The sequence below is a fragment of the Ambystoma mexicanum genome, chromosome 1p, assembly GCF_040938575.1.
Source record: "Ambystoma mexicanum isolate Mex_15411 chromosome 1p, UKY_AmexF1_1, whole genome shotgun sequence".
NCBI lineage: Eukaryota > Metazoa > Chordata > Amphibia > Caudata > Ambystomatidae > Ambystoma > Ambystoma mexicanum.
Genome location: NC_090921.1, coordinates 1,301,096,229 through 1,301,226,377, shown reverse-complemented (window position 1 = coordinate 1,301,226,377; position 130,149 = coordinate 1,301,096,229). Strand labels below are relative to the sequence as shown.

Below are 130,149 nucleotides of genomic sequence, written 5' to 3'. Positions count from 1 at the left end.
TTTATAACTCTAGCCTGCCGGAAATGGGTGCTCTTAGGGTGGTAGTGGAAATACCTATGATCTATTATCAGGCTTGCCGTTGGACTGCATGAGGGCCATGTGTCCTGCCCCAGCCACATGTGTAGTCATTAATGTCTGCATTACTGATTGTTGGTTTGCAGTTCTGGAGGCTGAGAATTGAAAAGGGGGTCCACCATCTTGGAGTCAGGCAGTCCAGCCATGGCAGTTTTCTGACTCCTCCATGGTGCCTCTTTGATTCCTTTCTTCTCCCCATCTGCTGGGAAACATAGGGGAACTTGCAAACGTGATCATGGTGTAGATTGCGTTCCACACTCGAGCCTCTTTGTCCAGAAGTTGGTAGCCATGATCGCAGTCTTTGTCAGTGAAGCACACTGACAAGGCTCCCAACAGGCCCGGCTCCAGCAGTGGGGCAAGGGGGGCCAGGCCCCCTAAGGCCACTCCCTGGCCCCCTCCTAGAAAGGAGGACTTCAATGTGGGACCCAAGGGAGTGTGGAATTTGGGGTGTGGGGGGCATTTAGAGTGGTGGAAATGGAAAGAAATTGGTGGGGGATCCCACAAGGGCCGGGTGGGGGCAGTGGTTTGGGGGGACGGTGCCTGAGGAGGAAGGGTTTAGGGGAGCGTAGTTAGCAGTTGACCTCCGATCAAAGGAAATGTCAAAAATAATAGTTTGAAACAGCGCTATTACTTTCATGCTGCTTCTTTTCTAAACTATATATCAATTCCACTTTAAACCACTTCCATGGCACTGGTGATGAGTTACTTCACTATGTGGAAAAATAGTTTTGACCAGTGTTGCTGAGTAAATATTCTTTAAAATGCACAGTTTGCACCCCATTTTTTTTTTAAACTTCCCCTTCGGTACTATTCAAACCGGGTGATTTCTGTTGCTATAAGCAAGGTTTTCTTTTACTTGACCCACAGCCGGCACAGCTCCTGCAGCTCCCCTCTGAAAGCAGTTGGGTGGCTGCATCATGTGTGATAGTTTCAATGGTAATGTGGTATTTATGTATTCATGCAATATTTGTCGGATACCTGCATATTTATTTATTTATGCAATGTTTGTCTGATACAGGTATTTTACAAACATTACAGAAATAAATAAATAATCTGGGTCCATGTATCCGACAAACATTGCATAAATAAATAAATGAACCGGGTTGTGGCTGAGGACTGTAACTCCCTCTTGTGACCCCTTGCACACGGTCACCAGAGGAAGTTAGTTTGCTCACAGGCGCTTCCTTTTTTTTTCCCCCAGCGCTGGCTCTGGCCGGATCCCGAGATCCAGCTACACTTCTGGTGCCGGATCTCGGTTCTGGCGAGAGCCGGCTCAGTCGCCAGCACTGGGCATTTCACTTGAAGGGCCTGGTTCACAGAAGTGTTTTAATATGGCGCATCCCATAGGAAAGCGTTCTGTGAATCAGGCCCTAAATGTGCAGCAGGAACCTCTGAGAGATTATCATTCTGAGAGGCTGCACTGCAGGAGGCCCAGCCAGGATTTGTTTGCTTGCCCTGGACAATGATCTATGCCTCACAGACATGAAAGCACAAACAACCAGGGAGATGGAGGGCCATTGAACACCACTAAGCATACTCAATCACGCTTACTTAAGCAGGCCTACAACTATTTTCTCAAACCTAAAATCACAAAGTTGTTTTCTGTCATTTAAAGCATGTCTATTTTGTTGTGGGAATATAGCATTTTTTCACATCATGCTTTATTAAATGTTTAACTATATCAAACAATAAATGACACATGGGGGGTCATTATGAGTTGGGCGGTAAGGGATTACCGGCACCGGTAAGGAGACCGGTGCTGGTAATCCCCTACCGCTCAGTTCCGAGGTCCCTTAGCGGGAACCGTAAGGGACGTGTGGTCGGACCACACGTCCTTTACGGGTCCCGCTAAGGGACCAGGGCGCTAATAACAGGCTTGCTAGTCGCGAGCCTGTTATTAGCACCCTCCCCATTCCTATTGAGCCCTATGGGGGCTCAAATGGGAATGGGGAATGGTTTGTTAAACCGCGAGTGAGGCTTTTTTGAAATAGCTTATACTGTGAACTGAATGATTACATTATTGCCCAGGATCACACACTTTGGTTAAGCGGGAAAGTCAGAATTTGAAACTTGATTGAAATTTAGATAGTTGACTATGCATCCTCCAAGCTCAAGTTGGTACAAATATGTGTTGAAATTTGGTTTTGAATATCTAAAATAATACTCAATTTTATACAATTGCTTTAAAAAGTCACATGATAAACCAACCTGACAAGTTTATCATTGTAGAAACGTGTTGATGAAAAAGAGTAAGGGAGTAATTTTGTTTGCAATCCTAAATTGCACCACTCCTGTTTTCAGTTTTTGGCAAAAGTACACCTCCATGCAATTGTAATTGTCCCTCTGGGGCGGAATGGACTGGACAATGGACTTGAACAAGACCGGACTCGGTCACGGTATGGGAGGCAGCCATGGTGCTAATAGGCTACCGCCTATCTCGTAATGACCCCCATGATGTTGCTTTCACACAGATGTCTACAGAAGGTGCATCAATCAACTGGGGTCCTTTACAAATTACATTGAAAATATATATTCTGCTGCAATAACAACTTAAGTATAAGTAAAAAAATAAGGTTGGGAGTAACAAAAATGTAATTCTGGAGCGGAGAGGAGTAAAATCAAAAAGTGAAAAAAACAATGGGGGCCCTGGGAGTCCCTCTGTCGGACATTAGTCCCAGTTACGAGAGACTTACCCGGAGTCTTTAGCTCACTATCTTTCACAGATGAGAAATATCTAAAACATATCAGTCTTTGTCTTGCCCTCGGGCAGTCCAGAAGATGGGTAGATTGATGTTGCAACACTATTTTCCTAGTTTCTCTTTTGATCTGTGCTGTTTTTATAGAGTGGTGCACATTTATTTTTGTCCGGATCTGGGAAGACATTTTCTTCTTGATCACGGATCTGGGAAATCTGGATTAATACCAGCCCTTTCTTTAGAGTACTCAAACGCCTACACAGAATAGAAATTGGGCCCCCCTGATCACAAACCTGGCCCACCCAGATGAACATTCCTGGAGCCGGGCCTGTTTCCCAGATCTTTTGCTCTGTGCTGTTTTTATAGAGTGGTGCACATTTATTTTTGTCCGGATCTGGGAAGACATTTTCTTCTGGATCACGGATCTGGGAAACAGGCCCTCTGCAAGGGCTGGGCAGCGAGGCCCCCAGTCTTTGATCCATTTCAGTTGGTGCGTGCCCAACAATGCCATCCTAAACACTGTGGCTACTCCCAGCAGGCCCAGAAGGAGGTGCTTTTTGTCCCGCCATCTAGTTGTAAAAGACAGTCCCCCCTCTCCAGAATACTGAAGCAAGGAAGAGGACATCTTGTTTCTTACAAAATGACATCTCGCAGAAAAACATTTTATTTTTTTGTTACATTTTTGAAGAACACTTTAATTGAGTTGAGTGCACGAGGGAGTGGTAGCATGTAGGAGAGAGAGTTTATGGTTGGGGGGAGTGGGATCAATAGGCAGACAGTACAGGTTAAGGGGTTTCCAGCTGCCTGGTATCGCTCCCGGTTGGGCTTGGCAGGGAGGAGAGGTGCTTCCTCCCCGCCATCCCCCTGTACATCAATGTCTAGTACATACTGTTTACATGCTGGTTAGAAAATATGCAATTGTCCATGATGGGTTTTTGTTTCATGTGTTTACTTTGATTTGCTATTCAATTTCACAATTTTGTTCAATATATGTGGCCTGATATTTTCAAAGAATGGTGCATGTGTGTTCTTGGCAGGTCCTCACACATGCGCTGCTCATCTATTAAACCGCGAGTGAGGCTTTTTTGAAATAGCTTATACTGTGAACTGAATGATTACATTATTGCCCAGGATCACACAATTTGGTTAAGCGGGAAAGTCAGAATTTGAAACTTGATTGAAATTTAGATAGTTGACTATGCATCCTCCAAGCTCAAGTTGGTACAAATATGTGTTGAAATTTGGTTTTGAATATCTAAAATAATACTCAATTTTATACAATTGCTTTAAAAAGTCACATGATAAACCAACCTGACAAGTTTATCATTGTAGAAACGTGTTGATGAAAAAGAGTAAGGGAGTAATTTTGTTTGCAATCCTAAATTGCACCACTCCTGTTTTCAGTTTTTGGCAAAAGTACACCTCCATGCAATTGTAATTGTTTCCACCAAGTGCTGGTAAAGTAAAGCATAAAACACTGGTAAATATCGCCTTTGATCTTCCCTTTTCCTCTATGTGTCTGGAAAAGTGTAAATACCTCCCACAATTGTTAATTGTGGGAGCCATCCACAATGTTTTCTTTTGGAATCTGCCTGCTTTTACCAGTGTAAAAAAGTCAGGCGGATTCCATAGGAATCCATTGGTTTTGCAGCAACATAAAAATACATTCTGGTGGAAAACCAATCGGATTCGGCAAAGGGACCTTTAAGAGCAGGCAAACTTGTTAAATTCTATCTGCTCTCCAACTTCGCCTACCACACCATCCAAATTCCTGTAGTGAACAAAAAGTTGTGATAAATGCTTTTAGCGCAACTTTTTCCACTTCGCTTGACTTGGGAAATGATCCACAATGAGTGTAGCTTTATTTTCCCCATCCTGAATGATAGCCTTCAAACTCCAGCATAAAAATTAATGAGAATTTAAAAGAAATCTGATAAGAGTACCAACATCAACCCCAGACAAGTGTTTCAGTCTGGTTGGACCTCATCAGTATGGGGGAGCTGTGCCTCTCTAAGAATAGTGAGGAAAGGGTCCACGTCTGGGGCTGCTGCTGGTACTCTTGAATTGCTTAGCATTTCGGTGCTGGACTGTCCTAGGGAGGGACAAAAACTGATATGTTTTAGATATTTCTCCTTTGTGAAGGATAGTGAGCTAAAAACACTCTGGGTAAGTCTATCATAACCGGGACTAATGTCCGGCAGAGGGACTCCCAGGGCCCCGATTGTTTTTTTACATATTAAGTAACTTTAGGTCTCACCCTAAGTTACTAGGGGAATCCAGACGTGGACCCCTTGCTCACTATTCTTAGAGAGACACAGCTCCACCCTACTGATGAGTTCCAACTAGACCAAAACACGTGTCTGGGGTTGCTGTTGGTACTCTTGTTCAGAGGAGAATTGCTTAGTATTTCAGTACTGGACTGCCCGAGGGCAAGACAAAGACTGATATGTTTTAGATATTTCTCATCTGTGAAAGATAGTGAGCTAAAGACTACGGGTAAGTCTCTCGTAACTGGGACTAATGTCTGACAGAGGGACTCCCAGGGCCCCCATTGTTTTTTTTCACTTTTTGATTTTACTCCTCTCCGCTCCAGAATTACATTTTTGTTACTACCAACCTTATTTTTTCACTTATACTTAAGTTGTTATTGCAGCAGAATATATATTTTCAATGTAATTTGTAAAGGACCCCAGTTGATTGATGCACCTTCTGTAGACATCTGTGTGAAAGCAACATCATGGGGGTCATTACGAGATAGGCGGTAGCCTATTAGCACCATGGCTGCCTCCCATACCGTGACCGAGTCCGGTCTTGTTCAAGTCCATTGTCCAGTCCATTCCGCCCCAGAGGGACCAGTAAATCCCCATTGAACAAACCATTCCCCATTCCCATTTGAGCCCCCATAGGGCTCAATAGGAATGGTGAGGGTGCTAATAACGGGCTCACGACTAGCAAGCCTGTTATTAGCGCCCTGGTCCCTTAGCAGGACCCATAAAGGACGTGTGGTCCGACCACACGTCCCTTACGGTTCCCGCTAAGGGACCTCGGAACTGGGCGGTAGGGGATTACCAGCACCGGTCTCCTTACCGGTGCCGGTAATCCCTTACCGCCCAACTCATAATGACCCCCCATGTGTCATTTATTGTTTGATATAGTTAAACATTTAATAAAGCATGATGTGAAAAAATGCTATATTCCCACAACAAAATAGACATGCTTTAAATGACAGAAAACAACTTTGTGATTTTAGGTTTGAGAAAATAGTTGTAGGCCTGCTTAAGTAAGCGTGATTGAGTATGCTTAGTGGTGTTCAATGGCCCTCCATCTCCCTGGTTGTTTGTGCTTTCATGTCTGTGAGGCATAGATCATTGTCCAGGGCAAGCAAACAAATCCTGGCTGGGCCTCCTGCAGTGCAGCCTCTCAGAAGGATAATCTCTCAGAGGTTCCAGCTGCACATTTAGGGCCTGTTTCACAGAACGCTTTCCTATGGGATGCGCCATTTTAAAACACTCCTGTGAATCAGGCCCTTCGAGTGAAATGCCCAGTGCTGGCGACTGAGCCGGCTCTCGCCAGAACCGAGATCCGGCACCAGAAGTGTAGCTGGATCTCGGGATCCGGCCAGAGCCAGCGCTGGGGGAAAAAAAAAGGAAGCGCCCGTGAGCAAACTAACTTCCTCTGGTGACCGTGTGCAAGGGGTCACAAGAGGGAGTTACAGTCCTCAGCCACAACCCGGTTCATTTATTTATTTATGCAATGTTTGTCGGATACACGGACCCAGATTATTTATTTATTTCTGTAATGTTTGTAAAATACCTGTATCAGACAAACATTGCATAAATAAATAAATATGCAGGCATCCGACAAATATTGCATGAATACATAAATACCCCATTACCATTGAAACTATCACACATGATGCAGCCACCCAACTGCTTTCAGAGGGGAGCTGCAGGAGCTGTGCCGGCTGTGGGTCAAGTAAAAGAAAACCTTGCTTATAGCAACAGAAATCACCCGGTTTGAATAGTACCGAAGGGGAAGTTTAAAAAAAAAATGGGGTGCAAACTGTGCATTTTAAAGAATATTTACTCAGCAACACTGGTCAAAACTATTTTTCCACATAGTGAAGTAACTCATCACCAGTGCCATGGAAGTGGTTTAAAGTGGAATTGATATATAGTTTAGAAAAGAAGCAGCATGAAAGTAATAGCGCTGTTTGCAACTATTATTTTTGACATTTCCTTTGATCGGAGGTCAACTGCTAACTACGCTCCCCTAAACCCTTCCTCCTCAGGCACCGTCCCCCCAAACCACTGCCCCCACCCGGCCCTTGTGGGATCCCCCACCAATTTCTTTCCATTTCCACCACTCTAAATGCCCCCCACACCCTAAATTCCACACTCCCTTGGGTCCCACATTGAAGTCCTCCTTTCTAGGGGGGGCCAGGGAGTGGCCTTGGGGGGGCCTGGCCCCCGTGGCCCCCCTGTTGGAGCCGGGCCGGCTCGGAAATCTGGATTAATACCAGCCCTTTCTTTAGAGTACTAAAACGCCCACACAGAATAGAAATTGGGCCCCCCTGATCACAAACCTGGCCCACCCAGATGAACATTCCTGGAGCCGGGCCTGGCTCCCAAGCTCCTCAGGACTATGGAATTCTGTCGCTTTCCACATGTTTGAGGCGGCATGGGTGCCCTTGATCACGGGGTGGGGAATAGGGAGACCCCCGCGGAAACACCCATACACCTTCTGCTGGTTAAGCATCACTTAGCGGGTGGTCTCCTCACGCCCCCAGGGTCCATCTTGCTCTACTGCTCGACATCAACAACGGGACATGATCACGCAGTGCATGATGGAAAGTCAATGATAAATGAAGAAATGCAAAAATGATCGGCCAGTTAAGTGCTGTGCGCCAGAGCCTGATGGGTCATCACTTTAACATTAACATCTTGGCATGGAGGTGATATGGGCAGAGTAACGTGATCGGGTACCGTTTATAGTCATTCCATCAACAGCCAAAGCATCTAATGCCATACCATCTCAAAAAAAAAAAATCTAATGCATTTTTTTAAAACATTTTTTTAATGGGAGGTCCCCGGAACCTGTTTTTTTAACCTTTAAAACCCATTGTGTATTAAACTAAACCCTTTACCATCTAAAAAATGCATTAGATGCTTTTTTTTTTATAGATGCTTTTTTTTTAGATGGTTTTGCTGTCGATGCTTTGGTTGTCAATGCAATGACGGGATACCATCTACTGATAAGGAAAGACCTTTCATTGCTTCTGATACGTCCTTGTACATCAGCATATTAATGAAGAAGGCAAGCATTACACATGCTCCTTAATGATTGTGGTCCAGTTAATGTATGAAAGCCTAGCATTATTTTGTTTCTGTACAGCAGAGGTCTGTAACCTGTGGCTCTACGGATGTTTTGGAATACAACTACCATGATCCCTCACCATTCACTAAGCTGCTAAGGCTGATGGGAGTTGTAGTCCAAAACATATGGAGAGCCAGAGGTTGCATACCCCTGCTGTACAGGAGCGGAAGATCCTGATCTGCAGCTTTTGGTTGCAGAGCGAGAGAGATCGGGAGATGAGAGCTGCGTTGCCCCTTGTGTGCACCAACAAGACACGTAACACAAAACTTCTCTTTCAAGAGCTTTATATCGTTCTCTTTCAGGATGGGGTTGAGGGGAAACGCCTCTAGGGCACAGAGATTATCTACAAAGCAAAAGGTATCCGCTTGACTGCAGTGTTCCAATCAGTGGTCGCAGTGTACGAAAAGAAGTAGTGGAACTTTGTTCCCTGCTGGCCTGTCCACGATCCCCACAAACCCCATCACCACGCCCCTACCACGTGCCATACAAACCCCTAAACACATGCGCCTGCTGGAATGTTCAGGGCATTCTACTGAAGAGCAAGTTTCAACTTCTTCCTACACTTTTATATTAAAACAAAACCATTGGTTTCTTTTTAAAAAGAAAAGTATAGGAACAGTAAAACCTTTTTTTTTTTTTAAGTAGAGGAATAGCGCTCCCGCCCACTTTGACCACTGGTTCTAATACGAGAAAAACTGCGGGACAAAGTCGAGCGCAATCGTGCAATGGGATTGATGCCCAATTTAAGATTAGGGGCCTTTCTCTGGCTCTCGGGATCGCTACAGAAAGCCTCAGGGATAAAGCTCAGAGCCTTCTGTTTCTTTACTAAATCTAATGGCTATATCACTCAGCTCGCTTCTTGCCTCAGTAAACAGTCATAGGGATATAGTGTCCAGCATGCACTCGTCTTTGCTTCTTTCCTCTCTCTTAGGGGTAGTGCGCCTAGGTCGTAGATCGAGTAGCTACTATACAGCGGCAAAAATAACATCCCCCACCCGCGCCAATCGGGGTTCAGAGAACATCATGGCACGGAGAGTGCATTACTCGATCTCCAGAGTCAGATGATGGATTATATGGACAGGAGTATGGCAGGCCTATTGATACTCCTTGACTTATCAGTGGCTTTTGACCTCCTGGACCATGCAAATCTTCTAGCCACATTGTCCTCGGTAGGTCACTGTTCCCCATTAGCCGTGAAATGGTTGAACTGCTTTTCGTCAGGCAGGATGTCGAGAGTATGTTGGGGTCAAGCATATTCAGGGCCTATTTTGTTCACTTGCGGAGTGTCTCAGGGAGCATGTCTGTCCCCCGCACTATTTAACATCTATTTACACCCTCTGTGTGACATACTGGATAAAGCAGGGGTTCAATTTACAAACTACGCCGATGACACTCAGTTATTGGTAGAATTGAGTGGAGACTATATTGAGGACTCAAAAACTGTACAGAACATCTATCCAATAATAAAAGATTGGATGACTCCACTTTGGCTCTGCCTTAACAGCGGCAAGACTGAACTACTTGTCTTTAGATCCCCCAAGCTAGGACGAAACTTGCGCCGGCATACGCAGACTTTACAATCGATGACCACTCTATTGAAACCTTAGGTCAGGTTAAAACTCTAGGAGTGATAATGGGCCAGTCACTGAGTGCAGACACCCATGTAGCAAGTGTCATAAAGAAATCTCAATACAACCTCAGGCTACTTAGATTGCTCAAGCCATATGTTACTAGTAAGAATTGCGAAACCCTGGTTAGAGCTATAGTAATGCCTCGTATTGACTATTGTAATGCTTTTCTTGGGGGAGCTAGTAAGAAATGTTTACAGAAGCTCCAGTTTTTCAAAATGACGCGGTCCGAATTATAAAAGCTGTCTCAAAACAGGAACACATAACCACGGCCAGGAGGGAACTCCACTGGCTTCCTGTCACTTCCAGGATTATTTTTACGATCCTAACCCTGGCACATGAATGCCTACATGGGCACGCTCCAATCTATTTGAAAACTGTCTTACTCCCCAATCACAAGGGAGATCAACTAGATCAAATAACACCTTCTGCCTCATCTGCCCAGGGATTAAAAGAAGCCGGGGCAGAGGTTGTTCCTTTCCAGTTTTAGCTTAGATGCGCTCAGAGAAGAGATTCCAAATCTTTCAAAAAAAGGCTCAAGACACTTCTATTCCAATAGTAGCCTAATTCCTCTACAATGACAAAGCTCTGCCCAGCAATTCTGCTTTTCTTTTGTCCCATCCTCTATATATGTCTGTTAGTATTATCAGTCGCTTGTCTTTTTGGTACATGTGCGGCCTGATGCCTGTGGGCTTCAGCGCGTTATAAGCACAAAACATAAACATACTTGCTTCTCTGATCACAGTCACAGGGATTTGGTGCCCATCGTGCACCTTTCTTTGCTTCTTTCCCCTCTCTTATGTTTAGTGTGTCTAGCACACTACTTACTTCTCTGATCACCGTCACAGGGATATGGTGCCCTGATGGACACTTCTTTGCTTTTTTCCCCCTTTCTTAGCGATATAGAGCCTAGCACACTACTTTCTTCTCTGATCACAGTCACAGGGATTTGGTGCCCAGCATGCACTCTTCTTTGCTTCTTTCCTCTCTCTTAGTGATCTAGAGCCTAGCATGCTGCTTGCATCTTTGATCACAGTCACAGGGATATGGTGCCCAGCATGCACTCTTCTTTGCTTTGTTCCCCTCTCTTAGCGATATAGAGCCTAGCACGCTGCTTGCTTCTCTGTTTACAGTCACAGCGATATGGTGCCCAGCATGCACTCTTCTTTACCTCTTTCCCCTCTCTTAGCGATCTAGAGCCTAGAACGCTGCTTACTTCTCTTATCACAGTCCCAGGTATATGGTGCCCAGCATGCACTCTTCTTTACTTCTTTCCCCTCTCTTATTGATATAGAGCCTAGCACTCTGCTTGCTTCTCTGTTTAGAGTCACAGCTATTTGGTCCCCAGCATGCATTCTTCTTTAACTCTTTCCCCTCTATTAGTGATCTAGAGTCTAGCACGCCGATTGGGTCTCTGTTTACAGTCACAGGGATATGGTGCTCATGGCGCACTCTTTTTTGCTTTGTTCCCCTCTCTTAGCGATATAGAGCCTAGCATGCTGTTTGCATCTTTGATCACAGTCACAGGGATATGGGGCCCAGCATGCACTCTTCTTTACTTCTTTCCCCTCTCTTAGGGATATAGAGCCTAGCACGCTGCTTGCTTCTCTGTTTACAGTCACAGTGATATGGTGCCCAGCATGCATTCTTCTTGACCTCTTTCCCCTCTCTTAGTGATCTAGAGTCTAGCACACTGCTTGGGTCTCTGTTTACAGTCACAGGGATATGGTGCCCAGCATGCACTCTTCTTTGCTTTGTTCCCCTCTCTTAGCGATATAGAGCCTAGCACGCTGCTTGCTTCTCTGTTTACAGTCACAGGGATATGGTTCCCAGCATGCACTCTTCTTTGCTTTGTTCCCCTCTCTTAGCGATATAGAGCCTAGCACGCTGCTTGGTTCTCTGATCACAGTCACAGGGATATGGTGCCCATCGTGCACTCTTCTTTGCTTCATTCCCCTCTCTTTGTGATATAGAGCCTAGCTCCCTGTTTAGGATGCACTCTTTGCTTTTTTCCTCTCTCTTAGTGATAGTGCACCTAGCACACTACTTTGTTCTCTGTTTACAGTTACAGGGATATGGTGCCCAGTATGCACTCTTCTTTGCTCTCTCTTAGGTATAGTGCATCTAGCACGCTGCTTGGTTCTCTGTTTACAGTCACAGCGATATGGTGCCCAGCATGCACTCTTCTCTACCTCTTTCACCTCTCTTAGTGATATAGAGCCTAGCACGCTGCTTGGTTCTCTGTTTACAGTCACATCGATATGGTGCCCAGTTTGCACTGTTCTTTGCTCTCTCTTAGGTATAGTGCGTCTAGCACGGTGCTTGGTTCTCTGTTTACAGTCACAGCGATATGGTGCCCAGCATGCACTCTTCTCTACCTCTTTCCCCTCTCTTAGTGATCTAGAGTCTAGCACGCTGCTTGGTTCTCTGTTTACAGTCATAGCGATATGGTGCCCAGTATGCACTCTTCTTTGCTCTCTCTTAGGTATAGTGCGTCTAGCACGCTGCTTGGTTCTCTGATCACAGTCACAGGGAGATGGTGCCCAGCATGCACTCTTCTTTGCTTTTTTCCCCCTCTCTGAGGGATCTAGAGTCTAGCACACTGCTTGCTTCTCTGATCACAGTCACAGGGATATGGTGCCCAGCATGCACTCTTCTCTACCTCTTTCCCCTCTCTTAGTGATCTAGAGTCTAGCACACTGCTTGCTTCTCTGATCACAGTCACAGGGATATGGTGCCCAGCATGCACTCTTCTCTACCTCTTTCCCCTCTCTTAGTGTTCTAGAGTCTAGCACACTGCTTGCTTCTCTGATCACAGTCACAGGGATATGGTGCCCAGCATGCACTCTTCTCTACCTCTTTCCCCTCTCTTAGTGATCTAGAGTCTAGCACGCTGCATGCTTCTCTGATCGCAAACACAGGTATATAGTGTTCAGTATACGTTTGATTAGGTATATAGCACCCAGGTTGCTCTCTCAACTTCACAAGATTAAGTCATAGGGATATATCACCCTGTGTGCACAGCCAATCAGGGATATTGCTCCCGCCAGGTCTACGAACTCCAACAGTTTTTAGTCACAGGGCTATATCAACCAGCTGACTCTGCCAATCAGGAATATCGATCATGCACGCTCTGCGACTTCCTAATGGATAGTCTCTTCTTCAGCCTCTGCCCTGGAAAAGGATTGCTGAAATGGAAACGGGGACATGTCAGTGAATCCAGAAATCTGCTTCTCCTGCCACACTTTATCTTGTGCTCTCTCTCACTCTCTGCCTTTGTCTAAAATCAAGATTTCCAACTTCTCCTCTTTACGAGTGAGCCTTTATATGGACCTGCGGTTCCTGAATGAAGAAAGCGGCTTCTCCATTGGCTGCTCCTGTGCGAGGCATGTCTTTCCACTTCCCATTGGACAATAAGTCCAACTAACTCTGTCAGTGATCTCAGCTGCACGCACCTCGTGCTCCGCCAAGAATGTAGGTGGCTCACTGACCATTTTGAAATTAGACAGAAGTCCTGTCCTTTCGGTTGTCTCCATGTGGCTCCACACCGCAGGGTTCAGCATTACTCCAGAACCTGGCATCCAGCCTTCTTGTCACTTCCCCGATGCTGAGATCTGGAGTCAAGGTGCCTGTTCCAGCCTTGACATTGCTTCTCTGCACCAGCGTCTGAGTGAGGTCTGTTGTAAAACTTTTGTAACCATATTGCCTCAGCAAATTTTCATCCCCATATGTTTTATCAGTGGAGAAGTTGCCAAGCTCCTTGTTCAGTGATACTTAGGAGTTTGCACCCCCAACGTGATTTAGTTTTGAGCATTAATTTAGAGGATTTACTGCAGGGTAATTTGTGGGACAAATTGACTGGGTGACCATATATTTCATAGCTCGGAAATGGTCAAGGTACAAATAGATTTTTGGCATATGGGCACGGAAAAGGTCCTGCATTCTATCTCTCAACCGTTTCGGTAGTCGAGAACTCTGCCGGTCCCTATTTCCACCTCTCGATAGCTCACAGCATTGTCATGCTGTTCCTGATGGCAGTCATGAGGGTCAGCTGGAGAGTAACTTCACAAAACCCCAGACATGGGCCTCACCATTAGGGACTCCTCTCGGGTCCAGACAATGTAGCTGGGGTGGCTACTCCACACAATAGTCTGTTATCTCATTGAAGAGCTGGGGACAGGACTCAACCATGTAAATAAGCTTTGCGAAAGACAGAGACTGATCCACCAACAGGGAGATCAGAGCCTTTGCCAGGATTTCAGCTTTCGAGGTCAGAGAAGCCGAATGCAGTAAAATATGCTTTAATATTCTTTGATAGAGGTGGGAGTGGAGGACCGCTTTCTTGGGTGTTTTGTGGCGAGGCACCTGGGCGGTGGTAGGCACCGCGCCGGAGATTTCTTGTCCCCTGTTGAAATGAGATTTCAACAGATGGTAGATCGTTGGAGGATGTCTACAGTGGGATTACCTGGACTGCTAAAATAGAGGTGGTTTCTTTCAAGGGGCAGGTAGCCCCTCTCAGTGACTGCAGTCGATTGTTGCTGTTGGTGGTTTTGGTAAGCAAGTGTGACTAATCTGTCAGGGCCCTGAGCTGTTTTCCCTCAGAATTGGTGGGCCGGGTGGGTTCTTCCCTGAATGTGGATTGAGAGACTAGTTTGTAGGGGATTGGAGAGGATGGGGGAAGGTTTTGGTCTTGCCGGGGAGTCAGTGCATTTGGGAAGGGTGGTCAGGGGTCTGAGAGCTGTGTAGCCCACTGTTGGGATTGCTTTTGGGCTTGGGAGTACTTTGGTGGGATATTAGTGCTTTTTTGGGCGGGCTGTGGGTGGGTCAGTGGCGGTCACTGCATTTCATCTAGTGGCAATCCGGGAAAAGACCATTTAGGCCCATATCCTTTATGAGGAGGTGCAGCTCAGGATTGGGTGTTGCGTTGTCGATCCAGATCCATTAAATACTCTGGACTTGGCATGACCGAGGAGAGAGGGGATTCTTCTGGCTGATAGGGGACACTCTGTGGAATGTCCTCGATGAAGGGGGGGTAGCTGGGAAGTGGCTGGTTGATACTATTTTGATGCCGGCCCGGACCGTTGCTCTTCAGCAACAGTGCCCCTTCAGAAGCGTCTGCTGGGCATTCAACCCTTTGCAGGTCAGGTGGCGGCTCTGTCCCACATCTCTCCAGTCTGGCTCTCGAGACTGCAGACTCGGCCCGGCTCCCCTGAGCATCCATTGCTGCTTATGGTGATTGAGCATGCCATGAAGTCACCCAGATCTGCCCATTTGCTGGGGAGTCTTTTCCCCACAGACTTGCCCACTGGATCCCTTTTTTCCTGGAGTCTCCTTTGCCTCGGGGGCCTCCTACCTTCCATCCTGCATCCAGGGCCATTTTAAGTACTTTTGGGGTCCTGGGCACGGACGTCTCTGGGGCCCCCTCCACCAAACCAAAGGAATTAAGTGATCAAGAATATCTGCTCCGCCTCCCCGTGCAATCACAACCCATAGGTTGATATGCTGCCTCACAGCATTAAAAATAAGGATGTTTACTCCCTTTAAGTCCCCTTACCCTCTTCATTCTTGCTCTAATCAGACTGATAAACAAGTACCATTTGAAGGCCAACATTGTCAGTCTACGAAGAGGTTACTTCTCTTCTAGCATAGATTTAGGAGACTTTTTATCAATAGAATCCAGGAAGGTATGCAGATTGTAGTATGAATGCAGGACTGTATCCAAAAGGTACATGAAACCCAGAATAGACAGAGAACTCACATTTGCTGCCTCACCGAACGCAAAACGTGCTCATGCATGGATAGAGGAGACCAATTGGTAGGAAGGAGAAAGCTACCCATATAATGGATAGTGGATGCAGATTAGAAGCTACCAGGAAGGTGTCAGTATGAAGACAAATTTGGTTATTGCACATGATCAAAATAATTCCCACAGGAAGGAAAGAATGCTACAGGAGTTGTGCCGCAAGGAACACACAAACTATATATACCACAGTGAACACAGAAAGCAATACATGATGAATTGATTGAGGCAGAATGTATTTTCCAAAACAGACAGGCAATAGGTTTAGAGCCTCAGGACCATGCGATACAATATCCTGACGTGTGCTATTTAAGTCCAGTGAACAATGGAATCTTACTATCTTAGATCAGGCAGCCTTGTGGAGCCCCCCTCCAAGGTGGGGGCCCTGGGCAAGTGCCCCTTTTGCCCTCCCATAAAAACGTCCCTGCCTGCATCTCTTGCAGCAGCAACCGACTGTGGGCATGACAATGTGGCACATATTTGTAATTGTTGGTCCTTCTTTTTTTCCATTTCAGTTGATCTTACTGTTGCTTCTGTTACTTATGTCTTGTTTTGAATACTCTAAGCACTGATTGTGTTTGGTTCGGGTACTGCCTGCCCCATTGGGGCTAGACTTCATTCACGCCAGAGTTTACGCCCCTCTGAGTTATTTCCTTATTAGCATTCCTCAGTATTCTGCTCTCTCCACTCACCCCTTGCCACATGCTGTATCATTTTCATAATCACCTCTGTCTTCGCACATCTCACCTACCGCCCTCTCCTTTTTCTTCCACTTTCTTAACTTTTTTGCCCTTCATACCTCCTTCTTGCATGTGCTACACATGTTTCCCCCTGTCGTGATGCCCCCTGGATTTGACACTTCATTTACCTTCCTTTTTTGTATCTTACAGTCAACACACTCTCACAACCCCCCCGCGCCCACCACACTTTTTGACGTCGCTCACATATCCCTATCTATCCCTTTGAACAGTCTTTTCTGCACTAGCTACACTCGGGCCTCTGGCGTGGCAGCCCACAGTTCACATCCTGCAGTTTTCCCGGGTCTAACATGTAAATGTATATTCCCAGGCAAATAAGCCTCCAAACTTATTTGGGGTTTGGCCGAGCACATTTCCAGCCCCTTAAGCAGCATCCGAATATTACATCTAATTTCCTTTATGTCAAACCTGCATACAATTGCAGTCCAATGAATCCCAAGCCGTTTAGGCCAGACCCATCTTGTCTGCATCATAAAACCATGGTCCAACTAACAGGACTGACATGCACCTGTGCTATCACAAAACATTCATCCTGCCTCTTCCTCCCTCCCCTTTGTCAGTGACAACTATTCCCTCTTTTCCATTCTCTTACCTGTCCCTGCTCGCTTTCCTTCTGCGAACGAAGGTCTTGAGACCCCTGCCCGGGGTACAATATGGTCACTTACAGTCAAGTCTAGGCACGCCGAGACTATACTACGGTGGTGACTTGGTGCAGGATAAAAGTGGCATGACATATCCTGTGTCGGGCCCACAACACTGCAGGGCAGATTCACTTTATTTTGTGTCGCTCCCGAGCCTCACAGTGCAGATCACCCTCGGCCCCATCAGAAGCCTCTGTGCTTTTCCACTTTGAGATCACTTGTCTTGGGTGGAGCACATTAGTAAAAATGACGCCCTCAATGAGGTTCAGTGATGGTTTTGATTTTGACAGATAACAGAGACCTGAGATGGCTGGCCTGCTTGCCTTGCAGAAATGGAACCCAGACGCCCCAAAGAGGACAAAGTAGGAATTAGTTTTCTCAGAGTGGTAGCTCTCAGAGCGCAGCCTGATATCCCTGTAGAAATGGAAATGCCTAGTTACCCCCCCCCCCCCCCCCCGCATGGCATATGCTGAAACTGTGTAACAGAGGGCTGAGAGTATTGCAATCACCTTTCTCCATAGCTTCTATCCCTAATCCTGTATTTTCGCCACAACACATATACCTTTCTCATGGCTCCCACTCAGTGGCCTGTATTGCTAGGTACATGTACCTGTCTCTAGGCTTCCAAACTCATAATTCAAAACATACCCTCTAGTGTGTGTGTAGCTTTTTTGGGGTGTTTCATCCGACTTCTGTATATGCTGGGGCATGTGTACCTTTCTCATTCAGCTACTGATCCGTGCCCTGCTTCTATGCTACAGTTCATACTCCTTCCTCGTGGCGGCTGTGGTTTAAATGTGACCTAAGCTTATGGTTGAACACAAGCCCTATCCTACTGGGCTGCTAATGTTGCCCTTGAAATGCCACTTGCTTGTTATTCTGATGCCAGTACTGAAGGGGCCAGGAGACTTCAAGAGGGCACCCATGCTTGTTTTGATCACTGCCAGGGCAACACATCAAGCTGCGTCTGAGACTGAGGGGAGTAGGTGCAGAGACTTTTGAGATCTCTTAATTTCATTGGTTTTGGTCGGATTCAAATTGATCAGTACCCTAAGCCTCAAAGCCCCCTTAAAATGGTCCTGGCTACTGGCCAGTGACGACCCGGAGCCGATTTAATTACTTCAGGCTGCTGAGCTGCCCCTTGCAGGTGTTACCCGCCACCTCATTCACCCACAGTGGTACTCTACCTCTGCCCCAGGACACCTGATTATCAAAGCTTTGTGCTTGTGCACAGAAACAAAGCAAACGCACCCGTGCTGCTGCTGGTATAACAGGGAAAGGAGCAAACAAGTTCACCCCCAACCCATATTATCTAAAAAGGAATCCGGCTTTATTTTTTGAACGGCCATAGGCATGGAGGCGTTGCTGAGCCACACTGAGCTCTGTTGGCCGGCTCCACTCTTTTCTTTTGCACACCCATGCCACAGACGCAGACATGGCCTCTGGAATCCCATGCAATGAACAGACTCCTGGTCTTCTTCAAACTACTCTTTATTAATTATCTTCCAGTGCTCAACACTACACCCCTAACCCCTCCCTTTGGGATTTCCCCTCAGGGTGCGGCAGGGAGTATCTTTGGTTCTGGGAAGTATTTCACAACCTCACACAGTGATCGGTCGTGCACTCCCATAGGTCTCGTACTCCGTCTCATACATTTTGGGGACCGCCATTATGGCAGGGAGAGGCCCCTGGTGTGGTAGGCTCCAGGGGGTCTCCAGGGCACAGAATCTGTCCCGGGACTGCTTCACATCCAGAGGCGGTTGGTAGGTCTCCTGGGCCAGGGTGCAAAGGCCACGGTGTGGGACAGCAGGAGCCCGCGGGGGGATCCGGGGCAGCTTGGTGCCGATGGGAAATTGGATGGCGTCACGCATGGGGCCCGGGCGTCTCAGACTGGGGTTTGATTCTTTGGACAAGGGATTCTGCTTGAGGCCGTGACCCCAGGCTTTGGGGTAATCTTCGCTCTCCCAGTAGGTCAGAATATCTTTCTTGGGATACCCTTCAAGCTCCTTCCTGTTCATAAGTGGAGAAAAAAGAAGATGCATTAAAGATGGGACGGAGAGGAGAGAAACAGAGAGGGAAAAGGGGGAAGAGGCCAACCGAGAAAGAAGGAGAAGAATGAAAAAGGAGTTTGAGGAGAAGGGAAGCAGAGAAGCAGGGAAAGCAAGACTCACAAAACCAATGGTTAGAGTGAGGCATCCAGAAACCAAAAGACTTTAGACAGCCAAACGAAGAGATGCCACGTCACTCAGGGACCCGTTGACATCATGGGGTACACCCAAAGACCAACAGACTCTTTGAGAGATCCAATGGCAAACATCAAGAGATCAACTGGCACACCAATAGCCATTAGGCATCCTAAAATAAACTAACACTCTCTGAAACCCAAATAATTAACAGACACTGTCAGATACCGAAGGACCCACAGATGCTGTCAGACATCCCCAGACTTAATAAGGTTTTAAACATTCAGATACTATTAGACAATGCTAGACAACCAAAAACCACCAGGCGTTACCGAATAGCCAAAGGCCAGCAAAAAGCAGTCGACACAACTCAAGAAGGGAAAAAGCACGAGTCCTATCATCAAAGATATACAGATTACGTTTTTATAAAGGGAAATGAATACTGCCTTAGGGTGTTATAATTGGAGAGACAAAACCGAGACCAAAGAGATAAACCGGGAAAAAGGGAGCATAAGAAGGCATGAGATATGCAGGGAAAGAGAAACAAGGGAAGGAACAGAAACATGTCTGCCGTTAGAGAAAACCACAAAGAGCAAAAAACAAAGAGCAAGACAAAAAGACCCACAGCAGACAGAGGCAACTGACGCGCTCCCCTCACCTGGTGTAAGTACGAAAGTCACGCTTTGTTGTTGTGGCGTAGATGTCGGTCTGGTTGAGGACCCCCTGGTCTCTGATGTAGTAGGGTATTCCAGCCACGGCTTTGTTCTCAGTGGTGGCGACCAAGGCCTACATGTAGCACAGAGGAGACATATTAATGGGGGACAGGTGATGAAGGTGTGCAGCGGTAGAGCGGGAAGAGGAGGACACCATCACATATAGTAAGGGTGCTATCCAACAGCATGTGCAAACAACAGCACAACAATAAGTGCAATAATGCAGCTGCAAAGGGGCAAACAATCCCATTGCAAACATACACTCCTGTAGCAATAAGCCGGAACTGCAATTCTGCATCAGTATACGGGGTCACTACAAACAGAAAGTGCATTATTCCAACAGGAAGGGTGGAACCACAATCAGGAAGAACTTTATTAAACCAGGTGAAGTGATCACTGGTTGTCCATGAAATAATCCAATGAGAAATGTCCGAGTGAGAATAAAAAAGAAAGGTACTTGAACCAAAATGACTTTGATTCTTTTCTCCCACAGGCATTTCTGCCAACCTGAGCCACCCCCCCCCCTTCTCCATTACTTACATTTTTGTGGCACATCTCGCTGTGTGTCGCCGCCTCCCTTTCTCCCTGCAACGCCTGTTCACTTCCGTGGATGGGACCCGGCGCTGCAGAGTCCTTTTTATTTTTCTTCAAAACTTTATAGTTTTGGGTCGAGGGACACCCTGCAACCCCCGATGCCATTATAGCGAACAACGGTGTGGGGGACACACCAACATCCCCTGCTCCCCTTGTTCGCTATAATGGCATGGAATGGTAAGTTAGTCCGAAATTCGCAATTTTCGAACACCCGAAATTCGAACAAAAATACCATTTTCTTTCATTTACCATGATTACAAACGGTTAGTGCATTACTGCACGGAGAACAAGAGGCATCATAAACAAGAAGGGTTTCTGGTCATAGCATCGAATGCCTTAGCACCTACAAAAAGCGTTGAAAAAAAAGCATCTAATGCAGTTTTTTTAAGGTAAAGGGTTTATTTTAATTGTATTGGGTTTTTAAAGGTTAACAAAAGGGGGGTTGGGGTGGGGGCCCCCCATTAAAAAAAAAAAAGAAAAATATGCATTCAATGCTTTTTTGTAACACTTTTTTTTAGTTGGGAAGGCATTCGATGCAATGACTATAAACCACAAGAAGTGCATAACTGCAGTAGGAAGAGGTGCTATTGCCGTACAGCGGAATGGCATGACTTCAATATGAAGCAGAGGTCTACTCAAAGGAGGTTCCAGAGAATATCATTTTATAAAAGGTATCAAAAATATTTATTTAAATTGCTACAATATCATTAGACCCAAAATAATCATCAATTAATCTGAAGAGCAACAGTTAAATACAGGTGGGTTCACAACTGTGACCAAACAAAAAAGGGAAAGGAAAAAATGACAACTCATTCACACCCATCCAACAACCAATATATCCTAATACACTCATCCATAATCAATTCAACAATCACATGTATACAATATACCAAGTAAGATTACATATCCAAAATTCCTTTCATCTTAATAAAAAGCAATAATCCACAATTTATATGTTTTTTGCTTTTTTGCTTTTGTTCTGTCCTGGAATATATCTAAATTGTTATCCAATATTGTAACATTTGGGAAATGCAGAGAGTAGAGATCTCCTGCTTTATTCAGAAAGAATTTCAATATGAAGCAGCCATCTACTAAAGATGGTGTTCACTACTGTTGCAGCAAATAGGGGATACTGTAATTGCAACAGCATGGATATCGAAATCAGGAGGTGCATTAGTGGAGCAGAAAGGCAGGTATGACAAGAAGTGCGTTAGTACAACAAGGGAGGGCTGTTCACAAAAGCAAGTGCATTGCTGCAGCGGAAAGGCCACGTTTACACATAGGAAATGCATTACTGCAACATTGAAGTGAGTTATTGCAAACAAAATTGTGCATTTTCTGCACCATTATGAAAGCCAAGCTATACCCGACTAGTGACAGAAGTCCTGCCCACTAGTTGCAGTTTAGCAATTTAAATGTCGGCAACATGAGGGACACATCATTTACATTTTAGCTAGTGCCAAACTATTAGATTGAAAAGCCATGCGTCTCTTTCGTTGGGTGTAAGCCATACATCTTGCAGCGCAGTAACTCCTGGTCAACGGCAAGATTTAAAGTGGGACCCACTCCTCAAATCGTTAAAAAAATATTTAAATTATTTGTCCAAAACCCTTCAATTTCACTAGCGTGGACTCTTGGAGGAGTGGGATACGTTAAACATGTATTGTTAGATGTACACTTCTTTTTGCATCCTCTCCTCAAAAAGCCCTCTGCCCGGCTAACTACTGCTCTATCTCCATTACCCCCTTCCTGGACAAACTCCTGGAGAAGCTGGTCATCTCCCAACTGATCCAACACACAGAATATGTTGGTTGTTTACATGACCACCAGTCTGGCTTCAGAGCAGCCAGAGGCACGGAAACTGCTCTAATGAACACCATGAAGACTTGCTCTCAAATCTCGATTCCAACTCTCCATCCGTTCTTACCTTTTCTATATCTTTTCTCTGCCTTTGACAAGGCCAATCATGGCACCCTGACAAATTGGCTCTGCGACACCCTTGGCATCACGGGCCTGGCACTGGACTGGTGACCTCATTTCTCTCTGATTTACCTTCCCAGGTTCATCTGGGCCCTTTTCTCTCCACTATCGAACTTTCCACCTGCAGCGTCCCTCGAGGCTCTTTCCTCTCGCTGTGGTTCTTCAACATCTACCTTGCCCCTCTGGCCCACCTGATCTCCTTTTTGCGTCACTTCCAGTGTTATGCAGACAACACGCAGCTCTCCTTCAAGCTTCCCTCTACTGCCTCCTCATCCTCCTCTCTCATCCCTGACTGACTTCTAATCAGGCATGGTGTGTTGCCAATGACCTCTGCCTTAATACCAGTAAGACTGAGATGCTTCCCATTGGGACCCCAGCTCCCTCCTTCCCTCTGGCTGCCCTCTTTGAGTCCCCTCCCCTCACCCTCTTGTGAGGCAAAAAACCTTGGTGTCACCCTAAACTCCTCTCTCTCCTTCTCTCCTAATATCACAGACCTTGCCAAGAAGGCCCACTTTCAGCTGCACCTCCTCAGAGGCATTCTCCCTTTCCTCACCTTCCCCCAGAAACTCAATGGGCCTCATTACGAGTCCGGCGGTAACCGAGGTGGTAAAACCACCTGGTTACCGCCGGACTCGTATTACCATTCCGCCTCCGTGATTCCCGGAATTACCGGTGCATTACAACCCCGGTTTCCTGGGAATCACGGAGGCGGAATGGTGTTAATCCCCATTCCCATTGAGTCCTATGGGACTCAATGGGAATGGGGATCATGGAAACACCGGCAGCATCTCGTGATGCTGCCGGTGTTTCCTTGTCCGCCTGCAGGCGGGTGTTGTTAAACCCCGCCAGGTCAGACCTGGCAGGAACATCACCTCCCGCCTGCAGGAGTCAGGATCAGGCGGTCCAGAAACAACGGTGGCGGCGGGTTTACCGCCACAGTTATTTCCGGACCGCCTGATTTGTAATGAGGCCCAATGTCTCCAACTCTGGTCCTCTCTAGGCTGGACTACTGTAACAGCCTCTTCCTCAACATTCCTTTATCCTCCCTTCATCCCCTTCAACTTATCCAGCATAGAACTGCAAGACTTATCCTTGGCCTTAAGCCCAGGGACTGCATCTCACCACTGGCTACAGTTTGCTGCTAGGATCAAGTTCAAGACCATCTGCATCATCCACAAGGCTTTCTGGGGCCTGGGACCCCGCTACATCTAACTCTCTCACCCTAAGTACCTTCCTGCTACAGCCCTTTGGTCTTCTAGCTCCAACTCTCTGCAAATCGGACGCTTCTCTAAGCAGAGAATGGGGGGTAGATCTCTCCTCTGCAGCAGCCTCCCTCAGGAATGGTCTCCCTGCCCCTCTCAGGCTTGAGCCGGATCGCCTTAGGTTCCGGAAGCTCCTCAAGACCCTCCTTTTCTCTTCTTCCTTCCCTCTCCCCTTTCCCTGCTAACACACCAGACTGTCTCAGTGACTGACTGCCTGGTTCCCTTTGAGTTGTACAGGGTACCACCCCCCCCCGCCCAGACCAACCCTCTCCTCGCACTTAGCATGTGGTCCCTGAGCCCCTGCACCCCATGCAAGCCCTGGCACTTGCCCTCCTGGCGTCTACTTAGAAACCTCCTAGCCCCTGTGGCCTCTCCACCCCCCCTGCATCCTCCTTTCACTTGCACTCTCTCCTCTTTACCCTGCACTTCTCTTCCCACCCTAGCACTTCGCATTTCGCACAGACCTGGCACTCCACCCCCACCCCACACTTCTTTTTACTGCACTTGCACGATCTGAGTGTCACAAGGCCTAATATGACCGCTATTGTTATCTTTTTCCCTTGTCGCCCCCCGCCCCCTTTTTTTGTCTTGCGGCACCTTGAAACACCATTTGTTACTTAGGCCCCTTGCAAATATCCAATAAATAAACAAACAAACAGTGAGGCTATGCAAAACATGTCTTAAAGCAATGTAGGATGTTATGACTCAGCAACTTTCTCCCTTTAAGTGCGAAGGACGAGCATACTCGTCCTTTTTACATAGACTTCAATAATAGTCTGGCACTTAAGAGGTTTTAAGGGACTTTTCAGGGGCCTTATTTTCCATTAATTTATTTTTTAAATGTTTACTGTAAACTTTACAAAGACCTCAACCGGGGACCTGCAATGGCTCTCCCACCACACCTTCCAGAAACCTCCAATTCAACCTCGTCCCAAATCCTCCCAAAGCTATCTGTGACAGCCCCCGTCAAGCAAAACAGCAGACATGATCCCACCACTGCCCCCTCCCCATGATAAGGAACAAGGCACTGGAACAGTTGTAGAGGGAATGCATCTTGGTAGCAGAGGATACATGTAGGATAATAAGGAATCTGCCTCTGGGCCGCTCGCGCACTGCCTTCTTCTGGCCAGGTTGGGAGATACCACTTTGATAGACGAATGGCAATGGGCTGGTCCGTGTCTACGCACATTGCTGGAGTTGGGGACCAAGGAGGAGTCGGGTCTCAATATCTGTTGCATTACCCGGATGACTTCTTGTTGTTGGTCCGCCTGCGGCACAGGACTTTTGTTATATACTGAGCCGTTTTATGCAAGCTATGGGCAGGTTGGGTCTGCAGAGGGCACGTGATAAAATGCAAGGCCCACTAAGAAGTTGACCTTTTTAGTGATTGGATTGAATTTGGGGGTCCGAGGTATGCGGGCTGCACAGTGAGACAGTCCAGCCATTCAAGAAATCAATCAAAGAGTGTTTTGGTGGTTAAAAAGGTGATGTTGCACCAACTTTAGGTCCTGGCTTGTCCGTTGAACTTCGCTCTCAGAATTATTCAGATGGGTTGACAATTCTCAAGATTAACCGGAAAGGGAAATGGGTGGGTGGGCTTAAGGAGAAACACCATAGGACCCGTTTGTCCAGTTAAGTGAAGGGTGATTTAAGTGTTTGGCATTTTATCTGGCAGATTTTAGTGGCTCACTGGGATAGCCATCATAAGTGGTGCCAAACGGAGATATAGGGCTGTTTACAGGTGCAGCTGGCAGGATCAGTTTCAGCAACATTTTTGGAAATAAATGGTGGGTGTGTTGGTGGCCAGGAGAGTGGTTCCTGTTTGGGACGGGGGGGTCGGAATATCACCTACTTGGAGCTATTTCCCATAGTAGTATACAAAAGTGTGGTGTTCTGGTCAGATAGTGTGCCTGTTGTGCAGGCCATCCCCAATCAGAGGGCCTCCTGCAAAACGGTATTGAGAATGCGAAAAGAGATGGCATTGGTCTGTCTGAAGGTTAACGTCATTGGTTAAAGCAAAACACGTGCCTGATGGAGACAATAATGTGGCTGATGCTTTGTCTCGTTCAAAGATGCAGAGGTTCAGGTGATGGCACCCAGCAGCGGAGCAACCGTTGACACAATTGCCAACAGCACTGTGGAGTCTTGGAGGCCAGCACTCCCCCATGCAATAGCGGTAGCACTAGCGCCTAAAATTTAAACAGCCCATGAGGGGGCTTTTAGGATGTTTAGCACATTTTGGTAGGCAGGGAAAGATCAGAGGGCTTAATTACGAGTTTGGAGATAGCCATGCCGTCATTACCGGCATGGCTACCTCCAAACTCGGGTCCCGCAAAAGGGGATTTACTGGGCCATTCCAACCTTGGAGGGCCCGGTAATTCCCTTTCGTGGGACCCGGACCCGGTACGTCACCATTCCCATTTGAGCCCAATGGGAATGGGGAGGATGCCAACAACGGGCCTGTTTGCATCCTAGTATGCTAGCGGGTCCCGCTCTGCACGTCTGGTCTGGCCAGGCGTACAGGGCGGACACACTGCAGAACTCGTAATGTGGCGGCCCCGAATGAACGGTGCCAGTCCCCTATCGGCAAAGTTCGTTCCGTGGCCGCCACAGTCGTAATGAGGCCCAATATCGCAATTCGTAGGGTAATTGCAAGACACTGCACAGACGGTGGCTTTTGCTGGAAACGGATGCCGGCATAGCATCCTTTGCCAGTGTGGCCGGGGAGGGGTCTTCTTCCAGGAATTGTTTGGTGTAAAAAGCCTTGGTGGGTTCGGGCATGGGAAAAGAGTTGATCACTGGATGCATTGAAGTTGTGGGACCTGGTACAAGAACTGCACAAGATGTGTTCAGATAACTGTGACGTCCTGTTCTTCAGGGAAGTTTTTGCGCTGGCACCTTATGTGGTATTCCGCATAGGTGATCTAGTTCCACAGAATAAGAATGATGGCTCGGCTTGTTGATGGAGGATGTAAGTGTAGCAGAAAGGAAGGTGAGGGTATGGAGGTACAAAACAAATATGGACCAAGATGGTAAATGAGCAGGGATATTATTGGGGCAGGCACATGGACAATACACATGTCCAATGCGGCAGTATTGGAGTAGTTGGCACTGGGGCCTCACAGGCGTGGGTACCAGGGCTCAAGTTGAGGGTACATGTGGGTGGAGGAAGTCTACCCACTTTTTTCGGAAGTCTCCCCGCTTTTTTCAGAGGGCACTTTGATATGCTAATTTCTGGTGACACCACATTCAAATGGTATGTAAATGAGCCCCCCCACTATTTTGTTTAGGACTTGACCCCTGAAGGACGCCATTATGGTTGAATCAGTATGCGTCATTGATATCACAATTTACGTTTAGGGGACTATTTCTGAGATCACTGGCAGTGACTGTGTTTGACCTGATGGGTTACTCATCACGCACTTTTAGTTTCGATGTGGCAAACCGCAGCAGCAGTCTTGGGGGATGCCAATTCACATTTAGCATAGCTGTAGAATAAGAGGTGGGTGTGCGTGACCCACAAAAGGCCTAACAACTTTGGCAGCCTGAAAAAGGCCTTAAAACGCAGCCTAGATCGACAAAAGTCCTGAAAACTTCAGCAGCCTGAAAAAGGCCTTTAAATGTGTCCTAGATCCCAGAATGTCATGGAAAATGCATATTAGCCAACATAGAAGATGCTCTCGTCTTATGGCCAGTTGGTATCACTATGGCAGTGCCTGGCAGATGCTAATCTATGCCTACACAAAAGCCAAAACTGTTGGCTTGTCCAATGCTTGTTTTTAACACGGCTTCAGTGCAAGGTGCAGATGCGAAGATACACATATTGCTTATAAATGAAGTGGCCGAAGGCACACTTGGTTAAGGCATTTTTATTTCACTTGGAGCTCATTTACTGGGGTAATTAAACTGTTAATTCTCAGAAGACTGCTTTCAAAGAATACTTAGAAATAATAGCAGGCCCTATTCAGCACCAGGTTTGGTGTTACTGTGTGATGCAGCTCACTCAAAGAGATCCCAGGAGGGTGTGCTTTGAACAGGGAGCGGAAGGATAGTTGGTGGGAATGATGAAAGGAGTTAACGTGGCTCCGGCTGCTCAATGCATGGATAAATAACCAAACAAAGCCTATAGGCTGTGAGCCCCTCCTCACATTGCATCTGTACTCTTATATGCACTCAAATGCAAAGGTTTTGGCTTATATATGGTACTAAAGCACCACCTAATTGCCAAAATGTAAATACAATTTAACAAAATGGTGCCTAAAAGGGTCAAGATTGCAGCGGACATCGAAGATAATTTTGTAGTTGAGTCTTGGCGAAGGTGATTGATAAAGATTTAAATTGGCGTATGATGTGTAGGTGGACAAAGGTAGTGTGGGTGGGGCGCAGAATTGTCAAAACGCTTTCAGGGTAGCATCAGTCTGGCCAGTCCACCACGTGTAACGATACTCGTTTACCTGAAAGCCTTCTTGAAATGCTTTATTTTCAACAGTTTTCTGGACGTGCCGTTGCCTGTTGGTCAGGTTTCGGCCGTTGCTCCGCAAAAGGCTTCTCAGGATTGACCCTGTCTTCCTCATTTAAGCATGTTTTTTGGTAGATTGTTTGCCATTTGAGCAGGATGCAGATGGGGTGTAGCAAGGGGCCCGTTTCTGAAGATAGTGTGGATCCTTGTCCCAGGACGCAGGTGCAAAGGGTTTCAAACTTGATTCAAGAGGCCACCGGGAGCCAACAATATGATCTAAGGGTGGGCTTAATGGGAACTCCTTTATTGACGTTCAAGGACGCGCTTGCCGCCTGATCCCAAACTCTTTATAGTTCATCAATTTTATTTTTGATAATGTCACAGTACACTATGTTCCTTCAAAGCAAGGAGGGTTGGAAATAGTTTTCGGTGGTCGGTCAAAAGACCGAAAAAAAAATCTCGAAATACAATAATCTCGAATCCAAAATCCCGAAAAAAAAAAAGTCGAATTTTTTATTTATTTAATTATATGCTTTTTTGGGGTCAGGTAAGTAAAAAAAATGGGTTAAAATAAAAAAAAAATAGAAAAAAGGGGGGTTGGGGGGGGAACCCCCCCATTTCGAACAAAAAACGTCATTAAAAAGAAATTCGACTTTTTTTTTTTCGAGATTTTGGATTCGAGATTATTGTATTCGGGATTTTTGTTTTCGGTTTTATGACTATAAACCATAGTTTTCATTGATCAATAAGTTGATCTGTGGGTAAAAAATGTACTCAGACACCTTGATTACTGATAATATCTGATGGGATGAGAGCTGCTCCAACTGAGGTGGGTCAGGCGAATGGTAATGGCAATGCTCCTGACTGCACCGCCAAGCACCAGCATGTCTCATTGGTCGCTGTTCAGACCAAGGAAGTTACCCTTATCCAATGATAGAAGCCACAGGCTACCCTCGCCACAAGAATACCGTGGCTCCAATGCAGCACACATACAATCAGCAGCAAGCCACTGTTAGGTACGAATTTGTAAAGTCCAACTGGTGTGGGACTTCAAAAGACTTATCTCTTGGTATTAGGCAGACCCAACTCTTAATATAGACCTGTACTGCACAAGTTGGTAGTGCGACTGAGCAGCCAGGCTTATCTCAGGAGGGTAATGTGAGCTATAGAGTAGCACAATTAAATAAGTAAACACAAGGCATCAAGTAAACACTTAACGTTGTATTACATTATTTATTTATATACACACACAAGGCAAATTAAGCATTCTTTAAAAAGCAGCAAGTAGTAGCATTCACTGGAAGATTGATTTAATTTAAACAAGAACCAATAATGCAGATGAGCATTTATTATCTATGCTAAACATGTTCCAGCACACACAATAACATCAATCAAGGTCAGTAGTAGCACTTATTTTTGTTCACCATTACAAAATTGGTTTTGGGAGGGGAAATTGTTACAGTCAAAGTAGAACACACTTTTCAACTGGTTCAATAGTTAGTGTCTCCCAGAGCATTGTAGGCAGTCTTTTATCCCAGCAATAATAGTGTCAACAATTAGAACCTGTACGGGAACAAGCACTGCCAAAGCCAATAGGGTTCGGAAGAGGAGCCTTTAGGAAACCAGAACAGCCAAAGTCATTGAGACAGTTCCAGTTCTGATACAGCTTATCTTAGAAAAATGTTATCAAACAATCAGGGGTTCTTTGAAAAATCTCTGGAGCTCAAGGGGAGCCCACTTGATGGAGCACAAGCTGGAAGGCCTGCACGGGTAAGTTGAGGTCAACTCTGAAGGGGTCGAAATAGAACTTCCCAAGCAAAGGAGCACTACAAATGGTGATAAAAGGGAGTACATCTGGTGGGTTTCTGCGGCAGATCTCTGGAGAGGGACTCGGCAGCAATGGAAAAACAACCAATTCAGTGGCTCTTTGTGGTTTTGGTGCCTTTTTCTTAGCGCCAACGAGAAATGAATTGCTCCGGTTGGAATTTCATCAGTCGCTCGGTCCTGGACTCTGTTTAGGGGACTCTGGACAGAATATTCCTCCTTCTGGAGGTCTTTGAAGGTGCTCACTAGGTTTTGGTTGGATTCAATCTCTGCAAAATGATGCACTCGATAATAGTCGGGGGTTCCCGGGGATTGGGATTCTGCAGCCTAGAAAAGTCACAGCAAGTCGTGATGTGTGCCAAAATGAAGCAGGTCTCTGGGGTAGTTGGTCCCACCAGCCCAAGGGAGGAAGTGGTCCTGCACGGATCTTCCCAGTCGAAACAAAAATGGGTCAGCAGAGCTGCAAGGCATCACAAGTGTTTCCGAGGTCTTGGAAGGTGCTGCTGGCATCTCTGCTTGCCCTCTTCATCGGATATGATGTTCCAGTGATCGACTCTGCCTGGAGCTCCAAAGGCCTCACCTTTTAATACGAAATCTCATTCATTCACAGCCCTACAGCTGTCAATCACACCGGGGGTTGTCCTCTAGGACAGCCAACCGCCCAGTTGGAACTGGTTTCAGCCAGGCATGCCTACAAACAGAGGTCAGTGATGTTTCGGGCTCCTCCCTCACTTCGTGCCTTCCCAGACACACTGGAGCCTGGCGGGCTTCAGTGCTGAAGCCCGCCAAAGGCAAAATACACAAAGGACTCAAACCTAGGTTAAACAACAGAGTACAATCCCAGAAGGAATGAAAAAACAAGAAATGCCAAAAAAGAAGACAGGGGCTATTTTGGAAAAATCGTCACCCGTGGGTGCTGTACTGCAGCTGAGAAATAAGCCTGCTAGTACTCTGCAAAATAAGGTACTAAAAAGTAACCTGCCACCAGCCATTCAAGTTAGGTAATGTAACAAAAATGTACATGAGAAGTGGGATAAGGAGTTGCTATGTAACCCCCCCAGCAGTCCACGTAGGGTGGTGTATGCTGGACCCACAAAAGAAGGTTAAGTAAGATAAAAGTTATCAGGAGACCCGATCAAGCCAATCAGAGAACACAAATCATGTGGTGGATGGCAGAGGGCAAGGGCCAATGGTAGTCCTGTGACCTTGCAACAATGTAATAGATCGTTTTTGGGGAAGTCTCAGGCGAGACAACCTGACATGCAAGGACCAGTCAGCGAACCTCTATAGGTGCCATCTATAGGCACTACCACCCCAGCCACCCAATAGCATGGGCTCGTAGGTTTTTGGGGAATGGTTCTAAGTTGTGATGACATTTGCTAACAAAAACTCCTGACACAGGGTCAGGAGCTGTGATTGCTGGATATTCATTTTCTTGTATGATCCCTGTCTGTTATGGAAAATAAGGACAGTTGTAATTTGCCCATGGCTGAGTCCTCCGTCATTACCAGGAGAGGGTTCATTGGGCTTGGCCACTTTGCTGAACGGTGACTGTGGAGCACGAACCATGGTCCTATGGTATACCTAGTTTATACTGTAGTTCACACAAGAACATGTATTTAACTGTTAAGAGAAGTTGAAAGGACTTCTCAGTGGCAATGCACAAAGAGTGCTGTGTGTCAAAATGTAAAAAGCAGATGCCTATGGAGTTTACCAGACTCCATTAAACAGTTAAAAATCCAAGTCGCCGAAAAACACATGAGCGACTAGCAATAAGCACCACTCACTGAGAAGGTTTAAAATCAAAAAGATCCCAGATTCTAGCAAAAGAGCTGAGGGTCTCCAAGGTTAAAGGGAATTAGCACAGAAACAGAAAATTCTCCCTAACAGCCACTCCTTGTTGCCAAATCCTTCTGATACTTTCACAAACATTCACTTTGCATCTCTGCTGTCTATATGAAAATTCCTTCATTCTCTTTCCATAGACAGACCCTAACACAGCTTAGGGTCTCCTAAAAAGAAACAAATTTCCAGTCGACTGCAACGTGTTTTTGCAAAGTCTCCGTGTGAAACTCGCACCCCTACAAGTGGGTTAATTTCTCCACAACCAGTAAAAATGTACTATCAATTGTTATGTCCATTAATGGACAAGTATTCAGACATCACACTCAAAAATAATCCCCTCACTGTCTTCACAGATGTTACAATCACTGTGCCCATCACAAGACTACCATCTTTATGTTACCTGTATCTTCTCTGTCCTGATGAAGGCTGAGCCCCTCTACTTCATTGATCGATGAAGCTGAAACTCAAGTAACTTGAGTGACTCTGAGTCAACAAACCCATCATAATTGGATTCTTATCCCTTCATGAACTGACACCACGTCAATTTATGTTTCATTATTCTCCAATTTTTCGTTTACACTAGTTGTTTTGTGTACATTGTGTAATTCGGTTATGTGCATGTCCACGTCTTTGGCAATTCATCTCCATACTTGTATGTGTCTGTTTAATTAATCACATGTGCTGTACATGTTCATTATATTTTATCCTTTGTAACATGTTCTCCCTTTGTCCACGTACCATTGTAACATTACATTAAATGGTTTGGTCCTTTTCTGTATATTTTAACTGCTCAGTTTGTTACATTCTTTTGTACATAAACAACAACTATGTTCATTTTCAGATATTTTTTAATTTGACCTACTTGTTCCAGTTCATCTCCTCCTTCCCCAGGTGGGGATGGGTTTGCGGATCTTCTTCATCGATGCATCTGACACTAGCGGTGGTCATTTAATTGGGCCATTGGGCTAATGTACGTACATTGCACCACAGCAGGCATGGGATGGCCCATGTGGAACCATATGTGGGACCTCCTGCATGTAGGATGGGATTCAATCAATCCCAACCTGATTTTCTGGATTTGGTTGAATATCAGTGATTGGATCTGCTACAGTGAAGTCTAGGACAGGCCAGAAAGCACCCACTCATTCATAAACTGGTGGAAAGGTGAAGCAAGGATGCCAGTTCGCTCTAGTCCACCACACGCTTGTCCCCTGGAATTGTACCCACTCAGATCTCATGCGACTCGCTCTCTGATTTCTTTGTTACCAAGTTGGCTGATATACTGAAGAATATCCACACTAGTTGGCAGACACTATTAATACCTCTTCAGTGCAGGTAGTGGGTGCCGCTTCCCATTCCTGACCCCAGTACCCTGAGTTTTCTACAGAGGAGGCGTTACGAGATGTAAACCAACTTAAATCCACCACCCCGTCTGATCCTGTACCTCTGGTTATCCTCAAGGCTATTATGCTGGGTAGGATTTCATAAGTTACGCAGGCAGTCAGCCTTGCCTGTCAGTCAGTCCTAATTCCTATAGAACGTAGATAGGCTTTTGCTATTCCCTCCTTAAAAAGCCCTCTGTGGATGCTTCAGTTCCAGCTAATTTCAGTCCTATCTCTCTTCTTCCTTTTTTATGAAAATGCTGGCATTTTTGGTCTCTCCACTCCTTTCCTCCTTTCTCGAAAACTCTGTTCTTTGTAGCCCTTTCAGTCTGGCTTTCGGCCGGGGCAAGGGACGCAGAGTGTCCTGGTGTCCGTAGCCGATAATCTGGCCATGCTGATTGACTGAGGTGGAGTGGGTGCCCTGATGCTGTAAGATCTGTTTGCAGCATTTCACACCGTTGACCATTCCATCCTGGTGTCCTGCCTGGCCTCGGCAGGCCTCTCTGGTCCTGTTGTGGCCTGGTTTACCTCTTTCCTGGCTAAGAAAGGCCAACCGCTTCCTCTTCCCCCTTTTTCCTTTTTGTCTCAGGCACTCTCCTGCGGTGTTCCTCGGGACTCTGCCCTATCCCCTATGCTATTTAACATCTACATTCAGCCACTGGTTTGCTTCATTCGCTCCCACGGTTACTCCCAGATCTTGTTTTAGTTAGATCTAGACCAGATTGAGGTGCCGTTGGGCCTGTGTGAGTGCTTGGTGGCCATGGGAGAGTGGATGAGTGTGAACTGGCTTAAGCTGAATCGGGACAAGATGGCGGCCTTCTGATACTGCTTTGTGGACTTCTTCTTTCTGGCCACCTGCTTTAGGTGATTTCCCAATCCCAGTCATCACTCTCGATGCCCCCTCTCCCCCCAAGTTGGGGCGGCTTGTAAGATGGGTCACTTCCTTCTCAGAATGCTTCATAAAGTACTTCCTTTTCTTCCTCCTCACTTGCGACCTCTGGTTGCTGCAGCGTTGGTTACTATTCGCATTGACTACTGTAAAACTCTTTTTCTGGCACAACCTATTGGCCTCAGACACTGATTACAGATGCTGCAAAATCCACGTATTCTCCTTTTGGGACACATATGAGTCCGGTGCTTTGTTCACTTCACTGGCTCCTGGTGGCTCAGAGGATTACATTTAAATCCCTGTTTCTTGCACACAGGGCTTTTTATCGTCAGTGGGCTCAATACCTTCAAGATACATTTTGCCCCATTGTTCCGGGATGGACTCTCCACTCCGGTAATGCTCGTCTAGTGGCCGTTCTGAAATCCCGGTTCTCCAGCGTAGGAGGCTGCGCAGTTACCTTTGCTGGGGTAAACTCTGGAATGATCTGCCGCTTGCTCTCAGGTCTACTCAGAATCATTTTCAATTTAGACGGTCCCTGAAAACTCTGCTGTTCTAGCTCCCTGCTGTTTCTAGCCTAGCAGTAGAGTTTCTCGCGCGAAGATACCTGCGGGTGACTGTGCGTGCTATACATTCTAATAACATAACCTACCATAACATAGTGGGAGGGAAACGTGAAAAAAAGAAACTGTAACAGCAAGCAGACGTGGGGGCGCAAGTGAGATACGAAAACTGCAGCAGGTAGAGGGAACACCTATATAGTATTGTAACTGCCGCTATATGAGGAAGGGAGGTTGTGAACTGTAGGAACAGGAAGGAGGAGGACCTTTGAGAAGCACAGTGAGAATGCAGCAGTAAAAGTAACAGAGGAAAGACATTCCATGGGAAAGGAGAACAACACTGCTGCTGGAAGAAGGGGTAATCGGGGCTTTAAGAGGGCCGGTGTTAGGCAGTGCATAGCCTTTAAGAAAATGTTGCAGGCCTAAAAAATGTAACATCCAATTAACAGGGGTTAAGGAGTCAGAAGTTTATAGACTGCAGTGGAGCTCAGGTTCGTTGGGGGCGTAACGTTAATGTAAGGCGTAAAAGCCTCGGGTAAGGCTTTAACGCCTTCCATTAATGGTCACGTCCCATTTTCAAATATTTTTTTGCCAGAGAGGTGCCGTGGAACGCAACTTGCATTTCCGCCACCTTCCCTCCTCTGGATTTTCATAGCCGGCGCAAATGCTGGAGAACCCTATGCGATCCGCTGGCTTTATACACCAGCATAAATCAGGCAGACCCCACAGGGATCCATTGTGCACACTGCCAGACATGCATGCATCCTTTTGCCTTGCACATCCTTTGCACTCCACTGTATAATGAGTGCAATCGTAGCTGGTTCCCGCCGTCAAATCACGTTCTGGAGAACACGAGCTCCCGTGTGTTTAAAATATCTCTTCCATTCGCCAAGTATTCTTTAAATATCTGGCTGTCTTTTTGGTGTGTCTCTGAACATCCCCCGCCATAAATCCCGCCAAGACTTGTCCCTCTCACAAATCGGATTGCCTGCTTTACCTCGCATTTTATTCTCACATTTTTAAAACGGGAGGCGGGTGGGCTGCCGTCTAACTTACTAATGACTTCTCTTTTTGCTTTCATGGTTGCCATTGAGTACCAATATTTTATGTCTGCGTATATTTCAATTCCCCCAAAAATAAAATGGGGTCTTTTTTTTAAGACTTCCGTTAACCTGCCCTGCGTGTCGCCGAGGCAATAATTACAGGCCGTCTCCCTGTGCCTGAATAACCGTGGACACAAGGCACGAGCTGCTTCTCTAGCCCCTCTTTAGCCAGTTGTGGAAAGTATGGCTCATGCCACCCACTGCCGAGGCCTTGAGGGCACTGCGCGCAGGCCCCGTGGGCGGAGAAGGATCGCCTTGCAAGGCCCTCCAGGGCTCGCGGCTCATCCGCAGCGGAAAACAGAAGCCCGCTCGAGGCCCCTAGTCTTTACGTTAATCTCTTATGTGCCAAAGGAAGATTTCCTTTTCGATTGTGGATATTTTAGTCACAGTGACAATTTTCGTGGCAGTGGCAGGGTGTAGGCTGTAGAGTGAAGGTCTCCTCATGGTGCAGCAGTCAATATCATTCGCCTCACTTACAAAGATGGGGTTCATCGAGATCTGAGAGGAACCCCCAGGGGAGGCGCTGCATGCCAAGCTCACTTCCTAGCTTCGCCAATGGGCTTGAGAACCCATTGTCAATGGGCACTGGCCAATCAGATGCATCACAGCAAGGCCGTTCCAGCGAGTTTGGTGAGGGTACCAGCAAGTGGGATGCAACACAACAGCACAAAACAACAGCAAAGTTCTGGGGAGCAGTCTAAGCTTAGCACGTTCTTGATTTTTTGTTGTAGAGTTCTCTTGCAGCCCTGCAAAGGGACATTACAAGACATTTCAATATGGACAGGGCACTGGCCAATCAGATGCATCACAGCAAGGCAGTTCCAGCGAGTTTGGTGAGGGTACCAGCAAGTGGGATGCAACACAACAGCACAAAACAACAGCAAAGTTCTGGGGAGCAGTCTAAGCTTAGCACGTTCTTGATTTTTTGTTGTAGAGTTCTCCTGCAGCCCTGCAAAGGGACATTACAAGACATTTCAATATGGACATTGAAGAGAAGTCAGTGCGTTGCCACGCCGATAAAGCTCAGTGGGTTGGTGAATCTTCAACTTGGATTACGGAGATGGGGCTTGCAATTAGGGTGGTGGTAGATCCATATGGAGGACGTTCCAGGGGTGTAGCGCTAGATGGGTGGAGAACCTGCATAAAGAGGTTACGCAAAGATGTTTGGGGGTGGCGAGGCAGTGGCAGGTATAATAGGGCAGTGGAGGTGGCATCTTGTGGTGTAGAGTTAGATGGACTGAGCACGAAAGTTGGAGATGTTCCCTGGACTGATTTGAAGACCATGGGTAGAAATTTAGACAAAGAATGTTTAGTAGCAGCCAGATGCCGAAAGGTGGCAGTGGGAGTCGCAAAGTAGAGGATGATAGAGGATGCTTCTGCCAAATGGATAACTTTTTCAATGGCCAGAAAGGAGTTTGCGGGAGTCCCTTGAGGAGACCACTGGGATAGTCCTCTCTGCCAATAGACTAGGATGTTCCTCAGGATCCTTGCTAGGTGCAGATGAGGTTAGGTCTGGCATATGTTGAGGTTCAGAAGGTTGAAGCAAGAAGTGCTTGCAGCAGAGATGATGGCAGGGTAGAGTGGCAGGTGGCTGCGGAACTGGAGACCACGTTCTGGGCAGAGGGTTCTTTTTTATAATGTCAGAGGGAAGCAGATGGAAGAGGATGGTGAAATGGGTCCAGTAGACAATTGTAAACACATTATTCTATTTCTGGCCAAGCTGAGCATTATGGATCAGGGGGATTAACCCTGAGGAAAACGAGTGGGGCGGCCTGCCATTTTGTAATGGAGTTGAGGGGTTAAGGATATTAGTTGTTACGTTTTACTTATGTAGCCCTTTATGAAAGTGCTTAAAATGTTTACATCCAATTATTATTACCAAACAGAAATTGGTACTCATTTAACAACCTTAGAAGGATAAAAGAGTGAGCTGACCTTGCCAGGACTTGAACCAGAGAACTGCAGATCACACACACATTTCAGCATGCAGACTCACTCGGCTATCTTATTGGCTAGGCTAGGGTGGGCATGAATAGGATATCTGTGTGTCAGGTGAAGAGAGATAATAAGTGGACCCTGATGTGAAGATAACGTTTTGTACTATAGTGGCAGTGCAGAGTGGGGAATTCAGGATAGAGCATTAGCGAGAACCAACAGGTAGCAGAGTGGGTGCTGAGTTGGATGAGCTACAGAAACACCAGCATGTCCTATGGGCAACTCCAGAGCCCATCATTTTCTTCGAAAGACCCTGGCATACAGCCATCCCTGAGGGTTCCTTTTAAGCAATACATCAGTTGACATTCACCGGCATTGTACCATCTGGAGACTAACATGCCCACGGCAGGACTTCACGGCTTCTATACACAACAGGATGACCCTTTTCGATTCTGCCCTCTCCAAGGAACTCATGGCCTCTCTGCTCACACCATTCCATTGTCTCTACCGTACCCCTGGCCTCTCTTCTCAAATAGACCACAGTATGAGCTTGGAGACACTCCCTTCATAATCTCTCTCCTTAAAAATATCTAGAATGGCTTCTGATGTAGTCTATCTGTGTCCTCACACCTTCCATCGATAGCTGCAAGATGGCTTACCCCCTCAAGTAGATCATATCAGGGTACTTTTCAAAACACAGACCGCAAGATGGCCTCTCTCAGGTACACGATAACTGGCCATATCAGGCCAACAAAGATATCCCTCTGCTGGTTTCCAATCGACAAGCGGATCCAGTTCAAGACTACCCGCATTGCACACAAAGGCTACTGGAAAATGGGCCGGATTACTTGCCCAACCAACTACCCCAATACCAACCACAGAGACACCAGAGTTCCACTCTGGCATAAAGACTACAACCGAGGGTCAACCGAGGGCCAAAGTGAGAGCTGGGAATAAAATGATTTCTGTAAAAAGAGCCTTGATGTGGGACAACTTACCACGCAACCTCAACCAAGGTAAATGCTACAGGAGGCTCAAATGAGAAGTGACATCTGACCTCCTGAATAAGACCTACGGATATATTGTCTGAGAAGTCTGTTTTTTCTTCTTCTGGCACTAACCATCGATTTCCACTAACAGCTAACTCTTGCTGTATCTTTTCTTGTGCATACCTTTTTTTTTATAGTACCTGGAAATTGATATTACCACTGTGGAAGGGCTATGTTGTATCCAAGGGCCTTTGTCTTGTTCCTGCCCCTTTTAATTCACTGGCACCTTGAAGCGACTTGTCATTGCAGACAGCACGGTACAAATTAAAAGCAAATAAAATGAACACATATGTGGAGTCCTACTCTCCTCCCTAACATAGCCATCTATCATGATCATGATGAAGACCTTTACACTGAACTCTCCAACACCGCCCAGTTCAGAACCCTCTCTTCTTCGGTGCCCCTTAACACCAGTCCTGACCTTTTTATCGTATTGCCCTGTGTCGCCATCACAGTGCATCATGGGTAAAGACTCGAATCCCCCCTGCAACCTGGCACAGAAGAAGCTCAGCTACCGGGTAGATACCATTGCCCAGAGTGTGTGAGAAAGAAGAGGCAATGGTGGGGGCTGTTCGCATATGTTTCAGGGTGTGGGAATATGCTGTCCATAGGTGACAGGCGTCTGTCCAAGATCGGGCTACCGCACATTCCCCGCCATTGGGCCACCAACCTTTTAGCTTTTGGCCCGGGGTCAGGTATCCATTAATCCTGTTGTGTGACCCCCGACTTGCACTGCCACGGTCTGATTTGGCAGCTGCCACGGCTTCTCCCTGTAGTTCTGGAAATTTTGGAGCAAATCAGATGGTGTTTTTCTGGTGTTCCACTTTGTCTAAAGTAGCTCTTTTTTGTTGAAACTGCCCCCTTGACTTGTTTGTGCCATTAATTGCACCCCCACACATTTTAAACCAATGAATGACTAAAGTCAGTTACACTGCCTTTATGCTTCAACATGCATAATGACACCACTCCTTCCCGGGTGGGCCAGTGTAAACACCGGCAGTTACCCCATCACCCCACAGTCTGTCTCCCTGGGAGCCTAAGAGGCGCCAGTGCCGTCCATTGCAGTAGTCACAGCCTCTCCTCTGCGGCCTCTGCTTACCAGAAACTTCCATTCTAATTACATGATCTCCTCCTGCTGCAGTCTACATTTCCAAAATAATGTGGCACTTTAATGACACAGTGGCACTTACTCTTTGTTCCCCTCTCCTTGCCACACAGGTTCAGCGTGGGGGAGTCCCTCTCCAGACACACTGGAACAGGTAGAGGGAGCTCCTGCCCCACACGCTGGCACAGACCCAAGGAGCTCTCTTCCCTGACACGTTGGTGGATGGTGTCCTTCTTTCAGACACAGTCCAAAGAAGCCCTTCTCCTGCCACACTGCAGAAGCCCCACCCCCAGTACAGGGTGTGGAAGCCCCTCTCTCTGCAACTCTGGCACAATCTACGGTTCATTTTTCAGAGCGAGGCAACATTGAAGGAGCCCCTCCCATACACACCGACAAATCCTAATAGAGTTCCTCCCACACACACCGACAAATCCTAATAGAGTTCCTCCCACACACACCGACAAATCCTAATGGAGCTACTCCTCCTGGCACATTGGACATACTGGGTAAGCTCCGCACTCTCTCACATTGGTGAACTCGCAAAGTCCCTCCCCCTTGTCCGGCCCGGAGGGGCCCATAGTCCAATAGGGAAATTCCCTAAGTGCAGACCCAACATACTAGTGTGGGTCAGTTTTTTATTGGCCAGGGTGGGACTGCGTTTTTCCAAAGTGGACCAGTGTGATGAGTTACTACACCGTGCTGTTGTTTTGACCAAAGTTAATGTACACATATTACCTAAAATGCTTCGTTTACAACGCGTTTTATCCTCCAAAACTCCCCCTTGGGTACAAATCAAACAGTCTGTCATAGAAAGAACACATTACCATTTCTGACTGTAGGCCACTTTTTGATTGGTGCACGAGACATGTTATGCCCCAGTCTGACTTTTGTATTAGCGTCTACTTGACTGTGCCCCAGTTGATCTTGAGTCTAAAACTCTTCCGTACACAACGGCAAGAACTATATGCTCATTGGACAAACATCTGATGGTTATACCACCACCAAGATGCAATTATAAAACATTCTTGTTACGCACTGTTTAGACTGCACAATCAATTGTTTTTTAGCATGTATATTTGCTTTGATATGATATGATATGGCATGTGTGACTCGCCTATACACAAGTGTTTCAAGGTGGGACAAGGCAAGGAAGGGGGAACAGAGAGAGGACAGAGAAAACGATCTTACAAGGCCAAGTGACATTGAGCTCGCGCAAGTGCAGGTGAGGGGAAAAATGGCAGGGGAAAGGGGTGGGTGCAGTGCTGTATGTGGGATCAAAACAATAACAAGAAGTGCGGCCAGGAAATTGCAGGTGCAAGGGTAAGTGTAGACAGCTGGTGTCCTAGGTGCAGGCAGGGGGACTTTAGGGTTACAGATACAGACCCAAGTGCAAGGGCTGCCGGAGGCAGTGCAGGGGTGTACCTGGGCGGGTAGGGACCTGGGCCCGGAATCAGAGGGTAGCCAGGTGACCAGTGCAGCATCAGACAGGAAATCAGCGGGCAGAGGAAGAGAGAAGCCAGAAGCAAAGAGGAAGGTCTTGAGGTGCTTTCAGAACCGGCGATGGTTCTCCTCAAGTTTCACAGAGGCAGGGAGGCTGTTCCAGAGGCAGGCCCCAGCCGAAGAAAGAGATCTTTGAAAGAAATCGTGTGCATGATGCTGTTTACATGAAGAAGAAAGTGTAAGAATCGAATAAAGGAGGTACCCAAGTCAGTCTGATGGCATAAATATGTGGAATTAGTGTTGAATTAATCTGTCTAACGAAAAATAAACTCTCCCTAATTGCCTGCAAAATAAGAGGTGTGGGTGTGATCTGCGGGGTCTTGCAAACACGGTAATATATGGCAACATTTCAGGCCTTTTCTAACCTTGGGAAGCCCAGCAGAAGGAGAACTTCGCCAGGAACCATGTAATGACTCTGGAAAGAGCCACGAGGTTGTGATGCCAAATAGCGATGCCCAGACTAAATATCTGGCACACTGGAAAGGACCAAAGGGATCCCGTTGCTGAATTTCAATGTCTGACATTTAAAAGACATTGGGGCCATTATGAGAGTGCTATTTCTCTCCTGGATTGCTTCCCGCCTTCTAGAGACTGTATGTGTTTACCCAATGTAGCTAAATTGTCCCTGTTTTCAACCCCCATATAATGGTAAAAAGATGTTTCTTTTTAGGAAAACATCTCTGATTGGACTTTGTTGATGTATTGTTCCCGCTGTCCCACGCTTAGAGACGGGTCTCCGGTGTTAAGTGCGTAATAAAGAGATGAATACATGAATTGTTGGTGGTAGGACCTTGTTATACCCCTTCATATCCACCCAAGCTCCCTGCCACAAGCTTGGCATCGTGGTTCTACCAATGTTGCCCAAGGATGTTTAGGAGCCTTGTTTCCGTGTATCTGTCGCCCGGCTGTGAACCCATGGAGCTCAAGAAGCATCCCGGGGGGCTGGCTAGCCCACTCTAGTCAACCTAAGGGAGCCCTTAGGTCACACGGTCCCAGGGTGAGGGGCTTTTCTCTGACACACTGACACAGGCTAGGCAGCATCTCTCCCCCATGCCAGCAGTCTGGCACGCTCTCAGACTCAATGACACACTACCACAGGTTGCGAGAGCCAACATGGCCTTCATTACTGCCTGACGGAGACCCATGCAGTCTTGAAAGCTAGCCAACAAGCATGTGGAGTAAAGCCTAATAAAGCCGCCATTTCTGCAAGATCCTGTTTTTTTTTTAAAAAAAACCCTTTTTCGTACATAAAAAACAACAACCTGCATCATATGACAGTCAGTCTCTTTGCCACCCGTGAATAGGCCCATTACCTGGGATGGCCCTGTGCCATGGTGATCTGCCAGGGAGAAGGGCTGGGGCCCAGCATGAAAGTTGGTGTTGGTAGGCAGACAGGGCTGCCCCGTGAACTGAGCCTTCATCTCACTGTCCTGGTACCCCATACTCAGCGGGGTCCTCCAAGCGCGCAGCTTCAGCTAAACGGGGGAAAAACCATGGTTAGTAGATGTTGCCAAAATGCCCGGGCAGCACAGGCGGAGCCACCGCTGCGAGAGCCTAGTGGGGTGTTTCTTATGCACAAGGTGTGCCACCAGTGCTTCATGGGAGTAAGGGGTTCAGATACTCCTCGCGCCCTAAGGACATGCCCCACGTGTTTAGTCCTAGGACTCTCACACTGTACAGTCCTGCCTCTTCCACACTGCAGAGCCTTGAACTCTCCCACGCCACATCCCTGGGACGTGCACTGAGTAGCCTACTGGCTCCCACATCCCACTGTGCAGTTAATATGACTCTCATACTATACTTCCCGGAAGACACACCGTGCAGCCCTGGGGTCTTACCACTGAATAGCCTAGCAGTTTTTACACCATGCAACACTGCACCACACTAGGCGTACACTACATACCACCACTGTAAGCATCACACAGCATCGACATTGGTCCCTCCAACTGCACAGGCCTTGGAGATTAACAATGCCCAGCCCTGGACTCCCATAGTTTGCTGCTCTGTGAAGCTCTCACTGTACTGTGCCATCCCGAGGCATGCCATGCAACGGGCAGATATCCACACTGTGTGCCTCTGGCTCACTCAGTGCAGTCTGGGATTCCCACACTGAAGATCACGTGGACCATCGCAGTGTGCAGTCCAGTTACTGTACATCATAGGGATTCGGACACAGCACAATCTTGGGACTCTGTGTGTGCAAGCCTGAATCTCATACTGTGAAGTCCTGGGCTGGGAACTCACACTGTACGCTATTTCTAATTCTTATTTAATTTTGACATGAATAAGAAAAACATTCATCCAAGTTTCAAACAGTTAGACTGTGTAACAAGTCCCCTACAGTTATTGAGCATACAAGCTGAGAGCATACAATCCTAGAACCCTCAAGTTATAAAGCTATTGGAGCCTCCTAAAGTATATAACACTGTCTGTCAAACTGCACTACCCTTTGACCCTCAACCTGGACATCTCTGGGGCTCTGGGAGCAACTGTTATACATTCATAGTAGCACAACACTGTGCATACGTTGACGTGTACACTGTATAACTCAGGGCCCTCCACATTCTGCAGGTGTGGCATACTCGCAAATGTACAGCCCTGGACTTCTACACAGAAGTCCCTGGACACCTTTGCTATGCCACCCTGGCATTATCTCACTGTACAGCCATCTGGGCCTCACAGCGACCATCCCAGACTATGAGAATGATCAGCCCTCTGGCTACACGAAAGGCAGTCCCTGGCACCTCACACCATGGGGGCTTCCTGTAATACATCTCTGAGGACCTCTACGCTACACCCCTGGGATGCTCACTCTGTACAGCCCGGCGCCTTTCACAATGACGAGCCCTCAACACCTCAATCTTTCTAGCCCTGTGATACCCAAGCTGTAGATCTACATGGGCCTTGACAATGTACTGCCTCAGGGAACTCATATTGTCCAACATCTTGGGAATTTCACACTGCTCAACCCTGCGTCTCTTTCACACTGCACCCATACATCATTGGCATCCACACGCAATGCACCCAGGAGACCCTCACAATGTTTATGCCTGGGACCCCCACAATGTGCGTTAATCCCTGGGACTCTTGCACTAGATAACCCTTGTTCTCTCACACTTTTGCAATCCTGGAAGCTCTGGGAGCCCAATAGGATCCTCAGCCTCGGACTCATATATCCTGGTTTCATCAGTGCCCCTTCCCCAGCGCAGGTGAGAATTTTATATCAGGCTTTTTGGAGGGGCATCTCAACCCTCACAGTTTGGCCTACAGGGGTGTTACAGACCAACCACTTTCTTACCTTCTCCCATAGGTCCTTGTTGTAGTGGACCTTGTAGTGTGGTGGGGCGATTGGGTGACTGGGATGGGATAGGACGCCTCCGCAGTACTTCTTGTTGTGAGTCGAGCCTGTGGTGGTTTCGTAGGCATTGACCAGTTCATCGAATGCAGACACTTCATCCCTTGTCTGGAGGCACACGGGCAGGGGATTTGAGAGGGTAGACTATGGGAAGAGAAGAGAGACCATGTTAATTCAATGCCATTCACATGATGTTCTTACATCATTTGGTTGCCAGTGCCATGTCAGTCCCAGACTGTTCCCATGCCATTTACCAAGGTCATGGAGAAAGCCAATGGAGGGATCCATTTGTCCTGCCCGGAAAACCTTGTCTTACTAGAAACCTCGCAAGTGGGCTTTTGCGAAAAGCCAGGCAATGAAACCTACCATTGATAGCACTGGTGCACGGAACTTTATCTGCCTGCACCTGTCAGCAGCAGTCAATATGATGAACTACCTCAGTCTGATACCCATTCTCGAGGACTTGAGAATTCAAATGACCAAATTCAACTGGAGCTCCTCTTTTCTCGCAGGCAGAACTCAAACCATGCACGTGGTTCTTTCTCCTCCCAAACCAGACACGTCTTTCTCATGGATCTCTTGCGGCCTCATTTTCAATGCCTACTTACTTTGGCTTAATGGTATGATTTCAGCCTCCAGGCTAACATATCAACACTATGCTGACGATGCCCAGATTGTCATTAGACAATATCCCTCACCATTGAATGACACCCAACACCTGCTAGACGCTCTTCACAAAGTGAACCTCTGGATGGTTAGATACCGCCTACATCTGGACCCTGAAGAAACATATGTCTGCAAATCTAGAAGTGACAGTCCTAGTCTCCTTCCTCCTTCTAAACACATTTCAAAGCATATGACCATATCTAGCTTACCCACAACAAGTACAGGCTCCTTTCATTTCATTCCCAGACAACACACTTTAGCTAGGCCTCTTAGCCTACTGCACCAGAAGACTTCAGAGAGAGCAATACAGGTGGCTGCCTGTATATGACCAAAGGATTACATCTCGTGGGCTTTCCAGGCACGGCACTGGATTCAAGTTAAACATTTAGCCCAATTCAATCGCTTCAGCATTGCACACAGGACCCATCATGGCAAGGGTCCTAATTCTTGCACAGTGAAGTGACTAAATGCCACTGCAGTCTACTTATAGGATCAAGATAGTTGTGTATGCTCATTCCTGAATATCAGTGGTCGGAAAGGCCACAACTAGGCTTCAGGAAACACTACTAAGACATGCAAAGCCCAGAGAACTGAGAAGTGTGAAAAGACTGAACCGGTGGGCTTGGAAAAGACCTTGAAAGGGAGGACATTGTGGGAGACACAAAGAGCTGGAGAGGACCAGTTAAGCCCAAGAAAGAGACCCATCCTACATCTTTATTTTTAAATGTAGGTTGGTCCCTTTTATTTGAACTCAAATCTCTGATCTTGGCATACTTCTTGGTTCCAGGCAGTTCTGTGGCAGGTTCTAGATTGATAAAATAATAGCAACCGCCAAGTAGGCATGCATACTGGAGTTAAGGAATCCAGCTCTCAAAGAGATCTAGGTAGACTTAGATATATTTTGTCAGCATGTGAACCTGGGTTGAGGGACACGCATATAAGCCTGTAGTTCTCAAATGCTGCACGCCCCCCACCATCCCAGCACGAGGACTGGCACAGCGCCAAGAGGGACCCTACGGGGGCAGCACTCCGTCCAACCGTGCACCCCCCATTACAGCGGTACCCACGGCAGCAGTATAGACACTAAGCACCGTGCCACCCATGTGCTCGCAGCAAACACCATAGCGTACTGAAATCTGGCGAGGTGGACTCCATGCAACCCCAGGCAAGGGTGGGGATCTGACAAGCCAAGACCCCTCAACTAAGGGCTACTATTCAAGAGCAGCTACACAGGTCACCACACAAACCAAACCCTGCGCACACCCAGATGAGGGAAATTGTTATAAGGACTCACCCCTGACCACCACCGCCCCCCAGGCGGAAAGAAGCCCAACCATCTCACGGCGAAGGAGGAAAGTCAAGCTCCCGTCACAAAGGAAGGGGCACAAACATAAGTGCAACAGCCCAGCACCATTACAGAACCCCCCGGCAGCCGCAACAACTACAACAGAGAGCACCAGCATACGGGCCGCATCCATACAGGTCATAGAACACCCAGCCAGCTGCCGGGGTGCTGCATCCCCGCAGCAGGCCCTGTGCCGGACTAACCCTTCTCCACATAACCCGGGGGACAGCCGCACTGGCGGCTGCGTGTCTGAACAAAGCGAAGCACAGGGGGCACAGGCAATCATCCTGCTACTCTGCAGACCAGCCACTGTACACTAGACGCAGTACACCCCTAGAACTTCCACGCCAACAGACCAAGTGAAGTGCATGGGGCTGCATCATAAGGATCATCTCATTAAGTGGCAAGCGCTTCCACTGACCCAGGGGCCGGTAGGAACCCACACCAGGCAAAGGACACTGGACCCACTAAAACCTAACAGTACATTCATAAGTGGGGGGGCCCACGCAGAACATAGACGCAAGGCGCCACCCCATCGGCCCGGCAGGCACTTCAAAGTGGATCCGGTGTGGCGGGCCAAACACGCATGCAAAAGGAAGGAAGAGCCCCAAAGCCAAAAGAGCCAACAGACTCTTTTACACCCAGTCAACTGCGGAGATCCAACAGGAACAAGGTGGAGATGGACGTCCAGTTGCAGTTACAGGCCATGCTTGCAGAAATGCAGATCATCGGACAATGGACCCAAGAAACAAATAACACTGTGCTGGACATTAAGCGCGATCTGCAAGATGTTCAAGCCCGCCTGACCACTCCGGCAGAGTGCATCACAGACAATGAACAGCGGATCAGCGCAATAGAAGACAACTTGACAACAACTGACTCTGATCTAGGTGGGGTCATCAGAGAGGTCCAAAGACTGGAAAAAAAAAATCGATGATCAAGAAAATCGATCCCGTCTGAACAACCTATGGGTGGTGGTCCTTTCTGAGAATGTGGAGGGAGCGAACCTTGACCTTTTATGTGACACCCTCAAAATTGAGAACCCGCGAGCACTCACAATCGAGAGGGTACACAGGGCACCTATACCGAAACCACCACCGGACCATCGCCCACAGATCATAACCATGCACCTGCTCAACTTTCAACATACAATGGTGATCCTGAAAGCCTACAGAGCGGCAAGCCCCATCAGAATAGGATCAGCGGACATTCGAAGATACAATGACTACTCAATGGAAGTCTCTAGGAGATGCAAAGAATTCCACCCACTCTTTGAGGCGCCGAAAGCTTTGGACGTCCGCCATTACTTGAAATTCCCAGCTACATGGTGTGTCCAAATTGACAAACAATGGCACAGTTTCAAGGACCCGGAAACAGCGTGGCGCTTCCTTCAGCAGCATGACATAGTCACTGCAGACTTTGAACAACCACCATCGGAGACCCTGAGACCAGACCATTGCTCCACCCCCAACCCGGAAAGACCGCACAGACAAGCGGAAAGTGGCAGAAAAATAGCCGACGCCCAAAGGGATGGGGGCCAAAGTGCTGAAAGCATATGGCCACAACAAAGGGCCACACCACATCCCAACTCAGAGATCACTCATTTAGGTCCCATTTTGGACCAGATCCGCTAATATACTATGGATCCATGTGTTGAGCGCAACTAATACTCCTCCACTAGATAGTCAAGCAAGCACTAACTTGACTCTGCAGCAGCCATCCCCAGCCAAAAGAGGCAGGCCACAGCCTCGACAGAAGCACGTGGCAGCGAAAAGCACCCGACACCAGTTGCGGCATGAGGGGAGGTGGCCCCCTCGAACAGTTGCTCCCCCAATCCTCTTGCCTGGGCACAAGGTGCCATTTGTTGGGCTCTGGCGATTGGTTAAGCCTACCCAACGTTCAAATCAAGTTGTTTGGTTAAGGGTTGTCATGGGCTCATGTTGGAGCCAGAATGAGCTGTAAACTCGCAATACAAGACAGCAGCGGTCCTATCAAGCTGCCATCACAAACACAAACACCTCAGGGCAAAATCACTCTGCAAGCAGCATTATGCAAAGACACTCACACACAGATAATGGCCCTCAACAGCATCTCGTTGTCACTTAACATCCAGGGTTTGGGCCACCCTATCAAACGCAAAAGAATGCTCAACAGCATGCAGGATCTCCAAGGTGGCATAATATTTCTTCAAGAAACTCACCTAGGAACCGCAGAATTGGGGAAACTACAGCAGGGATGCGTGGGTACTGCGATTTACTCACCATACCATGGGAAAAGAGGTGTAAGTATACTCATTAGCAAGTGGGTCCCATTCCAGGTCAAACATACAATTGCAGACAAAGAGGGCAGATACCTCCTCGCTCATGGTCTCTTACACCAACACCCCATCACACTCCTCAATGTGTATGCCCCCACCTCGGACACTCCATCTTTTTTCACTAAGATGTTCATGGCCTGAGCACAGTTAATGGGCAACATCACATTTATAGGGGGGGGGTCTCAATTTAGCCCTTGATCTCCTACTAGATCGCCAATGCACAGACTCATGGGCCCCTACCACATTAAAGAAGCGGGAAGCCCTCCTAACAATGATGCTGGACCTCCGCCTAGTTGACATATGGAGAGGGACACACGGGCAAAAACAAGACTTCACGTTTTACTCACACCCACATGATAGCTACTCCCGCCTGGACTACTGGCTCACCCCAGCTAACATACTCTATCTGGTAACAGAATGTAATATTCTTCCCGACTACCTTATCAGACCACGCACCGGTCCTTCTATGCATCACCCTCTCTCATGGCCACTGGTCATTGGCCAATTACTTCACATGCTGCAGGGTCCCGATGGACCCAGTCTTGGTGCTTTTTGGCACCAAGCTCATTATAAAGTGTGCTTTGCACACAGACTGTTGAAGGCACGTGCATCTGGCCAGGGCAGGGCCCTAGCAATGCATGGAAGGCATGTGCAGAAGGCAGGAGGAGTGGCAAGGTGGGGCCTCAGGGCGGGGCCTAAAGGGAGTAGCTGGGGCCAGGCTACATAAACCGGCCCCACCCGCATGCTGGCGCTTCGCATTAGTCTGCTAGTGCAGCGTAACGCTTACTGCCGTTCAGAAGACCTTACCTGTTACAGCACGTGTATCGTCCAACTCCGGAACCCTCCAGCATCTTACCTCGAGGTCAGCCACACCATCGCTTCACTTCTGCCAGCTACGCGCGCATCTTACCTGAGTCAGCCACGCCATCGCTTCACTTCTGCAACTAGACGCGCATCTTACCTGGGTCAGCCGCACCATTGCTGGAAGCGCTGCTATCGCTTCACCTCTGCAACTATGCGCGCCTCTTACCTGAGTCAGCCGCACCATTGCTGGAAGCACTGCTATCGCTTCCCCCTTCTGCAGCCACGCGCATATCTTACCAGGATCTGCAGCCCTCGACATCCTTACCAGCCCTCGACATCCTTACCAGTCCCGAACTTCCATCTACACTGGATCTTCCCCCGACGCACCATCCTCGGGGATCTTCATCTCCGGCCGCCTGTAGAAGTTCGGAAGTCGCACATCAAGCACCGATCAGTAGCGCCTGCAAAAGGATAAGGAAACACAAGGTTAGCACTTGCATAGACTTTCATCCTCTAAGCAGTGAGCTTCAGATAGAGGCCACTTACCTCTGGTAGCTCCTCCAGAGTGACAACATCACACGTTCCGGGGTCATCTTCATACCCAAGGGAGAGAGAAAGGACAATATTTGGTTATGGACAATAATCATGGAGGGAGATTAACACAATCAATACAAACAATAATCATAGTTACAAAACTTACCTTCACGACGGAATGGTCGCATCCGGTCTGGACCTTCACGCCAAGGACCAGTGATGTAACTAGGTCCATCTACAGCACCCCTTCTGGAAGAAAGCAGGACGGAGAGCTCATCTTTCAATCAAAACAGGTGAGCCTGTATGGGCAAACTCTTGCTCACAACCTTCTGGCATGAAAGGGTTGAGGGGAATCCCAACGTCACCACGCCATTTTCACTGCCTCTCATTCCCTCTCAGGAGCAGAACCAGTATCCTGGGTCCTCGATAACGCAGTGGCTGGAGGAGAGAGCTGATCCACGGGAGCCAGGTCCAGGGAGGGCTCCAACCGCGCCCCAACGCCCCCGCGGAGACCATGTGAGCGTAACACCCTCCCAGACACAGCACGCAAGCCTCCCCCATGGAGGCTAAACCTGTGCATGCTTCAATACCCTGATCTTGTAGAGCTGCTTGTAGCAGACGCAGAGCAGCTCTGGGACAACAACCTAGTGCAGGGCTACACAGCCCACATGTACTGGGGCGCCTTCAAGGCCTTCATAAGGAGACAATGTATTTTGCACTGGGCGCATAAGCGTAAGAAGTAGGGGGAGGAAGCTGCTTGCTTAACGGTGGAACTAGATAAAGTAGAGAGGGACCACAAACGCTCCAGCAATAAACACCTGAGGCCATTATTAAACAAGCTTCGAGCCAAAATTGGTCAGATACCGGTTGACAGGGTCCAAAAGTCGTAATTGGTCCCAGTCATTTTATATTGAAAGCGACAAGCCCCTAAGGTCAATGGCCCTATACCTAAAACAAAGACAAGACGCGCAAACAATAGTCACTATACGTGATAAGGAGGGAGAGCGACTGGTGGGGGATGTCCTGAGCTATACACAGCCTCAGATACTTCCACAACCCAAGATATTGAGCACTTCCTAGACTCTATACAGATCCCAAAAATCCACCCAGATCACAGAGCTGCCCTAGATACCCGATTAATGGCGGCAGAAATATCTAACGCCATAGTCGCATTGTCCACGGGGAAAGCTGCGGGGCCCAACGGGATCCCCATAGATCTCTATAAAGAGTTAGGAGAAAAGAAATCGCACCCCGGCTAGAAGAGGCATTTAATGAAGCAATTTCCTGAGGCCGCCTTCCTCAATCCATGCTTGCCGCAAACATAACAGTCTTTCACAAAGGGGGGAGAGACCCTGAATCATGCGGCTCCTTCAGACCCATATCTCTTATAAATGCAGACGTCAAAATTCTAGCGAAGTGCCTGGCCAGATGTATAGAAAAGAGTCTCCCGACCATCATCCATAAACACCAAACTGGATTAATATGCAATAGACACTCTAGCGACAACATCAGAAGACTACTGCACATGGTAGCAAGAGATAGAGACCCGGAAGAGCTATTATTGGCAGTAGATGCAGAAAAGGCCTTCTGCAAGGTGCAGTGGGAGTTAATATTTAGACTCTTATCACGATACGGCTTCCCCAATCACCTTGTCCAACTGATTAAACTGTCATCTTTGGGTCCTACTGCTGCCGTTGTAACCAACAGCGTTACCTCCACCGCGTTTGAACTGCAATCTGGCCCGTGTCACGGATGCCAGCTGTCACCCCAGCTATACGCTCTTTCCATAGAGCCTATAGCGATCAAGCTCAGGGCAGACAAGGGGTGGGCAGGCATCGTTCAGGGGGGTGAAGAACACTGCATGTCCCTCTATGCCGATGACATGCTACTGTACATTAGCAAAGGTCCCGCGTCCTTCCCACATATCCGAGCGCTACTTCTCGATATAGGCCCTATGGCGGGATATAAAATCAACTGCATCAAATCTGAGGTCATACCGCTGCGCCCAGACATCCTGGGGAACCCCGGCGGGGTTGCCCCATTCACTCTATAAATGTACCACATCAAATACCTGGGCATCAACATAGGCGCCTCATTCGATAACATCAGGGACCTAAACTACCCACAGAAAATATTGGGTATATGTCAGGATCTGAAAAGATGGGATACCCTAGCCCTCTCCTTGACCGGACAGATTAACGCCTTGAAAATGAATTTGTTCCCCAAGCTAACGTACATTGCATTGATGATCCCAGTCAGCCCCATGCCCAAATCTCTGAACGAATTAGACAAAGCAATAGCTATGTTTATTTGGAAAGGGAAGAAGGTGAAAATCTGCCTACCAGTCCTACAGGCTGCCAAGGCAAATGGTGTACTAGCGGCCCCATCCTTAAAGGCCTACTACCCAGCTGCTCAGGTGTGCTGGATAAAACGCTGGCTGGATTCGTCAGATGACTTCAGTTGGAGGTAAATGGAAGTAGAGCTGACAAAACCACTTAGCCCAGTCGAAATCATGGCCATCCCCCCAAATATGCTCCCGCCTACCTTAAAGAAACATCCAATAATTGGGCCCACAATTGCCCAATGGCACAAACTCAGGACCGCACAAGGGGTCCAAACCTGGTACGCTCCACCATGGTGCAGTATCCGGGCAGTATTGTCCTACGGTGAACACACAAAATACATCATAAGCAGGACCAAGAATGGGCCAACATTAGATTAATGGACATATGTGAGGAGGGGAACATACAGACGTTCCAAGACGCACACACAAAACTGGACCTGAACAGAGGCGACTGGCTCATATATCACACAATATGTACCACGATACGTCACCACACGGCACAAACCCCCCACTCAAAGAGCCTAGCCCCATACGAGATGGAGCAATACTTCCGTCACCTGCGCACCTTCTACCAAATGGCAATCCCAAGCAATCTGGGTAGGAACCACACACTCACGCACATCTGGTCCAAGGACCTACGGGTCGAACTTGGGATTTGTGACGTCCTGGAATACTACTCTGGCATACCACTAATCTCCACCAACCTGAAAAACAGAGAGATCCAATATAAAATCCTGCAACGACTATATCTCACCCCTACGGCACTCCACCGTATGGAAATATCTCAATCTAGCGAATGTTGGAGAGAATGCGGTGCCACTGGCACGATGGGCCACATACTTTGGCAATGCCCCGAGATCTCCCCATACTGGAAGGAGGTGCATAGGCAGATAAATGACGTCAACAGGGCTACAGTCGCATTCACACCCGGGGTGATGCTACTGGGGGCGTCGGCTGACGACTGGCATGACGTCATGCTAATCCGCGAACTCATAGGGCTATTACTATTCACTGCATGGAAACTCCTGATCACCCACTGGAAGGTGAAGACCCCCGCCCCTCCTCAGCCGAGCGAGCCGCACTCCTTTCAAATACTTGTAGAATGGAACGAGCAGCGGTTACGAGACAGCAAACACATAACCCCACAAGAGCAATACAATTCTGAGAAACAACAGATCTTTACATATAAGAGGCGATAGGAGGAGGGAGTCAACCATCTAAGAAATCATGGCAAGCAACACAATAAGGAACAAATTGATTCGGAGATAAGGGCAAACCGCACACCAGGCACCTCGCCACAGAGGTCGGAAACATAAGGAAGCAACTCACAGTTTGGGGGGAGGGGGGAATTGTTGATGTTGTTGTTGTTCATAAAGGGGTATGGGAGTTAAGACGGGGCGGTAAGGGGGAATCGGCAAAGAGCGACAGAGTTTATGTTCTCAGCTGTCATTTTAAGCTAATCTGGTTGTTTGCACCATGATCAATGCTCGAAAGCTGGCACCACGAAGGCACGGTGCTCTCAACTGTATTGTACTTGGTCCAAAAAATGCTAATAAAAAGATTTTTAAAAAAAGGCTGATCTCAGTTTGTTCAGGGAGTTAGTACTCCGATTCCCAGCATGCAGCGTTTTGACACAGTAATAACTTCCTCAAGCTTCTTTATTTCAAGCTGCTTCGGTCCTCCTTTTACAAGTTTAAAGATGTAGCACTACTCCTTTGACCTACACCCACTACAATCCCATCTACCCTGGCATGTTTCCCTAAAAGAGCTGTAAGGGTGTTGAAGGAGACTGACACTTAGGTGGCATGATTTTGGTTATAGACTTTTACTTTAGAAAATGGAAAAGAGATCCTTGCTATCCCTTCTAAGACTGGTTTCTTCGCCTCAAAACTAATACTTAAAGGGGCTGCCAGGATGACCATTGAAGAATAAACCACCGCCCTGTGTCAAAACCCACTTCTATCTCTCACACCATAAAACTAAACAGTAAACTAACACAAAGTTCCTTCTTTAAGGAGAGATGCTCCTTTCACCTGTTTCTGGAATGTTGGTTAACCAAAATGTTCCTTTAAATATAAACACCAGGGGGGATGACTCCCTTGTCTTGATTTGCAGGTTTCCAAACAGTCTTTACACAATGTTCTCTCGAGGAGAATGGCTTCCTTCTGGTCTGATTCTGTACAAGTTCCAATAGAACCAGGGAGAATGACTCCCTTCCCTGGTATGTCCTGATACAATGCACAACAAGGCCAGGGGAATGACTCCCTTTCCCGGGCGTCACCAACTTGACTTCCATTTCTTTACCTAGAGAATGCCTCACTTCTATTGATCTGCTCTTGACACCCAAAGCCAGAGGGAATGACTCCCTTAACCTGGCATATCTCTACATCTTCTTCTTTACCAGGAGAATGACTCCCTTCTCCTGGTATCACTTTATATTTGGAAATTTCAGTTTGATACACACTTTGCCCTTTGTGACTTGCATTCAGCAATGTCCCAAAACTTCTTAAGATCCCAGATCCTTCTCTTGTGGTTAATGGACTTATTTCCGATCACAATGATGAGGAAGATTTCCTCTCTTCTTCAATGTCTCTTTGTTGGGGTCCAAGACCCTTCTTATACCAGTAGTGGTCGTCTCCTCTTCCTCACTGTTTGAGATGTACTAGGTCCCAGACCCTCCCTGGTGGCCAGTGGGCTCTTCCTACCCACTGTTATTGTGGACATGGTTCCATGCTCTTCCCTGGTGCTTCTCCCCCACTGTGATGGGGGAGACCCTTCCCTAGTGGCCCGTGGGCACTTCACCACTGCGGTTGTGGACAGGGTCCCAGACGATTCCCTGGTGGCCAGTGGACTTATCTCTGCCACTGTCCTGAGGGTGACTCCCTCTGATACTTGCTTGGTTTTGCTTCGGGTCCAAGACTCTTATCTTGCTTGGGTTCAAAACCCTTTCTTTCCTCCCCTTTTCACTAGGCCCACATGGTTCACTCTCCTTCCAAGTACTGCCACGAGGAAGATTACTCATATCATCAAGTTCAGTTAACTTGCACTCAGTATTTTCAATCAACTTGTATTTACTCTCAGGCTTTATGCCCCTACTGGTTCCCAAGTTACACTAGTTACCTGGTTTCAGGATGCACTGCTGCTTCCTCTCGTGGTCTTGCTACATTCGAGAGCATTGTGCGGGTCTTCCTTCTCTCTGCGGCTCCTGCTCTGGGCTCTTCATTCCCACTCATCGGGCCCATGGTATAGGCTCTGTTGAAGGATCATGCAGCCCACCTTCTCGAGGTCGTGCCACCGCTTCTCAGCCCCCAGCCACATTCCCGACCAGCTCCACACCACCAGGCAAATGATTCTTGCTGCCTGTTTCTCGTCTCCAGCAGGTGACTGCCTTCGGCTTCCTCAGAGTGTTCTCAGCTCCACCTTTGATTCTCCCGGGCTGGAAGGTCTCGCATGCTGCTTTCCTTCTTGGTTGGCCCGCATTCAGGACAGTTCTCTCTGTCACCGAGTCCTTCATCTGTGTTTGTTATTTTGGTGACCACTCACCTGCGGAGAACTAGAACATTTTCTCTTGTTCAATGAGTCACTCTTATTGGCTCCTAGTGGCAACCTCTTCTCAGTACTTGTATTGGGGTTGAACTTTGCTTTTCGGACAATCTTCGTCTCAGTTGATGAAAATGACCTGATATTACAATAGCACATGGTTGTATCAGTCAGAGGGGCGGGTGTGAAAGGGTGTTAGAGGTGTTGGGTAGGTTTGGTTTCGTGTCTTGTGCAGTCTATCACCCAGTTGTTTGTCCTTATCCGCAGTAGGGGAGTCCCTCCCCATAGGTACTCCCGCATTAAACCACCCCTAGGAGGACTATTGGGTCTTACCTCCATAGACTCATGAGAAGCATGAGCAATGTTGTAATAAAACCCAATTCCTTACACTAAGACCATCGATATATCACAGTGATGGCTGTTACTGAAACATGGGCCCCTTCCACTTAACTGTACTTTTTGCAACTCTGCATATTGCTTTCCTATCCTTTCTCATTCCCCTTGCCTATCTAAAGAAGGCAATGGTATTTGTATCATGATCACCAAAGCTATCACATCTGCTGACCCCCAATTCTGACAGCTTACTCAATCTCTTCTTCCTGCCCTTCTCCTTCAATTATTTTGAGCCCTGTGTTGGTCCTGCACCCTCTGACCACTCTCTTATGCCTCACTGTCTCTGTCCTTCCATCACTTTCCCCCCCTCTCCAAAAATCACAAAATTCAGCTCACCTGAATTTTGCGTGTTACAGGAGCGGACTCCTGTCATTCCTTTCTGCTCTGTGGAACTGTGATCTTGCTTCTAAAATGCTACAGGCACTGCGAGCTTTGCTCTTGCCTGCTCCGTTCCGCTTCCTGGTGGAGGTGGAGTTAGCCCACATCACGTGGGCGATCACGTGACCCGGCAGCGCACTCAAACCTGCGCCAGAGCCGCCCGAGCGGCGTACTTGCTTCAGCTCACCTGAATTTTGCGTGTTACAGGAGCGGACTCCTGTCATTCCTTTCTGCTCTGTGGAACTGTGATCTTGCTTCTAAAACGCTACAGGCACTGCGAGCTTTGCTCTTGCCTGCTCCGTTCCGCTTCCTGGTGGAGGCGGAGTTAGCCCACATCACGTGGGCGATCATGTGACCCGACAGCGCACTCAAAGCTGCGCCAGAGCCACCCTTGCTGCGATAAGCCCTGTGGCGTCAAGTTCACCGGCTGTTGTGCGGCTGTTTGGCGGATGGTGGAATTTAACCATACTGCCTCAGGTACTGTTTATTGCCGCTGCACCTACTAACATAAATCGTTTAAATCCTGAATTGATGAGTGTTTGAAATTTTATCAGTTCTTAACGCTATAAATATTTGAGTCTGGTGCTTTGTAGTTTTATCAAAGGAGAAAGCTGTACTAATCTTTAACAATTTGATATAAATCATTTCAGGTTTACCCTGAAAACAGGCATGCCATCGGAGACTACTAGAGACCCTTTGGTTACCTCTCCAAGTTCAATGCCTAATCTATCGGATCTAGCTCCGCTCCCCAAAACGCCCATGAATCAAAATATTCCAAAATCACAGGAAAAGACCAAATGTCGAACTCGTATTTCTAAGAAAAATATTATTTTAACCTCAATCAAGTTTTATGAGATAAAGTCATGTGGTATAGCAATGTCTGATCCGATTGATTTGGCATCTCTTGTGAAGGTTTCCTCGGATCCTCCGTTACCTAATTGTTGTCTAGGTAGTATAACTCCAAATCAACATCCCACCCTTAACAGTGAGGCTCCCACTCTTCCTTTGAGCTCTACTATTTCGGATCAAACTTTATTAACTGTACCTCATTCCCCTATTAAACCTACTAAACCCGCTCAAACTTTTGCTACTGTTTTAGAAGAGTCGACTCTTGATATTGAAGACACGACAATTGAAAGCCATAAAGCAGCACGAGATATCCTGACTAAGAATGTCTCGTTGGCCTCAGTAATTATCGAAGACGTGGGACATGTCAGTCCAAATAAATCTCTTTCACCTCCCTGTCAAAATTCCCCTGAATGCAGGGACTTAGAAAGTTCAAGAGCCTCAATAATGACTGACTATGCACAACCGTGCTCCATGGATTCAATAAGACTGGATGAGGAGGTGTCTTTTTTACATCCTACTCCCCGCCGTTGTCAAACTACTGACAAGAAACAACAATCTTTTGCTACCTCGGCCAATCCTGCCCTATTAGAAATCACTTTGGGGGCCATTAACACTACTATGTCCACTCTATTTAAGCTTTTTAATTCTTTGGATCAGAAGATAGCTGTACAAACCGTTAAGCTAGACTACATAAGTGACTGGATGAGAGACACCTCGCTTAAATGCTCTAAAAGTCTCTCTTTAGGAAACCTGGAACAAAGAGTAGTCCATCTTGAATCTCATTTGTCATCTCATGAAGGTTTAAATGAACACTCTGGGGTATCTATTAAACAGCGTCTTTCACACGTAGAAAGTTTGATCCGAAACCCTCTGACTACTACCTCAGTATTACCAACATTTCCCAAAATTATCCGTCCGATTGAATGTGTGGAGGAAATTGTGACTTCAAAAAACAATGAGTCCTGGATCAGCGTTGCTTCTCCTGTGAAGACTGTTGTTCAACCTGCAGCCTGCAAGCATCTGGGGGGCGTCAACCAAAACTCACAAAAAATTGGATCCTTTCTAGTGAACAATAAAAAAACAAAATCTGTCTTAACCAAAGCTACACAAAGAAATAAAAAAGCTCTGGCTGTGACGGAAATTTCTGTTCGCAGTGCTGTTGCCCCTCCAGATGTTTGCGACGAGATTACGAATAGCGAATTAGTCGCTACGGCCGGCAAATCTCCTGTGGTTAAAGCTTTGCCAGCCAATTTTCCATCCTCCCAAGTTGCTTCAAAGGAGGTTCCTATGTCTCCTCTTATTTATTATCCCTTGAATGAGTTGGTACATTTGTTAACATTCAAGCCTGATAATATACAAATAAAACAATCCCTTCCTGTTGTACAAACAACATTATCTACTCATTGCAGTGTCACCTCTACAGGTGCTAGCAAGTTACCTCCCTCTGCCGCTCCTACAGTGGGAGTTGAAGATCGTTTAGGCTCATTAAGAGCTGCGGTGGACTCCTATCTACTGAAAAGAATTTCTGAGGTGTTGCCCGAAGCTTCACATGCCATTGATCACTCCCCTCACACACATAACCCCTCTTACAATACCCAAAATGAAGCCTCATTCCTTAAAATCAGAACAGATAATTGTACGAATCCCAAACCACCTCCCTGTAATAGGCATTGTCCTCAAGATCCTCCAAAACAAGACAATAGGAGAAATTCTGATTTACGTAATGGTGGCACTAAACCTTACATAAATGACGATAGCATTGCATTCTCAAAGAAACTTAATCTGTTCCATACTTTAATTTTGAAGTGTCGCGATGGGTCCTTTCCAAAGTACGACTTATTTTGTGCTAGTGTCTTAAATATATTTGGAGATATAGAGGGTTTGGATGCCATATATTCCACTGATTTGGATCAAGTTGAGTTCCTTTGTGACAAGAATCTTTCCATCGTTAGACTCTGGATAAAGTCTGGAATCGTTCGTAATACTTTATGGAACGCCAGAATGGATTTATTCAATCTTGGCTTTTTACTAGCTCAAGATCCAGCACGTCAGCAGTCTAAGGAGATTTATGGTAATAAATCCATTGTAGGTACTATTCTTGCACCGTCGTGTGCCTGCAATTTTTGTACTAAAGAATCTCCATTAGATCCCAGAGCATCCGCTAATTCTCACTTATAACCACGAGCAGTTATTCCCATTACTGAACTTTCGCTTGCTAGCTGGAATACCAGAGGCTATTCTCATCTGCAGTGGACTTTAAACAACCAGTTGAACACTTATGACATAGTGGCCTTACAAGAAACGTGGCTAGTAAATCCCCCTATATGGGATGATCATGAGATCAGTCTGCTGCCAGCAGTCCAGGCTGGTAAAGGTAGACCTACAGCTGGGCTGTTAGTTGCAGGGAAAGTGAGTAAGGGTTTAAACATCTCCCCCTGGCAAGCGCCAAATAAATGTATGCAATTGGTTAAGATCTCCTTTAACTCACAGACATACGCACTTATTAATCTTTATAGGAATCCGGTGGGAATCACTGATGACAGTTTTTATGATGCGCTTTCTCTTCTCTTTGAGTATATCTCTGCACAAAATAATATCTCTGGAATCTTACTTATGGGTGATTTGAACCTTTCTTGCTTTGATTCGCACATAAAGAATAAGAATCGTGAGGGTGCAAGATGGATCTCCTTTATGGAAGATCATGACTTAAAGATGGCAAATGGTGCGATTATAGGTGACATTCCCCCAATGAACACCTGGGAGAGAGGCAACTCAAAATCCACTATTGATTACATCTTTATGTCTAATAGCATCTTTATGAATACCAGCAAATTTGTCATAGAAAAACAGACATCTAGTGATCACCATCTCATCTGAAAATCATTCGAAAATTGTATTTTACTATAATCAGAATGTATCTGTCAATAATGGCAAAAACTGCTTCAAATGGTCTGTCAATAAATTACTAGCTCTGAATGGTGCTATTCTAGACAATCAACGGTTACATAAGACTGGTTCGTATATAGATGTGTTAAATACCTTTGCGATTCTTTATCCCATTCATAGTAAATCAGCTAAAAGACATGTTCATGGGTTTGATCTAGCTCTCTGTGAAAGAAAGAAGGCTTACAGAAGAGAGATCAGAAATCTTCGTAAACTTCCAATGATTGATCAAATTAAGGCAGTTAAGGTTGCTACTTCGAGATATCGAAATTGGGTTCGCACGAGGCGAGCAACCATGTATCAAATAGATAGTGAACACTTTTTAGTAGCTTGTCGTAGCAAAAATTCCGCCTTGGTTTGGGAGTTGTTGAACAAATGTAACACATCACCCCAAGGTTATGCGCAACTCAATGGAGTATCTGAATCGGTGTGGGTCACACATTTTTCTACTCTATATGACGACTCCAAGATGACCTGCTATAAGTATAACAGCAACTCTGTAAATAGGTGGGCTTTGCACTGTACAAGATCTATTATTCAAGACTATTAAAACATCTTCATCGTCTAGAGCGGCAGGCCTGGATGGACTCACTAATTTAATGCTCAAACAAAATATAACAGAATGGGCTCTAATCTTGAACAATGCTTTTCACCACATTATACAAACCAAAAACATTCCGGAATCATGGCGTTCTTCTGTGATTATTCCGATCTATAAAAAAGGCGATCGAATGGACCCTAAAAGCTATCGTCCAATAACGCTACTGGACGTTCCAGGCAAAATATTCTCCAGGTTGGTGCTAAGAGATTTTAATGTTTGGTCAAATAAAGCAAATCAACGTGACCCAACACACACTGGTTTTGTCGCTGGTTTAGGTACTGGCATCAATTTAATTGCTTTAAGACAACAAGCATTTAACAAGAGACAAGCCAGATATTTTGCGTTTGTGGATCTTCACTCCGCTTTTGATTCGGTCTCAAGACCAAAACTTATAGATAAGTTACTCAAAGCGGACTGTCCTCCCACTCTTATTGACATCATTTTTGCCCTCCATTCACACACTAAGGTCTATGTAAGATTAAACTCTGAAGGTCGTCTTTCATCCCCAGTTCCAACATTTAGAGGGCTGAAACAGGGGTGCATTTTAGCATCTGCCTTGTTTAATTTTTTTATTAATGATGTACGCTGGATCTTTAGCAAAGTAACGACTGATGCTCCTAAACTGAACGGTGTAAAAATTAGTGCCCTGTGGTATGCGGATGATCTTGTTTTAGTGTCAAAAACTCCCAGTGGTTTACGCAATCTCTTGTCAGCACTATGTTCCTATTTTAAAGAAAATGAACTAGTAGTAAACACTGGTAAAATGCAAATTGTAACGTATGTCCCTAAAGGCTTACGCAAACACTTGTTAGAATGGCAAATTGAGGGAATACCCATAAAGATGGTACCAAATTACGTTTACTTGGGCCTTATTTTTGATGGTTGTCCAACGCTAGACTCGCACCTGAACAAAATTAAACAGAAGCTAATCATGGCAATCTGTCAAACACAAGTAATTGTTTCCAAATATGGCAAATTCTCTATCAAAGCTGCCATTACATATTGGAACCAGAATGTTGTAGCAACCATGCTTTATGGTTTAGAAACGTTAATTGTTCCCCCAGGGTTTCTCAATTTATTAGAAGCTACGTTTTGGCGTGCAACTTTACATCTTCCACAGTGTATTCCTGGTGTGTTGATACGCTATGAATTGGGATTAATCTCTTTAACTGTCTTACAAAAGTGGCGTCTATGTGCCTTATTTCGCAAATGCTTGTTATCCATACGTGATAATTCCACACTATCTTCCATCTCTAGTTATTTGCTTAGCTCCGTAGAAGTATTTCCGAGACACTGGTCTACAAAAATTCTAACAATTATGGTGAACGCTGACATATCACTTGATCTTCTTGTATTTCATCCGGAGCAAGCAAAGAAGAAGGTGTATATGATGGACTGGATTGACACTAGAACTCAGTGTTTAACCTACAACGACTTTGATTCTACAATCTTTGGACCCAAGCGTTATAAAGACACTGCTGCTTACCTACGCTTGGCACCATCTGCTGCTATAAGAACGGCCATTCTTCGCTTGCGGCTTAACATCTGGCCTACCCGTGAGGTTAAAACAAGAAGAAAGCAAATTCCCTCTGACCTCAACTGGTGTAGGTTTTGCAAAAATGTAACAATTATAGCAACTCTCCAACATTTATTATTGGACTGTCCTGCACTTACCACTTTAAGAAGATTGCACTTTGTTAATCACTTTGCGTATTTTGCACAAATTGATCCTAGAAATAGATGGATCGCCTTGGCAGCCACTGAATGTATGAGCATAAGAATTGCAACTATCAATTTTTTAAAGGCTTTGAATATGGAATGAAGAAAAAAAACAAAAAAAAAGGTGCTTTGTTTATCTCTTTCCAATAAATTTGTATGATAACATTTTTTTCACTTTTTGAAAAAAAAATACCTTGTATATTCCTTTAGTATTCTGTGAATTTTTATGAATCTTATTTCTACTTGGATTTGATGTTTATGGATGTTTCTATTTCTTATAAATTGAAAAAGTTGATGTAATTTCAACTATATTAAAACAAAAAAAAAAAAAAAAATTCCAATCCTGAATCTATGGCCCACTCCAACTTAGTTAGGACTTTACTGAAAAGCGCTGCTTCTGTCTGCCCTTCTTGCAAAATCCTTTCAGTTGGCATTTCTGGACTTAAACTTGGCAATGGCATCTCCCTTTGTGTAGCACTTTCCCACTAGCTGCTTCTCTCCATCTTGCCAGAGCTCTCCACAACGAATCTTCCCACCCGACTAACAGAGAAGGGAAACCATGTGTCTCAACCTGCACTGCTGATGCAAAGCCCGCTCTCTTCCTTTCCTTTCTTCATGCAAAGAACACCTACAGAAATCGCATGTCCTCTGTCTGCTATCCTCTTTGCAAGCTACCCAGAACCACTAGTCTCAATTTAGCTTCTTCTGCTCCTCACTCTCAGCCAATGCCTTTTTCATCTACTTCCCTAAAATCACTAAGAAGCGAGACACCCTGCCCACCGACCTCGCTCTTCCCCCTTATTCTCTATGTTTTTTCACTGAATTTCAAGGGTTTTGTTGAGTTGAATTGTTTCAACTTAACCCTTCCTTAACTAAAGTTCATTCACTGATTTTCAAGGGTTTTATTATTCTATATCTCATGCCATTGCCTACTGTAGTAAAACAACGTTTTTTTCTTTTCATATCATCACCAATGCCATTTTCAATATTTCAGTATTTTTTTAAGCTAGGCACCATGGGATTTTTCCTAGTTTTGGGTCTGTGACCCACTGGCATATTCAGAAATATGTCATGTATATTCACAAGAAGATGAAAACGCATCAAAATAAATATGATCCCAAGCGCCCCACACACTTTCAATGTGCACAAATGCTACGATTTTATTATCCCCACATCCACTCTGAAGGCAAACATCCCCTTCTTATAGCTTTTAAGCATGTTGTCATTTAACATTCTCATAAGAATACATGCCAGAATGCCCTGCATCTGTAGAGGCCCCAGTTGCTGCAATGCATCAAGAGATATGTATAAAACATGTTGCTAGTAGGGACATCCTGTTCTTTTGTTCAATTGGTTTTGAACTTAAACCCACTCCGTCCTTCAGTGTAGGCTGTGTGCCTGTTCAATGGAAGCTCATTTTCACTATGGGCAAACAAATGCAGAAAGTAAAGCAAACCCCCCTTTTTTCAATGCTTTGTTTAGATCTTTTAAACCATTGCACCAATTTCCACCCAACGTTCTACTCTTGGGGGTCTGGACTTGCACCGAATTGGAAATATATTGGGCACACGTGATACAGATGTGCCTTTTGGAGGTGTGGCGTAAATCTGGCTTGGCAGGCGAAGACCGGTCGTCTGTGGGGTTGCATAGAGGAAATACCAGAGGTTTAAGAAAAATTCTAAGCCTTTCAGCCATTACCTCTTTGTTTTGCTTTGTCACCCCGAGTGGGACGGGTATGCCCAGATGTGGGTCCCATGCCTGCTGGGCCCAGAGACCCGAGCTACTCGTCACTGACGATTCCCAATAAGGCCAAAACATGTCTGGGGATCCTTGTGGTCTCATGCACAAGGGATGTGATCTAGCAGTTGGGGCTGGACTGCCCCTCCGGGGGTGGGACCAAACCTGATTTGCATATGGTATTTCCCCTTCTGTACTGGCTTGGCAGGTGAAGAACGAGGGTCTGAAGAGTTACCCAGAGCAATGCCAGAGGTTTAAGATTAATTATAAACCTCCCAGACAACGCCTCTTTGTTTTGCTTGCTGTAAATCTGTACAGCCGTTTTTTCACAAATTTGGAACAGGGTGCCTTTGTCATTTCTTTCACCCAATTGTATGCGTTCTTGTGATAATCCTGTGAGAACAGAAAAAGAAACATGCTCAAACTTATATCTGGAAGATGTGGAAGGGATGTTTTCCATCAGGGTAGGTGTGGGGTAGGTAAAAGAAGAGCATTTGGTGAGTTTGAGAGTTGTGGGGGGCTAGAGTGAGCTGTTTCAGTCTGATCGTTTTTGCCTTTGAGCGGAAAAAGCCACAATCCTGCAGGAATTTCATGAGATAATTGTGGGAATGAAAGTGCATCGTTGGATTAATTCGAAAAAAAGATATTAGGAGAGGAGGAGGAGGAGGGGGCATTTTGCTATCAAGGGGAATGTGGGGAGACCAAAAAAGGAAGAGGTGTGCATATTTGAAGATGAGATGCAGCCTGGGAAGTGTTTTTTGTTTAATGACATTTTCATCTTTTCACACGAACCAAAACAGGCTCTGCTCACGGGAAGGGAATCATGTGCAGGGTCCTCAGGCACATTTCTTGTCACTGTCGCCATGGCCAATGGGCCACAGACACATAATGGAGAAAAATCCATTGGTGCGTAGCTTAGAAACATACTGATAATATGGACTATGACGTCTGTGAAGATATGAAAAGAAAACACTTTAGTAGTATAGGTGGTGTGAGGTAGAGCATACCAAAAACCTTGAGATTAAGTAAAAAAATAGCCAACAGAGAGTGAATTTGAAACAGTTCAGCGCAACAAAATCCTTGAAATTAAACAAACTTTATATGAATTGATATTAAGGTGATGGTTTGAAGGAAAAAACCTCTTGAAACTCAGCATGTGTTGGAAGCTATGCTAGCTTAACTCTGGGCCCATTGCACATTCCATGAGAACACTGATGACATCACGGATGACATTACATAGGGCATCACTTATGAAATCAGCAAGGACATCACTGGAAACTAGTGCACACTGATGATATCACAGTTTAGCGAACTGTATATACATGGGGTGAAGGCAAGAAAATAAAAGTTTGTATGTGTGTGTTTGCACGCATGTATCTGTGTGTAAATGAGCTGGTGTATAGTGTCTGGGTGTGTGTCAGAATGAGTGAGTGAATGTTGTGGCAATGTTTGTGTGAATGAGCAAGTGAATGCTGTGTGTGAATCTGTGTGTGCTTGTATTTGTGTCAGGGTGGGTGTGGTCGCTGATTTCAGGTGGTAGTGGTATTTCTTACTAGGCTTAATGATAAAGCAAACATGATAAGTGTTATTACATGGCTAGACTGGTCTACCTTGGGGCAGCCATCTGGCCATATGTTATGCTATGTTGTCTTATACCACACAGTATTACCACTGTGGCGGCCTTCAGGCGCTCACGTGGCTCTGCAAGGAAGAGGGTGGTGTGTGTTAGTGAGAGTAGAGTGATAGGCTAGGTCCAGAACCAGGAGAAACTGGCATCTGTGTGTGTTGGCTTGTAGGTGAGTTGGTTGCGTGCACTAGGTTGTTGTATCTATAATAGTAAGACTCAATGCTTTGGTTGTTTGTTATATATGAATGTTGTTATGTTGGGTTTGTCTTTGTGTATTTCATGTGTGGTTTTGGGTGGTAGTTTTATCGTGTTGCATCCAAAGGTACAGTATCTGAGTTGTTTGTGGTGTGGTAATGTTAGTTAGGTTTGGTGTGAATATGTGTGTAATTTGGCTAGCCCATATGTGTATAGTACCTGTGGGGTATATTGGAGGGGAGCAGGTGTAGGGTGGTTAGTATGCTAGTTACTCACAAAGTTCTTTCAAGAGTTTCCTCAGAGCTCACCCAGCTGCAGCTCAATGGTACCCTTCAATTTTTCCCGGAGCGGTACACTGGATGCCCCTGCCACCCCTCCAAGGTCAATACACTAGCTGCTCCCACAAATTAATCCGAGTGCAATACATTGGCTAGTCCCATTAGACCATCTCTGTGCAGCAAGAATTACCAGACCCTAAGTAAGAATAAACCACTAAAGTGATGCATGGCTAGTCTTCACAAATCTGTCTAGAAGTGACGCATGGCTAATCTACGCAAATCTATCTAAATGTGAAGCAGGTCAACGTTTGCAATTCGATCTAATGTGAAGCATGGCTAGTCTTCATAGATCTGTCTAGATGTGGGCATGGCTAGTCTTCACATATCTATTTAGATGTGAAGCATGGTTAGGAGTGGAAGAGTATGAAGTGGTGTGTTAGTAGTTGGTGGCTTTCCTTCGACCCCTATTGGTGTCGCTGATATTGTCCATTATTAATGTAGCATGGCATTGTTTACATTTTCTACTGAGCATCAATTAAAAGCAAACATAAGAAGTGTTATTTCTTGGCTAGACTGAAACACTGTGATGGAGCCAGTCGGGCCATATAGCACTACATTGACATGGCATTTTTTTACCAAGCATAATGATAAAGCAAACATTTGTGTTCTTACATGGCTAGACTGGCCTACTTTGGCACAGCCAATCTGGCCATATACTATTACTATGGCATGACATATTTTAATCAGCATCAATGATAAAAAAAAACATGACAAGTGTTATCTTGTGGCTAAACTGGGCTATTTTGGTGTAGCCACTGTGGCCATATATTAATACTGTGACTTCGCATTTTTTGCTGGTTTTCAACAGTAAAGCCAACATTATGATGGTTCTTACATGGCCATAATGGCCTGCATTGGTGCAGCTGATCTGGAGAAGTTTGCTTATGGTGGCATGGCCTTTTTACTGGCCAAGCCAACAAGATGTTCTTATATGGGAATTCTGAAATGTATTGGCAGAGCCAGAATGGACATGTTTTCTTATAGTATCACTACTGACATTATGTGCGCTGCGAACATGATTTTGTTCTTATATGGTAATACTTCCATATATTGGTGCAACCAGCATGGAAATATTGTGTACACTGTCATATATTGTGGGAAAAGGCTTCATGAAAATCCATTGGTTGGTTCAGGTGGCCTTGCTACACTGAGTCATTCCCGCATATCTATGGGAAACCTTTATGCCCCTCTAATTAAAAAATTCACCAGCTGCTGCTGCACATATGCACCTTCAACATGCCCATGATGCATTTACCCTCCTCCAAAAAGTGGCTAACCAATCTATTTGAAAATTCAGTGACCTGCAAATATTGAGGGGTCATTCATGGGCAGGACAATCTTTGGTAAATGCCAAATGGCTCCAGATTACCAGGTGGGAGCTACTGCAAACGATTAATACAACAAACAAATAATTTAATGCAATCAGAGAAGAATTGAGGGCAATAAGGCGTATGGCCCTCTAGAACAGATGCATCTTGAACTTAATTACAGTAATGGAGGGAGGCATGTGCGTCAAGGTCGGGCCTTCTTCCTGACATGTATACCTTCTCATGATGAAGGAAATGGAACCATGACTGAAGCAATAACTACGCTAACAGACTGCAAACGAATATGGTGAAGGAAGTCGATCCAATTGAACATGATGATTCATTTACATCTTTGTTCTCATGGATTCCAACTTGGCTGGCAAATGCTTTCAAAATGCTTGTAGCAATACTAGTGTTCTTAATGCTAGGATTCTGTCTCATAAGGATCATCGTGGGACAATCTAAAAAGACAGTCAAGAAAGCTATTGAAAGGAAGATAATTATTGCATTGATACTGTCACTGGTGAACAAGTGCAAAGTGAAACCAGTATTCATGAGAATATAAAGCAAAGTACCCTTGCACCTCCAGGAACTAAGTGGGACGATGGATATTCTGTGCACCAGCAGGAGATTGTCATCTGATGACCTGGAGTGGGAATGAACATATAAAGAATGCTGGTCATATGAGGGGGGGTGACAAAGATATGGGTCCTGAAGAAAAGAAAATATGATGAAATGATAGAAGAAGACGAAGCAGGAATTGCAGAAGAGGAGATGAAGAGTTTGGTTGGAAAATCAATCAGAGGGGGGAAGGTAGATGAGTAGGTGGAAACCTTCTCCCTGAGCTCTGCCCCCTTAGCACCATCCCATTGGATTGACAGATGAAGAGCCACAACTGGGAACCTGTGCATGACTCCTTGCAATATTCCCGTACCACGTTGAGTATATGAGAGACAATATGCACTCAGGCAACCATTTAGAGTGTACCCACAAGCTGACATAGTGGGGGAATGCTATCAAGAAGGATGCCCTTTGCCAAACTGTCGAAATACAGCCATGAACAGAATGGATGTATGTTAAAACAAAGTCTGACGACAGCAGAAGAATATCATAAAGAAGATATATATGCTGAAATGATAATACTAAACAATGATGATGCAACTGAGGCACTAAGAAAAACATGTACCCAACGATACAGTAATCATGAACACAACGAAGAATGAAGTGACTCATTGGTCAATAACTGTAAATACGCCTTAATGCAAAGAAGAAAGAATGTGTAGCAGCTTGCTTATAAGAGGTATATATTCAATGTTCAGGATGACTATTAGAAGAAGATGGGCGATGACTTATGTCAATCAACCCAGATACCTCCAAATACAAGCCCAGGATCATGAAGTGAAAAGACAATGACGAGGCAGTTTTTCCCTTGCAAAATAAAGGAGTACATTGGTCTGGGACCAAAGATGCTATTTCGAAAAATAATGGCAAAGAACGAAGAGAGTCCAATGAGCAGATCATGTACGAAGGACATATTTCTCAAGATAGGGAGGAACAAGAACATTTACAGATGCCAAGTATTGGAAAATTAAAAGTGTATAAAGTTTATATGAGATAGAGTGAGCAAGTCTCTAAAGGCCAAGAAGAGCAACTGCACGCAGTGTAATTGAATAAAATAGTGTTAAATCCATTGTGGAAATGGACACTTTCATGGTCTCTTAACACCTGACAAAGAGCTCGCAAACAATGTCTATTCATTAGGCTTGAAACTAAGATAATGGTGTGCCTACACTCCCTTGAATGTTCTGGGACAGTGCAGACTGGCAAGGTCAATCTTCAAACAGAGGACACTGGCATGAGGCCTACCGATGAGAGAGGATAGACTAATTGGGAAAGCAAGAGGAGAGTTGAAGTATCTCAGTGCAGCTGGATTTTGTTTCTATGTATGTGCTGCTAGCGAGCCAAATATCCAAGGTTGGATTTGGGTTGCCAACCAATCAGAAAGCCTGTCATGCACTTTTACATACAATGTTGCAAATTACTATTCTGCTGCCATATTCTCTGCTGTAATCAGTATACTACGTATGTAGAAATAGCTCAGGGCGTGTCCTACAGACAAGGGGCTGCCAATGAGAGACTAACACTCATGCATTCTATATGTAGACATGTTCCCCTAATCAAATCCCACCCCTCAGTACGTTTTTGTAGTATTCCACGTAGGATGACATCATAGATGATGCATCTACCATTATATAAACTAAGCATAATCAAGAAGCCGTTGTGATCCTGCATAAATCAATTTGATAAATGATGCTTAACCCTGCCTTCCTTCATTGAGATAAAAGCAGTATTTTACCATCTTCTTTGATTCTGTCCGATTAGCTGGTCATTTTATTGGTAATTCCATCTAGCACAAAGCCGCTTCAAGGTGGTAGATCACAGGTGGTTTAGACATTGCATGATTTTGACAAGGAACAATGTTTCTGCATGATGTTCACAGGTTCTCAGCATATGAGTCTTAGGCGCACACAACGTTCTCACGCCTAGGACAGTACAATTTTGATACTAGCGGAAGACATTCTACAATTGATTTGAGCAGATTCTGGTATGCATGCTACTTCCACGGTTGTCACACGGCTCAGGGTGAGATGATCCACCTAATGTTGCTAATTCTGCCTGCAGAAGACGCTTTGCTTGGTGAGGTAGTTCTCTAAAATATGCTTCGATATGCCAAACGGGAAATACCTCATAAGCGAGGATTATGGAAGCAGGCAATCTTATGCAGCGGAAGGCAAAGTGTATCTGCGGTTAAGACATGTGCATTACAACATAGGACAAATGCAGTTATGGCAATAAGGCACGGTTGAACATGGCATTTGGTGAGTGACTAACCCTATTCAGTAGAGCAACTGCAGGGGTACCTGAAGAGTTTGACAAATGGAATTTCTCATTTTCTCCCCACAAAATAAACAGTACTTTATGCTATTTTGCCCAATCTTTTTGGATGTTATCAGTATGCATGCCCTTCCCAGATGGACGCTTATATCAGTATTACATTTGATGCCTTTTAGGCAGTGTGATACTGTGTTATGTTCCATGCAGGCGAAGGGATGAAGAGAAGTCAAAGCTGTGTTAGGAAGTACCTTTATTGCAGGTAAGTATGTAGCATAAAAGCCGCGCCTCAGCAATCGCTCTGAGAGCTTGCCCAACGACTCTACTGCTAAGTCTGTGTTAGCCACGTGTGCTAGTTCAAACAATGCACACACGGCTGTCACTGGTGCGGGTAACCAAGGCACTTGCTAACTGCAGCGTGTGCTACCAATACAGGAGCCATGCTGCAGTTACATACCACAACATACCTCCCCTCTAAGATAACAAAGTTATCACATAATCCTTCTACCTGTTAGGGATACTTCTCACACTAGAACCTTTCCAAGTTCCATCCTTCATCTCCCCAGTACACAGTTTTTGTTTGCAAGAGTCCACTTTGTTCTTGACTCCTTGAACTCTCCACAATGCAGACTCTCCCTTGTCTAGTGAACCTTCCCCTTCAGTCATTGGTTCCACATTTCCTCTTGAGAAGGTAAATATAATAATTTCCCAAAGCCTCTGGTGAGTCTTCTCCTCTAATATCTCTATTGTCCATGAAGTTGCCTCCCTCATGTCCTTCAACACCTTGATCCACCCCATCCGTATTTCCTCCACTAGACTCATCACTCCACACATTATTTGCAATTCTCCTGCCCCACTCTCTAGTCTCTACTCTCTACTTCATGACACTTGACAAGTTGCCTCATGCTCCATTGTGTTCCATCTTCTAACACCACCACAGTAACTAGTAGCTTCTGGATTATTTTAGGACTTGAGAGGTACGGAACACTCTTCCCCCTAATCCTGGGGTTCCTTCCTCTCACTTTGTCTCCCACCTGAAACGGCTCCAAGTACATTTGTTTCCTGTCTTCAAACACTCTGTTGTAGCTCTCCTGACACACCTCTGCTCTCCGAATAAGCTCCTGCCTTTTCACTTTTACTGGGCCCGACGTGCTGAACCACTCCGGACACAACTCACAGATGGGCTTCCTTCCCCTCAAGAGACACAAATGGCGACACCCCAGTTGAAGAATGATTTGTGGTTCTGTATGCCCACACCATGTCTTTCACCATTGTCACAACATCCAACTAGAACATGAAAGCAGCTGCAGTGTCCCCTTCCCCACTCGATTAAATATCTCTGCCAACCCATTCTGTCTGGGACATACAGAGCTGTCATCTCATGTCTTACACCAGCACTACCCAGATAGTTGGTACATATTTTGGACTGAAACTGTACACCACTGTCCATCAGCACCACCGATGGGAAACCCTCTCTACAGAATACACCATCCAAAACCTCCACTGCGGCTGTAATCTCATCAGCCCAACCTACACATGGCCATTTGCTGTGGTAATCCATCAACGTGAACATAAACCTTTTGCAATGGTAACACTTAGGTAGTGGTCCAATGATATCCAATGGCACCTTCTCCCAAGGGCGTATTGGCATCGGGATCAGTTTCAATGCCGGCTCCACTGCAACATGTGATTTGTCACTGACCATGCAATGGAAACAATTCACTGCCATACGCTCAAAATCCAAATCCATGCCTGGCCACCAATACCTTTCCCTTACTATTTTATTTATTTATCTATTTTATTTATATATTTGTAATGCGCCAAAAGCTCGCAAGCATCAGGGCGCGACAGTGACACAAGGACTGAGAATTCACAGGACAGTACAAGTAGAAGAGTAAAGAAGGCTCGAACGTGAGTGCAGGGGTGGCGAGTGTCTAAATTATTTGAAGAGCGTGGTTTTCAGCTGCTTTCTAAATGTTTGGATGTTGCTTTCAAGCCTAGGACTTTGTGGTAGCTCATTCCAAAGGGAGATGGCTTTGGTGGGAAAAGCCCTACCTAGGCCTGTGGCTTTTATTCTGGAATGGCCTGGCTGAAGTAGTCCCTGCTTTTCAGATCTTAAGCTTCGGCTTGACTCGTACCAGTTGAATTCCTTCTTAAGATGGGCTGGGGCTGCTCCGTTTAGGCAGCGGTGAACCAATGTCAGGGATTTAAAGGCAATACACTCCTTTATTGCTAGCCAGCGAAGGTCATTTCTGTCCTTTGTTATGTGGTCGCGTTTGGACCTTCGTGCGATGGATCTGACTGCATTATTTTGAATTCTTTGACATTGCTTAATGCAGTTACTGCTGGCACCCAAGAGCAGGGCATATTTCCGTAGTCCAATCGTGACAGAATGGTGACTCTGGCTATTGTGGCGCTGTTTTTGGTATTTAATAATGGCCTAATGCGGCATAGGAGCCTTTGATAATATTGGCAATTCCGTTTTAGGTATGAAGTTTGTGCCTCTGCTCCTAGTGAGGACTGCAAGTAAATGCCAAGCGTTTTAATTTTATTAGACACTATGATGGTAGAGTCCTTTATGAGAAAGGAGGAGTAGGCTGGGTCTAGATTCTTAGGGCTTTGGTTGAGCCAAATGTCATAAGCTCTGTTTTGGAGCTGTTTAGACACATCCAGGTTGATTTCATCCAATTTTCGATAGTGTTGTAGATGGCTGATAGTCTGTTGTTCTCGAGAGTATGGTCCCCAAACAATTCCAATATTAGCTGCATGTCACCTGCGAAGTTGGTGAAATAAATCCCAAGCTGTGAAAGAAGGGTGCAGAGGCAGCAAATATATAGATTGAATAGCAGTGGAGAAAAACTAGCTCCCTGCGGAACGCTGCAGTCCACAGGTTTGGATGTGGTGGAGTGTCCTCCCCAGGTGATTTTGCAGTTTCTATCCTCTAGGAAAGATGCAACCCAATCAATGGTCTCCTCAGAGCAGTTACCCGCTGTGTCTAGGGCCTCTCGGAGCTTCTGATGATCTAGTAAATCGAAAGCTGCCGAGAGGTCCAAGAGGATTAGCAAGCCTGCTTTTCCTTTGTCCAAAATACCCAGCATTTTGGTTTGTAGATCTAATAAGCCGGATTCGGTACCGTGTGCGCTTCTGAACCCCGACTGCTATGAGTGCAAGAGGTTATGCTTGTCAACATATTTCTGTAGTTGATGTGTAGCTATTTTATCGAGTATCTTTAATAAGAAGTTGCAGTTTGTGATTGGTCTGAGATTGGAAGGGTCCTGTTGGTCTAGACTCTCTTCTTAGTCATGCTACAACCTAGATGACCCCTATGACCTAGCTCTATAATTATAGGTCTCATCGCTTTGAGAGGCACAATCTTCTTCCCCTGGTACAACAGGTTGTCTTCCACCCACAACTCACTCTGCGCCTGATCGAACTGAACACTGAAAAGATACGCTGTTGCTCTCACACCAAAATAGCAGAACAAAGTTAAAAAAACAGTGAACTGTCATGTTTAGGCAAACAGAAAACCTTCTATCACTTATGCACACACACTCCCTCATAACAAGATATGTCACCTTACTCTGGTATGCTGGTAAGATAGCTCAGCGGGTTCAGCGCTCGCTACTGCAATCTGAGTGTCATCTGCAGGTTGAAGGTTCGAATCCTGGCAAGGCCAACTCAGCCTTTCATCCTTCTGATTTAGGTTGGGTGATATTGTATGCAAATATGTGCTCTGTGAAGCGCTTAAGATAAAAGCGCTAAATAACACATCATTATCATTATTCGGGTACCCGCTAGGACTCTATTCATCTCCCCCTCTTAAATTGAGAAACACCTGTATTCCTCCAACACTACCTGGCCTTACACAGCCCGCAGAGACAGTGTAGCCACCTTTCAACTTTTGCAATTGAAATGGCTCCCTCGCTCTCCCTGTGAATCAAAGAAAGCGTAATAGCTTTTCTGAAATACGCATTAGGGTTCAGCTGCCCTGCTGGCTGCCTTACTTTGTTCTACTGTGCACAGGACACTAAACACTTGCCTTGATCATCAGCACAACTCACACCCCGTCCATAGCTTTACTTAAGGTTTTGCCACACAGTCAGTGCCCAAGCTGAGGCTGTGTGCACAGGTATGTTCACTTAACAAGCCACATTCTCATTAGGAAGGTCTTGAGGTGTTTCCGGAACCAGAGATGGTTCTCCTCAAGTTTTAGAGTGGCAGGGAGGCTGTTACAGAGGGAGGCACCAGCCGAAGACAGAGATCTACCCCCAGCTGACCCTGAGGGAGTTCGAAGTAGAGGGGCGAAGAGCTTGAGAGGGGAGGTATTTGCAGAGAGATAGCTGAAGGTATTTTGGACCCAGGCCCCAGAAAGCCTTGTGGACAATGCAAGGGTAGTGCACCAACTGGATATGATTGTGCTTCAAAAACCTATATACCCCTTTTTGAACAACTGAAACTACACCCAATCAATGCATTTTTGTTGCTGACATATGTTAGCAGGATGTCTCTCCTGAAGTTAAGCCCCCACACCCCCAGACATCATTTTGAAATGCCTCACCCCTACCTCCGCCCTGTGTGCTTCTGTAGCCGGACCTGACAGCCTCACACTCCCCTATGGCCCATCTTACACTAGTGTTTGGCCCCATCTTTGCCACCCCCCCTCCCGCGCCCAACTCACCCTGACGTGTGGTGGAGGGAAGGCCTGGTGCTCACTGAAGTCCAGCCCGACCCCAGTGCTGGTGAGGTGCCAGTCCTGTCTCCTCTGGATGTCCGTCATCTTGACCGAGTAACACAGACGGCGTTACAAGAAGGGGGAGGCAATCACCAAAAACGTGAAAAAGTGCGTGTCCCAGAAATCGGATATGATCGGTCCTGTGTGTCCCGAGGAAGCTGGTGGGGGCTTCGATCCCTCGCTTGGCCTGGAGAGAGCCCGAATGTGCCTTGCTGGAGCCTGTGTCTGGCCTTAGTGCACTGGCAGGAGTCAGCGGAGGCCCTGTGGTAGTTGGTGAGGCGTAGATGTACCTGTAGGAGGCGATGGGTAAGTTGGGTATATTGCAGGTGAACCTGGGTCTACCGTCCTGTATGCTTCTTTAAGGGCGGGTGGAGAGCCAGTGTAGCTGCTGAAGTTGGCGGGGCGCCCCACTAGCACAACCGAGGGCCTGGGCGTCCCTCCTGGAGCTGCATGTGGGGCTCTGGGGATCGTTGTTGGTGCTAATTGCGAGGAGGTCCTGCAGGAACTAGTGAGAGTTTGAGACCTCTGGGGGAGCTACTAGTGTCCCTGCAGACGCCTAGGCAAAGCAGGACCCGTGGTGTCCGGCTGTTCCTGCAGGAGCTGGCGAAGTTATTGGCTGCCTCTCAGGAGCCGGTGGTGTTCACATTTCCCTGCATCCGCCGATGGAGTTCCTGGCTGTCCGCTCGGCACATTGAATGGGTGGGTTGCCTGGTTATCCCGGCGGGAACCGATGGCTTTTCCTAGTGTATGAGCGGAGCTCTCACGCTGCACACGCTCCAGAATGTTTGTTTCCCGGTTGCTAAGGAGACGGAACTCTCATCAAGAGAGGCGGAGAAAACCCCCGGTAGCAGGCAAGAGCAGATCCCTACACCTGCCTCTGCCGAGAGGGAGGGGAGGCGTCAGCGAGTGGGGGCTGGGGCTTGGAAGGAGGGCACATGGGGTTCAGCGCTAGACATCCGGGCCAGCTTTACATAGTGTGATATTAATTCATATATTTTTACATTTATTTCACAACGTATCACGTGTACTGTTGATTTGTTCTCGAGCCTGTGATAATCAGGCCTCTGCCCCCATGACCAGAACTTCCTCCTCTCCAGGTGTTTCTCTGAATGCCCCTTTCCCAGCAGCCCCCCCCCCGCTCTCCCTTGCCAACTTCTTCGTTTTTTTCTTGTATTTCCGATGAATTGTTTCTTGTATTTCCAATGAACGCCCCTGACTCTCGCTTCTAGCAGTGCCTTCGCTCGCTTCACCTTTTTATATAGTTCCAAATGACGAATTTTCAACTACTTGACCTCTTTGAAAGTTTACCCTGTGAGATTTGCCCACATGTGACTTTGGCAGCTGGCCAATGTGATCATGTGCCACTTTGATAATTTACAACTGTTACATTTGGCCACTTTGAAGTATGACAAACTGCCACTGTGATATTTGGCCACTTTGATAACTTGTGTTGTAATATGCACGGGCTCGTGCATAGGCACACTGGTGGAATGTTGATGCACGTTCAGCAATCAACATTCCACAGTGGCCGTTGAGCGAGGGGAGCCGTAGCTAGAGGCTGCGGGGTCTCGCTAATAAAGAAAGTTAATTGCACTTACTTGTGTCGGTGAGATTGTGTCATTGGCGACAAGGACCAGGATTTTGACGAGACCCTGTCCCACGTGTGTGCGGATTGGTTGTTTGGCTCCCCATCGTCTCGGGCACAGTCGGCGCGGACGGGGGCCGACCGGCGCTGGATCGGTTGGAGCTGCTGCTGCGGGCCTGACCCGGTGCAGGGCCGGGCGGGCGGCTGCCCTGTGGAGGAGCGGAGGGCGAGGAGCTGTTCGGTGCCCAGTCGGGGTGCTGCCGGTTTGCCGCCGGTTTGCCTGGATTCGTTGGGGCTGTCGCTGCAGGCCTGATCTATATAGGCCGAGCGGGCGGTTGCCCCGTGGAGGAGCGGAGGACGAGGAACTGTTGCTGTTGCCGTGGGCAGCTTTCTGTGTTCCCCTGGTTGCGGCGGAGTCTGCGTGTGCGGGGTCCAGTCGGGGCCCCGCTGTGGGTGGATCGGAGGCCTGTGCGCAGAGCGCACCTGCATTTGCTGTCCGCCGGCAGCTGGCCCCGCCCCCGGTGGCGTCCCTGCGTTGGGCTGCCCAACGTGATTGAGGATCCAGGACGGGCTGTGATTACGGGCATCAGCAGTCCTTCCGGCAGTTGGCTCCGCCCCGACAGCGTGTTTACGCTATGCGGTTTAGCGTGGTCTGAGTATTCTCAGCCAACGAGGAGGGACTGCGGTGACGCCTGCGCCGCTCAGCGCTGCCTGTGGTCGCTCCAGGGAAGGAGGAGGGGCTGCGGTGGCAGTGCGCAGTGTGCTTTCATAGCAGCTGACTGCGGCGCTGGCGGATGAGAGAAGACAGGAGGAGAACACTGTCAGCTACGTGGCAAGTTGAAGGGCACAAGGTTCTGCGGAAAGTATAGATTCATATGTTACTGCCTTACGTGCGCTCATGGCTACATGTGGGTTCCCGGGTAACGGTGAGGAACATATAAGGGACCAGATTATGATGAAAACGTCAAATCAAAAAATTAGAGAGAGATTGTGGATTGAGAGCGATCCTTCACTTGATAAGGTTTTGGAGATTGCTAGAGCAATTGAAGCCTCCAAGGCGAGTGTACAAATTGTTACTGAAAGGGATGGAAATAGGTTCACAGTTCAGATTTAAGGTGGATCTGGCGAGTGTACAAATTGTTACTGAAAGGGATGGAAATAGGTTCACAGTTCAGATTTAAGGTGGATCTGGAAGGGTGTTGCTGGTAAGGTTGGGACACCCTACTCCATTGGGCCCAGACAAGTTAAGGCTGCAGCTCTGCTGGGGCTGGGAGTGTGCATATCGTTGGGTACATCATTGGTTGTGACTCACCCTGTGCCAGGACCTGGCTGTACTGCATATGCGTGGGGGTGCACGCTCACAAGGCTGCAGGGGAAGATATCCGTGTGCGGTCACTTTGGTTGGTGTTGTGACTTACCCAGTGCTGGAAAAAAAAAAAATAATAACAAACGTGGGAGTGCACTGACTCAAAGTGACAGAGAGGACATTTCTCTGATTATAGGGGGCACTTAAAAGGACAGTTTTGTGTAGGTTATTTTGGTGGGCACAAGGTCTTGGGCAGTAAATTCGGCCATGTTGCATACAGCTGCTAGGCCTCCACCAGCATTTCTGCCTAACCCAGGAGAGCCGGTTGCGCCTTGGGAGCAGTGGGTAGATGCCTTTAAGGTATATTTGTGGGCTGCGGGTGGAGCAAAGTTCAACGATGATGAAAAGGAGGCTGCTTTGCTTAATTGTATTGGTACTGAGGGCTTGAGAGTTTTTCGTCACCTGCCTGGAGAGAATGTAATGGTTCAAGGGGGAGGTGAAGGGGAAATGGTTGTAAGTGCCTATGAGACAGCTTTGAATAAACTGCAAGTACGTTTTGGAAAAAGAGTTAATGTGGTTTTAGAGCGGTATAAGTTTTTCTCTAGGGTACAAGGTTCTGCGGAAAGTATAGATTCATATGTTACTGCCTTACGTGCACTCATGGCTACATGTGGGTTCCCGGGTAACGGTGAGGAACATATAAGGGACCAGATTATGATGAAAACGTCAAATCAAACAATTAGAGAGAGATTGTGGATTGAGAGCGATCCTTCACTTGATAAGGTTTTGGAGATTGCTAGAGAAATTGAAGCCTCCAAGGCGAGTGTACAAATTGTTACTGAAAGGGATGGAAATAGGGAGACGGTGCATGCGGTGTTGTCAAGGAGCAAGAAGGGTTTGGACAAAGGGGTTGTACAAGGGAATAGAGCACCTAAAGGTAAAGAGGTGTGCAAAAATTGTGGTTGGTCAAGTCACACAGTGGATTCGAAATCCTGTCCGGCTAGCAATGTAGAGTGCAGGAAATGTAAACGGATGGGCCATTTTGCACGAATGTGTAAAGGGCAGGTGGTCGCAAATGTAACTACAGAAGAGTCTACTATGGGGCTGGAGGGAGCATCAGGTGGGGGTCCCAAACAGAGTGTCATATTACATGTGGAGGGTGGTGGGCGGAAGGGTCCATGGGTGTCGGTATTGGTGGACCAGCACCCTGTGGATATGCTGGTGGATTCTGGGTCACCTTATACCCTGGTGTCTCCGGAAGTGTATCAAGAGGTTTTGGGTAAACCGATCTCTACTTTGTTGGCTCCAGACATCAGACCGTATGCATATGGGCAAAGTTCCATTGACCTACTTGGTTATGATTGGTCAAATTTTTCATTCAAAGGAAGGCAAACCTTAGGTAAATTCTATGTGGCTCAAAAAGGGACAAGTGTGTTGGGTTGGGATGAGCAGGCTGCACTAAAAATACAAATTCATCCAGGTGAAAAAGAACCGGTTCTCAGTGTCATGGAGGGAATGGAAGAGAAGGACGTAAGAGTTACCCCTACAGTGCTTATGAGTGAGGTTCCTGAGGTATTTTCTGACATCCTGGGTAAGCTTAGGGGCTTTACGCATCGCATTGTGTTGAAGAAGGGTGCAGTTCCTAGAGTCCATAAAGTGAGGGGGGTGCCAGTTTCAGTGAGGGAGGCATTTAAGGCGGAATTGTCTAAGTTGCAGTCGGCAGGAATAATAGAACCTATTGAGTCTTCGGAGTGGTTGTTTTCTGTGGTTTTAGTGAAGAGGTGTGACGCCAGCATCAGAATGTGTGTGGATCTCCGGGAATTAAATGCTAGCATATGGGTGGATCGGCATCCTTTGCCAAATATTAATGAGTTGCTGTTGACGTTGGGTGAAGCTAAATATTTTTCAACCTTTGATTTGTCAACGGCGTATCACCAAATTGACCTGCATGTTGAATCTAGACCCCTTACTTCATTTGTGACTCCGTTTGGGGCTTTCAGATTTTGTCGCATGCCTTTTGGTTTGGTTTCGGCAGTATTTCAGAGGCTGATGCATCAGTTGTTTGAAGGGGTGGTGGGTGTCAGCTACTTTCAAGATGACATTTTGGTTTGGGGCAGCAGCAGGGAGCAACATGATGCAAGGGTAAGGAAGGTTATGCAGATTCTTAAAGAGAGAGGTCTGACTGTAAAATGAACAAAGTGTCAAGTGGGGGTGGAGGAGGTCACATATTTGGGACACACATTGAGTTCACGAGGTGTAAGTCCAAAAAGGGAGTTGGTACAAGTGTTGAGGGATACGCCAGCTCCGGTTAATAAGGATCAGCTAAGGGCTTTTCTGGGTCTTGCAGAGTATTATGTTAAATTTGTTTCAAATTACGCTGAAAAAACAGTGGCCATGAGAGCTCTTATGAGGAAGTGTGTAAGATTTGTATGGTCTGCGGAGTGTGCGGCAGAATTTGAGTTGGTTAAGAGGGAGGTGGAGAAGGCTCCATGTCTGAAATCATTTGACCCAAAAAATAGAACTGCGTTGACGGTGGATGCAAGTGAGGTGGGCCTAGGGGCAGTGCTAGAGCAATGCATTAATGGTGAATGGGTCCCGGTGGCCTTTGCTTCGAGGACCTTGAGAGATGTGGAAACCAGATACTCCGTAATTGAGAAAGAGACTTTGGCAGTGCTGTGGGCTTTGTCGCGGATTGTTTGTCCTGTTTGCAGGTTGCAGAGGAGGACAGTGAGGGGGGAGTAGTTAAGGAGGATGATTTGCAGGAGTGTCAGGTTGCTTTGGTCACTTCTGCTGTGGAGAAGTCGGTGTGGGATCAGGAGTCTGAGGATGATATTGAGTTAAAGTGGATTAGGGAAGGTCTGGTGAAGGGGTGGCACACTGTGAAGGAAAGGCCGGAAGGGAAAGGTTATGTCCAGGTTCTCCAGGAATTAGCAGAAGGTCCCTGGGGTGTGTCTAGGGGTAGTAGATTGATACCCCCGATAGGTTTGAGGGGAAGAATGGTGGAATTGGCACATGAAGGTCATTTGGGCCGATCTTTGACAAAAAGGAGATTGAGAGAGGAGTATTGGTGGCCGTCAATGGACAAGGATGTGGAACAGGTGGTGAAAGAGTGTCAAGCGTGTTCTGTCAGTGATAAGAGCAAGGTACTGCATCCACAACCGGTGCATCCTGTTGAGGTTCCAGAGCAGGTATGGTCGAAATTGGCTTTGGACATTATGGGTCCGTTTGACTGTTTAGAGTCCAGATATATGTTGGTGTTGGTGGATTATACGTCCAGGTGGATTGAGGTGGCGGCGTGTTCAGATGTTACGACCAATACTGTAATTGATTTTCTGAGGAAAGTATTTGACCGTGAGGGTTTACCGGAAAGTTTAGTTACGGATAATGGTGTGCAGTTCACTTCTAGAGCCATGAGGGAATTCTTGGAAAAGCATGCCATTTCTCACTATAAGACAGCTCTGTACAATCCTTCGGCAAATGGTATGGCTGAAAGGGCCAATGGCACGATTAAGTCAGCCATACAATTGGCTTTGAACTGGCAAGAAGTTGTGACACAATACCTGGCTGCATATGGGAGAACTCCTGCCATGCTTACGGGAAGATCTCCATTTGAACTAATGAGGGGCAGGAAGGCAGGTACAATGTTGAGAACCCTGGCTATGGGTAGTGGTGGTCCATGCGATATGGATTTGCGAGCAATTCATCGCAGCATTTTAGAGCGCCAGCAGACTATGGGGTCCTCACAAATGTGTAGGAAGGAGTTGAATGTAAAGCCTGGGGATCAGGTGTACATAAAGAATCCTAGGTTAGTTCATAAAGGATACAGCACTTTTATGCCCTTAAGGAAGGTTGTTAAAGTTGGAAAAGTGCATGTGCACTTGGAGGATGGCTCTGTTTGGAGTAAGAGGCGAGTGGTGGTGGATGGATGCAGACGTGTGGACAGGGATGGTGTGGAATCTGAGGAGGAGTCACAGGAAACAGCCCTGGATTATAATCCTGTGGGTTCACAACCCATCGGGGGTGAACAGCAAGAGGGGGTACCAATTCCAGGTCCTGTTGATCCACAGGTCAATGTGAAATTTTAGTCTGCTATGGCTCAGCAACCTGATGCAGTTCAACAAAGGGGTTGTGCGGGTAGGAGCTGTGGACGTCCCATAAGATTTAGGGATTTTGTTTGTTAAGAGTGAAGTACATTTAATATTACCCATGCTACTTGTAAGGATACAGCTGTTAAAGTAAGATGAATTTATGACATGTCATGTGATGTTTGTTTCGTTTTCCATTGTTCGAAAAAAAAAAATAATTTTGGTGCCAACAATTTTATCCAAGGGAAGAGGATATGTTGTAATATGCACGGGCTCGTGCATAGGCACACTGGTGGAATGTTGATGCACGTTCAGCAATCAACATTCCACAGTGGCCGCTGAGCGAGGGGAGCCGTAGCTAGAGGCTGCGGGGTCTCGCCAATAAAGAAAGTTAATTGCACTTACTTGTGTCGGTGAGATTGTGTCAACTTGCCCTGTGATGTTTTGTCACTTTAATAACGTACCACTGTGATATTGTGGAAACTATACCATTATGATAACTTGCCACTCTAATATTTTGCCATTGTGATAATTGATGACAGCAAGACTCTCCTTCTGATAACCTGAAATACTTTGTCATTTGATAGCTTGCCACTGCAATATTTTTGCCTTTCTGATCATTGGTCACTGGGAGCTTTGACGTTTTTCGATAACTGCCCACTTTGGTATCTTGTCATTTTTGATAACCCCAAATAACAAGAGAGGGTTGGGGGGGGTCCTGGGAGTCCCTCTGCCAGACATTAGTCCTGGTTACGAGATCCTTACCCAGAGTCTTTAGCTCACCATCTTTCACAGAGGAGAAATATCCAAAACATATCAGTCTTTGTCCTGCCCTGGGGCGGTCCAGCACTGAAATGCTATGCAGTTTTCACCGGTTTCTGCAACAGGTGCATTAAGGGCCTTTTAAAAACGTTCGCATATTGGCTAATCATTTATCTGGCAATTGATTCTGAGCTCAATGTTTTTGTACATTCTGGAATGTAAAATTGTATGAAAATTTGCAACTCAGTCTACAAAAACGCCAATGAAGTAACTGTGACCCCAGAGGCTGCACATGTGAATTGCTTTGCTGCACAACCAGCAGAGCTCTCAGAGCTCAACTTACTATCTCTAGCATTGGCAAGTGCATGGAGGGTGGCTCTCCGATCTGAGAATGCGTCCTTCCGGCTGATTTGATGACTCGCACTCGCGTTGCCTCTTCGCTCCTGTCTCCGAAACTTTGCGGATCACTTTGACACAGACCTTCCTGGCTCTGGCTTCTTTCTTCCTGTATCTGCCTGCTCCCTGACTCCTTAATAGGCGCTATCTTCCTGAGGGTGGTTCCAGAACTTTCTGTTTTGTCCAGCCTTCACACCTGCTCTGAAAATCGTACTCCCCACCCCCACTTTGCAGCAGGAAATATTTATTAGTTCTCTATTCTGGTTGGTTCCATTTCTCCCTCATCATATACTATCATATTAATCAACTTTTGATATTTATTCATTCTTTCGCTCTCTCGCCCTGTTCCCCTTAGCGTGGTCTTCCCGCAGTCACTTTTTCCTGTTGCTGTAACCCTGCTCGGCCTGAGTTTGTTTCTCACGCTCCGATGCCGCTCTTCTTCTCACAGTTTTATTGGCATCATTTAGTTTGGTCACAGCCGACTTCCCCAGAAACACACAGTGTTTACTTATTTGCCACGGACCCTCACTGATTAGCACGAATTTCATTGATTGTCCAGGCCCAGAGATGGACACGATAAGTGACCAATTAACCAGTTTCTCTCTGTGCTGCCGCACAGAGCGCCTGGACGGGCTCGCCTTTGCTTGCTGCTTTTGAGGGACTCGCCCTAAAAGAAATGCGCAAGTAAACGTCAGCGTGCCATCGGTGCTGGCAGCCAGCAGGCAGCCAATTTCAGCAAACCACCCAGGCGGATTAACGTGATGCATGTATCCCCTCTGCACCAAAGAGGCCCTATGCCCAGAGGCCTACTGGGGGATGTCCAGCCCTGTTTGCATATTTAAGTAACTTTGGGTCTCACCTTAGGTTACTAGGGGAATCCAGCGTGGAACCCTTGCTCACTTTTTTTTAGAGAGACCCAGTTCCACCCTACTGATGAGGTCCAACCTGACCGAAACACGTGTCTGGGGTTGCTGTTGGTACTCCTGTTCAGAGGAGAATTGCCAGGCATTCTGGTGCTGGCCTGCCCTAGGGCAGGACAAAGACTGATATGTTTTGCACCTCTGAGAAAGATAGTGAGCTAATGAATCTGGGTAAGGCTCTCCTAACCGGGACTAATGGCTGGCAGAGGGACTCCCAGGACCCCACTTGTTTTTTGCATATTTAAGTAAATTTGGGTCTCATCCTAAGTTACTAGGGGAATCCTGATGTGGGCCCTTGCTCACTATTCTTAGAGAGAACCAGTTCCACCCTACTGATGAGGTCCAACCTGACCGAAACACCTGTCTGGGCTTGCTGTTGGTACTCTTGTTCAGAGGAGAATTGCCTAGAATGTCAGTGCTGGACTGCCCCAGGGCAGGACAAAGACTGATATGTTTTGGATAGTTCTCCTCTGTGAAAGATAGTGAGCTAAAGAATCTGGGTAAGGCTCTCATAACCAGGACTAATGGCCGGCAGAGGGACTCCCAGGACCCCCCTTGATTTTTGCATTTTTGATAACCCGCCACATGGCTACATTGCCATTTTGTTTAGTTGCAACTATGGTATTTTCCAGCGTTGATAATTGCCACTGGGAGACTCTGACATTTGAATTACATGGCACTGAGCTATTTCACCAAGTTGTTAAAACGCCACTGAGATACTTTATCACTTTCACACTGTGTTATTTGGGCATTTTGAGAATTGGTCACTGGAACAATTTAGCCAATTCTGATAACTTCCCACTGTGATTTTTGCTTTTCTGGTATTTGGTCACGAATGGACCCTGAGATTTGACAACCTGCCACTAGGATATCCAGCTGTTTGAATAATTGGCCACTGGGAAACTCTGCCACTGGGGTATCCTGCCACTGAATTATCATGCCACTGTAATATATTCCCACAGGATAACTTTGCCACAGTGATACTGCGCCACTTCAATAATCTGCCACTGTTACTTTACTTTCCCTTTTGCTCACCTCTTAATGAGATACTATGCCATTTTGATCATTTGCGACTGGGGTCATTTTTCCACTGGTAGACCTTGCCACAGGGAGGATGTTTTACTGGGATACTTTGCCACTGGGATACCTGGCAGCTTGGAAACTATGCCACTGTGATAACTAGATAACTTGCCACTGAGATATTTTGCTGCTATGATAAATGGCCACTAGGATATTCTGCCACTGTTACATCCCAGTTTTAACAACTAGCAATGGCTCGCCTTGCATTGCCTGATTGGGCAGCCTTCCTTTTGACTCACCAACCAGCAAACATCAGGCTTAGCCGTCCCCCTTCTCAAGGCCCTACCTTAAGGCCCAGGGATTACCCTGTCTGGCCCTGTCCGGGTCTGAGGGGGTGTACCTTTCCACACCGACGGTGTACCTGATGCTCTTCATGTGGATTTACAAACCTCAATCTGGTAGGTGCTACACGTTCGCTCGTAGCAGATAGCCCACCTGTTAGTCCCAAATATAGGCTACTGCAATTAAATGAAGACACACCAGTCACAAACAAATATATAACAACATCTATCAGAACTTTTAGTGAAGGCCGTATTGGTCATACTTTTATTCACAAAGACAGAACACCCTAGAGGTAACAGAACTAGTCGATCGAATTCATTCTCATTCATGTTAGTTCAATCAAAGTTACCAGTGGCACTATTGTTCCATTTCCCAAAAAATAGAGCTCTAAATGATGCATAACAAAACAAAAAGTCGGAAGTGTGAGTGGATACATGTACCATCCTAGATCTTTCTCACAATGTTGTGGTAGGTGCGAACATACCCAACAGTTAGTTTTGTTCAAAATTGCATGAGTGGCGTTCATGATCTGTATGAGTGTATTATTGTGATATCCTTCTCTGTGTTTGAGATCAAGTGGATGAAGAGGGCGAGAGTGTACATAGATAGGAGACAAAGTGGTGCTGACAGTAGGTAGGAGTATACTAAGCGGATGTGAACTCTCCAAGTACCATAGTACAGGTATCAATGTGATTACAACTCATGCTACAATCGCTATTATTATTAACTTCTCCCTCGTGGACCAAAGCCCTCTAGATATGGCCTTTCCAGTGGCAATGTTTTCAATGTCCTCGATTCTACGTGCCCAAATATAGGCATAGTTTTCAGTGTCCATTAAGCCGCCTCACTGAAACAGGCTTTATAAGTTCATCCATAGGTAGCACCTGACCATGTGGCCGATCTTGCTTGTAGTCTTCTTCTTACCCTGCCCCCCTCTGGAACTCTTTGAACCGTCTTTAGGGAGATTGGAGGGAAAGTCATTGGTTTCTTGTGGGTGCAGTATACATACTTCACTTTCCTAATCTGCAAAAATGTCATTGCCTGACTATTTCCGTGGTCGAAGATTGTACCTCGTGACTCAAAGTACAGAGTGGTCCATGAACACGGGATAAGAATCTGGAGAAAGTGATGAGTTCTCAAGTTGTTTGGGTTCAGAATTACGCTCATGATCAGAATGGGTGCCCTCATTCAAAGGCACACACTTGGTTTCAGGATCATCAACACCCTCCTTAACCCACTTGTCGTAAGGTAAAGGCAAAGGCACTCATTTCAGGTGTGCTGCATGGATCCAGTGCTTCTTGCCCTCAACTCGGACAGCCGTCTGAGTAGCCAGCAGCACCTGGTAACGTCCTTTCCAACAAGCTGCAAGACAGGACTTTCTTTCAAAGTCCTTAATTAGCACAAAGTCCCCAGATCGATTGCGATGACCAGGTCCTTCGTATTTCCCAGGCAAAGCTCCTCGAACCTGTTGGTGAATCAAATGCAGGTTTTAAGTCAATTGGTCACAATAATCAGTTAATAACGGGTACTCTATCTCTGACATTTTTCTAGATCTAGGTGCATTCCATATATGTCTCCCCATAACAATATAATAGGGAGAAAGTCCCGTACTTGTCTGAGCCGCTGTTCTCATAGACAGCAAGGCTAACGGTAAAGTGTCTGGCCATTTCAGTTTACTCTGTGCACACACCTTTGCTAGTTTGTTTTTAAGGATACCGTTATGACGTTCAACCAAACCAGCACTCTAAGAATGCCTCGTGGAATGAAATTGTTTATCAATTTGTAGCTCCTTGCATACCTGTAGTATGATAGTCGCTATAAAGTGTGGTCATCTTTAAGTGATCATAACATGCTGTTGGCACTGCTAAGGATTGGTTCCAAAAAAGATACATTCAAAAATTACAGGGACCTTCAGCCAAATTGTGCTGCCAATCGGATTCAGAAATTTAAAAGAGGAGGGATGCCTTTTGTGGAGAAACTAGAAGACTTCACCAAGAAAGCCACAATGGGGGGGGGGTGCTTGCAGTGTGTTCGAGTCAAGGGTTTAGGGATTTTCTATGGGGTAAATAAATGCCTAAATGTTTACATGCAATGAGCTCTTCCCATACACATAGGTTTGATAAAGAAGTATGAGGTAAATAGAAAATTATCCGACAAAGACTCAGTCTGTTGAGATTAAATAATTTGTATGATGACGATTATCGTGAAAAGAAATTGGAATTAACTAGAACATACCAATATTGTATTCAAGCACATAGACATCAAAGACATCAAATGGTGCAAACAGACAGAGTGATAATGTTGAACTCCTTAATTCATAAATAACACACTACATTTTTGGTCCCTAATTAATAATATGAGTGTTACCAAAATCGACCTACAGAGCAACAATGTTAGTGAAGCATGTTGGCATACACAATGTGAAAAAATGAATGGTGAAACGATTCACTTTAAGAATAGAACCAATTCGACAGTCTGGGATGTACAGTTTGAGATAGAAGATATTGAACGCCTCATTACAAAAGCCTATACTTCGAAGGCTGTGGGGCCTAACAGTCTGTTGAATGCAATACTGACATTAAATAAAGGAACGTGGTCAATGTTACTAACTTTACTTTTAAAGATATTTTGAAGTATCGAAAAATGCCAGAAACATGGAAACAGTTGATCATTATTCCTATCGGACCCAGGTAATTATAGACAAATTGCCATATTAGCACCAGACAGCAAAATGTTTGAGGCCCTGATTTTAGAAAAGCTGGAATCTTGGGTTGCGGATAGAGGAATAATATCAAAATTTCAGAAGGGATTTAGAACCGGGATGGCAACAACATTGAATGGTCTTGTGCTGTCACTTCTGAAGAATAAGGCATGTCGTTAAAGGAATCTTCTTCCTCTTCCTTACAGGTCGCAATGATAGATTTTCAAAAGCATTTGATATGGTTAACCATGAATATCGATGGAAAAGTGGGGAAATGGAATGTTCCACTCTCACTTTTGGCCATTTTGCAATACATTCATGATGGTACCTATCGTGGTACCATTCATGATGGCACCACGATAAAGGTTAGATTAGATGCCTCAGGAAAATCATCTGATAATATTGACATAACAAGAGGATTAAGGCAGTGTTGTATTTTTGCACCCTGCCTATTTAATTTGTATTTAGCAGATTTGAATGAGGCCTTGCAAGACATGGAATTCATTAATGCAAAAATAGGGGGGCAGCAAATTAATTGGCTCACGTATACTGATGATGTTGCCCTCCTTGAAGTAACATCAATTGGTCTTCAGCATCTATTAACAGCATTGAGTGCATATGCAAGGAAGAACTATTTAATTATCAACCACAAGAAATGTATTATTATTCATTTTAATAGACATCACAACAAAAGAGGTACATTTAAACGGTGTATAGATGGGACAAAAATAGATGTCCTGAGTGAGATTGTTTACCTGGGTTTTGGTCTCACGGCACAGATGAATAAGTAAGCTGTGTTTAAGAAAATTGAGTCCAAAATAGATGGATTGACCTATCAAATGAATTTATTTTCGTAAATACTGCAAATTTAGCATTGAACCATTGCTATCATTCTATGTTGGCAAAGTAATCCCAAAGATCCTATTTGATTTGGAGAACAAACAAACATCCTATGGGTTGCCATGGGAAAGGTTGGAGGGTTGGATTTGTAGGAAAGCTCTGAATTTGCCCCCTTGACTTCCCATGGCTTCTGAATGATATTAACTTGGGATCTCATCTCTTGAATTTTGGATTCAATGGCGAGTAGTCTCTCTAGTGGGTAAAATATTGTCTCCTGTTACATCCTCATTGTACGAAGTCATCAGATTGGATATGAATAATAAAACCTCTGATCTCCTAGTTGCCACAGAGTTGTATACCGATAATATTCTAGAACATTGTGGTAGAAAAAGGTATGAATTGATGGAAAACCCTTTACTGGTGAAAAAGGGTATTGAAGAAAGAGATTGGATAGATACTATAACCAAAGTACAAACCTACAAAGTACACTCTACATTTTTAGTACTAGATAAACCCTTGGGGAATCTACCCTAATATCTTGTCCAATCGCCTTGTTTAAATGTTGGAGATTGATTTCTACAATTTCGACTGAATCTTTTACCTACTGCACACTCGTAATTTAAGTAATGACACTTGTGACTTTTGCAAAAAAGCCTTAGTGGTTCAAACCCTTCAACATATTATGGTCGAATTTGCAACATTGATTAAAATTAGGACAAAATATCTGGGGCGATTTTTTATCCTAAGAAACAAAAGACACTTTGAAGACATATTAAATTGTATCAGTGCAGGAAATTAACTGTTCTTAACTACAGAAATTGTGAGAATGCTGAAAGAAATAGGTATTTCTTAATACGAGATTAAATGTATGCTGCGAGAAAGTATTTTTATGGTAATCAATTTGGATGGGATAATGAGTTGATATGAATTGTGATTTTATACTCTATTTGTAGCACAGTGTGGAGAGATGTCATGCATATAAATTTTGTATTTCAAGATTGTTTATATAATTGCATATTTGTATGTTTTGTGAAAGATCACAGTTTTGATCATAACACAAAAAGAGACATCTAGAAATACCAGGGGGGGTATTGCTGGCTTCTAGTGAAGGGAGAGTGACTGTGCGAGATTCTCTCTCTCCGGGTCCTCGCACCTCTAATGGGGTGCTAAACTGCCCTTTTGCCATTTCCGCTTCTCGCTGGGGGTCTCCAGAGCTTGTTGTTGTGTGTTGGGCTGTGCAGGTCTCGGCTCGTCTCCCGTAACTGTCTCTGCACCTTGTGCTGATTAGTAACCAGCCTCTCCCCTTGCCGTAGCTCTCTGGTTCACTTAATGCAGCTCTCAGATGTGCAGGTCTCTTTTTCTCTGTGTAGGGCTCTGCACTGCTGGGGTCTCTCATCCTCTGCACAATGAGACCTAATAAAATTGACTTTAAAAAACAAAGGCTAAAAACAAAGGCTTACTGCCAACCATACTCTGTTCAGAGCACGGTTCAGAAACCTTTGTGCCTGCAGCCCTCCAGCCCCAGATAGTTATGATGCAAAAAGCGCCATAAGATGAACCTTGCGAGCGCCGAGCTGCAGGATCAAATGTCTGGTTTAGACTCAACTGGTCATTGGTGGGCTTCCTCTCATATCCCGTCTCTACCTGCCCTCTGTCCTGGACTCTTTCGTTTTATTTCTCCTGATGTTACCCTTTGACACAATAGTGTAAAGGCACCATTGTTCTTGTTCCTCTCCTGCTCTGAGTTTCCCAGGCTGCTGTAAGAGTGGGGTGGGGCACCTGGCAGGCGCCTACCCCTTCCTCCCATGGTCACCTACCCGCTTCACTCCTCTTAAAACCTGTGCCCTTGAACTACATGGCCCATGGCCATTCCCTTTTTTTTTAATTTTTTTATTTTATTTTCAAATTTTTCATTATAGTGATACATGAATAATAACAGAACAACACACAATAAGCAATACCAAAAAAACTAAACTAAAAAACATCAAACTATATATAAAAACATCCCACCGCAAAGAGTCACATCCTATATAAAATCAGACCTAATACAATAAAAGAAATGCACCCCAGATCTTGCTGAATAGTGCAATTTTATTTTCCCTTTGATACAGAACTCTTTCCATATGTGCTTAAATATGCATCTCTGCAATCCACATCTCAATTGTAACATGAGCCGATGTTTTCCAATTTCTCAAAATCAACCTCTTTCCCACCATTGCACCCCGAAAGAACCATTTTTTCTGGGAAGTACTCAGTTCATCCAGATCCTCATCACTGCCCAGCACAACAGTCTCTCTACGGCCCATGGCCATTCCACGTCACAGGACAGTCTCTCCCCCAAAGCAGGACTGCCCAAACTGTACGACTTAAGTGCTGACTGCGGCAAGGGCTGTTGGCGTGCCCTAAGAGGCTTTTTTAAATGCCTAAGCTACATCTGTGATGTTGGGGGCATGGCTGTGGCCCAGGCAGCTTCCAGGTCTCTCCCTCAGAAGATATCCTTTCAGAGGATTTGCAGGCAATCAATCATGTACCTTATTTTAGAGTTTTTTATGCAAAGATTGTCTAGCCTGGACCGTTTCTCCAAATCCTCAAATCATTTTTTTTGAGGATCTGTATTAGAGACTCAAGGTCCTGAATTGTATTTGTAACATTGAAGAGAGGGACCGGGAATGGCCCTTATGTCCCCTATGTGAATTTCAACCAGCAGAATGAAGAATGAAAGGTGTAACACACTTTTTGGACAGTCACCAACTGCACCAATGTAGCACAGATATGACAAAAGATATTCTCTCAGACAGCCATTCAAACCATATCCAGTTGATGGTTTCAAGGAGACAAAGGTCTCAGCAATGGACCAGATCGTCTGACAGCAAAGCCAGGCCTCAATGATGTCATTAGAGACATCAGTCATGAAGCAAATACGCATCCATGCATGAGGTTACACAGACATGCACTAGTCTATTACTTGTAGACATGAAAACCATGTTTATGACTCCTGTAGGTAGAAGACAGATACATTTACATAATGCTAAGAACCTTTCCTTTCTTTCGCCAAAGCAAACCCGCAAGATGCAGAATATACATGGACCAAGCTTGCATATGCTTTATTGCAACTAACCATAAGAAGCCAAGAAGACACATAGGGAACCTACAGGGTGACTAAAGTGAATGAAGTTAGAAAGACAGGCCTTAGATACATGGAAGGGGAGACACGTTTCTTGCAGCACGAGGCGCAGAGCTGGTGTTCACAGCCAAGGACAAGGGAGGGTGGAAAATTCCTGGTTCCCGAGGCAGCAACTCACCTGCAATAATACACAATAAAATTCTCACAATTGCAGACGGAAGGGCTTCACTTTGTGGTCCACTCACACGTGACCCAGCAGAAGAGGACAATGCCAATGCCCATTTACCTGTGGTGGGAAGAGACGCTATTCCCAGCAAGACAGAGTGGAATGATACGAGCGTTGCCCACCAAAACTGCAACCTGTAGGCACTTTCCCAGGCTAGGTGATCAGACCAGTAGCAACAATAGGGAACACACAACCCTCCATAGTCCTTCCCATCATCTTGAAAAGGTACACCAAGCTCTGCGACCAGACAGGGCCAAAGGCCTGGGAGGACCCTCTCTATCTAATCCAAAAGCTCCATTTGTAAGGTGGTATAAAATGTTGCATGGGCCAATGGTCTTCCTGCGACCCTGTAACAGTGTAGCTTGTAACTGTTGGGGGAAGACTCAGGCAGAGGCACTAATATGAGAAGCCAGTTGCATCACTAACCTGTAGAATCTCTATATGTAGTTAGCCCAAACCGACCAATGAGGACACCCCATAGGTTTTTGTTGCGGACCTGATTTTTGTGACGTCACTCGTGCATAAAAACTAGTAACACAGGCTCAGAAGTTGAGAGATTTCTTTTCCTGTATGATCCCTGTCTGTGTTGGATAATAAAAGACAGTATACTTTGCCCCATGGCTTAGTCTTCCGTTTTTGAATTGGGGAGTCTTTGATGGGCCCGAGATTCTCTGCTAACAATGGATATTGTTATTGCGAATACCCATTTCCTCTGGTATACAACAGCTGGTAGCAGAGGATGGTTGCTACGTCCGATCGGCGAGAGGCCGTCTTGTCCCGCCACATGCCTAGAGGGCTGTGATGTGACGCATGGAAGTCGAGAGCCACACAGAAGGTGCACACCAAGAACAGTGTCCTAACAAAAAATGTGGGGGCCCCCTGCAAGCCCTGCTGAAGGCCCCCACACACTGCCACTGGCCCCCCCTTCTGGGCATGGGTAGTATAGGGCCCCCCACACCGCAGGAGATGTGGGGCCCCTGTTATGCCAATGGCTGTGAAGAGGTCCTCATGAACCACCTTGGACAAATTCCTGCCCACTTTTCATGGGATGCCTAGCAGACCGGAAAGGCAGAGTGGCAGGTTAAGGGAGAGTCGATGTCCAAATGACATAAGCAGAAAACAGAGTGTAAGTATAGACTCAGCTATATGGCAAACAGGGGAGGGAGCTGACAGGTTCCGCTAGATGATTGTGTTGAGGTTTTGGTTTAGTAAGCAATGTTGTTGGTTATCTTTTGTTCTTGGTTAGGGAACATCCGGTCTTGGGGCGATCAGTTTTGGCAGTTAGCTTAGTTGATTGACTTAAGGGTACGGATGACAGAAGATATGTAAATATGGGGTTTCCTGTGAGTTGAGCATTGTAGCTCGGGTCATGGATGAGGTATCCCCGTGTATAGGGCTTAGCAGACTTCGCTAACTTGTATCGCGGAAGGTGCTCTCCTGTTCAAGTCTCGCAGAGACGTTTTATCTACAAGGCCATGCTGTAGGTACGGGTGAATCAAGTGAATTATTGTTTTTCCCTGTTAGGTGGGCAGGAAGATAGCCGTGTATATGTCATTTATGTTCTGTCAGGTCATTGAGTTCAGGGAATGTAAAGGTGGACATATTGGAAGCACGGGTATAAGCAATTTCCTTTCTTCCAGGTTGTTGTATAGGACGTAAGGTGCACGACAGGTGCAGAGATTTTTAGGTGGCTGTGAACTGTAATCGAGTTTTGAAGCAGCGGTGGCACCTTTTGGGTGTAGCGTGGAAAGCGCATGATCAAGAGTTGTCATTTGAGCATTTGGGGCTGAGAGCTGCGGAAGCGCGGTGCGCTGAGCACACCCGTGATACTGGTCAAGAATCAGAGAGGTTGGGCTTAATGTGGTGATTTTATGGACATAAGAGGGTTTTGTAACCTGATATCGAGGTGAAAGAAATTAAGTGTATCTCAAAAGGTAGAGATGGTGAAACCTGTATTTGAGGACAATTAAGTATTGAGAAATGATGTATTCAGGTACAAAAATGAGGAGACACCCCTACAGCACATGTGCAAGTCCCTCCTGAAATATATCGACAAAATCTGTAAATATAGCAAAGAATAGACTTGCGGCATAGTAGGAAAATTGGCAAAGCCTTGGCCAAAAGAGGGGAGCTTCTCCAAATGTGTGCAGCGACAATTACACACATACATACACAAGGCTTCAAGGAGAAAGGGTTAAGCAACCGGATGGCCATACTAGAGTTGTGGAAAATGTTTCAGGACGAGGAAGGGGATCTGGCATGGTGACAATGGATGCTGAGCCAGAGAGAGGAAAAGAGCGAATCACCCTCTGCTCCCCCTTCTCCTCCTCAAACAGAGAGCGAAGGAGCAGCAGTGGAAACCCAGGGGTTATACCCCGCAAGGGAATTAAAAGCAGAGGGAGGTTACACCAATCCCACATTTGCACCTCCAGCATGTAGTAAGAATGTGGGGCAAAGCAAGGCTAAACAGGCGACTAATAGAGCTGAGAATGCAGGCGGTGCATGCAAGGAGTACAGCGAGATTCAGGCGAGGTTAAAAGAGAATGACCTGGGGAAAGGGGCAAGCATTGAGGGGCAAGAGCCCATAGTCCTGAATTAATGGGTAGGCAGACAGATATTGCTTAAATTGGATGGGACGGTCGCAGGAGAAACAGGGTGCATGAGCAGGGCAGTCACAAGTAACAAAGACACAGAAGAGGTGAGAGAATAGGTAGAGATAATGGAGGAAGTAGAAAGACAGGAAAGGGAAGTGAAGGAAGAGAACAAAAGGGTGCATGGAGAGAAACAGAAAGTAGAAGTATGAGAGGAATGGGAAGCGAGAAGACAGAGAGAGCTTGCGGACATAGCAAAAAGGCAGAAGAAGAAAGGGAACAGCAAGTGCAGATAAAGAAGGACAATAGGAAGTTAGAAGTTGAACGACTCCTTCGGGAGTGATGAGGTAAAGAAGAGGAGAGACGTAATTTAAGGGCGGCGCAAGTAAAGATGGGTTAAGCATGTTTTTGTGATGAAGAGGAGAAGCAGACACAGGGGAGAAGAGAATGAGACAAAGGTAGGAAAAGTAGCAGGGCTACCCTACAGATAGACAGAAACTAGATTGATTCCTTAATGATGGGGGAACGCAGAAGTATAGGTCAGTCAGGAGGAAAGCAGCAGGAAGGCGCAGTGCTGAGGAGGCTTAGCTTTCAGGAGGACACTGATAGTACCGATGGGGACATAGGGTCTAATGAAAATGAATTGGGGATTGGGGACGATGAAGAGGAGAGACCCTCTCACTGATTGACAAGCCCATATAGAGACACAGTGTGGGCAGATGATAAGGACATAGACGGACTGAGAGAAGAAGTGGGGGAAACACTGCAGCGTCCTAAAGATATATTGCACAGCGTAGGCAACGGTTCGCCGTTCAATGATTGTGGAGCAGCTGTATGGTACGCTCTGAGGATGCAGTACCCAGAAACCTCGAACATTAGCGCAATAATGGCACGCAAAATGAGGGAGGACGAGGATTCACTTTAATATAGTCAAGCTATTCAAGAAAATGGAGGTTGGAGACGTGTGAACCATGGGACAAAACAGTAGGATTATTTGATCACATATTGTGTCAGGGGTTACCTGAACAAGTGCAGAAGCAGCTTAAGAAACTAGTGGGGATGGTTTCCAAACCTTGGTCAGAAATTCAGTTTACTCTAGTACACTATTGTAGGCTACTGCATGAGAACGCAAGAAGAAAGCATGAGGACAGAAAGCAGGAGGAAGCAAAACTGGTGCAGAAATAATTATCAAAGTATACAATAGAAGGGGCGATGTTAATCAGTGCGGAATGAGCAGGTGCGCTGCATGCGCAGTAAAGACAGCCACCCATGGGGAGGCAGGCTTCGCGGGGTGGAAGACATGCACCAAGGGTTTAGAGGGAGAGGAGGAGTACCCAGGGAAAAGGGGTATGGACATCAAATAGTGCAAGGACCAGAGAGGTTTCAGGGGGGCTCCCGGAGACCAATGGGGGGACCACCACAGTGTTGGGTGTGCAGACAGATGGAGCACATTTCTCGATTGTGCAAAAGCAGAGGTGGGATGCAACAGAATGTGGGAATGTTGCACCAACCCAAATACCAGGCAGAACAGACTGATTATTATGCCCAGGACCAAACAAAGCGACAGGCAAAGACCAAAGACGCATACATGCAAGCATATCAGCCTATGACACAGGCACCACAAATGTAGGGACCCATACAGCCACACCCACAGGCACCGCCTACACAGCAGATGCAGAGACACATGAAGCCACCTCAAGCAGCACAGCAGGATGCTGGGACACCGACACCTGCAGACTCCATGGGATAGACTCCCATTCAGAGGTTAGTGGGGCGACTGTTGTGGGGGGCAACGTATTCACTGGGACAGGGATGTCGTTATACCCACAATAGGAAATCCTACAGATGGAACTAATGTGTTTAATCCTATTGGTTACACCCAACCGGCAGAGAAACCACATATAGGGGTGGCGATAGGTGACAAGACTTTTTCTTTTCTCGTGGACACAGGGGCAACTAGATCCTGCATCAGGGAAGGGAGATACCCAATGTCAGGCAATGCCAGGAATGCACAGAGATTCTCTGGGGCAAATTATTTGGTTCCTTTTACAGATGAACTCTCACTTTCAATAGGGGAGCATGGCTTAGCTTTGCCACTATTGTATTCCTGACAGACACCAGTGAACATAATGGGAAGAGCCATAATGAGTAAGCTCAATATGACCATTGCATTCACAGACCAGGGGATAGTGTGTTTAACACCAGGGATGTGAGGGAGATTATTCAGGCATATTGTGGGCAGACGGTACAGTGGGGGTGGCAGCAGACACTGAACTGTTCCAGTATGGAGTGGACATATTGATAGAATGGCTTCCAGGGATCCAGGGAAAGCTATGGTGACTGCCAAGCGAGTATATATTCAGGCCAGAGGTTCTATTAGATGAGCCTGAGGGAAAAGTGGTCCCAATAGAGCTTGTGGCAGTAATGGTGGGGGAAGACACGATAACATTGCATGGGACAGATGACACAGGATGATCCTGGAGGACAGTGATTGCAGAGGGGGAAGGGTACAGTTTGACTGACATGACAGATAAAGAACTGTTCCAGGAAGATTGATCAGATCACGAGATGGGTTTTTCACAACATTACATATTGGGTGAGAATACACTACAGGGAAGTACCACAGAGAATGGCTATGTTGCAGAAAGCACCATCGCCATTTCTCGTGGAATACTTGAGAAAGGTATCCAGTGTCTTATGGACCACAAGTCCCTATGACGTGGGGCTATTGAAAGGGATAGGGGCAGTGAAGATAAAGCTTAAACCAGGAGCAATTTTACCAAGAGCAAAACAGTATCCCTTGTCAAGAGAGACGGATGAGGGCATCTATGTGACAATTGCAGCATTAGTGAAACAGGACATTCTATTACCATCAGAATCACAGTGCAATACTGCAGTGTACCCTGTGTAAAAGGCAACAGGGGTTTAATGACGTTTTATACAGGATTTGCACCCTCTGAACCAGATTGTAGAGGCAGAATTTACTTTAGTTCCAAACCTAGTGACAATTTTATGTAGCATTCCCACGGAAGCTACCCACTTCACGGTAATAGATTTGAAGAATGCCTTCTTCTCTATACCACTTCACACTGAGTCACAAGACTTGACTTCCTTTCTATATAGAAACCAGAAGTGGAAACACACTAGGCTCCCACAAGAGTACTGTGAGTTACCCTCCATATTCAATAGGGTCTTCCAGATGGATCTAGGCAACATACAATTGGAGAGTACGTCATATAGTATGTTGATGACATTTTACTTTGCAGCAAGTCAGAAATACAGTGCAGAAATTACTGAGTGCAAATGTTGACAGTATTAGCAGAGAATGGGTACAAGGTAGATAAGGGAAAACTGCAATATTGCCAAAAGGAGGTGCTGTACATTGAACAGCTGATCTCGCTGGAAGGGTTGAGAGTGACACCAGAAAGGGTGTAGGCAATCCGTAGGAAGCCGATGCCTGCAATAGGGAGGCAGATGCAACCATTTTTAGGTCTCTGCAATTATTGAACAGCTTGGGTATTTGACTACAGCATGTACACGTGATTTTGTTAAGTGCACTCAAAGAAGCACAAAGAGGCGAGGGCACAATGGACAGATGAGATGACAGATGCATTTGAGGAGCTGAAGGAAGCAACATGCACAGCTCCTGTGTTAAAGATCCCAGATTATCAGGACAAATTGTATTTGTTCTCACATTCCAATGGAGTATTGAGGACCAAGGTCTCTTTCGAAGACTACTTTAGGACACAAGTCACTGGCATATTATAGTGGGAAATTAGATCCAGTAACGAGGGGACATTACCCTTGCTTAGCAAACACTGGCTGCTGCTGCATTCATAGAAGAGAAGTCAGCAAGTATCTCAATGGGGTGCAGTACGGGGTGCAGTACAACCCTTTTTGTGGAACATACTCTCTTTGCAATACTCAAACAGCCCAAGAGTACACTTACCACACAGAGGGCTTCAGAGTATGAAGCAATACCAGCAATAAAGGTAGTAAGATGCAGGACTGTGAACCCGGCGACATTGCGGCCAGGCCAATAGATGTGGGGTACATTGACCAGCCCAGCACAACTCCCCTACCTCACCAAACTACATCTCAGCAGTCGCCAGAAGAATCAGTGCGCTGGCTCTGTTGAGCACTATCGCCTTGCATTAAAAATGCGTTTTGCAGTCTCCAAAATGATGGCTGGGCCATTTTACCAGCCACACATGGGTCAAAATGAAACACAGAACACCCAGAGAATTGCTGCCAGTATTTTCTTCAATTGCACCAAAGAAAAGAATTCAAAGGCAGCCCTGGTATGCTGCCAGCACAAATCTTTTTCACTGAGAAAGAAAATATTCTGCCTTTTAAAATGACTGCGTCCTGATGCTCTTTTTTATCTGTCCAATAGTACACAGTTCTGATTCAGTGAGACCCAGCTAGGTCCCTCCATATGCAGGTTGTGCTCCAGCAAAAAGGGGGGCATTTCTCATTGAATGACAGGCTGTGTCAGGCAAGATCTGTGAAATAACAAAGAACTTCACTTTGAGCCATATGCAAAATGCTTTCCTGTTTGCAACAAAATGACAAAGATAAACCCTTCATACAAAGCTCTCTCTCTCTTTGCTCATGTCAGTTTCATTGGACCCTTGCTTTGAACAGATTCAAGTGTAGTAGAAATTGACTATGGCCATGGAAATTCTCAGAATAAAGATACCAGGAAAAACCGCATTTGAAAGTGACAGCAAAGGAAAAATGAGCCACATGTAAATTGGGGCTTTTTACAAACAAGGAAAGATCTGTTTAAAAGTGAAATGTTGAATGAAGGCCCTGTCCTTGCATAGAAATGTGATGGGGGTTTGTGTTAAAACATATATAGGATGCTTAATGCCAACAGTCTTGCTTTCTGGTTCAGGAAATAAAAAATAAATAAATAAAGTCACTGTGAAACCAGCAGGACAGGTTTTTAGTCCCTGGCTTCAAAGGACTGACTACAGTATCTACCTTCCCCCAAGTGTACCAGCATACTGGGGCATATGAATAGGCAGGGGTGAAGCATTTCATGCCCTCATCAGACTCTGTGGCAGTGCTCCAGCTGGGTATAATGGATTTCTGGGACACATAGGTGTGACTTTTTAAGCAGCACCTCCCCTCAACTTAAACTGGGGAGCTTCAAAGACAAATCCATGGCACACAGGGCTAGTGCCTGACAGTTGGCTTTGAGTAGAAAAATATGCCCTTATTGTGAAGACAATGCTGGTCATTTGGGGCAAAATACTGTTCTGAATTAATAAACTGCAACTGGGATACGCAGGAATGCAAAGATTTAACAGTTTAAATGTAATTCTTGTGGCATTAAAACAAGATATTGCGGCTTTCCCTAGCATGTATGGTACGCAAATGGCAGAAAAATGTAATTCATGTTAAAGGTGTACATGGTGCAACTTTAAAATGTATTGCAAACATGCTTGTGATAATAGGTATTCATATATAAAATTGTAGAATTTTAGGTGAAATATTTCCCACTGAAAAGTGTGAAAGATTATTAGGAGGGCGAAATGACAAAGTACAGACTTAGAAGTCGGAATGCCATCTCTTTATGAAATGTGTGATTTGCCTATGTGACTTTCAAAAATGCCACAAGTGTAAAAATGTGCAATTTATGTCATAACTGATTTTTGGCAAAAATGACTGTGGGAGGGCATGGGCAATTTAAGCTCACACCTTAAAACTGATGTCATGTCCTTGAAGCTCAACCGGTTCACAGGAAGGTGGTAACAGTTAACCCTGACCAATCCAGTTGTTAGAGGCATGTCCAGCCAAAGCCGGCCCCCATAGTATAATTCTGTGATGTCATCCGCCTTATATAAGGTAGAGTCTCACAGAGACAAGGGACACACTCTTCTGAATTTTCCAGCTCCTGCGCATCCCGAGATCCAGACATTCCATATTCATCCTGCAAGACTCCAGATTCCACTGCCAGGCAAGAGCAGAGCCGACCCAATCCAGGCAGGACCATTGGTCCAGAACTAAACCCCAAAACAAAATCCTACTAATTCAGGGAGAAAGGGAAAAGGTGGTGGAATGCTCATTGGGATTATCCAGTGCTGCTGGCTTGCCCTGTCACCTGTTTTATCCAGCTGATGCACCTTACTATCTATTGAGACCAGAGCCCGGTTACCAACTGTCCCTCTAGGAGAGCCTGCTGATGTGCCGTGACCAGATCCTTTGAGTTCAGAAACCCGGATGGCTGTCCCAAATCCCAAACTCGTGTTGATTGTGAGTATCACCCCTTCCCATTACAACACATAGCTTACCCCATTTTGATACCTTGCCTTTGTTCCGCCCCATAAGTAATCCTAAAAGTACACTCGTAACTGTTTAATTTATCAGAATCCTCTGTGTATTCCGTTCCTTGATTTCTAGGTATTAGCGTCATTTTCCCTTCCTTACCGTTCTTTGCTTAAATCCTTAATCATATTTTAAATAAATTAATTAATTCCCATATAGAGCTGAACGCAGTGTGAAAGTTAACCTTGGAAATTAACCTTTGAGTGTACCTTGTCTTTCTTTAACAATATAGTCACTAAAATCTAGTTTAAGTAAAACTTGTCATTCCTTGCAAACCGATTTTCCTTGTCCACTGCTTTTATTTGCAAACCAAATTTCCTTTCCTATTAAGAATCTCATCTTTGCATTCATTTAGAGTAACTCTTTCACTTGCATACTATCCCTGTAATGGGCATCTGTCATTCAGCATAAAAATTGCCTTCCGACTCTGTCTATTTCACCCGTCTTTCAAACCGTTTTGACATTTAAATCTGTGTAAATTAGCAAATGCAATTTCTATGCGTGTGATTTGGCTGCCCTGTTTTGCCACTTCAAAGTTGATTTTTGAACTGTATGCCCGTTGTTGGTATCTTGCCTTGTAGTTGTTAGTGTTCTTACATCCCTGATACTGTGATAACTCATATTTACCTCATTCATTCAACCGCACATTAAAATGTAATATTTAGTAAATCCAAGTGCTATTTTATGCAATTGCAAAGGTTTTAAAAAGGTCAGATTGTAATTCTGTTTGCTGCTTAGTATACCTGACTCCTTGCTGCCCCTTTCCATCCACTCAAAATTCGATTCATAGGGGTTTGAGGGAGCATTGCAGGGGGAAATCTTAACTCGGATGCTATCTAATCGAACAGCAAAATTGCTCCCATTCATTTGTGCTTTGTATATGTTATAGTAGAAGGTTAAGCTAAGTGTATTTCATCAATGTACCTTGTAATTATCACCTCTTTGGTGATTGCTGCCCAATATTAAGTTTGTTTGATTTTCTTTGAATTTAAATTAAATAAATATTGTATTACCACCCACCGGCCTGGTTCATGGTCCATTGTGACCCGGGGTATTTGTAAAAGGGGGTGTGAGACGGGCTGGGTGCCAGCTCAATCCGAATTCTAGGAAATGAAGTACAAGTGTTTTAATTGTGCGCTGCATCCTAGGCAAGTGGCAAGAGTCCTGGTCTGGTGTGTGACGCCCAATTAGAATCCTTAGCATAGACAATTGCACCACATACATGGAGCAGTATGACAACCTTCCAAAAGTGAGAGAAAAGCCACTTAAGGGGGAGAAGTGCTTTACATTGAAGGTTCTTCGATAATAGACCAGACCACGGGGAGAGACACACTGGGACGGCGGTAGTGAAAATAAAGACAGATGGGACAGCTGAAGTAGTAGTGAGCGCACGGTTACCGTCACATTTTTCAGTGCAGGCAGCAGAATTAGTGGCTCTTATATTGGGACTAGAACAGAGCAAGGACCAGGAAGTGACAGTCTATTCGCACTCTGCCTACTTGATGTCTACAGTTCACTCTGGGTTGTCACGATGGCAGAGGAGGGGCTTCTGACGTGCTCACAGAAAGCTAGTGCAGCCACTGCCTCTATTGGGCAGACTCATGGTGGCCCTTCAACTCCCAGCAGACATATCGGTCGTGAAGTGCCAGGCCCACACAATGGGGGGGGGCCGTCTCCAGGGGCAACGAGGCAGCAGATGCAGAAGCTAAGCGCACAGCATATTTTGTTGACATTTCAGATTTTGATACTACATCCGACATGCGTATTTGTTTGTGCACAATGGTGTTACAGGAAGGGTACAGTGCGTTACCAGTGACACAAATAATGGAGTTACAGGGAAGTGCACCAAGGGAAGAAAAATAATTATGAGTGAGAAGGGGATGCTCTAAATCACTGTCAGACACCCTATGGCAACAGGAAAGTACAGGCAGGCTGGTGATACCCCTGTCATTATTACAGACTGCACTTACACAACTTCACCATCCTACCCACATGTGGAAGGAAGTATTTGCTGCTCACATTGGGGAAGAGTGGTTGTGTCCCAATTTAGCGGAAAATGTGATGTCCCTTGTAGACAATTGGGTTACCTCCAAGAGTTTTACTGAGGGGCATACATTGAGGGTAGAGAGAGGAGCCATACCTTGTCCACTCCATCCTTTTCAACCTCTCAATATAGATTACATAGACATGCTTCAAGTATGTCAGGGCTACCGCTATATGATAGTGGTTGTGTGCCCATTTTGCCGATGGATCGAGGCCGGTCCCTGTTCACACCCCAATCCTGCAAGGTTCCTGGTTAGAGAGGTTTTCCCATGCTGCAGCGTGTGTGATGTCCTGCAGTCTGACAATAGTCCTCACTTTGCTAATGATGTATGTCAGCACATAAGAACTTTATTGGTGATACAGCATAGGTTTTCCTGTGCTTATCACCTACAAGTGAATGGTGTGTGTGAACGCCTCAACAGCCTGTTAAAGGAAATAATTGCTAAAATAAAAGCAACTCTAAATAAGAATTGGCTACATTATCTGCCCTTAGCCCTGTTCGCATTGCTCAACCAGTCTAGCCACCATTTCACTCCACACGAGTTGGTAACCGGATAGTGCATGCGACTACCCCTGGCTCCTCCCACTAGAGCATTGACAGGCGCCAATTCTGTTGCTGATTTGTTTGGTACTGAGATGCATGAGTACGTGGCTTCTAGTGTGTCTTTATTTCTCGCCAACGGCAGGCACGATGGGTAGGTCAAAGATGCAGCGAAGAGGACTGCATCGCAGAGGGCAACAAAGATCGCCTAGCACCACCATTGCTTTACTCAGGGGACTCTGTGCTTCTCCAGAACTTCACCCAAACCTGGTTTAAGTCCCGGTTTAGTGGCCCCTATACGATGGAGGAAGCAACCGATCAAGCAGTAAAAATCTGAGGAAACTGGCCCGGGTGCTACATTGGAGACATGAAACCCTGTCGAGCCGAGACGTTCTCCCAGCAGCGAAGAAGAAGAGGGCGATTTGAGGAAAACAGAAGAAGGAAATACAAACCCAAGAGAAAGACAAGCAGAAGATTTGCAGCAAAGACTTACAGGCTCTAGATCAAGAGAGTTAAGGCAAGGACTTCTGTACACCTAGATTAGGCACACTGGGCCTCATTACACGGATGGCGGAGAACCATGGCGCTATTAGCGCCATGGTTCATGCCGGTAAAATACCGGCACCGCCTTGGCGGAAAGGGGAATTACCGCCCCATTCCAAGGTTGGCGGGGCGGTAATTCCCCCTTCCACCATTGCCCTTCCCCATTCCCATTTTTGCCCCATAGGGCATAATGGGAATGGGGAAGGCGCTAATTACGGTACCGCAAATTGCGGTACCGTAATTAGCTCCCTGGGTACCTTTGCGGGTTGGTTTTTAACGCCTGCAAAAAGCAGGCGTTAAAATCCCCAACCTGCAAAGGGACCTCGTAGTAAGGCGGTAAGGATTTACCGGTACCAGTAAAATACCGGTACCGGTAAACCCTTACCGCCATCCGTGTAATGAGGCCCACTGTCTTTTTCTTAAACATAGCTATTCATCGTGAAAGTAGCAATTGTTATTTCTGTGTGACTTGTAGACATGAAAAACATGTTTATGACTCCTGTAGGTAGAGGACGGATACATTTACATAATGCTAAGACCCTTTTGTTTCTTTCGCTAAAGCGAACCTGCAAGACGCAGAATATACGTGGGCCAAGCTTGCATATGCTTTATTGCAACTAACCATAAGAAGCCATGAAGACACACAGGGAACCTATAGGGTGACTGAAGTGAATGAGGTTTGAAAGACAGGCCTTGGATACATGGAATGGGAGACACGTACCCTGCAGCACGAGGTGCAGAGCTGGTGTAGAATCACTGACCTACAATCACTATATGTAGTTAGCCCAAACCGACCAATGAAGACACCCCGTAGTTTTTTGGGGTGGACCTGATTTTTGTGCCGTTACTCGTGCATAAAATCATGTTACACAGGCTCAGAAGCTGACAGATGCTGGAGATTTCTTTTCCTTTCTGTATTGGACAATAAAAGACAATGGGCCTCATTACGAGTCCGGCGGTAACCGAGCTGGAAAAACCAGCAGGTTACCGCCGGACTTGTATTACCATTCCGCCTCTGTGATTCCCGGAATCACTGGGGCATTACGACCCCGGTGACCCGGGAATTCCGGAGGCAGAATTCTAAGTCCCCATTCCCATGGAGTCCCATAGGACTCCATGGGGATGGGGACAACGGAAACACCGGTCCGTCTATGACAGAACCGGTGTTTCCATGTCCGCCTGCAGGTCAGACCTGGTGGGAGTGACACCTCCTGCCTGCAGGACTCTTAATCAGCCGGTCCAGAAAGAACGGTGGTGGTGCCTTTACCACCACCATTCTTTCCGGACCTGCAGGGTCGTAATGAGGCCCAATGTACTTTGCCCCATGGCTGAGTCTTCCGTTTTCGTATTGGGGAGTCTTTGATGGGCCTGAGATTCTCTGCTAACATGGGATATTGTTATTGTGAATCCCCAATTCCTCTGGTATACAACATTACCATTATCTTTTGCAAGATCCGGGATTGCCATTTCATTAGTATAGACTATCTCCCAGTGCCAATACATGTGTTTTAACACCTGAGATAGCTGAAATATACAGTGCTTAAAGTCCTTGAACTGATTCTGTAATAACTACACCCATCTATTTAAAACTTTTCAAGGCACTGTGGGAGATCTCACTCAGTGCAAGGCGGTTCCTGCTGCTCAGACTCCATTGTTTTTGGCATTAAGGGGCACGAGTATTCTTTCCCCTAGCATTGGCAGAGGTTTCAGGGTGATTTGATCGAATACATTTGGTCGAAGGAGAATTCACTGAATACATTTTTTGACCGGGTGATTTTTGCCACATATATATATGTGTGGGGACTCCCCTCAGCTCTCTTTCAATCCCCTACATTATTACCCTAACTCCACCCCCACACATAAATGCAGCAAAATTCATCCAAAAAACTGCTATGAATTCTCCTTCGACCAAATATGCTGCACAGTAATCTGCCGATCCCCCGATAGAGATCGCTTTGCCTGTCTGATTTGAAGTGTTTCTTCATTTACTGAAGACCCTCAGGCTCCCAAGTTGAACTAATTATTGACAGGTTCATTCAGAAATCATCTCAGTGTATAGGACCACTCTTTCTCGTCCTTCTCAGAAAATGCTAGAGAGCCGCCAACCTGCAGCAGTGACCACGGGTTTGTTGACTGACGAGGTTTTGGTAATATTTCTCACAAATGTTCAAGAGGCCATTTTTACTACCACTAACAAATGGCCATTAAATTAGGAAGGTGGTTGATACCCACAAGGCTAGGGATGGTCTGGGGAGATTTGGCACAGGGACGTCATTTGGAGGACGCCAGGGATCGCAGCCGTGACTCCTGTGTTCTCCTTTGCTACCCCTGCAATCTCTGTTGCTACCCCTGTAAAAGAAATTGAGCTTATGCTCTTGCAGAAGAGGGGGCCCCATGTAGCCACTGCGGTGTGGGGTCCCTGCCACACCAGGTCTGGGGGTGTCCCAGCGCAGTCTTCACCCATCAGGGTGAGAAGAAAGTGCTCAGTAGGTTTGTAGCTGACCGTGACATGTAGTATGTGTTACATGCCACGTCCAGCTCCACCCCCTTCTCCGGCTTCCTCGCGGCTCATATACAGGAACCAGGAAGTTCTCCCAGCTTTCTGGGTCCTGTTTGTGAGCAGCACAAAGGAGCCAAGGGTGGCTGGAGTGACGGATCAAAGCTGGAAAAACAGGTAAGAAGGCTTTTAAAATAAATGTGATGTGTATTTTGCGTGCTTGAAGTGTGTGTCAGATGTATGTATGCGCTATGGGTCAGTGATTGATGGGTGAAGGAGATGAAATGTGATAGTGTGTGCATTTAAATGTTCTGGGTGGGTGTGTGCCTGTGTAGATAATGCTGTGAGAGTGGATGTAAGAGAAGGTGTATGAGTGAGTGACTGGTGGGTGAATGAGTATGAATGTGGTAGTGTTTGCTTGAATGTTCTGGGTGGGTGGGTGCCTGTGCAGAGAATGCAGGGAGAGTGGATGTAAAAGAAGGTGTATGAGTGAGTGAGTAGCACAGAGGATGAGAGGGTGGCTGGAGTGATGGACCGAAGCTGGAAAAACAGATAAGAAGGCTTTTTATTTTTAATTTGATGTCTATTTTGCATGTGTGAAGTGTGTGTCAGATGTATGTATGTGCTATGAGTCAGTGAGTGGTGGGTGAATGAGATGAAATGTGATACTGTGTGTTTGAGAGTTCTGGGTGTGTACGTGTATAGATAAAGCAGTGAGAGGGCATGAAAGAGTAGGTGTATGAGTGAGTATGAATGTGATAGTGTGTTTCAATATTCTTAATGGGTACGTGGCTGTGTGAAGAAGGCAGTGTGAGTGGACGCCAGAGAAGGTGTATGGTTCAGTGAGTGGTGGGTGAATGAGTAGTAATGTGATGGTTGTCATGCCCCGCATTCCTGCTTACAGACGTCCGGGGGCATCTATTTCCAGGTGGAAGCTGCCCTGGCGACTGCTTTCAGTTTGTGGAATACGCCGCACTACATTATCCAGCATTCCTTCTCCCTGCGGTCACCTGAAGCGCACGCAACGTGTCTTGTGTCCTGGAAATGATACCAGTATTTAGTACGCCGTATCCCTGCAACGGGTGCTCCTAAAATAAGTAATTAGTTCGAGTGCCCGATTCATTGACTTCCTGATTCCTGTGTTTCCTTGACCCGGCTTATGCTTTAAGGATTACTCTTGAACGTTTTTTCCCTACGATTTCTCGCGCCATTTCCCTCGGCTGTTTTCCCTTGGTAAACAAACTCACGGCTTTTCTTAACGGACTGTTTCCCTTTTGCCCTTGTTTGTTGTGACGCCTTGGAATTTGTTAACCTCAAGTTCAACGCAATACAGAACACTAGGAAAATCTGAACGAAACCTCTTTTCAAGTTTCTTTTCTCTCTTCTGGCTGCTAACTCCACTGGCTTTTCTGAATCCTTCAACCTCACGTGTGCCACAAGCCCACAAAACACTCTTTTCCTGGATCTGCCATCAACACTGCTCTCATCACCAGAAACATTGCTCTACACATCGAAGTGACCGATTGGACACTCTCCTGATTTGGTGGTCACTACTTGGATTGGATATTTTCACTTTGGGGACGCTTTGCTGAATTCCTTGGGGATTATTTTTGGACTATAGTTGCGCCCTCGTGCCATTCGGGTTAGGTGGATTATTGCACAGACTTCCTTCAACTGAGACTTCCTTCCTTCTTCACCTTGTCATCACTTTGCTGAACTCACATAGGTTGCGGGACATCCTTTTGGCTAAGCAGGTAAGAGAGGGTAATTGCGGGCGGGTGATTGCTGCACTTTGGTAACTCTGGCTGCTATCCTGAACCATCGTTTTTGCTTTGTTCCCTTAGCTCTGTTGTCGCTGCACCTGCCTTTTCACTCAAGCCCCTGGCCTGTTAGTTATAGTTTATTTCTACAGGCTGCGCTCTTGGGGGGAAAGTCCTGTTAACATTGCGTTCAAGATATCCCAGAGCAGAGGGGCTCCCAAGGTGGATGCTGATTCTGTATCCTTTATAAGTCTGTATCCTTTTTCAAGTTGTGTTAAAGTGTGACAGATTTAGGAGCCTATTTTTGCCTGTCGGCCATGGAAACCGGAGCCGATCCAATGGCTGCCGCGATGCAAGCCTTTACGGCTTTGTGCACCGACATGGTATCCGCACATGCAACTCTCCATCGACGCATGGATGTGCTACAGAGTTTTGTGCAGCCGTTACCTCCGGATGAAGAGTTTGGCGATGTTGCTGCTGCAGCAGCCTCTCCTGTACCCCAGGCGCCCCCACCTGCTTCGGCACCCATTGTGCTTCCTGGACCCTTTCCCTTGGCCCCTCCGGAACGCTTTTTTGGAGATCCAAAAACCGATCGGACCTTCGTAAATCAATGCCGTCTGCATTTCCTTTGTCGACCATTGGCATTTCCGGATGCTACTACTAAAGCAGCGTTTCTTCTTTCCCATTTGGGAGGAATAGCAGCGGCTTGGGCTAACAAATTACTCGAAGCCAACGACCCAGCCCTGTATGACTTTGATGCCCTTATTCAGTCTATGAATAGCGTGTTTCACATGCGTTACAAGGCGCAAACTTCAGATCTTGAATTCCTTGCTATCAGCCAGGGCAAAACAGACCTTTTGTCCTATCTTGCCCGCTTTAATCAGTTAGCAGCGGAAACCACCTGGCCCGAACAGAAGAAGGCAGCCGTCTTCTATAGGGGACTTTCAGATGAACTAAAGGACGCTCTGTCAGTGGTACCTGCTCTACCGTCTGGTTTTCCGGAACTATTGGACTTGGTCCTGCAGGTTGACGCTCGGCTGCGACAAAGACGTGGCGAACGGCGTATCCCTGACCTTCGCTTCTCAGCCAAGTCAGAAACGGCCTCTCCTGCCCTTGCAGGAGAGGCCAAACCAATGCAAATAGGGGCAATCAGAGGTCCGCTAACCAAAGCCGAACGAGAACGGCGTATGGTTAACAACCTATGCTTCTACTGTGGCCACTCTGGCCATTGCATTCGTGTATGCCCTAGGAGCCCTGTTAAGACTGCGGGAAACGCCAAGACTCGTCTTTAAGCTGAGCCCTAAGGATGAGTCATCAAATGGATGGCTCGGACCAATGTCCTCCCTTCTCACACATCTACCTTGCCATGTATTTTACGATCCCTGGTGTTGAGCCCTTCACCAATCCAGTTATGATTGATTCAGGGGCTAGCTGGAACTATATGGATATACAATTGGCTAAACGCCATGGTTTAATGGTAGTTCCTAAGGGTAGACCTGAGGAGGTACATGCCGTAGATGGTTCTCGTCTGGTATCCGGGTAGGTAACAGAACAAACGGTCCCGCTTTGCATGTCTACCACAGAAGGTCACACTGAACAAATAGTGTTCGACCTTATTTAGGCTCCCCAGTTTGGGATCATTCTTGGTCTATCCTGGCTCCGGACTCTTAACCCTGTAATTGACTGGATCAAACAAACGGTACATTTTTCTTCTGTGTTTTGTACCCAACATTGTTTTCAAAACCCGGATGTGACGTCTTTGTCTCCTTGTTTAGCCTTGGTGGCTAATGTCTCCTCCATTAGTGCCACGCTGAGTGATCCAACATCCGAACTACCAGCAGTGTACAAGGACTTCTCTGACGTTTTCGACAAAGGGCTATCAGAGAAACTCCCTCCACATCGTTGCTATGACTGCCCCATTGATTTGGTACCTGGGGCAGTGATAACTCATGGTCGTGTTTACTCCCTGACCGTTAATGAAGAGAAACATCTAAAAGAGTATGTGGATAAGGCATTGCGTTTGGGACACATTCGACCTTCCCGGTCCCCTGCAGCCTCTCCCATATTTTTCGTACCAAAAAATGAGGGGGATCTATGTCCTTGTGTAGATTATAGAGCCTTGAACAAAATAACGGTTAAGAACCAATACCCGTTGCCCCTCATAACGGAACTACTCGATAAAATGACATCCTCTACCATTTTCACTAAATTAGATCTCAGAGGGGCATACAATTTGGTGAGGATGCGAAGCGGGGACGAATGGAAAACCGCTTTCAAAACGAAGTTTGGGCTTTACGAATACTGCGTTATGCCCTTTGGGCTCTGTAACGCTCCATCCACATTCCAGCACTTCGTTAATGACATCTTTGGAGACATGCTGGACTGTTATGTAGTGATCTACCTAGATGATATTCTGATATTCTCGGATTCACTCACTCAACACATCCAACATGTTCGCTCCGTACTGCAGCGTTTGCGTGAACACTCTCTCTATGCTAAGTTAGAAAAATGTGTGTTCCACGCATCCTCAGTTGAGTTCTTGGGGTTTCAAATATCCGCAGAAGGGGTGCTCATGTGCACTTCTAAGGTTAAAGCAGTAATGGACTGGCCGGTTCTGGACTCTTTAAAGGCGCTTCAATCTTTTCTGGGTTTTTCGAATTGCTATAGGCGCTTTATTGCCTCATTTTCTGAAATAGTGGCACCCCTTACCCGTCTCACCAGTCCCAGGGTTGCGTTCTTGTGGGACTACAAAGCCCAGGCGGCCTTTGAGGCATTAAAAGAGGCTTTTACTTCTGCTCCCGTTCTGCAACACCCAAACCCTTCTCTCCCTTTTATAGTGGAAGCAGATGCCTCCGCTATAGCGGTGGGGGCCATCCTGTCACAGATCTGCCCCGCTACACAGCAGTTACATCCGGTGGCTTATTTCTCCCGAAAACTATCTTTGGCTGAACGCAATTACACCATCATGGAGAGGGAACTCTTAGCAATTCGAGCGGCTTTTAAGGAGTGGAGACACCATCTTCTGGGTGCTCGACATCCAGTAACAGTGTACACCGACCACCGGAACCTCCAGGCTCTCTCACATGCAAAATGTACCAATGCTCGACAAATACGTTGGCATCTATTTTTCACGCTATTTGACTTCACACTCACATACCGCCCTGGCCCTCTACATGGGAAAGTGGACACCTTGTCCCGTGTTGGTGCCGATTTTGACACCCAAAGATCGGTATCACCTATACTGCCCTCAGGTTCAGTTGTTTGTGTCTGTTCGGTTTCCACCTCACTCCTTGACCGAGTGCGGCAGTGGGCCAAAGACCATGTGTCTTTTCTCGACACATTGGGTGCCCAGATTGTTACAGGTCTTCCTTATGTTCATGGACTTTTGTACTTACCTGATAACCAAACCAGACGGAAGGCCTTGGAGTGGGCACATGATACCCCGTTAGCTGCCCACCCGGGTCAACTTAAAACCTATGACCTGCTACATCGATGGTGCTGGTGGCCTGGTATGAAGAAGGATACCAAATCATACGTATCTATGTGTGCGATATGTATACAATGTAAGAGACAACCGGGGAAACCCTTCGGTCTTTTGATGAACATGCCCCTGCCACCACATCCGTGGCATACGGTTACTCTCGATTTTGTGGTAGAACTCCCCTTGGTCAGGGGCATGTCAACTGTGCTCGTGGTGGTGGACGTTTTCACAAAAATGGCACGATTCACACCATGTTCGGGTATACCTACTGCTCCATTACTGGCCAGTTTGTTCTTTGATTATGTGGTACGTTTCTTCGGTCTACCTACAATCATGATTTCCGATCGGGGCGCCCAATTTACCTCACGGTTTTGGAGAGCCCTTACCCATTCCCTTGGCATAGACGCATGACTTTCGTCGTCCTACCACCCCCAAACGGACGGAGAAACCGAACGTACCAATGGCACCATGGAACAGTACCTTCGTTGTCTATGCTTGCAACATCAAACCAACTGGTTATCCATTTTTGGAACCGCAGAGTTTGCATATAATAACTCCCGACACACTTCAATAGGTTGTTCCCCATTTTACGCCTTGTATGGGTTACACCCAAGAATCCTTCCACCCATCCTACCTTCATTGGACCAAATTCCTGCTGCAAAAACCACGAGGGACACTCTGGTTGCTATACGCGATTCAGTTGTTTCTCATCTACAGTCAGCACAGTCCCGGGCAAAGACACAAGCAGATAAACATCGTTCACCAGCCCCCACCTATGCACCAGGTGATCGTGCCTGGCTTGCGACCAGGTACCTCACTATTCGGGGTAAACGGAAGCTGTTGCCTCGCTATGTAGGCCCCTACAATGTACTTCATTGTCTCAATCCTGTTGCTGTCCGTTTGGACATCCTATCCCATTGGCGGATTCACCCTGTTTTTCACGTTTCCTTGCTCCGTCCTTTTGTGCCTGGCACCCGGCTTTCTGTTGCTCCTGCTCCAATCACTGTACAGGGAGAAGACAAATATGAAGTGCATGCTATACTAGACACCCGTCTATGTCACGGAGTGCGTTCCTACCTGATTGATTGGAAAGGTTATGGTCCCGAGGATAGGACCTGAGAACCGGCCTCCAATTTGCATGCACCCCGACTCCTGCGCGCCTTTTGGTTGGAAAGATTGCGTGCCCGCAGGGGTGGTCGCCCTTTGCGGGGGGGTACTGTCATGCCCCGCATTCCTGCTTACAGACGTCCGGGGGCATCTATTTCCAGGTGGAAGCTGCCCTGGCGACTGCTTTCAGTTCGCGGAATACGCCGCACTACATTATCCAGCATTCCTTCTCCCCGCGGTCACCTGAAGCGCACGCAACATGTCTTGCATCCTGGAAATGATACCAGTATTTAGTACGGCGTATCCCTGCAACGGGTGCTCCTAAACTAAGTAATTAGTTTGAGTGCCCGATTCATTGACTTCCTGATTCCTGTGTTTCCTTGACCCGGCTTATGCTTTAAGGATTACTCTTGAACGTTTTTTCCCTACGATTTCTCGCGCCATTTCCCTCGGCTGTTTTCCCTTGGTAAACGAACTCACGGCTTTTCTTAACAGACTGTTTCCCTCTTGCCCTTGTTTGTTGTGACGCCTTGGAATTTGTTAACCTCAAGTTCGACGCAATACAGAACACTAGGAAAATCTGAACGAAACCTCTTTTCAAGTTTCTTTTCTCTCTTCTGGCTGCTAACTCCACTGGCTTTTCTGAACCCTTCATCCTCACCTGTGTCACAAGCCCACAAAACACTATTTTCCTGGATCTACCATCAACGCTGCTCTCATCACCAGAAACATTGCTCTACACATCGAAGTGACCGATTGGACGCTCTCCTGATTTGGTGGTCACTGCTTGGATTGGATATTTTCACTTTGGGGACGCTTTGCTGAATTCCTTGGGGATTATTTTTGGACTATAGTTGCGCCCTCGTGCCATTCGGGTTAGGTGGATTATTGCACAGACTTCCTTCAACTGAGACTTCCTTCCTTCTTCACCTTGTCATCACTTTGCTGAACTCACATAGGTTGCGGGACTTCCTTTTGGCTAAGCAGGTAAGAGAGGGTAATTGCGGGCGGGTGATTGCTGCACTTTGGTAACTCTGGCTGCTATCCTGAACCATCGTTTTTGCTTTGTTCCCTTAGTTCTGTTGTCGCTGCACCTGCCTTTTCACTCAAGCCCCTGGCCTGTTAGTTATAGTTTATTTCTACAGGCTGCGCTCTTGGGGGGAAAGTCCTGTTAACATTGCGTTCAAGATATCCCAGAGCAGAGGGGCTCCCAAGGTGGATGCTGATTCTGTATCCTTTATAAGTCTGTATCCCTTTTCAAGTTGTGTTAAAGTGTGACAATAGTGTCTGTGTAAATGTTCTGGGTGGGTGGGTGCCAGTGTGTCTGTGAGAGCAGGTATGTGGGTGAGTGACTGGTGGGTGAATGGGTATCAATGTGATTGTGTGTGTGAATGTTCTGGGTAGGTGGGTGCCTGCCTGTGTGGTGAATGCAGTGTCAATGAATGTGAGAGATGTATGGGTGGGTGAAAGGGGATTCCTGTGTGTGTGTGTGTGTGTGTGTGGTTGTAAGGCCCTTTGCATGTTTTAATGGTATTTTCAGGAAAAGCCAAGTTCATGTGTGTCATTACCTGGCTAGACTGACATTTTGGTACAGCCAGTCTAGCCATTGCTTACTGTGGCATAACATTTATTACTTGGCATCTTTGATAAAGCAAGCATGATAAGTAGTATTACTTCACTAGACTGATGTTTTGGTGTAGCGGCCTGTATATTTCTTACTGTATTTCTTACTGTAGAATTACTTTTTATTAACTGAGCATCTATGGGAAGCAAGGATGATAAGTGTTCTTATCGGTCTAGTCTGGCTTACATTAGAACAGTTGTGATATGTCACTTTTAATGGCCTAACCAACAGGAGTATTTTCTTACATAGGAGTACTGGCATATATTGGCAGAGCTCGCTTTGTGACTAGTGCCAGTAATGATACCATAAAAAACATCTCAAAGCAAACATGAGTATGTTCTTATATGGGAATACTAGCATATGTTGGTGGAGCCAGCATGGAAATGTATGGGCACAGCCAGCATGACATTATTTGTTATACTGGCATATATTGAAGGGACCGGCATGGCAATGCATTGGAAAATGCGCTTGTGCACTTTTGGTGACTTGCATCTATTGTACTTTTTTCCATGAGTTAAACATCTTACCACACTGATTGCAAACTGTCTGGTCTTCCAACCACATTTTTACACGTGTAATGCACCATTTTAACCCATTATTCAAAACATTTTCTCATGGGAGGGCGAAGAATTCCCTTTACCCCACAACCTGTTTTCCTTAGTTTGGGCCACCTCACTATGCTCGGTCGCAATCGCATATTTGTGGCAAATATTTACACCCTCCAATAAAACAAATCACCAGCTGCTGGTATATTTTGGGACCAGGAACCGCCCCCTTCTTTCTACGCTAGGTGAACCATTTAAAATTTCATTAAAAATAATATTTACTTCTTTCACTTGGAGGTAGTGCATGCCCCTGCAGCAGCATAATCATCATGGACATTGCACACACGTGTTGGTCCGGGCCGGGGTGTGGCATGCCCTGTGCTTTGTTAAGGAGCTTGGGTGGCGGGGGCCTCAGCATGTCCCGCAGTGGTAGACCTGAATTTTGTGTTACGCCACTGATTGGGCTCTGCTCACCTTAAATACATTTAAGTGTGATGTGAATGGCTGAAGGGGGCCGCAAACTCGACCAGGTCCCTGCTCTGGCTCAACACTGTTTAAGAAAATAAGCGCTGGACACAGAGTGTCAGAAGTGAGAGAACGATGGAGTGATCCACCTCTCCCCACTCAAAGTCCGCCTTGGAAAGGGCTTTGTGGAAGCTTCATTCACAAGCCGGTCCTGTGGGGGGGAGGGTCATTGAATAATGCACCTCGCACGTAGAGCACTGAAAATCGTAGATGCATTGAGCCCCACTCTTGAGGGAAGTGCAGTCCCCCTCAGTCCTCGACAACTCACCACATTTAAAAAACGATTGAAGAAGAGTCATGTATCAAAGCCTAGGACATTAAGGTGCTGTGTTCAGCTTTGGTTGTGGGGGACAACATGTGGTTGCTTGTCACATAACTTAAAGATAAATGCACATGGAGGTAGATGGCCTCAGCTTACACCCGCACAATAGGTTTCTGCTATCATAGTGGTAGCTGACTAATAGATACATGTATAACCAGGGAATGTATGTCGAGACTAAATCCTGGTCAATGATTTAGTTTTCAGACCCTGCTTGTGCAGCATATTGCTCCTGGGTAAACAGACAGTGCACGCCTCCGTAGGTCAGTGCTTTTTTGGCTTGTTAACACATCAATTCCTTGAGATAATGAGTAATTCTGTGTCCATTGATCTACAGATGTTTCATATAGTGGAGATTTCGGCTCCCCTGTTACAAGTACTGCATTATGGATGTTTTACATATAGGCTCCACGTCAAATCTGGAAAATGACATTCCCCAAATGTGTGATCATGAACACATCTCGCCTCCCTCTGTGCCTCGGTTGTTTTATCTGACTGAAAAGATAGCGCCTGGAAACATAGCTGTTAGACACATCTGAAGTCATGTGCCATGACTTCCTGTGATGTCACGGTGGGTTGGGGTCAAATGACATTTCTTACTTTGATGTCATCGGAGGTCAAGGGCTATGTGATGTCCCTTCTGCTGCCCCTGGCATTTGGGTGAAAGGACATCCCTGAGCAGGGATCCAGCGTATATCTCTATGGGGCTCTACTTCACGTAGTGGGTGATGGTCCACAGCGCCCCATGGTGTCCCCAGTCCCATCATCCCATCATTTAGGCTCCAGTACAGGACTTTGTCAGAAGTGTTGTTGCTGGAAACACCTCGAGTTCGTGTACACATTTCTGTTAATGTACACACCTTTCTGTCATGGTTCAAAGAAGTGTGTTAATGCCCACCACATGTATGTTGCTATTTAGTTTCCTATACACATATTGGGAGTCATTTTGTAAAAAGTATTATTAGCGTGAAAGGGACCACCAATGTATTACATGCTGTTGGGTACTCTGGATGCAATGTTCAACTTTTACAAAACGGAGTGCAAGAGTGAAGAGTAAAAACAGGCAAAATTTGCGTTTACATGCAATTTTGTAAAAAAAAAAAAAACATGTGAATGCAACATGCAATTGGTCAACGTTTTTAAACCTTACCTTTGAACTCCAGGGCTCCCACAGTTCCTCAACATAGATGTGTGTTATGGCACAGAAACCTGTGTCGCACGCTTGCAATACTGTACTTGCAATTGCGTTCCTGTGTTAATGCACAAGCCCCTGAATTTGTGTACATATACACTTGCCTTTGTTTACGCAAATAAGTCACTAGATTGCACACAGTTGTTACCATAAACTTAAAAGTGCGCAGTAACAAAAGGCTATGGGGCAGAGCATGTTTCATTACGCCACTCTCCTCCCTCAACAATGTCATCAGGGCCTTTCAACCTTTTCAAATGAAAGGGGCCTCGAGCCTCCGCGGGGACCCCAGCTACTACCCCTTTGTTGCCAGCGAGAGTCTTATAAAATGGCAATACATTCCTTTATATATTTACTTCTGGGGCTTTAAATGTGCGCTTTTCAGCGCTCACCATACAAGCTACGTTCGCTGCAGCCTTTCCGTCCATCACTTTCCTCGGGGTATACAGAGGTGTTATCAACTATTTGCCACTTGTTCCTCCACATCAGCTCCTTGCTGGCAAAGAATGCTTTGTAACTTTTCAGTGGCCATTTAGTGTTTCAGGCTCCCTGCTGGCTGGCGTCCCGTGATACTTGGCATTTTATATCTCGTTGCCATTGTAATATATGCACCCCCCGGGTGCCTGAGACTGTATTCGTTCTAAGACTGGGGGGCCACAACCACCATGTTGAAATGGACCCCACACATGTTCAGCCGGGCCTGAATTTAATACGTTCCATGTTACACTCGCTGCAGCTGCTCATCTGTGGTATGCTATGTTTTGTCATGCATGCAGGTTGCAAGCAAAGTATTAATTTCATTGCCAAAAATGACTTGAACGTCCGACATACTTACAGTGATAATATGACTCCCCTGGTCTATCAGAGGCGCTGCATTACAGGGCCTCAGAATCAGTGTATCGCATTTCATGTGTACATTTATCAACAAACATCTCCCAGGTTCTACAATTACAAAATAACAGTGTTTGAAATGTACGAAAAGAAGTAGAGGAACTATGTTCCTTGCTGGCCAACCACCCACAAACCCCATCACCACACCGCCTCCCACGCACAATCCCCAATACCTGGGTGCAGCCTTTCCTCCGTTCCAGTCCCACCACTGTGTAAAGGCTGAAAACAACACAGTGTAAGAAAATGTATTTTAAACGACCCCCCATTACCTTTATTCATTGTCCCCCACTGCATGCTTGACGCATGAGCGCCACATTTTTTACTGCGGAACGAGCAGCAACTTAGAACATGGATGCGTATGGCATCACCAGCACAGGACTGTAGTACCCAAGTTTGACAACTAGATGTCACTCTGGGATAAGCAACATACTACTGCCCTCGGCAGTTATCAGCAGAAAGGTGTAGTACAGCAGGCCCTCATTAGACGTCCGTATACAATATTAAACGTGTCCCCCTCATCAGCAAGAAAGTGAAATGAAATTAACAAAAGCGGGGAGGGGGCGAAAAACATGGCGTTCTGCCTTCAGTGCACGTCCTCGCTTCATGCAGTGAGGGGAGACGCCGCGCTCCCTGCCTTGGGAAATGCGCACTCCCCTGCATTATGTGCTCTGTGGAGGGTACGTATTGCACGCAGGAGATTGCTGACGGTAGCACATATGTCGCCTGCAGAGCAGTTTCTAGCCAACAAGTTGGTGCCCAGGGCGAAACATCAGAATGTAATTAAAGTACTTTACAGAAGAATTCTAATGTGAAAACACAGTTGTTGCTGCCCAAGTAAATGGTTTTTCTATCACCTGCTCTTAGGGAAAGCCTTGCCTGAATGCAGTTTCAAACTGTCCGTACTGGCACACTGCGGTGTGAAAAGCCTATCGGGTCTGAGGGCCCACTGACCTGACCCTGTGTTGCAGTTGTTCTGTTCGTGCCACCACACTTGTATTTCGCAAGAGGCAATACTAGACTAACCATATGAATTATTTTCTGATAGAAGGTTATCATTCAAAGGTGGACAGTCTGGTACACTCTTATTGTACTCTTTCAAAATACCTCCCTGAGAGTGGGAAAGGGGATAAATAGTACCAATGAGGATTCCTGTATGCTTTGCAATAAATCACAGAACATTTCAGGACTATAGCAGTGATCAGAGATTTATACATTTGATAAAGAAGTTTGTGATAAAAAGGATTGTGTGTTTGAATCTCTAAATGAATAACTGATGCATGGCTTGGTGCTCACATCACGTTCACAATATTCACCCTAACATTAAAATGTTTGTAACCATGAACCATACATGCTGCTTTGGACAGCTTACGTTTCTGGATGCGAGTATAAAATGGCTGTTACATCTTTGGATGCAAATATAAAATGGCTGCAACATCAGCCACTTGAATGGGGTACTATGGCTCTTTTGCTTCTTGTTTATGAAGAATTTTTCAGGAGGAAGGGCTGGGTCTCAGTGTGGGCATGCCCAACCCGAATACAGAAACTAGGAAATGATATCTACAGATAGGGTAGGATACCGCACAAGAGAGACCCAATAAACAATGCACAGAAAGGGTACACAGAAAGGAATGTACCTCTTTTCAAACTTTAGCCTGACCAGTAATAAGCTGATGAAGCGTTTTAAACAAAACCGGCTTCTGATGCACGGTAAAGGGTCCAGAGTTCCTCAGTCACTACCTCCTCACTATTACGCCGGCCTCAAGGGTTATTTCGGCAAAAACGAGCAGGCCCATGTCATTATCTAACTGAGCTGGCATTAGCATCTCTTATTCGTGCTGGCCTGCAGCTAGTGAAAATAATGGTGTGGTAGTGTAGAAAGGGTGTTTGGCCTAGAGGATTTACAATTTGAAGCAACTTCTTTGATTGTTTTATGTGTTTAAGTCTGGGCAGAGTATGGCCTGGTCATCAGAGCCACATACCCAAAACATCCCAGTGTGCTCTTGTATGCACATTGGGCACATCAGACAAAAACAGGTATATATATGCTCTGTTACATAAGGGAGCACTATATAGATGCCATCATGACTTGTGCAGTGCACAAATCATTGCTGCACACATCACTGCATTCATTTGCCATGGACCACTGTCTGCACGGGGACACACAATGAATTCTACTTTCCTAATCAGGGTGCCAGGTGCATTGGGTTGCCATCTGGTGTGCACGCAAGGCAGTAGTTGGCTTGTTTAGACAACTAAAATACCTTTGCTGCTGAGCAGATGCATTTAGTCCATGTCCCAAAGCAGCCACTAGAATCCTTAAGCAAGAAAATTACAGTTAACCTTTCTCCAGGGATGCACTGTATGTAACTAAAAAGATATATATATATATATATATATATATATATATATATATATATATATATATATATATATATACATATATATATATATATATATATATTTTTTTTTTTTTTAAATATAGTGCGTCAAATAAAGAGACATAAACATAAAGAAAATAGTTTAGAAATTGGCTGTGTGGCATGTTAGTTCTCTTTGAAGAAGGCATGGGTTTGGTCAGCTAACTGCTACTTGTGCTGGCCTGGTGAATACAAATGCCCCATGTTCAGGTCTTAATGCTGAAATGTTAGGCAGATACCCTGTTAAAACAATGGCTCGTTAAGTGAGCCATCACTTATAAATTGCCCCACTTGAAAGGCTGTCAGCACAAAGAATGAGGGGCACAGGGTGTGTGACTCCAGAGCACCTCGCACGCTGCGTTTGGATATGCATTCCTTTGTTTGCATATTCCGAACGCATGCAGTTATCCACAAGTCGAGCAGCCAGCCGCACATCCAGGCGCACATGGGCGAGTGGCACTCACAGGCACAGCAGGCTGTTGAAATATGCTGTCCATATTGGTGGGGCTATTGAGCTCTGGGCCCCAGCCGTCGACCGCCCCGGCCGGGCCAAGAAACAGGACTGGTCCCCTCCATGCATTTTTTTACATTTACAAGGCAGGGAGCAAAGGTGAAGCGCAAATCTGCCTTTGCTTTTCGCCTTGTGAAAAAAAAGTAAACACTGCCTGCAAATTGCTCTTTGCAGGCGGCATTTACTAGTGGATGCCTATGGAATCCGCCTCCTTTTGGCAGATGCAATTTTACACCTGAAAATCTCATGCGGGCATAAAACCAGGTGTCCTTCCGAGATGGAGGAGGGAAAGCAAAGCTGAGATGAAAACTTCGCTTTGCTGCCCTGCTATTCCCCGGACAAAAATGAGAAGAGCACAAAATGGAAGTGTAAAGGCATTTTTACGCTTTCATTTTGCACTCCACTCTTTACAAAATGACCCCCTTTCAGCCTCGTGTTGTACTAAGTGCAAATAGCACGCAGGACACTACCAACGTCAGCACGTCGATGCTGTGGAGCAAAGAATAAAAGAGAGGCCAACTCGCTTTACTCGTCATTGCGCCCTTCGTCTCGTGTAAAAGTCAACACTGCCTGCTACTACGCTGTACAGGCTATGTAATCCGCTTGGTTTTTAACAGGCGCAAAACCCAGGTGGATTCCCCAGGAGTCCATTAGTTGTTGTCTGCTTGGGATAAATCAAGGCGCTCACACTAAGCGTAGGAGGTGAGCTGGGCAGGAGGTCTTGTCTGCGCTCTGCAGTCCTCCCCTGACTTGTGTCAGCACCAAAACATGGCAGAGCCAGAAAAGGAGGCACAGGCGCGCCACGCCTCGCATTCTTAAGCTCCGCCCCATTTAAAATGAGGCTGCCTGTCTCGTTGCTTTAGTTGCCAGCTACAGTTTACACCCAAAGGTTTCTGAGGTGTGCTTTTTTAGCACTGTGTTTGTGAAAGGAGGGGCGGGCACGGCTGTAATTGCATACATGTTTCTGAAATGTTCAAATTGGTCTCTTGCCGTATTGATTTCCTCATTTAATTAATACATGGATTGTGTGCTTTTTCAAGCTTGTTAGGTCACGACGCTATCGATCTTTGCACTGTTACATTATTTGTTCAAATATATGATTATTAGTATTCTAGTTACTAATTAAATAATTTATTCAGCCATACTTAATTTTGCATAAAGTGAATACAGGCATAGGCACAGTAACACAACTGTCTGTACACAACACCATGTGCTGCAAAACAAAAGTACATACAGTAACCACACTGTGTACTGACGTTGTGTGTTCTTTCACAATCTGGTGTGCAGACACAATTCTGTAAAGTACCGTAATGCAATAGAGCGCGGCATGCAATACCGAGGCCGTTATGCAACGTTGTCCTCTTACGATGAAGTGTAGGTTTCTGTGCACAGGAACAGCAATCAGCATGTGCTGTAACGCGCGTGTGTGTACAGTAACCCAACTACTAAGAGTGACAATTGTCTTTGGTGTAACTCAAGATGTCGCCTGATTGTAAAGCGAGGCCCATTAATAAGCCATGGCACCGGCGTGATACGCGAGCCCGCAGCACACAATGGAACTCTGAAACACAGCCTCCTGTTTACTGTTGCTTTAAGAGTCCTCGCCTCGGCTCCTGTCCACACCAGGGATACGTGGCACAAGGTCACCCGATGACTCCATGCCATCTGTAGCTCCACCAGTGATAGTTTACTCTTGGGTAACTGCTTGACTGAAGTAAAACTAAAGTAAAAGCAAAGCTCAAGATTGGACAAGGGTGTGACATGGAGTCATCTGGCTACCTTGAAGTGGCATCAAGGGTAGAAACATGTTAGAAAAACACCAGGGATGCCCTACCGCCAATGCAAACCAACGGCACATTTTAAAAGCAAAACCCATAAAAACACACACGCACACAGACACCTCCACCCTCCCCCACACACAGACACCTCCACCCCCCACACACACAGACACATACACACACACACACTCTCTCTCCCTCTGTTTATCTCTGTCTCTTTTGGGCTTACTGCACAAAAACCCAGACTCGCTTGAAGTGGAAAAGGTTGCTTTAATGTGACAGGCAAAAGCTCACAATAAACGCTAACCTCGCCCCTGGCCTTACAGACTAAAATGAAATGCTTTAACAATTTTCCAAAACATTAAATAAATAAATAACTCTTTATGCCCCCCCAAGAAATAAATAAATAACCCCAACTTCCTCTCTACCTATCCCCAGGTCCTTACCATCTTCTCAAGCCTTCGTTCCTGCTTTCTCCCATCATCTCCCCGGGGCCATGCCCCTCCATCTTCAAGACCTGCTCCCCTCTCCGCACCCCCGGGGTAGACCATTCGTGCAAATAGCACCACCCCCATCCTTACCCGTGCTATTCCCCATTGTGCTTGCCTCCCTCCTCATCCAAAGGGGCCATGCCCCCGTCAACCCTTGTGCTCAAGCCCTCTCCACTCCCCTCTACACCAAACTCCCCCTTCCTCAGACCCGAAGCCAGGGCGACCTGTCACATCAGCAACAATAACCTTAGAACATAACCCCAACTAATGCCCCGACCTGTCACGCGAAAACTACCAGCTCTCCCCCCGCACCCTGTATCCTTAAACCCAAAATCGCAGAAAACCCGATGTATGGGGGAAAAAGAAAAACTTCCCGCTCACAAATCAACTACCCATTTCTCTGACCCCAATGGACCTCACAAAAAACAGGGAGTGCGGGGGGGCAGGGACAAAAGCTCGCCCTCAACCGTCGCCTGCTCCCGAACCTTCCCTGCCCCCTTAAATACTCCCCCAGCGACACGCTATGCGCCTGTGCTGCACCCAAAACCACCCTGAGGGGAAACGCTACCGTTCCCCCCTCCAACCCTTCCCTTTGGGCTTACCGCACAAAAACCCAGACTCACTTGAAGTGGAAAAGGTTGCTTTAATGTGACAGGCCAAAGTTCACAATAAATGGTAACCTGACCCCTGGCCTTACAGACTAAAATTAAATGCTACAACAATTTGCCAAAACATTAAATAAATAAATAACTCTTTATGCCCCCAACAAATAAATAAATAACCCCAACTTCCTCCCTACCTATCCCCAGGTCCTTACCATCTTCTCAAGCCTTCGTTCCTGCTTTCTCCCATCATCTCCCCGGGGCCATGCCCCTCCATCTTCAAGACCTGCTCCCCTCTCCGCACCCCCGGGGTAGCCCATTCGTACAAACAGCGCCACCCCCATCCTTACTCGCACTATTCCCCCATTGTGCTTGCCTCCCCCCTCATCCAAAGGGGCCATGCCCCCCGGCTCCATAAAAAACCCTCCCCTGAGGTGTTCTTTTCGGCCCCACCACCAAACTTTCTACTACTTCCAACTCTTTACCATATCCCCCACCTGCTACGTCAGACCCAAGAGGTAGTAGCTATTTCCATAAATCGACAAATGAACCCCATCCTCCCTGAAAACCTCAACATTTTCATATACAATCTCATTGTGCTCCAGAACTTGCACCGCTGCCAAGCTACAAAACTTTATCATCTCCCTATTTATTTTCTTTCTTGTCCACTCTACTGCACCCTCGCTTACTGCCCCCCTCCACACTCTCCTCGGTAACAACTTGGTCCATATCAAACTTACCATAGGCCATATTTCCTTAAGCCACACCAGGTCCCTTTTAATTTTCCTCAACAGAGCTACTACCGTATCCCGTACCAGGTCATTCTCCCCCGCATGTATGATCAACCCATCCGGGACCCCAAAACGCTCTTTCATTCCTGCCAGCATGACCAACAATTGATCCCAGTGCAGCCCCCAATCCCGACCACCTCACAATTGCCACTTCATAGCTGCAGCCCAATTGCATGCCAAAAATCCTATTCTCTGCCTCTCTACCCGCCCACTTCACAATAGAATGCCCGACAATCCAGTTTGCAGTATCTGCCTGGGCCTCCTCGTTGTCTCTGAAAGAGAAATAACATTGTCACTCCACCATCCCGCACTCCTTCTACCCCCCGCCCTCCACTCGAGCCCACTACCACAGCTCATCCAGAACCTTTCTTCAGCTCCCTAACATATCCCTTATACTTTGCCGACTTCCATCGGCCCAAACCAGTGGTCTTCAAACTTTTTTGGCCAGGGCCCCCCTGAGCAAAATTTGGGCAGGTCGGGACCCCCCAGAAATGCCAAATGGACAGTATATATTGCGCGCCGTCACCTGCTCCCATCAAAGTCGCTGGGCTCCCTCATCCCACTCCTACCCAGTCGCTGGTCTCTCCCCACCCCATCACACACCCAGGGCTCTCCCCACTCTGCTCCCATCACTATCCCATGGTTCCCGCCCATTGTGCTCCCATCATAGTCCCTCGGTTCCCCCATCCCGTTCCCAACACAGTCTGAGGGCCAGTGGCGGCTGGTGAATCTTTTTTAAGTGGAGGGGCATTAAGGGGAGGTTCGGGGGGGTTTTCCCCTGTGAATTTTTTTTTAAATAATAGGTTAAAATGTTGCATTGTAGAGCATACTTTTAACAAAAAATGGGTAAATAGCCAAACAGTTTGCAATTGTTGCTGGGAGTCCAGGGGGCAGGCATTGATATTTTATTTCTATCGCGCTCGTACACAAGTGTTTCAGAGCGTGACAAGGCAAGGGAGGGGAACAGAGGAGAATAAAACAGCGATCTTACTAGGCCCAGTGACATTGAGAACGCGCAAGTGTGAGGGGAAAAGTGCATGGAAGGGGGGAGAAGTGGAAAGTGCGAAGCAGAGGAGAAACAGATAAATAACAATAAATAAATAATAAAGGCAACAAACAGTGGTAGTGCAGCCAGCAATTTGCAAGTGCTACGTTTAAGGCAGCAGACAGGGTAGGTCTGATAAGTGCAGGAAGAAAGATGGTTCTCCTCAAGTTTTAGAGTGGCAGGGCGCTGTTCCAGAGGGAGGCCCCAGCCGAAGACGGAGATCTACCCCCAGCTGGTTTCTTTGATAAACGACTGACCCTGAGGGAGTTGGAGGTAGAGGAGTGAAGAGCTCGAGAGGGGAGGTATTTGCGGAGGAATAGCTGAAGGTATTTTGGACCCAGGCCCCAGAAAGCCTTGTGGACAAGGCAGAGGGTTTTGAATGATAGATGTCCGGTAAAAAGATACCATCCCTGTCCCCTGGGCCCCACTGGTCCTAACACAATGAACATGATTATGTGTATATGCAAGGCGCTGCACATTCATACAGCAATCACTCTATCATTCACATGAGCATCCATCACCATACACTCACTCATAACGCATCCATACACATGTTTAAATAAAAACAATGAACATAAACGTACCTTCTGCATTGGCCTGTGTGTGGGTGCTGAAACGGCCTGCTCCAGCTGCTCTGTCCGTATGTGCGAGGAGGCGCAGGAGCTCCCCCTCGGACATACAGACATGCAGTGCCCCAGCCAGCATTTCCAATGAGCTATGCAATTCTGGCGAAGCAAAACGCCCCAGCACTTGCATGGCTCAGTGAGCATGTGCGGCTGGGGAACTAAACTGAACTGTCAAAGGGAAACAGTGTTTCCCTTTGACAGTTCAGCCAGCCCAGGAGCACTCCATTAGCTGGATAAAGCAGCTGAGGGAGTGCTCACTGTTTCACTGGGCTGGCTCCTTAGCTCCTCCATAATGGGTGAGGGGCCACTGGGTGGGCGCCTCTTGCCATTATGGATGAGCCGCCAGGCTCGGACAGGCCTATAGGGCAATGCCTGTACCAAAAATGTAAAATGCTAGTTTGGGCCAATCAAAATGGGCCACAATTTTGGCCAATGTGGACCATTTTGATGAGTTACTTAACTATGCAGTTAGTAATGTTGACCATTGTTGCTGAATATATCACAATTTACTTACATTTTAACACAAAGCACCCCTTTGGGTACTATTGAAACAGTGGGCTTCATAACTACTCTGGCGGTAGCTGTGCCGGTAAAACCGGCACGGCTGCCACTGGAGTTGCATCCGGGTCTGGCACCCGCGAATGGGCAATTACTAGGTCATGCCGAGTTAGGCGGACATGATAATTGCCCTTTCGAAGGTGCCGGTAGATCCCCATTCCCATTTGAGCCCCATATGGCTCAAATGGGAATGGGGAGCTCGGATGCACCGGCACCGTTAATAACAGTGCTGGTGCATCCGACGAGCTGAGGTCAGACCTGGCGGGGGCTGTCAAGCACCCACGAGCACAACTCTTACTATGGCGGAACGGTAGCAACTGTGCTGGTAGCTTACCAGCACCGTTGTTACTGGTCCGCCATAGTAGTAATGAGGCCCAGTCTGTGACTAAAGGAATGAATATCCATTTACAACTGTGGGCCACTTTTTCATTGTTGCCTGAGACAGTTTCATGCTTCAGCCCGCCCATGTGGGCCACCCCTGCCCATTTCTTCCAATCTAAAAAAAAAAAAAATATTTTTTCATGCTGAGCTCTCAGGGCCCCCCTGGGAGGCACCCGCAGACCCCTAGGGGGTCGCGACCCACAGTTTGAATACCACTGGCCCAAACTCTTAACCTTGTCCTCTGATAGCCCCAAACGGTGACCCTCAGATGCTGCAGCCACCCTAAATGAATGAGTCCCAAACTCCTCCGGATTCTCCCCTTCTGCCCCCAATGCCTTCCTCAGCACCCCCAGCACCTGTGTTGCTGACACTCCTGACCCATCCTCATGCTGGAAAACCAGCCCCAACCTGCCCCCGGCTAGATCCTGCCATGCCAGACCTGCCCTGACCAGGCACAGCTCCCCACTTCCCCACCCCAGCGATACCCAGCAGCCCCCCCCCTTCTGATCTGTCTTTGACCTCCCAATCCCCACTCTCATGCTGGACTTCCTTTGCATCTTGTACTCATGGCCCTGAATCATGCTGTTCCCATCTTCATCTTGTATCCTGGCTTGCAACATTATTTGTTACTACTGACTTCTGCAATTGAATTGGCTCGCCACTCTTGCTTCTCCACTCTTTTTGACTGCTTACTCTCTGTTCTCTCCTCCTTTCCCTTCTCCCTTTTCCTATCTCCTCCCCTTACTTTCTTCTATGCACTTACTCTATCAGAATTGTCCCTGGACCTAGTATGATAGCAACCTCGTCTGTTTCCTCCACCCTCCCATTACTGTTTTTTTCTTCCCCACCACCCCTCTAGCACTATCTGAAATGTCGTCAGGCCTAGTATGATAGTCGCTTGTTTTGTTCCTCCCCTCCCTTTCTGCACCCCTCTCCCTCACCTTTTGTTTTTCTCCGGCTCTACCAGAAATGACGTCAGGCCTAGTATGGTAGTCGCCTGTCTGTTTCCATTTCCTTCCCACTCTCCCCCTCCCTTCCTTATCTATGTCTTAACTCTTGCACTATCTGAAATGTCGTCAGGCCGAGCAAGATAGTTAATTTCACATCCTTACTGTTCATGGCCTGTAAGAATGTGGTTGTATTTTCCCTTGTTCCCTCCCTTGCCTTGAAGCGCTTTGAAACGCATTGTGTATAGGCGCTATATAAATAAACGATCATATCATATCAATCCTAATATCCACCCCCAAATCCGAAAAATAGACATCTTCCCACTACAACCCACCTGCTCCTCCCTTTACCCCCACAAGCTCTGACACCCTGAATGCACCAAAAAACAACCACGTAAAACAAACTTGAAACATAACTCCTTCCCGAGCCGACCAACTGACCTCTTCCAAAGCCTGGCATAAAGTGACCAACAGGGTCGCCGATACCGGCCTTCTGCTATCCTTCTCCCTCCTATTTTCCCTCACCCAGCCCTCTAACATTCTACTCGCCATTTCCCCACCATTCAGCTGGAAGCCCTAAAACCATTTGCCATGGAAGGCTATTCCTGCCAACTTCCCGGCTATAGTTGCCTTCGACCAACCCTTATCCATACACCACAAAAGGAAATTGACCACGTCATCCCTTCTGTGTTCCTCAGCATCCTCCCTACCCCTCCAGCTACGGGCTCCCGCA

The 130,149-nt window shown here is 46.3% G+C and overlaps 1 protein-coding gene across 1 annotated transcript; it reads right to left on the bottom strand.

Annotated features, from left to right (window-relative positions):
* Positions 1–18,447: 18,447 nt before the first annotated feature.
* Positions 18,448–76,784, bottom strand: SAXO3 (stabilizer of axonemal microtubules 3). The gene is made up of 5 exons (XM_069605846.1): positions 75,917–76,784; positions 44,653–44,853; positions 42,668–42,829; positions 19,816–19,943; positions 18,448–18,984 (listed from the first exon to the last, which is right to left on the bottom strand). Exons 1-5 carry the CDS (start codon positions 76,013–76,015, stop codon positions 18,576–18,578), a joined length of 999 nt encoding a protein of 332 aa, XP_069461947.1. The 5' UTR covers positions 76,016–76,784; the 3' UTR covers positions 18,448–18,575.
* Positions 76,785–130,149: the final 53,365 nt, after the last annotated feature.

Bases quoted from the DNA above. Each gene is read 5' to 3' on its own strand.
- SAXO3 (XM_069605846.1), bottom strand. From the start codon at position 76,015: ATGACGGACATCCAGAGGAGACAGGACTGGCACCTCACCAGCACTGGG. The intron at 19,944-42,667 runs GTAATGGGCCTA...TGCTACATGTAG, and splicing joins ATGGCACAGGGCCATCCCAG to GCCTTGGTCGCCACCACTGA. The intron at 18,985-19,815 runs GTGAGGGGAGCG...ACTTATGAACAG, and splicing joins GACTTTCGTACTTACACCAG to GAAGGAGCTTGAAGGGTATC.